We start from the raw sequence: 111,081 nt of genomic DNA, 5'->3' as shown, positions 1-111,081 counted from the left end.
AGGAACTGCGACAGACGACACCGGCTCAGGAACTGCGACAGACGACACCGGCTCAGGAACTGCGACAGACGACACCGGCTCAGGAACTGGGACAGACGACACCGGCTCAGGAACTGGGACAGACGACACCGGCTCAGGAACAGGAACAGACACCACCGGCTCAGGAACAGGAACAGACACCACCGGCTCAGGCTCGGCAGATGTGACGTGAGCAGACACTGGCTTCGGCTCAGGAACAGGAACAGACACCACCGGCTCAGGAACAGGAACAGACACCACCGGCTCAGGCTCGGCAGATGTGACGTGAGCAGACACTGGCTCCGGCTCTGGAACAGCAGACACTGGCTCCGGCTCTGGAACAGCAGACACTGGCTCCGGCTCTGGAACAGCAGACACTGGCTCCGGCTCTGGAACAGCAGACACTGGCTCCGGCTCTGGAACAGCAGACACTGGCTCCGGCTCTGGAACAGCAGACACTGGCTCCGGCTCTGGAACAGCAGACACTGGCTCCGGCTCTGGAACAGCAGACACTGGCTCCGGCTCTGGAACAGCAGACACTGGCTCCGGCTCTGGAACAGCAGACACTGGCTCCGGCTCTGGAACAGCAGACACTGGCTCCGGCTCTGGAACAGCAGACACTGGCTCCGGCTCTGGAACAGCAGACACTGGCTCCGGCTCTGGAACAGCAGACACTGGCTCCGGCTCTGGAACAGCAGACACTGGCTCCGGCTCTGGAACAGCAGACACTGGCTCCGGCTCTGGAACAGCAGACACTGGCTCCGGCTCTGGAACAGCAGACACTGGCTCCGGCTCTGGAACAGCAGACACTGGCTCCGGCTCTGGAACAGCAGACACTGGCTCCGGCTCTGGAACAGCAGACACTGGCTCCGGCTCTGGAACAGCAGACACTGGCTCCGGCTCTGGAACAGCAGACACTGGCTCCGGCTCTGGAACAGCAGACACTGGCTCCGGCTCTGGAACAGCAGACACTGGCTCCGGCTCTGGAACAGCAGACACTGGCTCCGGCTCTGGAACAGCAGACACTGGCTCCGGCTCTGGAACAGCAGACACTGGCTCCGGCTCTGGAACAGCAGACACTGGCTCCGGCTCTGGAACAGCAGACACTGGCTCCGGCTCTGGAACAGCAGACACTGGCTCCGGCTCTGGAACAGCAGACACTGGCTCCGGCTCTGGAACAGCAGACACTGGCTCCGGCTCTGGAACAGCAGACACTGGCTCCGGCTCTGGAACAGCAGACACTGGCTCCGGCTCTGGAACAGCAGACACTGGCTCCGGCTCTGGAACAGCAGACACTGGCTCCGGCTCTGGAACAGCAGACACTGGCTCCGGCTCTGGAACAGCAGACACTGGCTCCGGCTCTGGAACAGCAGACACTGGCTCCGGCTCTGGAACAGCAGACACTGGCTCCGGCTCTGGAACAGCAGACACTGGCTCCGGCTCTGGAACAGCAGACACTGGCTCCGGCTCTGGAACAGCAGACACTGGCTCCGGCTCTGGAACAGCAGACACTGGCTCCGGCTCTGGAACAGCAGACACTGGCTCCGGCTCTGGAACAGCAGACACTGGCTCCGGCTCTGGAACAGCAGACACTGGCTCCGGCTCTGGAACAGCAGACACTGGCTCCGGCTCTGGAACAGCAGACACTGGCTCCGGCTCTGGAACAGCAGACACTGGCTCCGGCTCTGGAACAGCAGACACTGGCTCCGGCTCTGGAACAGCAGACACTGGCTCCGGCTCTGGAACAGCAGACACTGGCTCCGGCTCTGGAACAGCAGACACTGGCTCCGGCTCTGGAACAGCAGACACTGGCTCCGGCTCTGGAACAGCAGACACTGGCTCCGGCTCTGGAACAGCAGACACTGGCTCCGGCTCTGGAACAGCAGACACTGGCTCCGGCTCTGGAACAGCAGACACTGGCTCCGGCTCTGGAACAGCAGACACTGGCTCCGGCTCTGGAACAGCAGACACTGGCTCCGGCTCTGGAACAGCAGACACTGGCTCCGGCTCAGGAACTGCAACAGACACCGGCGGCTCAGGAACTGCAACAGACACCGGCGGCTCAGGAACTGCAACAGACACCACCGGCTCAGGAACTGCAACAGACACCACCGGCTCAGGAACAGGCTCGGGGGGCGTGGCGCTCAGCTCAGGCTCGGCGGGCGTGACGTGAAGCTCAGATTTGGCAGACGTGTGCTTCCTCCATGCATGCAGAACCGCTACTGCGTAAAAGAGGAACACTGCCCTCTTGGCTGTGGCCGGACTTATGGTGGGCAGTTCCGAGACGACAGCGGGCTGCACGGGAACGACCTCCGGGACAACAGCGGACTGCACAGGGACAACAGCGGGCTGCACGGGCACGGCCTCCTGGATGATAGCGGACTGCACGGGGACGACAGCGGGCTGCACGGGCACGGCCTCTGGGACGACAGCGGGCTGCACAGGAACGGCCTCTGGGACGACAGCGGGCTGTACGGGGACGACCTCCAGGATGACAGCGGGATGCACGAGGACGACCTCTGGGACCACCGGACTTGGGACCACCAGACCCGACTCAGGAACGGACACTGGCTCCGGCTCTGGAACAGCAGATACCGAAGGTCTGAAGGACGTCTCCAGGATCCGAGCCAAACGCTCCAAATAACCCCCGGCCATGAGGATGGGCATCTCCAGATCTGTCTCCGGCTGGGCAGACGTGACGCGAACGGTCTCTGGCTGGGCAGACGGGACGTGAACGGTCTCTGGCTGGGCAGACGGGACGTGAACAGTCTCTGACTGGGCAGACGGGACGTGAACAGTCTCTGACTGGGCAGACGGGACGTGAACAGTCTCTGACTGGGCAGACGGGACGTGAACAGTCTCTGACTGGGCAGACGGGACGTGAACAGTCTCTGACTGGGCAGACGGGACGTGAACAGTCTCTGACTGGGCAGACGGGACGTGAACAGTCTCTGACTGGGCAGACGGGACGTGAACAGTCTCTGACTGGGCAGACGGGACGTGAACAGTCTCTGACTGGGCAGACGGGACGACAGCGGGCTGTTTGTGGACGGCCTCCGAGACGACAGCGGGCTGTTCGGGGACGGCCTCCGGGTCCTTGGGGAGGCTAAAAGTCTTCCTCCTCCTCCGACGAAAACGTGCAGGCTCTGGACTGGACGGGCACCACGGCGAACAGTTCTCTGGGCTGGGCGGAATCAGCGGCGGATGGAACTCTGGGCTGGACCTCACCAACCCAGGGCCGAAGAGGGGCCAGAGTGGAGAATGGTGTCTTGATTCCTCTCGACCACCTCCTCCACTGCGGCCTCCACGGGTACCGCGAAACTTGACCAATCGGGTCCCCTCAAAAAATTCTCTTCTCTCCCGCTCAGTGGCTGGGGAAGAGATATTGTGAGACATACCGCTGGATCTTGTTGTGACGGAGTCCTTCTGTCACGAACACACACAGGAAAAGGTAGATCCAATAGCAGTAATTTATTATGGGGAATCCGTACTCACATCAGTCCAGGCAAAGGTCAAAATCCAATAAGGCAGTCCAAGAAAACAAGAAAAAGACACAAACTGGCAGACAACAAAGTGTGGGGACATATAGCAAGGACTCCGTGACAAACACTGAAACAGACAGGGTATATATACACAAGTGCAAACAAGGTGACGAGAGACAGCTGAAGGAAATTAACAATCAGTGACAGACAGGATTATGGGAAGTGTAGTGAAAATGCCTAGACACCGTGAAAACTGAGACCTCTAATGTTAAACCCAGGGAACCACCAGACACTGTGACATTACTATATTGGTGTAAATTTACAATATTTACAGTAAAAAAAATTCCACTGACTATATAATTATAATTAATATAAACTATAGGATGTAAATATAACATAAGGAGTCTTTTAAAAAATCAGCTTTACATTTGTTTTGTACTCTTTGTTGCTGTAGTATTCTAGTTACAGTAATATACCTATTATATATTGTTATTTTGGGGATTTTTTACATTTTATTTCAGTTTAGGTTAAGTATAGGCAATATAGGCTCAGTATATTTTGATATAATTTTTTTTCCAATTATTTAGTATATTTATATTATAATAACAATGTTAAGTTATAATTTTTTTTTTACAAATAATTGTCTCTTTCTCTAAGATGTGCTCATTTCCTGTGACGATATCGCCCTCATGCGACAATAGTAAGAATACGTATTGGACATTGAATTCGACTGAGGTTCCTAGACTAATATTTCCAGAGCGACTTGATAAATGAATGCATTTAAAATAATGTCTTGTTTCTTTTAAGCGATTTCATTGAAACGAATCATTGCATCTGAAACGAATCGTATGCTATATCAAAGCCGAAAAGAGACCCATAAAACGGCAACATTATTGGCTGATACGAGACGGTTATCGTGCTATCAAATGTTATTTGTTTCTTGAGAATATGGCTTTCGTCTGAAAGCATTTTTAACCATTAGAAATAATAAGAAATGATACATAAAGAAAAACTTCGACCCCGGCAGGACTCGAACCTGCAATCTTCTGATCCGAAGTCAGACGCCTTATCCATTAGGCCACGAGGCCGCTTAAGTCAATTTATGAAAATGAACGTCTACTATGTTTATTGAAATCAACAGAGGATGTGAAAGAAGCAATATCTCATAAATATTAAATCAGCAATTCTCATAGACAGTATGGGTAAACTTCCATTCACTTTACAGCCAAGTAGGATCCGAACATGGATGTTGATGACCGGAAGCGGTCTCGAATTTTCATGCTTTCCAGCGTCTCGTCTCGACCGTTAATGAAAACCGATGAAAACCAGAGCCGTGGTACCAAACCACTGGGTGTCGCTGTGAGGCAAGTCGAGCTTTGCAGAAACACAATATTTCCTCGGATAACGCTGTAGTGTGTGTGTGTGGTGCATCCGAATGTTTCTGTTTAGGGTCAGTTGCTGCATGTGGAAGCAAAATGTTTACATTACTATAAAGAAAGCGGGTTGCAAGTACAGTAGCATGGACGACCAGCCAGCGGCATATCTATCCAACGGTGGTTAATCAGGTAACGTTATTCTGAAGTATGGTTGTCAATGTGAAAGTTGAGTTTGTGAATTAACTTATCTGATTAAATAAAAATAAGAAACATGCTTAATCAAACTATTTAAAATACTTGTCCTCGAATTTATGTCTGCAGTAACGTTAAATAAAACCGAACTTCTCATTGTAGCCCCTTTAAATTGTACTTTGTATTGTACTTTAAATTTTAGCTCAGGAAAATAATAATAAACCATTATTCATAATGAAAGCAATAATAATAATAACAATATTGTATAATAAAAACAAATTAAATTTAAAAATGTAGATGTAGTATTAATTTACATTTATATATTACATTTATAAAAATAAAATAAAAATTTTTTTCAAATTAAAAAGACTAATTTCTTTGACATTGTTATTTGTTGTTATTTCTGTGTTTGTTTTTCATTATATGTTTCATCCAAGGCCCTAATATGACGCTCCGTCTGATATGTCGCCGGTGGCAGACCGCCGTACAACCTGCAGTTTGGTTAAGGAGGTGCTCCACCTCAGTGAAGCCCGAATCCCAGCAGGGCTCAGACCAAACCCGTCTGAACCCCCTCAACATCCAGATGCTCTCCAGGAACCTGCAGGAGCAGATATTCCAGAGCCGGACGCAGGTGTACGTGGACGAGGATGTTGAACGCAGTATAAGACACTTGGAGCAACATGAACTCTGGGGGAAAGAAACAGACCTGTTACCTGACGTAGAACTCAAATTACCTGAAATATACGGCAATGACATTGACGAACATTTCCGATTACTTGCCCAAAAGCAGAGCCTTCCATACCTTGATGCGGCCAGCCAGCTTCAGGGAGCACTGCTTCCAGGGATGCCCAAGGAATGGGCTTGGGAAGTGGGCTGGACTCGGTATGGGGAGGGTGGAGAGCAACACAGGGTGAATTTCCCAGATGAGAATGCTATTGTGTTTGATGTGGAAGTCTGCATGGCGGAGGGACACTGTCCTACGTTGGCCGTGGCGGTTTCCCCAACTGCCTGGTGAGGGTTATTTACCGTAACAGGTCAGTATTGACCTATCATTTCACCACTGATTCCAGAAAACCTTTTTTATTTGGTGTTTCAGGTACTCGTGGTGCAGTAAGAGGCTCGTAGAGGACAGATACACCTGGTCTAGTGATCTGACGCTGGCTGATCTCATCCCGCTGGAGACCCCCACTAACTCCAGCCAGCCGCGGGGCGGTGAGTGGCAGGAGAGGCTCGTGGTTGGACACAATGTGAGCTTTGATCGGACACACATTAAAGAACAGTACTTACTGAAGGTGAGGTCATTTCGGACTCATTTGAGTCTGATTTTAGATGTTTCTTCCTTTTTCTGTTGATTCTAAGGGTGTGAGGATATTACAATTCTACATTATTTGGTCTTAAATTATTAAGAAATGAAAACTAAAACTGTAAAATCTAAAATGCTAAGAACATTAGCCTATACTGTACAGCAGGCTTTCCCAATTGGTCTACTGGAGTTGATAGAAAGCTAATCATTAATTTAATCAAATGAATCAATGAATCATTTAAAAATAAAATGATCATAATAAATCACTTGAAATATTTTATCTGTTTATCTGCACGTCATGTGACCAGCATCAGAGGACCTTGAACATGCCGATGTGTTTGAAATATTAACTTAAAATCTCAGGTGGTACTTCAAGAAAATATTTTATGTAAAAAAAAGGTTTGGCTGACAAAAAAAGTTTAGGAATCCTTGCAGTGCTGTTAAATGAAAATTAATCAAATTAAATCTATTAAAAATCAGTGCTGAAGCTAAAAAAAAGAAAGAATTGAATGACAAAATAAAATATGAAAGACAAAAGCACATAACAAAATGACTAAAAATGAAACTAACTGAAATTATATCTGGAAATATAAATAAAAGCTAATTCTGAATATGAATAAATACTGTTATATGTAATTAATTAGATTGGCTAAAGATCATAAGTAAAATTGAGAGGAATATAAATATGCATGATTTACACGCACAATTAAATATCCAATATTATCTGATACTGATAAATTAAACATAATCTCTAATATCGGCTGATGAAAAATATGATTCTGATGTGCTTTTGGGTTGGTCTGTGCAGGGCTCCAAGATGCGTTTCCTGGACACGATGAGTCTCCACATGGCAATCTCAGGGCTGACGGGATTCCAGCGCTCGCTCTGGATGGCCAGCAAGCACGGCAAGAGAAAAGGCCTACAGGAAGTGAAGGAGCACATGAAGCGCCTCGGCCGTCGCCCTGAGGGCCCGATGGTTTGTGCAAACCTCGCAGCTGTTGTCAGTTTACAGTGCTTTAGCAGACAGTACTACATTGTATGCATTTCCTCATGCAGATTGGCTCATGGGAATGGGTTGATATCAGTAGTATTAATAACCTTGCTGATGTTCACGCTCTCTACGTGGGAGGAGAACGGCTGAAGAAAGAACCAAGGGATGTGTTCGTGAAGGGCAGCATGTCTGATGTTAGGACCAATTTTCAGGTGAGCAGGACGTTTAAAGAGGCCATATTGTGCCAAGAATAGGTTCTCATGCTTGAATGTTTCATGCTGTCAGTAACGCTCTGTCTCTATGAAGCCCCTTCTTCTGAAAAGCACAATGTACTCTGATTGGTCAGCTGGACCAGTGTGTTGTGATTGGTTAACCGCTTCACTTCGAGCATGTTTCTTAAATTTACCAAACCGCGGGTTTCTCAGATGTAAACACTAAGGCTGCGTCCGAAATCTGTTTATTTGCCGCTTTAGGAGCTGATGCGGTACTGTGCTCTTGATGTTTTAGCCACACACGAGGTCTTCACAGAGCAGCTGCCTCTCTTTATGGAGAGGTATGACACTTCATTTACATAAACCCGCCCCCAGCTTATCATTGTGACATATTATTGTTTAAGTGACCCGTCACTCTTGTCAAATCTGCATTTTTTTTAGGTGTCCTCACCCAGTGACACTTGCGGGTATGCTAGAAATGGGCGTGTGCTACCTTCCTGTCAATCAGAACTGGGGGCGGTACCTGGAAGATGCTCAGGCCACTTATGATGAGCTGCAGAGAGAGATGAAGAAATCATTGATGATTTTGGCTGACGATGCCTGCAAGTTATTGGAGGATGATCGGTAAACATGCAATAGTTTGCCTCTTTCTTTCATAATATCCATTAGAGTCCCTTAAAGGTTCATGAAACCCCCTGTTTTTGGACCAGTTCTCAGCACAGTTTTGAAAAATGCTACATAAGTTGACATGGTAAGCTGTTGAGTGGAGGGGGAAGATGGGAGACCGACAACACGGCAACAACAGCTTCCATTCATACAGTTTTATTTCGTTCTCATTGAGTTGAAAGGATCAAAGCTTCCTACAAATGCACGCGACGCTGCAATTTACCATGACACGTAACACAATATACACATTTAGGACATTTGGTTTAGGGTTTCCTGACCCTTTAAGGAAAAATGTCTGCTTTTACAGATCATTCAGTTTTTTATTTGCTTACTTATAATTGGACTAGTGTAAAATAGATTATGCTTACAGTTTTAGTGCACAATAATCCAATATTTAGTGATTATTGGTGTGGTTTGCTGTTCAGGTACAAAGATGATCCCTGGCTGTGGGACTTGGAGTGGGACGTTCAGGACTTCAAGCAGAAGAAAATAACTGTAAGCAAGAAGAAAGCCAAACTGGAGGCTGAGGCAACAGCAGCAGCCAACGGAAATATACCCAAAAACTGGGACGAGGGTAAGGGCTTTTCATTTGCACATTTGATCTTGCATTATGAAGATATATCATTGCACATTTGATCTTGCATTATGAGGATCTATCATTGCTTGAACATTTTGAACGCATTTGGTTCTGATTTTGCAGTAGCTGGCTTGAAACAATATTTTTCATTAAATACACTAAAGTTTAAAAGTTTGGGGTCGGTAAGATTTAAAAAAATGTTTTTGAAAGAAGTCTCTTCTGATCACCAAAGCTGCATTTATTTGACCAAAAAATACAGAAAAAAACAGTAATAATAACAGTTCTCTATTTGAATATATTTTAGTATGTAATTTTTTCCTGTGATCAAAGCTGAATATTCAGCATCATTACTCCAGTCTTCAGTGTCACATGATCCTTCAGAAATCATTGTAATATGCTGATTTGGTGCCTCTCATTATTATTAATCAGTTGTGCTGCTTAATATTTTTGTGGAAACCCTGATACATTTTTGCAGAATTCTTTGATGAATAGGAAGTTAAAAAAATTATTTGAAATCGAATCTTTTAAAACATAAATGTGTTTACTGTCACTTTTTTAACCCTTGTTCTTCCAATTATATTCGTCTGACCTTTTCCTCTATACAACAAAATATGCTTTATTTTGTTCTTCTGTAATTGGTACTCTAATATCAGGAGAGTTTTATATCATCGCAAACAGGTAGAGATCCATTCATGTTACATATAGACCCGGGTCGCTAAAGACACAAATATGTAATAATGATTGGCAAACATTCATGCATTTAAGGGTTACATTATCTCAGAAATTGCTTACTGCACCTTTAATTGATAAAATCGTGCAGAACCTCTGAATCAGGATAAGAGGAACAATACCATTATTAACCCTCTGTTCCAGACCCAGGTCCTCCTCCAGAAGAAGATGAGGCTGGTCCACACCCCAGCAGAGAGCTTTTACAGAGACTGAAGGAGACCGTCAGCTCTCTGCCAAAGAGGAGACAGCACTTACCGGCCCATCCCAGGTGAGTGCCGCCCCACGCTATCCCATCTGGGTAAAATAACACAGGGTTCCACATTGCATGTGTGCACATTTTGTATTGTTTATGGTCAGCTGGTACCGTAAGCTGTGTGTGAAGATGTCTGAGGCCGAGGACTGGTCTCCTGGAGCCAGTCTCATCAGTCTGCAGATGAGGATCACACCCAAGCTGATGGGCCTCACGTGGGACGGCTTCCCCCTGCACTACACCGACCAGCACGGCTGGGGTTACCTGGTACCAGGCCGCAGAGATAACCTGGACATCTCAGAGGATAGTGAAGGACCTGTATGTCCATACAGGTAAAATAAAGTGAGGATAATGTGTTTATTAGGGAAAATATACTGTGGCTTGACAGCATCTTTCCTAAAACTTGGTTTCCAGGGCAATTGAGAGCATCTATAAGGAGTATTGTGAGCGGAAAGGGAAGGAGCAGCCCCAGTATCTGGACAGCACACTTTCTGATGACCTCATGTTGACGGACAGTGCTGTGTGGCAGAAGGTTAGAGCTCTGGTGTGTTACTAAACTGGGTATTTAGGGCTGGTGTTTTCTGAGAAAGTATCTGCATGTTTTTGTCACATGTGTAGGTGGAAGAAGTGAGTCGACTGGAGGTGTTTGATGATGAAGTGCTGAGTACAGAAGGCCCATCCAAGAGGATCAAGGTTTGCTCCATTTAAACCTTATGATAACCAAGAAAGAAAAAAAATTGTGTTTTTATAAAAAAAAAAAAAAAAAATTATTACATTTTTTTTTTTTTTTTATTAATATTACATGATATATTGAATAGTATTACATTTAAATTAAATATATATGTTTTAAGTATTATCAAAAAATATGATAAGATATAATTTAATACTATCTAGTATATCATTTAATATTAATTATATTTTTAACTAATATTTATTTATATTTGTAATATTTTTTCATAATTTAATATAAATAGTTAAATAGAAAATAGTTAAAAATTAAATTAATATTAGATAACTTAATAGTATCTGATATATTCTGTAGAATTTAATATTTTTAAGTAATACATTTTTATATTTCTAAAATTAAATACATTTAAGACTAAGATTAAAATATTATTCAAATTATATGATATATTAAATAGTAATAAATTATTATTGTTATTTAAAATATTAATTAAACATTCAGATGTTTTGCAAAAGTTTTTATAGAATGAACCACTTTTTTTTTGTAATATTACCTTTATTTGCTCATTAGAAAAAACTAATATCATTAAGCAAAAACGGGACCGGCGAGTGCCCCTATCACCACGGAAATGGACCATGCAATGATGTCAACATCGCTGGCTGCTGGTTCTTCAAACTGCCTCATAAGGTACAGGACTGTGTTTCTGTCCACTTCGTACAATGCAGTCATTGAAGCTTTAGACTCAAATTGTTTAAAATCACAGGACGGAAATGAGAACAAAGTGGGCAGTCCATTCTCAAAAGACTTCCTGTCCAAAATGGAGAGCGGTACGCTTCAAGCAGGACGTGAAGGCACCAACGCCACACGGGCGCTAGAGATCAACAAGATGATGTCCTTCTGGAGAAATGCCCAAAAACGCATCAGGTTTGAGACTTTCATAAATGTTTTGAATGTCTAGATTGTGCTTACAGCTGATATTTCTTCTTATTTTGTCTCTCTTTTCAGCTCTCAAATGGTAGTGTGGCTCCGCCGGGCAGAACTGCCGCGCACCGTCAGGCTGTAAGTTAACAGCGTCTTCTAGTGTCTTCTTCATATGAATACAAACATTGCAACTTGTCTGACGTTCTCTTTGCTCCTTCATCAGACATCATGACTATGATGAGGAAGGGAAATATGGTGCCATTTTACCGCAGGTCATCCCAGCTGGAACGGTCACTCGCAGGGCTGTAGAGCCCACGTGGCTGACCGCAAGCAATGCTCGGGTACCAAAACTACAGCGGAGTGCAGTGCTCGCTTGCTCCGATAAAAAGGACAATTCACAATTAATGAAGATCATCAATTTCCATTAATTAACTATTTTTTTTATATACACTACTAGTCAAAAAGATTGGTACAAATACAGTAAAAACAGTAAAATTGGGAAATATTATTACACTTTAAAATAACAAAGCTGAATTTTCAGCATCGTTACTCCAGTCTTTTTCTGCTCAGGGAACATTTCTTATTGTCAATGCTGAAAACTGTTTTTGCCACTTAATAATATAACCAAGATTTTAAAAAAAAGGCAGAAATTAAAACTTTTATTCAAAAAGGTTGCATTAAAATAATCTAAAGCGACAGTAATGACATTTATGGTGTTACAAAAAAGTTTTATTTCAAATAAATGTTGGATCAAGAAATTCAGATTACAGGACTAAATTACATTTTAAAATGTATTCAAAAGAGTTCAAATTTAATGTTTTTCAAAATTACTGTTTCTTTTTTAACCAAATAATTGTCAGTCAGTTATGACAAAATGTCAGAATTATGACAAAAACTTTGCCATAATTCCAACTTTTGATGTTTCATCTCATTACGAGTTAGCATGTCATACTTTTGTCAATTTCTACATTATGATGTAATATCTCATAATTTCTACTTTTCCCAAAAAACTTCATAATTTAGACTTTTTGTCAACATGTCATAATTATTACTTATCTCATTATTTGAGTGATTTATTGGTGTTATTTTACGTTTCTTTGATTGTTAGAGTTTTAAGCTATTTATCTACAGCACTTTGGTACTTTTGTATGGTTTTGAAACTGCTTTATAAAATTTGTTTTAGTTGGGTTGAGAATTTCTATTTATTTTTTCCACATTATAATCATGATTTACTAAGGTATTATTTTTTTGTGTGTGGAAATGGGCTTCCATAATTCTGACAGTGAAATGGCATTAAAGCTGAGCAGTTTGTGTTTGTTTGCAGAAAGACCGTGTCGGCAGTGAGCTGAAGGCCATGGTGCAGGTGCCTCCTGGTTATCACCTGGTGGGAGCAGATGTGGATTCTCAAGAGCTGTGGATCGCTGCCATGGTGGGCGAAGCACACTTTGCAGGAATGCATGGTATTCCAGATGCTGTTTCCTATCCATTAGATTGCAAGAGGCAAATTCCATGATGCTTCTGATGGAACAAACTACACCCCTTTGGTCATTCTTAATCTCTGGTTTCCAGGATGCACAGCGTTTGGATGGATGACGCTCCAGGGAAAGAAAAGTCAGGGCACGGACCTGCACAGCCGCACAGCAGATTCTGTGGGCATCAGTCGTGAACACGCCAAGGTCTTCAACTACGGGCGGATTTACGGGGCCGGCCAGCCGTTTGCCGAGCGACTGCTCTTGCAGTTCAATCACCAACTGAGCCAACAGGAAGCAGCCAGTAAAGCTCGGCAGATGTACGCATTTACCAAAGGACTGCGCAGGTAGGTTAATACAACCTAATTTATGGTTTAATTGACTGTATGCTATGTTTTTTGTTATCATATATTCTCTCCGGGACTACAGATGAAAAATAACTCTGGCACATTTACTGAAAGTTCTGAAAAGAATAATAAAAAATAAATAAATGTACATGTTTTACTTTTTGCTTTTAAAGTAAAACATACAATTGATTTATATTACATTATTAAAATAACTTTAAAAAGTATATTTAATATGAAATACTATTCAATTATTAATTATTTAAAATATTATAAGTAATATTATACAGTATATTAAATTGTGTTACATTCTGATTGTATTGTTTAAAATATTATTTAAAAGTTTTTATTTGGTGCTTTTAAAATAATAGAATACGATATATATATTTTTTTAATATGTGCAGATATCACCTGTCTGAGGAAGGGGAATGGTTGGTAAAGAAGTTGGATGTAAAGGTGGAAAGAGCTGAGGATGGCACCGTCTCACTCCAGGATTTGCGTAAAATCTCAAAACTGGCATCTCAAAGGTCAGCTGACTACCCCGGCTGCCACGCAAGCCATTTTATGAAAGTCTTATATTGGACAAATCTGCATGTTATACTTTTGTTTTGATCCTTGAAGTACCACCAGGGGGAGCAAGAGGAAGTGGAATCTCACAGGGAAGCGCGTGTGGACTGGCGGGACAGAATCAGAGATGTTCAATAAGCTGGAAAGTATCGCCCACTCCGAGGAACCAGCCACTCCTGTACTGGGCTGCAGGATATCCAGAGCTCTGGAACCTTCTGCTGTTCAGGATGAGGTGAGGGGACACTTAAGTTCCTTTAAGGGTTTTTTTGCTTCAAGAAATTCTATTATTCATTATTTCAGCAATCTTGTAGCATTTATACCTCTAAACGGATGTTTCTAACTGCATGCAGCCAGTGACATAAACTTTATATAATGTAAAATTGGTGAGTTATCTGCAGAATCCTGGGTAATGTAGTTTTTCACCGGGAATTGTGCTGTTTAATACGATCATTTAAAAAAGTAAAGTTGAAATAATGTGGGCTGATGGCTTCAACAGAATATACCATCGATTACCAACCTCACAGGAATGCTATATTTAAAAGTTTTATTCAATTTCCCTAAGGAAAAAAGGGATATTTTAACTTCTGGAACCTGACTGTTGCCTTTTAAATCTTTTAACGCTAATGTGTAATTCAAAATGAACTGGGAACCATTACTGTGATGCATACCGTTTTTTTCCAAGAAGAGGGATATGGCACAAATGATGCAGTATGTAAATTAATGTTGTAAATCAACTGTTTTTAAAGGGGACCTTTTATCATGCTTGAATTTTAACTTTATTTTTCACATATTTTACATTGTTGCAGTACCTCTTCCCAGTCAGTCAGTGCCACGCCGTTTAGTTCTGGTCTATATGAAGCCCCTCCTTACGAAAAGCACAATGTGCTCTGATTGGTCGGCTAGACCAGTGTGTTGTGATTGGTCAATCACTTCGAACATGTTTGGGAAATGTCACGCCCCTTATCATAACTGCGAGTTTCAACACACTACTAACTCAGCCAGGCCTCGCCCCCTTTTTCGCGTATGTCTTGGGTGGAAATGATTTAAAAGACTGCAATCGAGGCATTTCAGGGAGTTCAGAAAGTGTTTATTGATATAAAGAATAACTTTGGTGACTTTGCAGTCCTTTTTCGTGCTCAAGCAGCAACATCACACTAAAGTAATTTGATAATGTAAAAATACATTATTTTTAAGACAATATAAGTATTGTTTATCTTTTAATTGTTCACATTAACCATAGTTTTATTAATTTAATCTCCATTTAATCCATGACAGTTCTATTGTGCTTTAGTTCATTACCAGCAGAGTGAACTGGGTGGTTCAGAGCTCAGCGGTGGACTATCTCCATCTGATGCTGGTGGCCATGCGCTGGCTGTTCGAGGAGCACGACATTGACGGGCGCTTCTGCATCAGTATTCATGACGAAGTGCGTTATCTAGTGACGAGTGAAGATCGCTACAGAGCTGCACTTGCCCTACAGATCACCAACCTGCTCACCAGGTGAAGACCAACCTTTGATTCCTGTTACTTGTGGCATTACCCTGTGAAGTGCATGCTTGAATATTTCTGTCCATTCTCAGGAGCATGTTTGCCTATAAACTGGGAATGATGGATCTGCCGCAGTCAGTGGCTTTCTTCAGTGCAGTGGACATTGATAAGTGCTTACGGAAGGAGGTGACCATGGACTGCGTGACTCCATCCAATCCCACAGGAGTGGAGCGGAGATACGGTTTACCCCAAGGTAAAACTCACCCTTAAAGTCCCCCTATTATGCTATTTTAAAGGTTCCTAATTCTGTTTTGAAGGTCTCCTACATTAGTTATACATGCATCAAAGTATTAAAAACACTTACATTTTCTTATAATATACATTGCAGCATCAGCTCTTTTCTCATAGTCTGAAATGGTTCGATAAATTATCCTCATCCCCTCCTTTCTGAGAGCCTACTCTGCTCTGATTGGTCAGATGGCCCGGTCTGTCGTGATTGGTCTACCGCTTCCAGCGCACGTTGGAAACAAAATGCCCATCTATTTTTGGCTGGATGGTTCCTTAAGAAATTCACCAGATCACATGTAGACATTTGTTTATTAATATTAGAGCAGCATTTTGTGAACATCAATAACTCATTAAGTCTAAAAAACTTGTAAGAGCACAATGTATTAAGTAAGAGTAAGGCAGGTATTCTTTAAATATTGTCGATGTGCTACCGTGAATAAAGTTGATCATGCTTTTATATCAACAGGTGAGGCGTTGGACATTTATCAGATTATAGAAATCACCAAAGGGTCTTTGGCCAAAGGAAAACGACAAGCTACAAGGTTAAAGTAATATCTGTCATGAAAGAATAAACGCAGGTCATGTGAACTGTCTCAACACGTAAATGGCCGTCCCTAATACGAACTCAAAAAAGGGTGTTCTCCTATGAATAAGGGTGAAAAAAAGTGCAAAACAAGGACGTGAAGATTTTTTTCATTGCTTCCTCCTCTTTTTCTTTGGTGCTTGATTTTCCTCCAAAGGCTGAGAGACTTCAGTCTAAGGAAAGAAAGACACCATTGAAGATAAAGAAAGCAATCCCAGAGCTCTTTCTGAGAATGATCATGTTTAAACAGACACACCTGTTGGCTTGTGTCCTGCGCCTGTTCCTGCAGTGCAGCTTCCAGCGTGGCAGTGTTGATTCTGAAGTCTCTGGAAGTGCTCAGCTTCATGTACTGCATCAGATTGACCTGTGTAAAGACATTCACAGATGTGCCGAAATGTTTCAGAGGTTTTTGTTACATTTGTTGTTGTATATATGCTGTGCATCTGGGCAAAGACCTAAGAGACTTTACCTTGGATTTCTTGGAGAGAAGAATGAGAAACTTCTCATACTGTTCAATGTTGAAAATGAGGTTCGGGATGGCTTTAGTCTCACGAAGAACTTTAGCCTAGAAATCACATCAGATGCACAAAAAAACGATTTCAAGTGCACTCCGAGGGCCTAAATTTGTTACCAAAATATTTTCAATAAAACAATTCATATATTTTTCAGTCTCAGGTATTGAATTGAAATGGTTCTCACTGAAGCAGCTGCAACTGCATCGTCTTCTTTTTTCTTCTTCTTCAACTTTTCCGGGCCTCCAGCCGTCAGTTCTCCACTCTGCGCGAGACAACATTTAAAAATGTGTTAAGACACTGTTGTAAAGGTTAGAAAACACCAAACTGAAAGAAAATGGGCTCATACCTGTACATATGTGATGAAACAGTAACACTGGGGAGTGAGATGAGACCCTGACAGCTTCACCTGAACACAAGAAATGTTTGTGAGATGTTAAATTACATAATTTAAGGATGTCATTTAGGTTGATCTGGATCTACAAGAAATGCCTTGAATATTCATTTTAATATACTGTGTTTTAGGGTGTATTCACACCTGCCTTGTTTGGTTCGATTGAATCGAACTCTAGTTCGTTTCCCCCCTTGGTGCGGACCTTTTGGGCAGGTGTGAATACAGCAATCGAACTCTGGTGCGGACCAAACAATCGAACCGAGACCCAGCTGAAGAGGTGGTCTCGGTACGGTTCCAAACGAACTCTGGTACGGTTCGTTTACGATGTGAACATGAACCGACCCAATATCGGCCCAATATCAATATCGACCCAATATTGTTCGTTCAAGTGCGAAAGAGAATTCCATTCCGGCGCGCTGTCTGTCCACACGATACTGTTGCGCGTCTTTCTGCGCGTCGTGTGTGCATCATTGGCAGTGTTGTGCATGAACGCGTTCAATGAACGACGTTCACTGAACGCGTTCATATTTTCGCCGAACGCTGAACTGAACGAATCACTTTTCATACAATGAACGTGAACGAGAGATTTTTCGAGAGAACTCATCTGATTTTTTGTACATAGCAGCCTATTTGTTAGGATTTTAGTATCATTATGATTAGGCTTATAAATGCACGCACAATTATCCGTGAACTTGATTTAAACAAATGCCTTTCAACTTGTGTGTGCAAAATTTAGAATTAAATTAATGTGCAGAAATTTGTACAAATAGAGAGTAGGATATGTAGGCCTACTATAGCCTACTGTTGTAGCCATTAAAAAAGCGCGTTTCATATTTGTTAAAATATTATAATGTTATTTTTTTCCCATTTATGTTGATTTATGAAAAGTGAACAGCACGACCGAGTAAGATAGGATGCGCAATATGAGACATGGAGCGGGTCAGACATGATTTTGACCGTTGAAGTTGAAGTTGTTATAGAAAGCCTTTCTTTAAAGTGAATTTCGTTTTGTATAAATTGTATCTTAATTTGAATACATTTTTCATCAACCAATTGCCTGTATTTAATGAATAGACCGACGAAACAAATATAACGGAGGCGCCCGCGCGCTCACTTGCGCACGTGAACTAGAGCACATCCTAACTTAACGAAACTCAGTGTATGCCTCACACAGACATGACAAATACACCAAATACACAAAGCTTGAAATGTCTTTAAACGAAATAATTCAAAACGAAAAAGGCTACTCTCTGATTATGTAATCCATTATTAGGCTTATTTATGTGCATTTCTCTCTATAAGCGCGTTCACACGGAGATGGCGATCGTCAACTTCATCTTTGCAGCCGAGTCGACACTTTTAGAGAAAACACTTGTTTATTAATAAAAATCAATTCACGCGTCACCGGATTAATAGCCTACATCTTTGTTAAAATAATTTAACAAATGAACGTGAACTTATTTAAAAAAAAAAAAAAGAACTATGAACATGAACTAGTTCATTATCATCTGTGTGAACTGAACTTTGAGCTATAGTTCTTTTTAAGTATGAACTGGCACAACACTGATCATTGGAATGGAATGAATGAATGAGTGTGTGCGCATCAGGACATTCACATACAGAGCGTTCTCTTTAGTCTAATCGCGCATAAATGCTTTAAAAGCATTTGCATGAATACGAGCGAGAATATAATGTAACGATAGTTACAATACATGGATGGTGGGTGTGGGGGGGTGCTGCGTTAATTTACGTTAAACTGGTCAAACTTAATCACAAGCGTTAACGTTGACAGCACTTGTTAGCAGTAGCCTATATACAATAAGAATCTCATTATTTGAATGTGTGAACATAGTCCCTCTCTATGAATCTAAACTTTATACTTTATACCCACTGTCAGCATCCCATGGTAGGCGCACATGAGAGCATGAGATCGTCTTCTCAAAATCCGAATTATGACATTGTATAGATGATATTGTGTCATATGATACTCATTAGTTTCTTCATATTGCGTTTGTAGAGAATAACACAAAAACAGTAAAAGAACTAATATTGCAGTACGAAATATCTCCAATTTTTTTTTTTTTTTTTTTTTTTTTTTTTTTTATATCTCCGAGCCTTTTTTTTTTGCACTTCCTGATTTCTCTACTTGAGAATCCTTGTCCAATGAATGGACGACCTTAGCACACGTGTGGTTTTGTTTACACATTTTGGTTCACTTGCAAAAAGAGCAGTGTGAAAGCGAACCGTACCAGACAAAAAAACAAAACAAATTATTTGGTCCGGACCAAAGCAAGTGAACTATCGGACTTTCCTGGTGTGAATACACCCTTAGTTTTGTGTTAAAGATTCTGAATGTACTTGGCTGTTTGGACAAAATTATGGTTCCTTTGGTATGAAATGGTTAAAAGGTTTGAATAAATGTTGAGAGAGATTACATTTGACATCATTTCAAGATAAATGTTGTAACTAACTGGCATTAAATGTCAATGTGTTTGGTAAGATTTTTAATGTATCTGAAAAGTGTCTTTTGCTCACCTAAACTGCATTAATGGTATTTCAAAAATACCATTAAAAACAGTAATATTGTGAAATCTATTACAATTTAAAATGTAATTTTTTCCTGTGATGGCAAAGCTGAATTACACCAGCCTTCAGTGTCACATGATCCTTTAGAAATAATTTTAATATGCTGATTTGCCACTCAAGAAACATTTCTTAATATCATATCAGTAACTAGTCTCAGTAGTTTAATCTACTGGAAATCAGCTTCAGGATTTAAACACTATCATTATCATATGACATGTAAGTAATAACAATCATTTAAATACCACACTTAAATAGTTAATTTCTTGCCACCTTCTCTACTCTAAAGAATTAGAAAAACCTTACCAGTTTCTCCAAACGTGCAGGGAACTGGCCAGGTTGGGTCGCACACAGCTGAATATACTGAAAAAAAAAAAAAAAAAAAAAGATTGACAACTTTAATTTTATGTGCAGCACTTTTACATCTGTAAAACCATATAGAGCAAATCAAAAAGCCTGAATCTGCGATTATGAATCATATTACAGTCGTAAATCAGGATGAGACTCACATATTTGGTAAGTGTAGTGAGGAAGCTGTAGGTTCGACTGAGCTCTCTCATTACGGTGTCCGTACAGGGTCCCGTGGGCAGAGCGGTCTGAACCAGCTCATGCAGAGCCGTTAACAGCGTGCCTAACTGAACTGTGACGGCCTTCTCGATCGGGTCTTGCTGGCCCAGTGGCTGCTGGGTATTTCCTAATGCACACAGGACATTTCCATGATGCTCTTTATCCTAGATCAGTGGTGTCCAATCCTGCGTCTGGAGAGTTTAGCTCCACCCCAATTAAACACACCTGAACCAGCTGGTCAAGTGCTGAATTCAAAACATGTCCTAGCATACTACTGTTACTAAAACGTTATATGGCAGAGATAGTAAGGGTAGTATGCTATTCCAAATTCAGCAACTGTCTTACGAGGCATACTAGAAACTTCCAAGCAGGTTTGTTGAGATAAGATGACGCTAAACTCTGAACAGTGGCCCAACACCCCTGTCCTAAATTAGGGAAATCCAATCCTGGTCCTGGATGGCTATAATCCTAATTAAACACACCTGACTGAGCTATTCAAGGTCTTCAGGATTCTTATTAACATCTAGACAGGTGTGTTGGAAGCCTTCCAGGAAAAATACTGGACACCTTATGAGATTTATGGTGCTTTTTACCTGAAATTGTTCTGTCGGAGCTGATCTGGCCTTTCTTCTTGGCGATCAACCAGTCTACTTCATCCAACACCTTTCCAACCTGAGACAGGACTAGAAGCTGGAAAGGAAGAGAGGCAGACGCTGCGCTCTTTTAACAGGTATGAAGATTTAAACATTTGTTTCTGAAGTGTGTCCGTTCTTACCGTGGTGGATGCAGCTGTTTTCATGCTAATGATGGCAAAATGAGATTGTTTCTCCACCTCTACGTCCTGATCAGAAACAGAAATTACTATTCTAGTGCTGTACAATCAAATGTAAAGTCTCCAGTTGTTTTTTGCACTTTTGGGGGGTTTATGAACACAATTTTACTGCCTTGAGGAGACCTGAGCACACTTGAGAGATTTCATTCGTTTTTGGAAGAGGCCACAGTACCTGGTCGATGTCTCCCAGCTGGCTGTGTATGTCCTGGCACATCTCCCAGAGCAGAGACACTGGGCTTTTATGCAGGACATGCAGGTTGAACAGCAGGGACAGCAAGCCCTTCGTCAGAGAGATGTCCTCTGAAAGAGAGAACAGGGTTAGTTACAAAATTAAGCAGCATTGTGAAAACATCCCAGCACCCCCTAGTAAATGTTTAATCTTTATACAGGAATCGCTCACCGAAGTTGGTTTCCTTGCAAATTTTTACAGTCCATGTGAGCATTTGCGTAAACTGCACATAAAAACAAAAAGACGACGTATTAAGATTCCTGACAGCCAACACTGCAACAACATGAGTGTTTTAAAAGAGTTACCTGCTGAGAGGAAGGGTCGAGCTGTCGTGACAAAACGCTGAGGATGCTGACCAATAACTGAGCTTCTTTACTGTTGAACTCCTCCTCTCCCCCGCTGAGCTGGTTCATCAGCGCTCGCTGGACACATAAGATCAACTTACAACACTTACTGGTGTGCGTTTTGTCTCCAACTCCGAGCAGAGGAAACTGAACATTATGGTCATTCTGGGTTTGAAAATGAAGCTGGTACCTGAAACTGGCGGATATAGAAAGCCGTTTGCGCCGTCAGATCAGACCCCTCGCCCTCTCCCTCTGCTTCCCCTGAAACATCTTTAATACAGATTGTGTTTCATTAAAACACCATTAACATAGAAAACTATTATTTCGAAGTCACAGGAATGCTAAGACGCCCACCGAGAGAAGACAGGAAACTGCTCATGCGTGTTGGGTATCGCTGTATCACTGTGGTGAAGACTCGCAGCAGACCCTCCAGACATAATAATGACACACTCTGGCCCTTCTCCTTCTTCCCAGCATCCTCCACGGTGGACGGCACATTAGTATAGCGCCACATTAGCACACTGCATGAAGGGAAACCGGAAATTAAGAAATGCAGCATCTTTCAATCACTGTACCCCTAAGTAAATCTAAAAACATTACGCTTTTATGAGGGTTTTAAAGTCCTTTTAAAAAAAAAATAAAGATTTTAAATCTTTAATCCAAATAATTTCCCCTCCCTCTTGCAGCGTCATCTCTACTCTGATGATGTGTTTAGCGGCGTGAGGGAAGGACAACCTGTCACCCACATGAGATCAACCAATAGCAAACCACAAACACACAACCATATCACAACACCCGTTTCATGCCAACTTTAACAAATGTTTCTTTTTTGGGGTTTGTTCAATTGAAGTCCAGATGTTTACATAATGAAATGTGAAAAAGCCGAGACCTGGTGATGTCACAGAGGTGGTGGAAGGTCTTGTCAGGGCTCTGTCCCTCCGGTCCGTCTGTGTGTCCGGTGTCCTCCAGCTGCTGGATCTTCTGCAGGGCCACGCTCACACAGTACCGCAGGAAGTCTCCACTGGAACGCAACACAGACAGGCTCTCCTCGCGGCTCTGAGTGCTGTCTCTAAAATAAATTAATACTTTTATTCAGCAAAGGCGCATTAAATTGATCAAAAGTGACACAGACATCAAAGAATCCTGAAAAAAATGCATCATTTCTATTTCAAAAACATTTAAAAATTGTATACCGCTTTTGAACAGTAATGTACATGCTATTATTTTTAGAGTGCCATTGTAAGGCAACTAAATCCTCATGCACAGTGAAACTGTACCTGAAGAGAGCGGTGAGCAGTGTGGAGATGAAGCCTAGAGACAGCAGGCTGCGGGGGGGTTTGCTGGACGACGTGGGGCGTCCCTTCCCTGCCCGCTCCCTCAGGATCTCAGACACTTTATGATAGCGCTTGAACAGCTCCAGAATGTCCACAAAATGGTTCTTGCTGCTCAGCATGTGCACCAAAGAATGTGTTAAACACATCTAGCATTTAATGCCTGATTTAAAAGTATTGAAAAACAACGCTTTCACAAACACACACCTGTAATTAGCAGTGATGAAGTTGTACTCCATGAGAACCTCATTCAGTCCCATCACCAACACAGCGTAGATGCTGTTTTTTATTCCAACACTGGAACTCGTTGAAAATTCAGCACACTTATCCTGAGAAGCAAAAAATTATGTTTGGTCAGTTGTAATGCCCCTACTTTGACCAAATGTACACCATCACAATTTTTTTTTAATGTTTTTAAAAGAGGTCTCTTATGCACATCAAGCCTGCATTTATTTGATCAAAAATACAGTAAAAACAGTAATAATGTAAATTGTTATAACACTAATTTTCAGCATCATTACTCCAGTCTTCAGTGTCACATGATCCTTCAGAAATAATTTTAATATGCTGATTTGCAGCTCTAAAAAATTTTTTTATGATCATCTGTTTGGTTTAATGTTGTGTAAACCACAATTAATTTTTAATATTTAATGATTAGAGTTCAAAATAACCAATTTATTTAACATTATAAATGTCTTAACTGTCACTTTTGATAAATTTACTTTTTGCTGAATAAAAGTACTACATTTCTTTGGAACAGTATTATCCAAGTAAATAACATTTGCATTTAGATGTTACCAACCAGCAAAGGTAAGAATTATGGCGTACCAACTCAAAATCCTCCAGTTCGCTTTTAATCATGCGCTTCGTTATGCTTTCCAGTATAGCATGCAGTTCACTTTGGACTCCTCCCTCCTGCTCTTCGTCATCTTCATCATCGCTCACACTGGCACCTGACCGTACGTTCTGGTTCCACAGCAGGCAGTGAACCGTGCAGCACAGCAGGTGCGCCTGGAGAAACATACATGACCTGAAGTTTGATCCTGTTCATGTTCAAGTGCAGTGCATCGATGCGATTGAGGCATGGCATCAGTACCAGAGGCTCCTGGAGGAAGACCTGATCTCCATGTGCGCTGATACACGACTCCAGCTTCAGGGGCGGAAGCAGATCTTGCTCGGGTTCAAAGTATCGTTTCAACTGGTAAACACAAATAATAATTGGATCAGTACCATTGTCAGAACAGGAAGGCATAGGCTCTCGTTTTGGTAAAGGATGATACACACTTGTGACAGGAGGGTCTGCATGATGGAACTCGACAGCTGAGAGTTACGACGAAGGACATCGTGGAAACCCTAAAATCAAACAAGTCACTTTTTCAGTACAGCACAGAAGTCATGGGAAAGGATCGATCAATCACAGCTGTATTCGTTCACTTCTTAATTTCTAAGGGGAAATGAGAGGGTCAGATACAGACCTCATAAAGCATGAGCCGGACGTCAGCCTGCTGGTTAAGGCACCGGCGTAGACTGCTCAGGATCTCCAGGCAGAAGGCTTCATTAGCGGCAGTGTTATAGCGCGAGTGCACGTCTGCATGGACCTGCAGAGGGAATCCGATACGGTCACACGGTTAGAGGATTCTTAAACCGGATTGGCTGGTGTTAAAGCGACATCACAACAGCGTAGTAGCATTATGTAGACCAATAGAAAGTTCACTGCTGAGGGGAATTCAAGATTTTTTTGTAGTTGAAAAAAGACATCATTTCATGATTTAATCATGCAGCCCTACTTACTTCTAAATTCAATTGTTTTAAATGCAAATTTAAAGTGAATTTAGTTATCACAACATCTTGTACACTTTGAAAAATAGATATTCATTTTGAGATTTGCAAAAGATTACATTTAACAGTATTATTCAATTATTCATGTTTTTAAAGATTAACTTAGGTGAGTGTTAGATAATGGCAAATGTAATCAAAATGTAAAAATAGGGAAATTAAGCCAGTTCAATTTCCAATAACAATGAAAATTATAAATAATAAATAAAAAAACTTCTAATATTGGGTAATAACTAATTTGGTACAGATATATTGTGCATCTCCATTAAACATCAAATCTGTTTCAACTGGCTATGATTTTGTTGTTTTTATGCTAAATTTTGCTCTTGGTGAGGGCAGAAAAATGTATTCTGGAAAAAAACTGGTATGTAATGTAAACTGCATTGCGCACAGTTAAGACGCGCAGAGGAAAGCAGATGTCTATAGTTTACCTGGCTGGTTGTAATGGCCTGACTGGCCTGGCTAGAAGCTAAACTCCCCAGAATACGAAAGTTCTTCAGTAGCAACAGGAAGCCCGCTACTGCTGACTTCCGGCCATCTAAATGACTTCAGAGAGAAAAAGATTCATTAGTAATTCGTCATCATTCAACACAGAAGAAAATACATTTGGATGTGGACCGTTTTTTACTCTACCTGGAGAACATGGCCTTCCGGAGGACCAGGATCAGGGCATCTTTCATAGACATGCTCACTTTGAGCAGGGGCTGAGCAGAAGAAACAGTAAACGTATCACACACCATGCTTATGCCTTAGGTGGGAATTATGTGAATGAGGAATATTGTGATGTCTATGTTCCTGGAAGAAAACTCAAGACGACAATTTCAGGGAATTCAGAAACAGTGATGCTGATATAGAAAATAACTCCCTTTGGAGTGACTTTGTGCTTTGTAATTTTGCAGACCTTTTTCATGCTCAAACACAACATCACACACTTTAATATCATGTGGATGAAGATGTTACCTGCACAGCTTTGAGGAGCCCCTGTACAGTGCTGAGGGGCAAGTACGAGAGCTGGTCAAACGTTTCTGTGACCTTAGAGGAAGATTCCAAGAGGATCATGGGAGCAGACATCACAATGCTGGAAAGGAGGTCTGCGGCAGAGATAAATTTTAGCTATAAATGAAACCTTCATTAGTGAGCTTGAATTAAAAATCTGAAGAAGAAAAAAACACTCCTAACCAATGAAATGGGTGACAGGTGAGGCTGTTTTAGTCACCAATCGATTCAAAACTTGTTCTAGGATCTCTCCTCTGATTGGTTCATGCATCTGTACAAAAAACCCCCCACAAAGTTTGTCACATATTTGCAATGTTTGGAGCATGATTTATGTATTACAAGGGGAAAACCATCGGTTGACAACTACACTGTACCTTGAAGCTCTCAAGAAGAACTTGTCCACCGAGTCGACACGCTTGCTGGTTTGGCGTTTTAGTGGTGGATGTTCCTTCTGTGACCTTCCCAAATGCTCCAGCTTTAGGCCCAAATGAGTCCATAAGTATAAATCCCAGTTGCACCAGACCTTGAGTGACATGATCCCAGCCAAACACACTGCAGATAAAGACATAACGCTGAGCAAAACCACACATTAAATAAAGGAACAAAAAAGCACTGCTGTTTAACCAGACCTGTTTTTGACGGTGTCCAGAATCATGTTGGAGACACTGTTCCACTGAGGCAGCAGTTCCTGCAGAAACTTCGAGCTGTGCTGAATCTGATCATCTTTGAAGTTTTTTGTGATGGCACCCTTCAGGAACTCAAATACCTAAGCATAATGGGTAATATTAAGAGTGGGACAAAGGTCCGAGTCAGTAAAACCAGCATATTTTGGGCATCACAGGCACGTTTTAAAGCATTTTGGCGCTTTTGATGTTCAAATGCACACATGATTCATAAAATTCCTGTGTTGGTAGTAGTGCTGGGTGATACATAAAAAATTGGCGCAAATAACAGTATAATTTCTTATTATATAAGATGATGGAATATTGTGCGTATCGCGATAATGTTAAGTTTAGCTTATGAAGAGTTTCATCATCAAACTACATCATAAAAATTTCCACATTTTTAGCTACATCGCCTATCCCTACTTAGTAGAGAGCTCACTAGGTTTAAAGGAGGAGGATGAAACCCAGACGTACCTGCTCCTCATACCGTTGGATACGAGCCACAGAGAGCAGCAGAGCGATACTGAAGGGACACAACGGATCACTCTGGGCCACCTACAGAAGAAGACAACAAGCTAGCACTCACAGATGCTCAAAGAAAGGTGTGCGATTATACGTGAGGCTGGCAGACGTTCACCTTGAGGTTTTTAAAAAACTCCCTGCCGAGCTCATGGTCAAGACGAATGGCAAAGACTATGTGGAGGATGACGGTTCCCTCTACGTGTCGCAGCTGATCCTGTGGGATGGTCTGCACCCCCACATCTTCACTCCTAACAGATACATAGATAAAAATGATCCGTCCAATTAAATTAAACCAGCTGACCTGAGCAAGTGGGATACTCACTCTGCATTTCTCTGCTCCTCTTTCTGAAGTTGGTCTTGCTTCTTGAAGTAACTGATGATTCCCTCTAGAACCAACTTCTTACAGCCCTGTCGATGATGAACAAATATAAGAATCTGACTATATAGACACACACTGTTTTAAAGAACTTTTAAAACTTATCAACAGACCTTGGCAGAGAGCAGCAGCAGCTGATAGACCAGAGGAGGAATCTCCTGGAGGTCCAACTTGAGGAACATCCGTAGAATCTTCTCAATCAAAAACTGAAGCTCCTCAGCAGATAACGGAACATCCCTGACACAAAAAAACATGGTGTTTTTTGTGTGTGTTCAAGCCACAGAGTTGATAACTAGCCAGTTAATGTTTCAACATACCTGAACATGGTCGTAAGGTGTATCACACACTGTGGATCCCATCTGCATGAATTGGAGATATGTTACTAAAATGTTGGTGCAGTATAGTTTATAGATAGAACACTGTCTGACTTTTGTGTTCTAGTTTTACTTGGATAGCACTGACACTTCATTTTTTGATTATCATTATGGATTACTTATTGAGAACCAATACTAAAGCACTTAAATTCAGTTTTCACCTGCTAGAGCAAAGACTGTTGATCAGCTGTTTCTTGTATTCCTCTCCACTCAGCTCACCTGAAGTAAAGAGAAGTTAAAAAGACAGTAACATTTTTTTTTCTTATCCTTACTCCAGAAGTATTTAAGCCAAATTGACTTATTTAACATCACTTAACCAGATATAACTGTTGTTGTTTGACCCTACAGACTGTACAGAGTTATTCCCTTCTTTTTTTAACAGTACAGTTTGGGCTTAGCAAATAGCATCTTACCTTTCCCATAAGCTAATGTTTCTGTAGCGGCAAGAGCTGTTAGGATTGTAGGGAAAAGTTCCAGCGATCTCCCACTGTTCATCTCACCCACTTTGATGGCATCCACATATAGAGACGCTAATGTGGCTAAAGCGTGACCAGGTAGACTGTGTGTCTATGGCAGAGAAGAAACCCATATTATACAGGTATAGTATTAAAGTCACCATGAAATCAAAATTGACAATTCTTACTTTTTATGGAGTATTGCAGTTTCTTATAAATTATTTATCTGTGCAATTTTTTTGTAATGCATGTGCCCTCTTTAATCTTTAAATAAAATAGCTCCCTCCCTCTTGCAGCGTCATCTCTTCTCTGATGATGTGTTTGAGGGCGGGACAACCTGTCACTCACATGAGATCAACCAATAGCAAATCACAACCATCTAATCAATTCTCAAAGTCCAAAATCAAGTCTCGCCCTACATTATTTCTTGTTCGAGAAGCCGCATTTCTCCACATTTACGTCACAATAGGTTTGTGCAATTATGTCTTGTTACGTTGACATACGACATACGTTGACAATTTCGTGTGCGAAAAGCATCTCTCAGTCTAAAATATAAACACGTAAAACGGGCTTACTATAGTGAATCCGTGTAAGACAAAAACACATTTTGGATGAAGGATTGATGGTGTATTGACTTTTTAAAACTAAACAAAAAGTTACGAAATGAATCTTTAATTTCAAGTTCAGTCCTAGGGATCTCCCCTTTCGGTTTGGAAAATTCAACCTACTTGTTACTAGCATAGACCTTTAACCACTACGTCACTATTCATTTGTGTACAACGGTATGGTAAGAAACTCACCTCCAACATTAGAAGCCCAATGATGTCTGAGGCCACTTCTGTCTGCAGGTCTCCAGATTCACACAGTGGAATACAGTGCTTGTACACAAGCAGTCTTCGGTTAGCACCATGCGAGTCACTTACCGGTGAACCTAACATCACACACAAACACAATTTGATATTCAGCGCTACTTGATGAAGCATCACAGAGTCATTTTTAGTTTGTGTTTTAAAACACTTACACCTATTAGACATGGATGCAACATCATGCGAAAGCAAAAGTTTTTGATCATACCAGTGTTATTTTTAGTGTTATTGAGAGAGATATTATTATAGCTTTTATTAACATTTTGAATTCGTTTTTTTATACTCATTTTTATTTCAGTTTTAGTTTATTTTAGTACATGAAGTACATTGCATTGGCATCTAGTTCAAATGAAATAAGTGATGGTGTATTTTATTTCAGTTACAACTATAATAACCCTGAATGATACCATTGTATTAATACGCTATTTACAGATATATTTGGTACTTTAAAATGAAATCAAATGAACACTTACCTTTAAATATGGCTTTGATCAGGACGCCTATATCCTTCCCTTTCAGAGCACCATTAGTAAGGATGGTTGTGAGCTGTAGAGAAAAAAAAAGAAAAAAAAAAGCACGTTTGAAAGTCACCTGCACATAATTTTAAGGTGATGCCTTGTACATGACATGATTAGAGAGTTTTGCATTGATTACAATCTCACTTCACCTATACACACTACAGCACACAGAAACACAAACCTGATCGTCGGACAACAAAGTAAGATGCTTCTGTAGCTCATCTACACCATCACTCTCCGATAACGATATGATCTTTTCCACAGAAACCTTCATCTTGGACATCTATGTGCCCAGACCTGTGAGTATAAGGTCACATAAACACTTGCAGTGCAAAACAAGAGAAACGTCCTAAAAAGAGAATTTGATCTGCAATAATTTCTGCTTTTTGCCCTTTTTTGGAGCTTGCTTGACAGTTCATGATCACTATGAACTGCCATTGTGTGTTTGCAAAAATGCTTTTCATTTTGTGTTCCACTAAAAACGATCAGCCTACGAGGGATAGAAATACGAGAGTGATTAAATGATAAGTTTGTGTGTGTGTGTGTGAAATATAAAGATATGCAAGTTATTAGGCTAACTTACGTTGTGTAAACAAATGTAGTAATAACAATATAATATCATCTCTTTGGCTAACACAGCAAAAACAAGTCATAAAGCAATATTTGGATTAGGACAACATACTAGAAATAAAGTCAATAAGAAAAAAAGCAAAGAAAACAGAACAACTGTCAGATTCGTATTTAATAAAACGGACATATTGAAATCGGAACGTTTAAACGCGTGAAGTGTAACATTAACGTTACCTGTAATAGTCTACCTTTACAGTGTCAAACACCTGCCTGTTTAAGCAAATTTTATGTAGGATTTGTTGATCAATGTTCCTTTTCAGAAAGACTTATTTCTTGATATCTCTTGCCTTTTGCAGTCTGTAACCCGTCACCCTGTTTAATAACAACCGAAACTCCCGCCAGTGTGTGCATGGAACACTTCCTTCTACGTCATGTCACTTCTGTACATTTGATTGGCTCGTATGTGCAGGGGTGAGCGCTCTAGTCGCTTTTTCCATTATTACGTTTTTTGTTTGTTTTGTTTTTACTATTCACTGTCTTTTTTCAGTTTACTTTGCTATTGATGGGCATTAATAACGTTAATTATTATGTTAAAATTACTCCTCCATATCTGTTCCTAGATTGCATTAATATGTGGTAGCAGTAACTTTTCTCAGCGCTTGATGGAATTGACCAATCGCAATCGTTTTTGATGATTACAAGATCGATTTAGTAAAATAATTTATTACTGCGGAGGATTTATGAAATGAGCAAGTTGTTGGGAACAGAAGATTTTAAATATTACACAATAGCCAACTGACTTTTTATCTCAGTCCAATGAAACGGGTTACTCTAGAATTTTTACAATTGTATTTGATGCCGCTAGAGGCAACCTTTTAGATCTCCTTTGGTGTCAACAGGTGAAGCCAAAATATTGATGTACAGTACAAACTTAGGACATATGGATATGGATATTTACTAGTTTGCGCAAAGGAGTGGATGATGGATTTCCTTGACTTCGTGGTGAGTGGATGTTACATGGAATGGGGCTCTTAATTTGTTTACAATTATTTTATCAGTCATATGACACTGCTGTCTTGGTTTTCTATAACACGTGCTGATTTTGGGAATATGATAGCCTACCAGTCGTTGATTATCAATTATGGGAGCAGTTATTAACAATACATGATACTGATAATCATATAGATTTTATTTGATTAATTTACCCCTTACAGACTAAAGCATTGACAAATGTGTTTGTTTTCCTATACGAAATAGTTTTTACGAAGCCAGTGTTTATGATGTACGGTATATATTGTATAATACTGTATACAAGTGCATAGGTTATGACTTAGTTTTAGTTTTTTTTTAACTTGGACTTTTGAGAAGCCTTTCTAGTAAACTTGGTTGCTGAAATTTGGGAACTTGAGATATTCTCTCATTTACAGTAGAGGACTGTACAGTAGGCCTACTTTGTCCTTTTACGGTTGCCTGATTTTGACTTAAACCTTTTCTCTCAAATTCGTTTGGAGGAGACAAAATCATTAATAAGCACAACTGAGAATGAGACTACAACTTCACTGACAAAAAAAAAAGGAATGCAAATTAACTTTGTTGCAGTTTAACTTTTATTGTGTTGAACATTTACTTAATTTAATTACAATTATACAGACATTGTATTATATCATAGAAGAAAGCAAAAAGCTTGAAAAATAAACAAACAATTGAAATAGTCTTGTTATAGATATTTCATATATTTAAAGTAAAAACCACAGCCCTAGAATAAATCAAGTAATTTAGCAATAATCAGCAATAATCAAAGGAAAAGCTTTGATTAGGATCAGCATCTTTTATCCAGTCTTCAGATCTTCTAGTCCACACATTTGGTAGGAGTGCATGTGCAGCTCTCAATGTAAACGTAGTCATGATGGATCTCGCTGTCATTGGCACACTTCATCGTCACCTTTCGACGGCTGAATTTCTCTTCTCGGCAGCAAGAACAGCTGTGCATCATGATGTTCTCTTCCATTGAATATCTGTGCAGGTTTACAAGATGAATATGCTTTTATTAGCTTGTTTTTTCATACAAAACAAAATATTTAATCAAATGCCTGTACTGATTTCATTTGGGTGATTTGGTAATTATGAGTTATCTGTACTTTGATGCTTATGTATGAAAAATTTTGCTAACTGATGTTAAAGTCATTGTGAAACGGAGTTAATAACCAATTTTACTTCTGTTGTTGGCAGATTTAATGTTATCCATTGGTAATTTGATGATGCAAAGATGCATTGTGATGAATATTGCATAATAATAAAAGGAAAGGTAATTGGTTCAATTTCAAACGGACTTTACCGGTTCACATGAAAGGACATGTTTTGCTGTAGCGAGTGCTAATACATGTGATGGTTATTACTCAGGTGAAAAGATTGCGTAATCAAGGCAGCACAATTCATCTCAGGATTCAAAATGCAATATTGTTATCATTAATTAGATGTGTGCGTGCTCTTACATTGATTTGGTACCACAGTGACCACTGCAGGACGTCACTTCTATGGGGCTGATGGACTTGCAGTCATCTACCTCCACATGGGTGGTGTTCTTCAGAACAATGCATGTCTTGGGCTCACCTAAGATAAGAGAGAGAGAAGGAGAAAGAGGTAAACTTGTGACAAGGAACATCTGATCCGTTGTTTTATGTATTATATGCGCATGATGGATTTCTTCTTGGATCTTTAGTACAGTTGACGGAGAATAGCAACCAATGCAACAGTCATTTTTACAATTCATCTACATTATGATCTGCTGGAAAATGGTAGGACTGGTAGTATTGGTAGTGTGGTCATTGATTCTGAGGTAATAAATGGACAGTAATTAAAGAGTAACTTACAGATCTTGCAACACCCATCTGCATCATATCTCTCAGTTCCCTGTAGATATTAAAACAGACACATTCACCATTAGTTGGAAAGTATACAAATCATTCATCATACAAAATGTTGAAGCTTATTATGAATAAGTTTCCATTGATGGTAAGAGTGTGTGTGTGTGTGTGTGTGTGTGTGTGTGTGTGTGTGTGCGTGTGTGCGTATGTGTGTGTGTGTGTTTGTCTGTGTGTATAAATAATTTTACTTCTGTTATTTGATTTCCAAGTGAAACAGGATATTAATTAAGAAAAAGTTTTTCAATTTTACATTTGTTTTATCAATTGGTAATTTGAAACAATGCATGTTTATGAATAGACTTATGAATATGAAAAGGAAATGCAGTCAATTTCATATTCACTTTAACTATACATTTACTTCAACTAACTATACAAATACATACAGTTGACAGAGGCATGTTTTACTATAAAGTGTACAGTATATATTTGACTTACAGTCTCACAGTCATCTGGATTAAAGTAAGGGCATTTTGGTGTGTTCTTCTCTGTTACAAACATGCCATTAGTTTCAATGCAGGTAACACTCTCGCATTTGTAATTTTTCACTTCTCCAACCTAAAAGAAAAAACGTAGACAGGCAACATGAGGATTGAAGACAAAGGTACTCAACAAAGGTTAATTGACTGGTGAAATAGGCGGTTGAAGAAAAGTTTGAGAATATTATATTTCAAATGTACTTGTAGAGTATTTGTGGTGTTGTCCGGTGTAGTATAAATGCAGGCTTTTTGCTTGCATACTCCGCAGCACTCTCCTTCTTGTTCCACACGCTCAAAGCCCTTGGAGTGCAAAAAAGAGTACTTTAAATTTCATTTAAAGGGGTTATATCATAAGCAGTCCATTTTTACTTGATCTTTTAAGATAACATGATGCAGGCTGCTATGAAAACATACTGTAACTTTCAGAAATCAAAACTTCCTCCCAGTCCATAGGCTTTACTATAAGTCCGGATACTTTATTGTTGGAGTTTATAATATTAATCAATCCTAATGTATTCTGATCACAAGTATAAATTGTAAATATTACCTCAGCACAAGGTGTACAGACTTTCTTAACACATTTCACAGCAAGTAGTTGAGTCTGTGGGTCTTTATCCATTGAACAGTAACAATCCAAACAAGGCGCCGTAGGGATTTTAACTCCAGGCTAGAAAAGAAAATGACCATTTTAATGGTGAAAAGCATACAATGTAATATGTGAAATTTCCAGTTGGATGATGTTACCAATTAGTATAAGCACATGAACCCAGCAGCTCACCTGGTACTCAGAGTTATTGTGTACACAGACGTCTTTGGGCACTGAATAGGAAAATGTAAGGTTAAATGACTATAATGTAATACATTTAGCAATCTTTGTAGTAGTGGATACATAAAATCCACATAAATTCCAAATGTTGTAAAAGTAGTCTAGATATGAAATTTGAGATTTACCACAGGGTGGACAGCAACTGTTCTCAGGTATATCTGCTGATAACTCATATCCCACATCACATTTCATAGAACAAAGGCTGGTATCACACACTGAATGGGCAGAGGAGACAGCACGTATTATTTAAATTATTATGGACATTTTTGTTGCATTTTGACAAGTTTGCAGCTGTAGCTCTAATTATATGTGTTTACATGTTCAGAAACTATCTGCTCTTACACACAGGCTCAATATCTACCTTTGGAAAGTTTCTTATCAATCTTCAACTAGCCTAGATTTTTTATTTTTTCACCAGGAATTGGAATTGGATTATGAGTTTCTATAAAGCACTTATTAGCAAGATTATAGAAATGCTGAGGCACCATCATAAAATAATGATTAGTTCGTAGTTGGCTTTTGGTTAGCATTTCCTCCCCCGTCTGAGTGGCTTCAGTGATGTTTCAGGAAAGTTGTTTCAGAGTTGCAGCTAGTTACTGCATTTTGATGAATGATTATGAACCTTGTTTTCCTTTAGTTGATGTATCATGCACCGGTAGACCAGAAATGTGTATTAGGACAGTAAATGAGGGCAGTTTTGTTGTCATGTTTATTTAATTTAGTCTGTTTAGCTCTCTGATTGTCATTGTGCTTGTTTACTCACCGCAGGTTGGACAGCAGTTTTCAATCACGCTTTTGTATTTGTGGCCACAGGGCGTTATGGTCGGACAGTTCATAGGCTCTTTGACAACACCAAAGCTCTCACTGGAGCACTTGTATGTTGTACAGTTAACCATCCATGTATCTCCAGGCTAGAGGAGAGGAAGTAAGGTGATAATAGTTAGATGCGAGTTGGGATTATAAATGATGGTAAGGTTGGGTTGATTGTGTTCAAATGCCATTTTAAATTTGACTAAATGAGTGAGGTTTTTTAATACAGCCATTTGTATGAATTTCAGCATAATTTTGCTGGAGTGTAATGGTTACGCTCTGCTATTTTCACACAGTTTCAAACTTTCAATCATTGGTAGGAATTAGAGCAGTGGTTCTTAACACTGGCCCTTGAGGTCCACTTTCCTGCAAAGTTTTGCTTCAACCCCAATCAAATACACATAGACAAGCCGACCAAGGTCTTTAGGATTACTAGGCGGTGGCCGACATTGCCTTCTATACCCTCAAATAGGGCATTATTTGAAGGGACAGCCACCTGTAGTGGTGTCAGAAACCACAGTGGGCATTATGGAGTGCACTCATTCAATCCCACAATGCACCGCAATATTGAGTGTACAACTGATGTACGCTCAACGGCTAGAGAATGCCATTGAATACCCAGAATGCACTATAAGAGTCACGCGCCTTATTAATTCCCGTGTCTGACCAGAAGATGGCTCCCGCAGCTGAATTGTCCATCCATTTTCCAAACTGCTTGTCCAATGTGGCTACAGCGATATATCATACAGGTATAAATCCCTTTTTTTTATTGATTATTTAATTGTTTAGTTAAGGTTAATACATAGTTTCCAAATCTTTTTATCTTACTACTGGAGCAGCGAGTTTGCTAAGTTTCAAATAATTATTAAACAGCAAGCACAAACTATGCAAAAGCACTTCCAGCACACTCGGTGTCTGAATTCACTCACTCCTTTGCATTAGCTTCATCAAGTGAACAGTATTAGTGGACTAATGTAGGGAATAGTGAATGAGGGTATAGCCTAAGGGGCAATTTCTGACACAGCCGTAGAAAGTTATAAGCAAGTGAGTTTGATCTGGGTTGTAGCTTAACTCTGGAAGTGGACCTCGAGGATCAGAGTTAACAACCCCTGGACTAGAGTTAAGTTCACAATCCTAGTAAATGTCATGTAAATAGTTTTACCCCTATTACTACTACTAAAAGATACATACCACTCTTGGTAATCCATCAGGGCCAATGCAATCTGCATGTAGGAAAGGCAAAAAATGCATCAACAAAAGTTTGACTTTAGGGCACATTAATATAACAAATATCATAAATTAAGTAATAATGCTTACCGCAAGTAGGTGTACACTTATCTGTTGTTGAACTAACTAGATATGTGTTGTCAGGACAGAAACAACCTTCCATGAATGTTTCAGGGTTACAGCCTGGTAACTTCGCAAACATCTCATTGTATCTGGTTGTAAACCAAGCGCATGTGGCATGAAGATTGTTAATGCAGTGAAATTTGGACTATTCAGTATTATAAGATTTCCAATTATGGATATGAATGAATTGTTACAGTATAGAGAGTGGTTACCTTGTACTGCAAGTTTTTTCCACTTTAGGTCCACATGCCTTGTAGACTTTGTGATCAGCACATTTGTATGCTATTAACCAATGACAATCAAGAGATTCAGAATACTGTCAGATAAGAGATCCAACATTGTGTTATGGTGGGTTCATTCTGCTCTCTTACCGCATAGCCCGTTAAGGTCGGCTGAGTTTCTCCAGTCCACACAGATAGACTTCTGGCCACATAGCTGTGCATAGGCCTCCACACTGGCACAGGCCATGGAGTCATTTTTCTTGTAGCACACATCATATTTACATGCCTCATAGTATTTTTGATAGGGAATGATGTCATGACAGCTCTTGAACAAACTGAACAAAATACAGAAGTTTAGAGAGAAAGTTCAGTGGTATGTTTGATAGCACTTTCAAAAACAACAACAACAAAAAAGGTAATAGCCAAAAAAAAAAGACCTCTGAAATCTTAAAAAATATATGTATTTAAAGTGCGTAATTTCTGTACCATTTGCGGTATTGCAATTTGTTTAAGTGGTCTGAGTGGACTGGACACAAAATCACATTGACTCAACCAGTGGCGTGAGTTTTGGGCGCAAGTACATTTTGCTAACCAATGGTGGTGGATAGAGGGTTTTTTTAAAAGTCATACTTTTTTTGCCATTGTATTTGGTGCGGCTAGTGTCAGAGAAATTCCCCAATTTCTGAAAATAGAAAGTGATTGTTTGGATTTTTCTTACTCGCTCTTGATGACCTCACAGCTTTGTGCCGTGCAAGCAGGAGTGGGTTCGCTTGGATGTGGTGGAGGGGTTTCACATCCTGGAGAGTCCGCCCACAAGGCTGCCATTTGCTCACATGATTGGTCAATTGTTCCATCGGGACGTCTGCAGTCATTTGTGGCATCATTGTCACAAACCCCTAAAAATAAGGACATCATTTTAAACCTTGAATTGACAGAAACACTAGACATTCTTATTTAGGTACATTTAATTTAAATTATTCTACAACAGAACACCCTAGAGTATTTTGATATACTAGGCTCACAAAAAGTAGGCTAATCCCTATTCCAAATCGGTCTTTCTATCTGAGAAAGTTGTTGTTGTCTCACAAAAGAAATACTGTTTACCATGGTTATATTTATTGCAACAAGGGCACCAAACTGTACTCACCGCACTGTCCCTCTGTATTACCATGGAAGTAGGAGAACGGGAGATTGATCTCAAAACCTTGATGACTGACTAAAATTTCAGCTTTGATTTCATTGATGTTTAGAATAACTGCCATGCCCGAGGTGGTAATGGTGAAGTCTTCATTAAAGAATGTTGGGACCTTTATGACATCATTGACATAGACCTGTGGGCGACAAGGGTATATATATATATTGACCCTTAGATTACATTTTTGCAGTTCTAGTGTAGGTTTTCTAGCAGTGTTAAGTAGGGCTGGGCATTGACACAATTTTCACGATTCGATTTCGATTCACAGGCTTGCAATTCAATTAGATTAAATTCTACTCAAGATTGATTAATTTGCATATATATCAGGTACAGTACATGCCAGGAAAAAAATATCTCAACTAATGCTGTAAACTATATAGAGAACCCTGTCAGTTGGGACATAAGTACTATGATATTAAAGGTTAAAATGAATAGCTGACTTTTTATAGAAACATTTAAATTGCACATAATGTGGTTATAATAATAGCATTATAATAATATTTTAAAGACAATTATGTTTCAAATCCAATATTGATTGAAGAACGAGTTAAAATATGAACGTGTAATATAGTGCAGATATTTAGCAAAATGCTCCTCTCTAGTTAAAATTTTTCTACCTAACTATTGAGCTATGGAATGTTGAGATGCACGATATTGGATTTTTGCCAATATGCCTAGATGGTTGCTATATTTAACTTATTTTGGCCTATAGCCGATATACATCGGCTATATTTTTTTCCTTTGTTTGAAAACAACACCAAGTCTCTCCTAGGAATTATTAATCAAAGATTTTTCTTTTCAGTATTGAGCAAAAACTGTATTTTCATTCCGCTTTCAGAGTTCTGAGGTATTGTTAGAGCTAAATAAATGTTAATAAAGTTATTTTTATAATAAGAGTACATTGAAAGTTTTGAAATAAATAACAATAGTCAAGTCCGTCACTGCTGTTTTATTATTTGAGTTGCAGTTGCAGAGGTAACTTAACATTATTTCTGTATTTTACTTTTCATTTTATTAGTCTAACACCAGCGCCCCCTAAATAAATAAAACTTCTTAACGGGCGGGCTGCTGCTGGCTCTAGGCTACAGAGTGACTGTTGACATCCTTTTGTACTGGAATTCACAAGTTCCAGGCAGCAAGCAATCCAAAACAGTGAATCTAATCACCATACAGTACATGCAAAAGTTCACTTCAAGAATGACATGTGTGCTGACGTGCACACATGTGAGTCATCGCAGGCGCATAATCAACATGTTATCTTATCGGTAAGGCTTACTGGCATAATTTTTTCATATCAAACTGATTCCGATTTTAACTTTTTAAGCCTCTATCGGCCGATTTCATGAAACGTTATGTGACATTGTTTTCTGCTGTTGAAACACAGATTAAGCGATTACACGAGACATGATACATGTCAGGAAGTTATACTGTATCTTCCAACATACCCTCTGATGTTAATTTATGTTTATTCTGTGCTATAACTAGTAGTAAAGCGTCCTCCTTGCTGCCGCTTCGCTTGACCTGAAGCGGCGACAGTGATCTGTCGCCCCACATTAAAGGGCAAAATTATGTTTATTAAATATCATAATAAAATCTACATTTGATGTGGCTTTGTTTCCTATCAAAAGTGACAAAGCTTATTGTGATTTATTTGGATACCAATGCTGTTTAGTAAAGTTTTGTTCATGCATCTGAAAACAGCATTGAACTAAAAATGTAAGTTGGGGTTCATCAAAATGAGAATCGATTAAAATCGTGTTAAGTCATATAAGCTAGCCAAGCTAAGCTAACCCCTATTGTTAAGTCATATAAGCTAGCCAAGCTAAGCTAACCCCTATTGTTCAGTCATATAAGCATTAAAAAGTTGTCATTTTCTTAAGTCAATATATTTCAGAGCTTGTCTTTCAAGAGTATTTGAATTTCGTGATTAAATTTAGTCGTGACACTCACCTGCATTACTTCACTGTTACTTGATAGCTTGATTTCATATGATTTGTACTTCACAATCACATACTCTGGGCAAGCAAAATTATTTGTAACATCGCAATAGTAGTTTTTAACATGGACACTGATATTGTATTTCGGAATGATTTCTTGGACCAACACATAGTCGCAGTTTCCTTGGAAAACATAATATGTTCCATCAAAAGTACTGTAGTGAGGGTCACCCCAGCCACTGCATCGACCTGTTATTTCAGAAAACAAGTTAAACAACGTTAGTTAGTAATGACAATGTTAGTTAATTGCTTAGTAGAACCATCATGATTAATATTAATAAAACATAAATTTTCTAGAGCATGGTTTAAACTCACATGGACACTCATACTTAGTGCAGCAGCCATTGTTATAATAAACCTTCTCAGGTTTAAGTCCATTGACACATGTAGGTTTAACAGAATCAGCTGGATCACACACTACAGGAGTTGTGGTGACATTCCCATTTATGCAGTTTTTAGTGGTACATTCTTCATTCCATGAGTCTCCATTCTGTTAAAGATTCCACAAATATTGATGAACTGATATTAATACAATTGGCTTATCGATTTCAGTTCCATTTGTAATTTAGCTGAAATTCATTTTTTGAGAAATGTAAACTGTACATGAACAATTTTCTGCTGGTTTTTTACCTTTCTGTTGACATCAGTACAGTCATGTGGAACAGTTGAAACTGGAACTGTAGTTGTCTGAGGACATGGTTTATGTGTTATTTCACTAACACAACTGGAGTTGCAGTAAGCAAAGTAGCACCAGCCCGCTTTATCAGTTTTGTTGTAGATCACAGACTCTATAATTAGAATAACAGAATGTGCATCATTGATATGCTTACAATTGTTCATGGATTCACAATAACAAAACAAAAATTAAAAATTGTCCATCATGTATTGCTTACCGGGTGGGAAAGTTTGATTTGCATATGTGCAATGACAGCTCGTTGTGATGACAATTTGAGGTGCTGTGGCTGTGGCATGTGTCGTTTCAATTGTTGATTCGGTATGCACAGTGAACATTGTTGATGGTGTTTGTGTCACTGGAGGTGCTGTTGTCAAAGGAGATGATGTAACAAATGTTGTAGTTGGTGGTGTTCCTGTTCCCGTGGGAGGTGTTGTTACGATCAGTGGTGTTTCAGTAGTAACAGCAGTAGTAGAAATTTCAGGTGCTGTTGGTGTCGGTGGAACAGCAGTTGTAGTGGCTGTTGATGGTGTTCCTGTGGGAGGTGTTGTTACGATCAGTGGTGTTTCAGCAGTAACAGCAGTAGTAGAAATTTCAGGTGCTGTTGGTGTCTGTGGAACAGCAGTTGTAGTGGCTGTTGATGGTGTTCCTGTGGGAGGTGTTGTTACGATCAGTGGTGTTTCAGCAGTAACAGCAGTAGTAGAAATTTCAGGTGCTGTTGGTGTCGGTGGAACAGCAGTTGTAGTGGCTGTTGATGGCGTTCTTGTGGGAGGTGTTGTTACGATCAGTGGTGTTTCAGCAGTAACAGCAGTAGTAGAAATTTCAGGTGCTGTTGGTGTCGGTGGAACAGCAGTTGTAGTGGCTGTTGATGGTGTTCCTGTGGGAGGTGTTGTTACGATCAGTGGTGTTTCAGCAGTAACACTACTAGTAGTAGAAATTTCAGGTGCTGTTGGTGTCGGTGGAACAGCAGTTGTAGTGGCTGTTGATGGCGTTCCTGTTCCTGTGGGAGGTGTTGTTTCGATCAGTGGTGTTTCATCAGTAACCGCAGTAGTAGAAATTTCAGGTGCTGTTGGTGTCGGTGGAACAGCAGTTGTAGTGGATGTTGATGGCGTTCCTGTGGGAGGTGTTGTTACGATCAGTGGTGTTTCAGCAGTAACAGCAGTAGTAGAAATTTCAGGTGCTGTTGGTGTTGGTGGAACAGCAGTTGTAGTGGATGTTGATGGCGTTCCTGTGGGAGGTGTTGTTTCGATCAGTGGTGTTTCAGCAGTAACCGCAGTAGTAGAAATTTCAGGTGCTGTTGGTGTCGGTGGAACAGCAGTTGTAGTGGCTGTTGATGGCGTTCCTGTGGGAGGTGTTGTTACGATCAGTGGTGTTTCAGCAGTAACAGCAGTAGTAGAAATTTCAGGTGCTGTTGGTGTCGGTGGAACAGCAGTTGTAGTGGCTGTTGATGGTGTTCCTGTGGGAGGTGTTGTTACGATCAGTCGTGTTTCAGCAGTAACAGCAGTAGTAGAAATTTCAGGTGCTGTTGGTGTCGGTGGAACAGCAGTTGTAGTGGCTGTTGATGGCGTTCCTGTGGGAGGTGTTGTTACGATCAGTGGTGTTTCAGCCGTAACAGCAGTAGTAGAAATTTCAGGTGCTGTTGGTGTCGGTGGAACAGCAGTTGTAGTGGCTGTTGATGGCGTTCCTGTGGGAGGTGTTGTTACAATCAGTGGTGTTTCAGCAGTAACAGCAGTAGTAGAAATTTCAGGTGCTGTTGGTGTCGGTGGAACAGCAGTTGTAGTGGCTTTTGATGGCGTTCCTGTGGGAGGTGTTGTTACGATCAGTGGTGTTTCAGCAGTAACAGCAGTAGTAGAAATTTCAGGTGCTGTTGGTGTCGGTGGAACAGCAGTTGTAGTGGCTGTTGATGGCGTTCCTGTGGGAGGTGTTGTTACGATCAGTGGTGTTTCAGCAGTAACAGCAGTAGTAGAAATTTCAGGTGCTGTTGGTGTCGGTGGAACAGCAGTTGTAGTGGCTGTTGATGGCGTTCCTGTGGGAGGTGTTGTTACGATCAGTGGTGTTTCAGCAGTAACAGCAGTAGTAGAAATTTCAGGTGCTGTTGGTGTCGGTGGAACAGCAGTTGTAGTGGCTGTTGATGGCGTTCCTGTGGGAGGTGTTGTTACGATCAGTGGTGTTTCAGCAGTAACAGCAGTAGTAGAAATTTCAGGTGCTGTTGGTGTTGGTGGAACAGCAGTTGTAGTGGATGTTGATGGCGTTCCTGTGGGAGGTGTTGTTACGATCAGTGGTGTTTCAGCAGTAACAGCAGTAGTAGAAATTTCAGGTGCTGTTGGTGTCGGTGGAACAGCAGTTGTAGTGGCTGTTGATGGCGTTCCTGTGGGAAGTGTTGTTACGATCAGTGGTGTTTCAGCAGTAACAGCAGTAGTAGAAATTTCAGGTGCTGTTGGTGTTGGTGGAACAGCAGTTGTAGTGGATGTTGATGGCGTTCCTGTGGGAGGTGTTGTTACGATCAGTGGTGTTTCAGCCGTAACAGCAGTAGTAGAAATTTCAGGTGCTGTTGGTGTCGGTGGAACAGCAGTTGTAGTGGCTGTTGATGGCGTTCCTGTGGGAGGAGTTGTTACGATCAGTGGTGTTTCAGCAGTAACAGCAGTAGTAGAAATTTCAGGTGCTGTTGGTGTCGGTGGAACAGCAGTTGTAGTGGCTGTTGATGGCGTTCCTGTGGGAGGTGTTGTTACGATCAGTGGTGTTTCAGCAGTAACAGCAGTAGTAGAAATTTCAGGTGCTGTTGGTGTCGGTGGAACAGCAGTTGTAGTGGCTGTTGATGGCGTTCCTGTGGGAGGTGTTGTTACGATCAGTGGTGTTTCAGCAGTAACAGCAGAAGTAGAAATTTCAGGTGCTGTTGGTGTCGGTGGAACAGCAGTTTTAGTGGCTGTTGATGGCGTTCCTGTGGGAGGTGTTGTTACGATCAGTGGTGTTTCAGCAGTAACAGCAGTAGTAGAAATTTCAGGTGCTGTTGGTGTCGGTGGAACAGCAGTTGTAGTGGCTGTTGATGGCGTTCCTGTGGGAGGTGTTGTTACGATCAGTGGTGTTTCAGCAGTAACAGCAGTAGTAGAAATTTCAGGTGCTGTTGGTGTCGGTGGAACAGCAGTTGTAGTGGCTGTTGATGGCGTTCCTGTGGGAGGTGTTGTTACGATCAGTGGTGTTTCAGCAGTAACAGCAGTAGTAGAAATTTCAGGTGCTGTTGGTGTCGGTGGAACAGCAGTTGTAGTGGCTGTTGATGGCGTTCCTGTGGGAGGTGTTGTTACGATCAGTGGTGTTTCAGCAGTAACAGCAGTAGTAGAAATTTCAGGTGCTGTTGGTGTCGGTGGAACAGCAGTTGTAGTGGCTGTTGATGGTGTTCCTGTGGGAGGTGTTGTTACGATCAGTGGTGTTTCAGCAGTAACAGCAGTAGTAGAAATTTCAGGTGCTGTTGGTGTCGGTGGAACAGCAGTTGTAGTGGCTGTTGATGGCGTTCCTGTAGGAGGTGTTGTTACGATCAGTGGTGTTTCAGCAGTAACAGCAGTAGTAGAAATTTCAGGTGCTGTTGGTGTCGGTGGAACAGCAGTTGTAGTGGCTGTTGATGGCGTTCCTGTGGGAGGTGTTGTTACGATCAGTGGTGTTTCAGCAGTAACAGCAGTAGTAGAAATTTCAGGTGCTGTTGGTGTCGGTGGAACAGCAGTTGTAGTGGCTGTTGATGGCGTTCCTGTGGGAGGTGTTGTTACGATCAGTGGTGTTTCAGCAGTAACAGCAGTAGTAGAAATTTCAGGTGCTGTTGGTGTCGGTGGAACAGCAGTTGTAGTGGCTGTTGATGGCGTTCCTGTGGGAGGTGTTGTTACGATCAGTGGTGTTTCAGCAGTAACAGCAGTAGTAGAAATTTCAGGTGCTGTTGGTGTTGGTGGAACAGCAGTTGTAGTGGATGTTGATGGCGTTCCTGTGGGAGGTGTTGTTACGATCAGTGGTGTTTCAGCCGTAACAGCAGTAGTAGAAATTTCAGGTGCTGTTGGTGTCGGTGGAACAGCAGTTGTAGTGGCTGTTGATGGCGTTCCTGTGGGAGGTGTTGTTACGATCAGTGGTGTTTCAGCAGTAACAGCAGTAGTAGAAATTTCAGGTGCTGTTGGTGTCGGTGGAACAGCAGTTGTAGTGGCTGTTGATGGCGTTCCTGTGGGAGGTGTTGTTACGATCAGTGGTGTTTCAGCAGTAACAGCAGTAGTAGAAATTTCAGGTGCTGTTGGTGTCGGTGGAACAGCAGTTGTAGTGGCTGTTGATGGCGTTCCTGTGGGAGGTGTTGTTACGATCAGTGGTGTTTCAGCAGTAACAGCAGTAGTAGAAATTTCAGGTGCTGTTGGTGTCGGTGGAACAGCAGTTGTAGTGGCTGTTAATGGCGTTCCTGTGGGAGGTGTTGTTACGATCAGTGGTGTTTCAGCAGTAACAGCAGTAGTAGAAATTTCAGGTGCTGTTGGTGTCGGTGGAACAGCAGTTGTAGTGGCTGTTGATGGCGTTCCTGTGGGAGGTGTTGTTACGATCAGTGGTGTTTCAGCAGTAACAGCAGTAGTAGAAATTTCAGGTGCTGTTGGTGTCGGTGGAACAGCAGTTGTAGTGGCTGTTGATGGCGTTCCTGTAGGAGGTGTTGTTACAATCAGTGGTGTTTCAGCAGTAACAGCAGTAGTAGAAATTTCAGGTGCTGTTGGTGTCGGTGGAACAGCAGTTGTAGTGGCTGTTGATGGCGTTCCTGTGGGAGGAGTTGTTACGATCAGTGGTGTTTCAGCAGTAACAGCAGTAGTAGAAATTTCAGGTGCTGTTGGTGTCGGTGGAACAGCAGTTGTAGTGGCTGTTGATGGCGTTCCTGTGGGAGGTGTTGTTACGATCAGTGGTGTTTCAGCAGTAACAGCAGTAGTAGAAATTTCAGGTGCTGTTGGTGTCGGTGGAACAGCAGTTGTAGTGGCTGTTGATGGCGTTCCTGTGGGAGGTGTTGTTACGATCAGTGGTGTTTCAGCAGTAACAGCAGAAGTAGAAATTTCAGGTGCTGTTGGTGTCGGTGGAACAGCAGTTTTAGTGGCTGTTGATGGCGTTCCTGTGGGAGGTGTTGTTACGATCAGTGGTGTTTCAGCAGTAACAGCAGTAGTAGAAATTTCAGGTGCTGTTGGTGTCGGTGGAACAGCAGTTGTAGTGGCTGTTGATGGCGTTCCTGTGGGAGGTGTTGTTACGATCAGTGGTGTTTCAGCAGTAACAGCAGTAGTAGAAATTTCAGGTGCTGTTGGTGTCGGTGGAACAGCAGTTGTAGTGGCTGTTGATGGCGTTCCTGTGGGAGGTGTTGTTACGATCAGTGGTGTTTCAGCAGTAACAGCAGTAGTAGAAATTTCAGGTGCTGTTGGTGTCGGTGGAACAGCAGTTGTAGTGGCTGTTGATGGCGTTCCTGTGGGAGGTGTTGTTACGATCAGTGGTGTTTCAGCAGTAACAGCAGTAGTAGAAATTTCAGGTGCTGTTGGTGTCGGTGGAACAGCAGTTGTAGTGGCTGTTGATGGTGTTCCTGTGGGAGGTGTTGTTACGATCAGTGGTGTTTCAGCAGTAACAGCAGTAGTAGAAATTTCAGGTGCTGTTGGTGTCGGTGGAACAGCAGTTGTAGTGGCTGTTGATGGCGTTCCTGTAGGAGGTGTTGTTACGATCAGTGGTGTTTCAGCAGTAACAGCAGTAGTAGAAATTTCAGGTGCTGTTGGTGTCGGTGGAACAGCAGTTGTAGTGGCTGTTGATGGCGTTCCTGTGGGAGGTGTTGTTACGATCAGTGGTGTTTCAGCAGTAACAGCAGTAGTAGAAATTTCAGGTGCTGTTGGTGTCGGTGGAACAGCAGTTGTAGTGGCTGTTGATGGCGTTCCTGTGGGAGGTGTTGTTACGATCAGTGGTGTTTCAGCAGTAACAGCAGTAGTAGAAATTTCAGGTGCTGTTGGTGTCGGTGGAACAGCAGTTGTAGTGGCTGTTGATGGCGTTCCTGTGGGAGGTGTTGTTACGATCAGTGGTGTTTCAGCAGTAACAGCAGTAGTAGAAATTTCAGGTGCTGTTGGTGTCGGTGGAACAGCAGTTGTAGTGGCTGTTGATGGCGTTCCTGTGGGAGGTGTTGTTACGATCAGTGGTGTTTCAGCAGTAACAGCAGTAGTAGAAATTTCAGGTGCTGTTGGTGTCGGTGGAACAGCAGTTGTAGTGGCTGTTGATGGCGTTCCTGTGGGAGGTGTTGTTACGATCAGTGGTGTTTCAGCAGTAACAGCAGTAGTAGAAATTTCAGGTGCTGTTGGTGTCGGTGGAACAGCAGTTGTAGTGGCTGTTAATGGCGTTCCTGTGGGAGGTGTTGTTACGATCAGTGGTGTTTCAGCAGTAACAGCAGTAGTAGAAATTTCAGGTGCTGTTGGTGTCGGTGGAACAGCAGTTGTAGTGGCTGTTGATGGCGTTCCTGTGGGAGGTGTTGTTACGATCAGTGGTGTTTCAGCAGTAACAGCAGTAGTAGAAATTTCAGGTGCTGTTGGTGTCGGTGGAACAGCAGTTGTAGTGGCTGTTGATGGCGTTCCTGTAGGAGGTGTTGTTACAATCAGTGGTGTTTCAGCAGTAACAGCAGTAGTAGAAATTTCAGGTGCTGTTGGTGTCGGTGGAACAGCAGTTGTAGTGGCTGTTGATGGCGTTCCTGTGGGAGGTGTTGTTACGATCAGTGGTGTTTCAGCAGTAACAGCAGTAGTAGAAATTTCAGGTGCTGTTGGTGTTGGTGTCGGTGGAACAGCAGTTGTAGTGGCTGTTGATGGCGTTCCTGTGGGAGGTGTTGTTACGATCAGTGGTGTTTCAGCAGTAACAGCAGTAGTAGAAATTTCAGGTGCTGTTGGTGTCGGTGGAACAGCAGTTGTAGTGGCTGTTGATGGCGTTCCTGTGGGAGGTGTTGTTACGATCAGTGGCGTTTCAGCAGTAACAGCAGTAGTAGAAATTTCAGGTGCTGTTGGTGTTGGTGGAACAGCAGTTGTAGTGGATGTTGATGGCGTTCCTGTGGGAGGTGTTGTTACGATCAGTGGTGTTTCAGCCGTAACAGCAGTAGTAGAAATTTCAGGTGCTGTTGGTGTCGGTGGAACAGCAGTTGTAGTGGCTGTTGATGGCGTTCCTGTGGGAGGTGTTGTTACGATCAGTGGTGTTTCAGCAGTAACAGCAGTAGTAGAAATTTCAGGTGCTGTTGGTGTCGGTGGAACAGCAGTTGTAGTGGCTGTTGATGGCGTTCCTGTGGGAGGTGTTGTTACGATCAGTGGTGTTTCAGCAGTAACAGCAGTAGTAGAAATTTCAGGTGCTGTTGGTGTCGGTGGAACAGCAGTTGTAGTGGCTGTTGATGGCGTTCCTGTGGGAGGTGTTGTTACGATCAGTGGTGTTTCAGCAGTAACAGCAGTAGTAGAAATTTCAGGTGCTGTTGGTGTCGGTGGAACAGCAGTTGTAGTGGCTGTTAATGGCGTTCCTGTGGGAGGTGTTGTTACGATCAGTGGTGTTTCAGCAGTAACAGCAGTAGTAGAAATTTCAGGTGCTGTTGGTGTCGGTGGAACAGCAGTTGTAGTGGCTGTTGATGGCGTTCCTGTGGGAGGTGTTGTTACGATCAGTGGTGTTTCAGCAGTAACAGCAGTAGTAGAAATTTCAGGTGCTGTTGGTGTCGGTGGAACAGCAGTTGTAGTGGCTGTTGATGGCGTTCCTGTGGGAGGTGTTGTTACGATCAGTGGTGTTTCAGCAGTAACAGCAGTAGTAGAAATTTCAGGTGCTGTTGGTGTCGGTGGAACAGCAGTTGTAGTGGCTGTTGATGGCGTTCCTGTGGGAGGTGTTGTTACGATCAGTGGTGTTTCAGCAGTAACAGCAGTAGTAGAAATTTCAGGTGCTGTTGGTGTCGGTGGAACAGCAGTTGTAGTGGCTGTTGATGGCGTTCCTGTGGGAGGTGTTGTTATGATCAGTGGTGTTTCAGCAGTAACAGCAGTAGTAGAAATTTCAGGTGCTGTTGGTGTTGGTGGAACAGCAGTTGTAGTGGATGTTGATGGCGTTCCTGTGGGAGGTGTTGTTATGATCAGTGGTGTTTCAGCAGTAACAGCAGTAGTAGAAATTTCAGGTGCTGTTGGTGTTGGTGGAACAGCAGTTGTAGTGGCTGTTGATGGCGTTCCTGTGGGAGGTGTTGTTACGATCAGTGGTGTTTCAGCAGTAACAGCAGTAGTAGAAATTTCAGGTGCTGTTGGTGTTGGTGGAACAGCAGTTGTAGTGGCTGTTGATGGCGTTCCTGTGGGAGGTGTTGTTACGATCAGTGGTGTTTCAGCCGTAACAGCAGTAGTAGAAATTTCAGGTGCTGTTGGTGTCGGTGGAACAGCAGTTGTAGTGGCTGTTGATGGCGTTCCTGTGGGAGGTGTTGTTACGATCAGTGGTGTTTCAGCAGTAACAGCAGTAGTAGAAATTTCAGGTGCTGTTGGTGTCGGTGGAACAGCAGTTGTAATGGCTGTTGATGGCGTTCCTGTGGGAGGTGTTGTTACGATCAGTGGTGTTTCAGCAGTAACAGCAGTAGTAGAAATTTCAGGTGCTGTTGGTGTCGGTGGAACAGCAGTTGTAGTGGCTGTTGATGGCGTTTCTGTGGGAGGTGTTGTTACGATCAGTGGTGTTTCAGCAGTAACAGCAGTAGTAGAAATTTCAGGTGCTGTTGGTGTCGGTGGAAGAGCAGTTGTAGTGGCTGTTGATGGTGTTCCTGTGGGAGGTGTTGTTACGATCAGTGGTGTTTCAGCAGTAACAGCAGTAGTAGAAATTTCAGGTGCTGTTGGTGTCGGTGGAACAGCAGTTGTAGTGGCTGTTGATGGCGTTCCTGTGGGAGGTGTTGTTACGATCAGTGGTGTTTCAGCAGTAACAGCAGTAGTAGAAATTTCAGGTGCTGTTGGTGTCGGTGGAACAGCAGTTGTAGTGGCTGTTGATGGCGTTTCTGTGGGAGGTGTTGTTACGATCAGTGGTGTTTCAGCAGTAACAGCAGTAGTAGAAATTTCAGGTGCTGTTGGTGTCGGTGGAACAGCAGTTGTAGTGGCTGTTGATGGCGTTCCTGTGGGAGGTGTTGTTACGATCAGTGGTGTTTCAGCAGTAACAGCAGTAGTAGAAATTTCAGGTGCTGTTGGTGTCGGTGGAACAGCAGTTGTAGTGGCTGTTGATGGCGTTCCTGTGGGAGGTGTTGTTACGATCAGTGGTGTTTCAGCAGTAACAGCAGTAGTAGAAATTTCAGGTGCTGTTGGTGTTGGTGGAACAGCAGTTGTAGTGGATGTTGATGGCGTTCCTGTGGGAGGTGTTGTTACGATCAGTGGTGTTTCAGCCGTAACAGCAGTAGTAGAAATTTCAGGTGCTGTTGGTGTCGGTGGAACAGCAGTTGTAGTGGCTGTTGATGGCGTTCCTGTGGGAGGTGTTGTTACGATCAGTGGTGTTTCAGCAGTAACAGCAGTAGTAGAAATTTCAGGTGCTGTTGGTGTCGGTGGAACAGCAGTTGTAGTGGCTGTTGATGGCGTTCCTGTGGGAGGTGTTGTTACGATCAGTGGTGTTTCAGCAGTAACAGCAGTAGTAGAAATTTCAGGTGCTGTTGGTGTCGGTGGAACAGCAGTTGTAGTGGCTGTTGATGGCGTTCCTGTGGGAGGTGTTGTTACGATCAGTGGTGTTTCAGCAGTAACAGCAGTAGTAGAAATTTCAGGTGCTGTTGGTGTTGGTGGAACAGCAGTTGTAGTGGATGTTGATGGCGTTCCTGTGGGAGGTGTTGTTACGATCAGTGGTGTTTCAGCAGTAACAGCAGTAGTAGAAATTTCAGGTGCTGTTGGTGTCGGTGGAACAGCAGTTGTAGTGGCTGTTGATGGCGTTCCTGTGGGAGGTGTTGTTACGATCAGTGGTGTTTCAGCAGTAACAGCAGTAGTAGAAATTTCAGGTGCTGTTGGTGTCGGTGGAACAGCAGTTGTAGTGGCTGTTGATGGCGTTCCTGTGGGAGGTGTTGTTACGATCAGTGGTGTTTCAGCAGTAACAGCAGTAGTAGAAATTTCAGGTGCTGTTGGTGTTGGTGGAACAGCAGTTGTAGTGGATGTTGATGGCGTTCCTGTGGGAGGTGTTGTTACGATCAGTGGTGTTTCAGCCGTAACAGCAGTAGTAGAAATTTCAGGTGCTGTTGGTGTCGGTGGAACAGCAGTTGTAGTGGCTGTTGATGGTGTTCCTGTGGGAGGTGTTGTTACGATCAGTGGTGTTTCAGCAGTAACAGCAGTAGTAGAAATTTCAGGTGCTGTTGGTGTCGGTGGAACAGCAGTTGTAGTGGCTGTTGATGGCGTTCCTGTAGGAGGTGTTGTTACGATCAGTGGTGTTTCAGCAGTAACAGCAGTAGTAGAAATTTCAGGTGCTGTTGGTGTCGGTGGAACAGCAGTTGTAGTGGCTGTTGATGGCGTTCCTGTGGGAGGTGTTGTTACGATCAGTGGTGTTTCAGCAGTAACAGCAGTAGTAGAAATTTCAGGTGCTGTTGGTGTCGGTGGAACAGCAGTTGTAGTGGCTGTTGATGGCGTTCCTGTGGGAGGTGTTGTTACGATCAGTGGTGTTTCAGCAGTAACAGCAGTAGTAGAAATTTCAGGTGCTGTTGGTGTCGGTGGAACAGCAGTTGTAGTGGCTGTTGATGGCGTTCCTGTGGGAGGTGTTGTTACGATCAGTGGTGTTTCAGCAGTAACAGCAGTAGTAGAAATTTCAGGTGCTGTTGGTGTTGGTGGAACAGCAGTTGTAGTGGATGTTGATGGCGTTCCTGTGGGAGGTGTTGTTACGATCAGTGGTGTTTCAGCCGTAACAGCAGTAGTAGAAATTTCAGGTGCTGTTGGTGTCGGTGGAACAGCAGTTGTAGTGGCTGTTGATGGCGTTCCTGTGGGAGGTGTTGTTACGATCAGTGGTGTTTCAGCAGTAACAGCAGTAGTAGAAATTTCAGGTGCTGTTGGTGTCGGTGGAACAGCAGTTGTAGTGGCTGTTGATGGCGTTCCTGTGGGAGGTGTTGTTACGATCAGTGGTGTTTCAGCAGTAACAGCAGTAGTAGAAATTTCAGGTGCTGTTGGTGTCGGTGGAACAGCAGTTGTAGTGGCTGTTGATGGCGTTCCTGTGGGAGGTGTTGTTACGATCAGTGGTGTTTCAGCAGTAACAGCAGTAGTAGAAATTTCAGGTGCTGTTGGTGTTGGTGGAACAGCAGTTGTAGTGGATGTTGATGGCGTTCCTGTGGGAGGTGTTGTTTCGATCAGTGGTGTTTCAGCCGTAACAGCAGTAGTAGAAATTTCAGGTGCTGTTGGTGTCTGTGGAACAGCAGTTGTAGTGGCTGTTGATGGCGTTCCTGTGGGAGGTGTTGTTACGATCAGTGGTGTTTCAGCAGTAACAGCAGTAGTAGAAATTTCAGGTGCTGTTGGTGTCGGTGGAACAGCAGTTGTAGTGGCTGTTGATGGCGTTCCTGTGGGAGGTGTTGTTACGATCAGTGGTGTTTCAGCAGTAACAGCAGTAGTAGAAATTTCAGGTGCTGTTGGTGTCGGTGGAACAGCAGTTGTAGTGGCTGTTGATGGCGTTCCTGTGGGAGGTGTTGTTACGATCAGTGGTGTTTCAGCAGTAACAGCAGTAGTAGAAATTTCAGGTGCTGTTGGTGTCGGTGGAACAGCAGTTGTAGTGGCTGTTGATGGCGTTCCTGTGGGAGGTGTTGTTACGATCAGTGGTGTTTCAGCAGTAACAGCAGTAGTAGAAATTTCAGGTGCTGTTGGTGTCGGTGGAACAGCAGTTGTAGTGGCTGTTGATGGCGTTCCTGTGGGAGGTGTTGTTACGATCAGTGGTGTTTCAGCAGTAACAGCAGTAGTAGAAATTTCAGGTGCTGTTGGTGTCGGTGGAACAGCAGTTGTAGTGGCTGTTGATGGCGTTCCTGTGGGAGGTGTTGTTACGATCAGTGGTGTTTCAGCAGTAACAGCAGTAGTAGAAATTTCAGGTGCTGTTGGTGTCGGTGGAACAGCAGTTGTAGTGGCTGTTGATGGCGTTCCTGTGGGAGGTGTTGTTACGATCAGTGGTGTTTCAGCAGTAACAGCAGTAGTAGAAATTTCAGGTGCTGTTGGTGTCGGTGGAACAGCAGTTGTAGTGGCTGTTGATGGCGTTCCTGTGGGAGGTGTTGTTACGATCAGTGGTGTTTCAGCAGTAACAGCAGTAGTAGAAATTTCAGGTGCTGTTGGTGTTGGTGGAACAGCAGTTGTAGTGGCTGTTGATGGCGTTCCTGTGGGAGGTGTTGTTACGATCAGTGGTGTTTCAGCAGTAACAGCAGTAGTAGAAATTTCAGGTGCTGTTGGTGTCGGTGGAACAGCAGTTGTAGTGGATGTTGATGGCGTTCCTGTGGGAGGTGTTGTTTCGATCAGTGGTGTTTCAGCAGTAACAGCAGTAGTAGAAATTTCAGGTGCTGTTGGTGTTGGTGGAACAGCAGTTGTAGTGGATGTTGATGGCGTTCCTGTGGGAGGTGTTGTTTCGATCAATGGTGTTTCAGCAGTAACAGCAGTAGTAGAAATTTCAGGTGCTGTTGGTGTTGTTGGAACAGCAGTTGTAGTGGATGTTGATGGCGTTCCTGTGGGAGGTGTTGTTACGATCAGTGGTGTTTCAGCCGTAACAGCAGTAGTAGAAATTTCAGGTGCTGTTGGTGTCGGTGGAACAGCAGTTGTAGTGGCTGTTGATGGCGTTCCTGTGGGAGGTGTTGTTACTATCAGTGGTGTTTCAGCAGTAACAGCAGTAGTAGAAGTTTCAGGTGCTGTTGGTGTCGGTGGAAGAGCAGTTGTAGTGGCTGTTGATGGTGTTTCTGTTCCTGTGGGAGGTGTTGTTACGATCAGTGGTGTTTCAGCAGTAACAGCAGTAGTAGAAATTTCAGGTGCTGTTGGTGTCGGTGGAACAGCAGTTGTAGTGGCTGTTGATGGCGTTCCTGTGGGAGGTGTTGTTACGATCAGTGGTGTTTCAGCAGTAACAGCAGTAGTAGAAATTTCAGGTGCTGTTGGTGTCGGTGGAACAGCAGTTGTAGTGGTTGTTGATGGCGTTCCTGTGGGAGGTGTTGTTACGATCAGTGGTGTTTCAGCAGTAATAGCAGTAGTAGAAATTTCATGTGCTGTTGGTGTCGGTGGAACAGCAGTTGTAGTGGCTGTTGATGGTGTTCCTGTGGGAGGTGTTGTTACGATCAGTGGTGTTTCAGTAGTAACAGTAGTAGTATAAATTTGTGGTGCTGCTGGTGTCGGTGGAACAGCAGTTGTAGTGGCTGTTGATGGCGTTCCTGTGGGAGGTGTTGTTTCGATCAGTGGTGTTTCAGCAGCAACAGTAGTAGTAGAAATTTGTGGTGATGTAGGTGTAGGTGAAATAGCAGATGTAGTAGCTGTTGATGGCGTTTCTGTTCCTGTGGTAGGTGGAAATTCTATAGGTGGTGTTTCACCTGTAACAGCAGTAGTTATTCCAGGTGATGTAGGTGTTGGTCGAACAGCAGTTGTTTTAGCTGTTGATGGAGTTCCTGTTCTTGTCGGAGGTCGTGTTTCTGTCAATGGTGTTTCAACATTAACAGAAGTAGTATAAATTTTAGGTGATGTTGGTGTCGGTGGAACAGCAGTTGTAGTAGATGTTGCCATTTTTGGTGTTGTTAGTGTTACTGTAGTAGGTGTTGAAGTGAAAGTCTTTGTGGTCGGTATTGTAATTGTTGTTTTAGTAGTTTGTGGTGGAGTTGTGAAAGTGAATGGTGTAGTTGTTGTCATGCATTTTGAAATAGTTCTTATTATCGTGCCATTAGATCCACATACAGCAGTGAAACATGTTCCATTCCCATCTGTGGTATCGTACACCACTTCTCCAGTAGTATATACCTTCCCATCATAGGTACACAGAGAAATGCATTCTTCCTTTGTAACACATTTCCTGGTGTCCTCCCTCAAAAATGGCCTGTCTGAAGGGCACCGAGGAAAACACCCTAGGAGTATAATAAAAGGCCAGATGGAATAAACAAGATACACACATTTCTTTCGACTCAATGTTTCTTGACTCTTGAAATAAAATATTTATATTAATAAAAATTTACTAATTCACTCATAATGTTGCAGTTTGGGCTGTACAAAAATATTGTTTTCAAAGTTTTAAAGAATAATCCATACCCTCCAGGAGAGGAATTTGATTAGAGCATGTTCCTGATGGGTTTCTGCAAGTTTTCATGCAGGTCGATCCACAAGTTTTGTAGTGCCACTCACATTCACTTTGAGGGTTGTTGTAGTACTCACAGAATAAAGCTGCAAGAACAACCAATTCAGTCAGCACTCAGCAGTATGACAATGTTTATAGAAGATCAAGCAATAGAAGGTAATGAGTATAGGCCTAGGCTAAATCTGAGGTTGCACATTTAGTGTGGAACTCTGAATGCAATAAACAATTTCTAACAGTATTAGGACTTACGGCAAATGCTTGGGCTCCGCCATGCTACACAAGCTCCTTTTTTACGGCATTCAGCAGCATAAGCTGCCACTGCGGTACAGAAACAATCACAGTCACCTCCGCTGTCACATGCACAGGTGTCCCTTACACAGGCATCATAGTATGGGCCAGAGTCCACCTAGACACAGGAAATTCAGTAGAACCTTTAGGGTAACCGGTTTTATGTGCTATGCTAAATTGTGAAATGGTAAGATATATATATATTTTTTTTTTTTTCATTCATGGAATCAACAAAGGCTGATCATTTTAAAAAAAATCCAGAAGACCAACAACTTTCTGAATTCATAAAGTTTATAATTGTACATACATGTGAATGGCAATCTGTAAAGACAGGGCTTGTGATGATGCTGCATTGTTTGATAGCCCAGGCCTTCCGATGTGGATTTTTTTCACATGGGTTCATAAAGCTGCTAATTTCTGGGCAGATGGGATTCACCTTCCAACTATTCCCAAATGCCACTGCATCAGTGACCTCTTCTCCATCATGCTTTACAAAGTCATTGTTCGCATTACCATCAAAGTTTCCACACAGTCCACACACCTTGCCCTGTCATAGAGATCGTATGTTAAGGTAAGATAATGAACAGGAAAGTGTAAAAGATGATTGTGTGTTTGTGAATGTAGGGGTAATGCTTACCTTAAATTTAGGATGGAGTTGGAGCATCAGACTCGTTTTATTGTCCCAGATTAAGTTCAAAAGACCTTTGACCTCTATGACATTGTATATCCCAGCAGTATGGATTAGATATTGGTATTCAGTTCCATTGCTTTCAACAACTTTAATCCCATTCTCCTCAGATAAAATCATCTGGTATCTCTGCAGGATTTAAGAAGTCAGTGGAATAAAGTTATCCATAAACAACATAAATAACTGGATATAACTCTCTCATGATGTTACGAATACTAAAATACTATTATACTCAAGCTGATTTTGAGCTATGAAATAACCTCACCCCAAAGAAGAGATTGATGGACTTGGAGCAAATGCTGCTGCTGCCCCCACAGGGAATGTTCTCTGTGACCAGGCGTAAAGAATATGAACTCTGGTCTTTATTGCAGTAATCCTAGAGGGGTTGCAGAAATTAATTGTGTGTCAGGTCAGAATTTTACTTTTTTTTTATTAAATTAGGCAGGAACCCAAATTGATGAAAAACATACATGGGCTAAGATGTGTTCACAGTCTCCGTGGAAAGAATATTTCCTGCCATCAAAAGTCATGAAATGACCGTCGCCAAAGATGGTACAGGTGCCATAACACTCTTTATCTGTACAAGTCCACATCCCGTTTATGCATGTGCTGAAATATAGAGCAATTCACAGATTAACCCTTTAATGCACAGTCGTTATCAGCTTTTTTCTGTCTTACCTCCCATTTTGGGTTTATTTAAAGTAGTAGTAAAGTACATTTCAAGTTTTGAAAATTTCTTGTTTTGGCCAGAGAAAAATTAGCACACACGTGGTGATGGTATATCTGTAATATTTATATGTAATATAATATTGCTATCAATGCCGACTCACCAGTTGTTACAGTCCTGCTGAACTTGGTCTCCAGGTAAATAGGAGAGTCCATTATGGGTACAATTACATTTTTCCTTCTCCACACACCCACCATTGCCATCAGCCAGAAGGCCGTCTGGACACATACACCCTGATACACACCCTGTGCTCACCTATAGCCAAAACAAATCAAGAAGGTCCAGCAGTGTTAACCCTCCTTTTTTTCATAGCTCTGCTTTTACAAATCCATTTGTGGCAAACAAAACAAACTTTTTAGAAATGTCAGTTATGATGTCCTTATCCAAACTCACGCAATTGTTTATGTCTTGGTTTTGACATGTCCTTTGACATTCTGTTCCTTTTTTTCCAGGTTCATAATTTGAACATTTGAAGAAGACCATCGGAGCCACACAGTCTACAAACACAACAGGCACATAGATGGGAAACTTCATCATACCAGTGATAACTTGACTAGTGGAATTGCAGAATTAAGTTGCAAGTTACCTTCTGGACTGGAGCAATGTAATTTGCCAAGGTTACAGGTGCTGTAATATGACAAAATTGTGCAAATAAGTAATTACTAATGGTCTTCACGAGTTATCATTGGTATTCTGTCAACAATGCATTGGGTGTGAAATGAGGAACTCGTATACCATGCTACACCATCTATGTAGGATACTCCTGATGGCTCTATGACCTTGTCGCCTTTGTAACAAGGACACTGGTCAGGATGTACACAGCTGTCTTCTTCATTAAGGTATGTTCCCTCAGAACAGACACAGCCGTCTACAGGTGTGAAGGACCCTTGGCAGGTGTTATCATGAACACTGAGAGAACGGCAGGTGCTTCCACAGCTTTTCACTCCGTAAGAGTACTTCATGTTTTCTGAACACTCGGATACTGAGCACAGGTAAACACATTTTTATTATTCATTGTTTCATTTCCAAATCAACAGAATGTGATTCAAATGCATGAATTGTATAGAACTGTACAAACAAAAGTTCTCACCACAGGGTTCTGAATCCATCCAGTCCTGGAGAATGACTCCTTTGGCAGCACATGCGTGGGCATAAGTGGACACGGCTGCACACATACATTTCCTAATATCTGAACACTTGCATGTGTCATAGACGCACCACTGCAAAGGATGAAACCAGGATGCAATTATATGTCATTCATTCATACAGTTAATTTCAAAAGAGAAAAAAGTGTTCTGTGCAAAAACACTCACTTGGTAGTAAATCTCAGGACATATTTCTGAATGACATTGGGAGAAGGTGCCATTTGGGTTTGTGAGACGGGAACACCAGTCTTTAGCAAGTTTCTCTGAATGGAAAGAATAAAGACTTGACGAAGTTCTGTAATATTTTCAACATAAATGATTGCATATATGATTATTTTTTATTAGGTTTTATTTATTATTTCTTAACGTTTGTAATGTGTATACCTGTGTCCACACTCAGACTACAGGGGTTGTCAAAAGTGTTTTCAAGATCTGGACAGCTGTATGGGTTTTTCTTCCAAAAGTTGACAAAAGTTATTGGTGTGCCCTCTATGATGCCTGATTCTGTTTTAAAATCATCTGTTTGGACATCATTATAGTTTCCACACAGACCTGAAATAAGCAATGTGTAGAATTAAAAATAGTTAACGATTTATACAATGTCTGTAATTCATTCACTATGTACTGATACATTTTTAAAAGGTTCTTTCTTAAAGGAGTCATAAACATTATTTTGTATTATACTACGGGGCTGTTGAATGCTTGAATCTGATTGGTTGATGAACATTCTAAGGTGTGCAATTATCTTCAGGGAAATGCACGGCTAAAGTAGTTCCAGGCAGGTCTTGACCATTACAGTTCCATCACTTCGACAAATGATTTCAGTTATTTCAAATGTCTACAGATTACAACAGCAGAAAAACCCAAACCCACAACAACACTGACAAAGCAAATAAATATAGTAAACAATAGAATAAAACCGTCACATTTTTCCATGTTTTTGGCCACAGAATTAGGCTACGTTTTGTACGCACAACAACAAATAGCCTACTCTCTCTCCACTTAAAACGCACACACGCATAGAAACGTGTTGTCACTTGTCAGCGCTGCTCCAACAATTGTATCAGTAAAATAGTTTTACAACTTAAAAACTACAAGACATTTCTCACTGGCGAAGTAATAACTGCTCTGTTCTTGAAGTAGAAAAACGTAGAGTTTCGCTATTAATAGAGACGCTGCAGCCGAGCACTGTTGTGAGAGATGCAGATAGACTGAGGTAATTCATATCAGTGGCTCAATTCTCCGTTACTAGCTCTAAAATGACGTTTTGGACTTGGCATTAGTCCTACACACGTTTTAAAAGAGAAAACCCTGAAAAATGTCTTGAAATACATCACTTGAATAATGTTTTGAGGTGTGATAAGTTAACGTAGTATAGTTTTAAAACTTATATTTTTAATAAGCGGAAAAATTACTCGAGCTGAATTATTTGCTTCGCGTCGTTGCCGCAATACCACCACCTCGGGTGTGCATAATTTTTCTAATAATTAAATTATTAGCCTACTGAATATATGTTTTAACTATTGGTCAGTTTATAATATTTTAGTTTTATAAATTACAATTTTCACTTCTTCTCTACATTCTGTAGCAAAAAATGGATTCTTCTAATCACATTAGACAACTTACCACTCATTTTTCCTTTCTCTTCAGTGCTGGCTACAATATACAACTGCATGACTGGAGCCAACTGGATCTCTAGACGAAGACTCTTCAAATCAGCAATAATGAAGGAGGAAGAGGGCTGGAAGATGCTCACAGGACCTGGGACAACGAAATAGGTGGTTAGGATACAAAACAACTTATCAACAAAGACTTTTGTAAATGCTAATATATTTACAGGATATTTACATTTGAAAAATAGAGCTTTGGGTTTTTTAGAGAAATGCATTTAATTAATTATATATGAATTTTATTTTTCACATGTTTATAATAGAACAGTTCCCCATTTTGGACAACCCACCTCCGGTAGCAGGAAGCGTTAATGGGCTGTTTCCGTTCAGTGTCACAACTCCACTGGAGGAAAAACTAATCTGTTTTACACATAAAACAACACAAAGAAAACAAAATGATGTTTTGTAATTCCATATTGGAGGATCTTGTTGAAGTATGCGGTATGTTCTGTTCACTATGCTGAAAGTAAGTGTGCTATTCTAGTGCGGTTCTCCCAGAAAAAGTATTTTGGTTATTTTAGAACATGAAATGATTAAAACATGATGCAACAGTTATTAAAAATAAGAAAAATAAACCTTTTACTTACAGTGGTCCCCGAGATGACAAGGGTCACTGAATTTAGACATGTGTCTGTTCGGGCCGGCTCACACTTTGCCAGATTTCCCACGACAGCAATATCACTGTCATTAGAGTGCTGGAATAAAAAAAGGACTGTAAGAACCTCCAAATGATATATAATGAATATAAATTATCATGTCCATACTTTTCTGATTGTTACATAATAAACCATGTGAATAAAAGTACAAGTGAAGACTTTCATTGATCTCTCCCTGACAGAAAATATCTGTGGATCATCTGATATCCTGACAGACCTTAGTGAGGATGTAGTCACAGTTCCCGCTGAAGGTGAAGCTCTTTCCATCATAAGTGGTGACGTGAGACCCTCCCACAACAGAGCAGATTCCGGGACATTCCCGGTGTGTACAGGTCCAGTGCCCCGCGTCACACACACTGACACAGAATGCAGCAGTGTTAGTATGAGGAAATGTATAAAGGATTTTAATTGTGACTAAAATATTTCAATTAAAACGTTACCATTTTTTACAAGCTTGTTTGTAAGACTCTCCTGATTTATATACTTTGCCATCGTGATCACATGGACACTGGTTCACAGGAACACATCCACTCTGACCAATGTCGTCTTCCACGGTGCCTTTACAAAAAGAAGGCATGATACCATTTATTTTGGGAAAGAAAAAAAACACTGTTGCAAGCACATCTCTTGATATTGTGTGAAATTACCTTCAGGGCAGAAACAGCCGTCCACACAGTGTTCTTTACACATCAGACTTGCGTTTGGATCTTTGCAGGTGTTCTTGCACGGACTTCCACACTCCAGATATTGCATGTTTAGAGGACATGACTTTGCTGCTCCACAGAATAAGAATAATTAGTATATCAAACACACCATACACTATCAGGACTGTGCTGGACACATAAATTCAGTCAAATGTGTCCAAACTGATAGTGTACAGGTGAAACTTGAAAAATTTGAATACCATGCAAAAGTTCATTTATTTCAGTAATTCAACTTAAAAGGTGAAACTTTATATTTGGTGATATTAGCCTTTATTTGTTATAATTTTGATGATTATGGCTTACAGGTATGAAAACCTTTTCACAATATTTAGAATAGCTGTAAGCCATAATCATCAAAATTATAACAAATAAAGGCTTGAAATATCTCACTTTGCATGTAATGAGTCTATATAATATATTAGTTTCACCCTTTAAGTTGAATTACTGAAATAAATTAACTTTTGCACGATATTCAAATTTTTCGAGTTTCACCTGTTGAGTTTTATACCACAGCATATAACTATTATTTATTTATTTTTAATCATGCCCATACATTCTGAAAATTCTAATATTTAGTTAAATATTGAGCTGTAAGTAGAGTGGTGGTAATGACATTTTATTCCCACTGATTTATTTTCTATTTATCTTCCAGAAATGATACTCACGACAGAGCTGTTCTGTCCTCCATGTTCCTGGTTTTCCTCCAGCATGTGTGCACTGTCGTGAAATCTCCGTGAGTGTGTTGCAGAGACAGTCGTGATTGCCGTAACATTGACACAGGTCGTTCACACAGGCGTCTTCAAATGAACCCATGTCCATCACATTGTAACAGTCGCTAAACCCTGGACTGCTGAGATACTGCTGGCAAACACTTGTCTGCTAAAAAGAAAAATGATTGAATGCAATGTTTCAACTGGCAAATGAGATAAAAACAAATGTACTTATATCAGCCCAAAATCTGGAAAAATGATTAAAAAACTCCTGATTTGTCTCATACCTGGTCGCACTGATCCCTGGGTGGAAGTATAACGTCCTCGCAGGATTCAGTTGGTGTGGACACCTTCCATGTGGCCGGACCTGAGAGGGATTTAGCTGGTTAATGCAATACTATGTGTACAGCGATCAGGTGTTTAGATTTTGTCTGGCATTCAAAATAATCTGTAAAGCAAATGTTTTCATAGGTCATTTGATCAAAACATCATGTGTACCGTTTTCAGAAATATCATCATTCTTGTTGCCGTTGTAGTTTCCACAGAGTCCACAGGTCTGACCTCGGTACTTCTCTGCAAGTTCAATCTAGGGAACATCATATTATAAGATGATGACAGTGATACAAATACAGTTTATTTTCTCAAAAATGGTCTGTCATAATGTTTGTTTATAGCAGTACAAACACACTTATTAAAATCAACATTGAACTGTCAGATACCTGTTGGTTCACTGTGGCTTACTTAGATGATTAATATTTGCTTTATGATTTGTAGAACTGATATCCTGTTTGATGTTTAATTTTCCTAGTCTTGCTTATTGTGTGCAAACAAATATAATGGCGTTAAAGGGTGTGTGTGATTTCATTATATGGTTATGGATTCATCTCGACTCATTCTGAAGAAGAACCTGCACGAAAACTCTCCTGCACGGTTTGCTTTGTTTTTCTTTACTCTTATCGACAGATTTCATCAAATCAGTTTTACAGTTTTCATTTGAACACATGTTTGGCTCTTTATCTCACATTTTCATCACACATACTGTATTACAGTAAAGGTATTTACTCAGCAAGATAATAATCTTAAATCATACCAATATAGAGTTGTCCTCTTCCCAAAAGACAGTCAATCCATATTTGGAGATCTTAATACTTGTTTGACTTCCCTCGATTTTAAGTCCATTCTGATTGATTGGAACAGACACACTGCAAGAAAAAGTGTAAGAAACTTCAGCTAAACATATTTGTATATAAGTAATTGTAGAAGATTTTAGGTGCTGTCTGGACACTATTCTTCACCATGTTTAATCAGCATATTGTTGTCTCTTAATTAATATGAGTTTATGAAAGCTGCACATTGCAGTAGTTACTCATGTAAAAACAAGTAAATATCAACTCACTCTTGATCATCCATAGTGATGTCGCCATTAGTGAGTTTGATGACTGTCCCCTCCAGCTTTATTGTGACTGTGCTAAAAGTGATTGAGCCGTTCTCAGTCTCTCTTTGCATTTGGATGTTAAAGTCAGAAGTTGTGCTGTCACACATCACCGCCAGAACGTAGTTGCACGTGTCTGGCACTTGAAAGAAATGACCATCAAATGTCTTGAAGTGGAAATTTCCCCATGTGCTGCAGATCGTGGACTGATGATCAGGATTCGGTTCAACTGAATCAAGAGAGAAAGTTTATAAATGCAAAACTTTTTGGTAAATACTTTCAGTGAGCAAAAATACACAATTTAGTTTCTTGAAGTGTTAAAGCTGTACAAACTGATGCTGCACATGCTTTAATTTATGTTTTTAAATACCTTTTGTTACCATCACAGTCGCCATAGTGGTGAACACTAAATATAAAAGACAAAAACGAAAACTGTCATATCTTATTGAAATTTCTCATAACATTTTCCTTCTCATTCAAAGTTTTGCAAATGCCTTTATTTTACAGTGTCATTGTTTCATATGTTATATGTAGTTACTATAGTAATAATTTTAAATTATGCATAATTACATTCAACTAACCCTAAGCCTAACCCCAATAGTAAGTACATGTAGTTAATTAATATTACTCAGTACTTAAATGTATAATAAAAGTGTAACCCTTTATATTAAGGTGTCTGTGTTACAGTGTAAATAACACATTTACTGTATGTACTGACTGATAATAATGAACTATATGCACTTACTATAGGGTTAGGATTAGGGTTATATGCATGTAAGTATGCATAATTTATAGTTATTACTAAGGTTTAACAAGGACACTATAAAATAATATGTAACTAATACATTTACCCACTAAATAAAAGTAATAATGTCTTTGGTGTATGCATATTTCTGAACATGTTGTTACTGAACAATGCATGTCCTGAATAATGTGTGTTTATAGTAAAAGCAACCATGGTAAAAAATATTGTAAGGTTATGATTTATTATCATTCATATTAAATTCTTTTTTTTAATGTAAAATGTAATTTTTTTGTAATTCTGAGAAAAATACAGTAACACTTTAGTTTAGGGTCCAATTTCTCGCTGTTAAATAGTTCCTTATTGGCATGCATATTAGGATATTGGCTGTTTATTAGTGCTTATAACACACATATTAATGCCTTATTCTGCATTGACCATATTCTACATCCCACAATCCTACCCAATACCTAAACTTAACAACTACATTATTAACTATTAATTAGCAGTAATTAGGATTTTATTGAGGCTAAAGTCATTGTTAATAGTTAGTTACTAGTGAGAATTGGACTCTAATCTAAAGTGTGACCAAAATGCATATTAGGTTGTATTATATTACTGCACACTTTTATACCTCAAAATATTTTTTCCCAGACAGAGAGAACAGTTTTCTAACTTTTTTTCCCCATAAATGATCGATTTAAACCTAAATACTTTGATACATAATTCTTCAATATATTTGTATTGACTTCAAAGTTTTAAGGTGTACTTGTTGTGGAATGTGACATTTATTAATGTATTTGTGACATTATCTATATCGATGCAATCAATATGCCTTGTATAACACATACATGTAAACACAATTCAATATTTACCTGGAGTTGTTGTTGGCGCCCAGGTAAAGTCCATAGGATTTTTCATAATGTCCCCATAATCTCCCACGAAGTCTTTAAACATAGATGTTGATATTTTAATTATATTTTGAAGCTTTTTGAGCTTTTCTTACATATTGTTTTTGTTCTTTTTTCAGTTGTAGTCTGCTTACCTGCTTGTACGGACAGCAGCCCGACCAATAGGACGACCCATCTCAGCATCCACACCTGGGACATCCTCACAGTCCCCATGGAGACAAGATCCATCCTCAAGAGCTAATGTGAGCTGTATGTCAGCACTAGTCCTTTTATAATGTCTATTAGTTTGCTTTGGAGGAATGTAGTTTGTGATCAGAGGGTGGACCCATTGCTTGAATTAGGCCTTGGGCTTGGTAGATACTTGAAACAAATAAATATTTAATGTCTTCTTTGGTGTTTGCGACTAAACAAACTGTATCTGAATGATGAGAACCAAATTCAGTCACACAATGATTCATTTATCACTTGTTTGAATTGGGCTGTACAAGGATGTGACTCTTGACTCATCCACAATATGAAATATAAATAATTTAGCTATTTAATTTATTTAATTGTCTTAGTAAAATTTGCTAGTGCACTGAACATGTTTTCACTATTTTTGGTCAAATTCTGTGTTTCTGCTGTTCTAATAATGGAATAGCGGTAACACTTTTCAATAATGATTAATTTGTTAACATTGGTTAACTACATAGTTGACCTGAATTAACAATGAAAAATACTTCTGAAGCATTTATTTATCTTAATGTTAATTTCAGCATGATTAATGCATTAAAATCAAAAGTTGTCTCTTAATATTATTTAATGTACCTGAACTAACATGAGCTAACGATAAGCAGTGTTATTTTTTATTAACTAATGTTAACAAAGATGAATAAACACTTTATTAATACGCCATAAATGACAAATATTTTATTGAGTATAGCATTCCTAATAATGATTTTAGGCAAGTGGGATTAAAAGCCATAAGTACAATTACTTATAACATCATATTGTTGTTATTATTACACAGCTCCGTGGAATACTTGATTCTGATTGGTCAATCACGCTATCCAGCAGTGTGTTCTTCCCAGATAACAACTGGTAAAAACTGACACAGGCTCATCCGGGTAACTGAAGTCAGTGCTATACGCTTGGTTTGGTGAGCTAATAAAATATTAAAACTCAAATCAATATTTTGTGTAGGCTAACGTTACAGTTATTTAATTATGTCATCCAATATCGCGGACAAATGCAGCTGCTGCCATTTTGCGACGATTGTTTTGTACACGGTAATGGATTACGATTTTAAAACAGCTCAAAATCAATTGATTGATATCTCATTATCAAATCAATATCTCTTATCTCCATAATTATTTATGTAAGTTACATGATCCCTTACATAACATTTGACCAATTAGTTGCGTTGGCATCAAATGAATATAGTCATCAAGGCATTGCTACAGTAACACATCAAAACGCCAACGCTTCTGCCTATAGACATCTTAAAATTCATTCACTCGGCATGACTCTGAAGAAATGTAGGAGCCCAGGTTCACATCAATTGAACAAATTAAGGAAAATGCATTTTTCTCAGGTACGTTTGGGGCATGATTCAGATGATATGTAGCCAACAAGTTTTGTTCATGGCAAAAACAAAATGGCCATTAGCACTATGGCTGTCCCAGGAAACACTGGGAATGACAAACTAGTCGTCCTGTGCTTCGTGCTAACACATTTCCCTGCAGTCAGAGCAGTTCAGGCTTGACGTGCCACCTCCATGTTTTGTTTAATTGTGAATATTTGGATTAATTAATCAGCTAAAATGTAATTAATTCGATTTAACATTAATCGATTGACAGTCAAACAATGCATACGTCTTAAATCAATATGACATAATCCAAAGGCATATAGGAACAGTACTTGATTCAATAGCCTTTCAGCAGAGTTGTGTACTTAGATCTTCACCCCGGCCCGTTTGACGTTTATGGGTTAGTTCTTCGAAACCTTTTGACGACTGAAGATCTTTCTGGATGCAACACAGCAAACATTTGGGAAGCATTTGAATGTGTAAATATTTGTCTTTTCTGTTTTCACGGTTTGCTTCATGTCAGAGTAGTCTACTGCTCGTATTGAAAGATTAATTTGTAAGTAAATAAAAAAGTAAGTTAATAGCATTATTAAATTATTAAAAAGGTTCCTTAAACAACAGACTATGTTAGTCAGGTGCACTTTAATATCTGAAAATTTTAATTTAATATGTATTTAGCATAAAATGATTAATCGTGGATGGGTGTGCAAATATATTTTTAGGTCTCGTTTCAGTTCAAGTTGTCTTTTAAAATGTAAACGTTAAAATTAAAGGATGAATGCAATGCATGTTAAGAGACAAAGTAGGCGTTTTACAGTCTAAATTCACCTCAGTTTAACTTTCAGTTTTGAGCTTCTGGGTTTCCTTCACAGTATTCATTGAGTGTATTGCATAGAGGTTTGATGGTAATTTGGAAACATTAATCCTGTTCCTGGAGATCCGTCTTCCGCTTCAACACACCTGTCTTAAAATATCAAATGTTTCTGAATATCTTGGCTGGTTTTCTGCTTCAAGTGTGTTTGATTAGGGTTGGAACTGAACTTTGCAGGAAGGAAGATCTCCAGGAACAGGATTAGGTATCATTAGGTATCATGTACTAAAAGTTAGGGTTATTTGCAACATTCATCCATCAAGGTTAATGTTAATTTATCAATATACTATTGTTCATTGTTAATTCACGTTTGTTGGGGAAGTTTAAAATGGGAAGGTAACATTTTACAGCAAGTCACTTAACAAGGAACAATACATTTGTTGTATTCATTCATATTTTGTAATGTTCAACCGCTGTTATATGTTAGTTCATGTTAGCTCAGGTCTAATAAATAATGTTAACAGATGCAACTTTTGAATGTAATAATGTAGTAAATGTTGAAATTAACATAAGCTAAATATGCTAATAAGCGTCTAGTTAGTAGTGAGAATTGGACCCTAAACTGAAGTGTTTCTGATATTAACAAAGAATGAATTATATAATAAATGTTAATAAATGCTGTGACTGTATTTTTTAAAGTTTACTGATGCTAACTAATGTTAAAGTGGCAGGAATTGAGAAATCAAATTGTCCTTGATCTTTTGACATATTAGAAGTCATTTTACTGTAAAAAAAAAAAAAAATCCTGTATGTTTCAGAACTCAAAATGTCCTTGTTAGTCCAAAAACAGCTTCTATTGATTCCAAGCGGATAAAACAACTTGTTTCGGATTTTGTTTCAAAGAGAGCGTCAAAAAATACCCCATTACTTCTAAATTATGTGTTCTGATATAAAAATCTTACTAACATTATTAGTGGACCTCAGAGATCATTATAAATGTTTTTAAAAAGAAAATGCAGTGTATGACCCCATTACCATATAGAACCTTATTGTGAAGCAATACCAGTTTTCTTTTTCCTAATATCTTTTTTTTTTTTTGGGGGGGGGGGGGGGGGGGAATCCAGAATACTGTTTTGTTGGATTTTATTTTGCTTTATTATAGTCATCATTCATTTCAAAAGAAGGAAATGTACAGAATCACATTTTGCATTTCTAAAAAAGAAACAAAATGTTCAAAATACCCAGAAAATGCCCAGAGAGATAATAGTTATAGAAGGAAAAGCTGAATGGTGCAATCTTTCACCAAATTATAATTGTTTAGCAATTTCCTGGAATCATAATCGTAGCAGTAGAGCATACACTGAACAAGATCTTTTATCCAATGCTATTCTTGTCTTCACACAAAACTGGAGTACATTTGCAGCTGTCTATGAAGACGTAGTCATGAAGGATCTCGCTGTCATCGGAACACTTCAGCTTCACTTTTTTAATGCGGGTTTTCATCTCACGACAGCAAGAACAGCTGTGCTCCATGATGTTCTTTTGCATTGAATACCTGTGCAGATTTACAAGAAAAACCTCAGTCAGATTATTGATTTATAATCCATAAGTTGTGAGTCTTGGATAATCAAAACATATTTCATGTTTGGAGACATGTTTGGCCTAATGCTGCTCTAAGTTACACTTGCATTCAATATGAGTGTGTGTAAGTGTGAACTATATTTCACAGGTCAATGATCAATTAGATGTGCATGTGCTCTCACATTGAAACGGTTTCACAGTTGCCACTGCAGGACGTCACTTCTATGGGTTGGACAGACTTGCAGCCATTTACAGTAACGTCTGTGGTGTTCTTCTTCACAGCACAGTTCTTGAGATCACCTGATATATTAGAGGTAATAGGACATCATTTGAATATTACATATTGTTATCAGTTAAACTGGACCTTATTCATGAAAAGCAGAACAATGTCGGTGTCAATCATTCATGAATATGGACCATCAGGATATTTTGAAAAAGGAAACAATTTCTTACATGTGTCGCAACATCCATCGTCATCGAGTCTCATTGTTCCCTGTTCAGACAAATAAAGTTTAAACGTCAACGTGTCAGGATCATAGTTAAAGTAATAGTTCACTCAGAAATGTGCACATTGTGTGGCTGTATGACACCATGGATTTTTTCATTCTGCAATTATTTTGCAAATGTGTTTGTCAATACAAAGTCAATGGGGCCTAAAACATCTAAATATACTTTTGTGTTCCACAGATGAAAAAGTCATACAGTCATACATACATACTCCTTTTGAAGTCAATTATTGGTACAATTTAAAAAAAGACATACAGTAGCTTTAAAGGGTTAGTTCACCCAAAAATTCTGCCATTTACTCACACTAATGAATCATGTCGTTCCAAAATCTGTTTTTAATGAAATCTGACAAATTCCACAACTACCATTTTGACGCATCAAAAGGTTCATAGAGAGATCGTAAAAACGAATCATATGAATTGAGCGGTTTAGTCAAAATTTCTAAAGAGACACGTCGCTTTATATGTTGAACAGATTGAATTTAGGTTTTTTTATTCACATATGAACATTCATCAACACACATCAGTTGTGGTAAACAGAAACTCAACCATGTTCACTTGACGTGCGAGAACCAGTGAGGGTCATTCTCGTGTTACGCATCACATTTGAGCTTCCTCAAGAACCAATGAGGGTCATTCTCGTGTTACGCATCACGTTTGAGCTTCCTCAAGAACCAATGAGGTTCATTCTCGCGCATCTGGCAAGTACAGTTGAGCTTCTGTTTATGTTCGCTGATCAATATTTATGTGGATAAAGGTCTAAATTAAATCTGTTCATCATATAAAAGCGATCGAGTCTCTTCAGACAATTTTGACTAAACCGCTCAATTCATATGGATTAGTTTTACGATCTCTTTTTGAACTTTTCAAAGCATCAAAGTTGTAGTTGTGTAGCTGTCAATACAGGGACATTTTTTCCAGTTTCATTTGTGTTTTGAAGATGAACGAGTCTTACGGGTTTTGAATGACATGAGGGTGAGTAAACAATAACAATTTTTTTTTTTTTTTTTTTGTGAACTATCCCTTAAGTGTTAGCAGGTAGCAACAGCCACAAAAAAATACAAACAACAAATGCATCAAATGTTGCTTAAGATATTGAACCCACGGGCACACAGTCATTTTGATTGATGACAGGGCAGATTGGCACGGTCTTCTCTAACATGAACGTGCCATTGACTTGAAGACATGTCACACTTTCACATTTGAAGCTGATGCTCTCTCCATCCTACAAAAAAATAAAAAACATTAAAAAGATAGGCTACAAGAAGATCAAAGAATAGAGCAGATAATTTGTCAGGTGAACTGAGAGTGTAAAGGAAAGTTTGATAATTGTGTACCGTGAGAATGTGAGTGGTGTTGTCTGGCGCAGTAAAAATACAGGCATTTTGCTCGCATGTTCCACAGCACTCTCCTTTTTGTTCCACCTCCTTATAGCCCTTGGAGTAAAAAAACACTTTAATAGTTAATATATTCTTATCATTTAGAAGTTTCCAATCAATTGTTTGATAAAAGTATGGTTCACAAGCAAAACTTAAAATTATTACCTCAGGGCAAGGTGCACAGATTTTAGAAACACACATGACGCTGTGTAGTTGAGTCTTTGGGTCTTTATCCATTTGACAGTCACATTCAACACAAGGCTCAGGGGTGATTTTAGCCCCAGGCTAGAAACAAGAGATTTCAGAGTCAGAAACGTGGAAAATATTATCACTATTTCCTTTTGCTTAATTTTAAATACCAAGATTTTCCCAAATTTACTTTATTAATGTGAACTCATGAACTCACCTGGTACTCAGTGTTATTGTACACACAGACGTCTTTGGGCACTGAAAATCAGAAAAAAAATAATTTTAAAGTAACTAAATCAGTTCAATAATAATGTACGCTAATTTAAATTTTTTTTAATGAAAAATAAAAAAGGGTCATTCCTGTTATGCAGTACGCATCTTCATGTGTATTGATAAAATATTAATCGCACCATTTCTAAGGATAGAAATCATATTATTTAGCATTATCAGTTAAGGGAACATAATTGCATAATAATAAGTAATTGCATAATAATTACACTACTAATTTGAGATGACGTTGCCATTACCATATCCTTTTAACTGGCAATTTATGTCATATTCCAGATTTTTTGTGGATGTGGAAATTTAAAAACATGGACTCAAAAGTTGCTGCTTAACTCGAATGACTCACAAATCCGTTTTTGTTTGACAGCTAAATTAGTAATTATGTAAGATTTTAATCCACAGAAATTTATTTGGGACTTACCACAGGGTGGACAGCAACTGCCTTCAGTTGTATTTGCTGCCAACTCAAATCCCACATCACATTTCTTCTGAAGACACAGCTCGAAATCACACACTAAATGGTTTGAGATGAAATGGGGAGTCCTTTTTAAATGATTTTTGCATACATGTATGTATGGATAGGTCAAAGGTGACACTAATTGTGAATTTTGTCATAAAACAATGTTTTATCTGTATTAGACTGAGTGCTATCAGCAGGATGTATTTTTAGTGAATTATCTTTAGCAAGTTGTGCAAATTTTTATCTAGGTTGAAATGATGCACCATCAAATGTTTAATCTGGACTCACCACAGGTTAGGCAGCAGTTTGCAATTATTACTTTTTGTTCTGATCCACAGGGTTTATGAGTCGGACAGCTGACAGGCACAGTTGTAATACCAAAGGTCTCAATGGAGCATGTGTATTCAGAACAGCCCATGGTCCATGTATCCCCAGGCTACAGAAGGAAAACCAAGTAGATGATGGTTAGGAATCGTGGTGATAATGAAATGCTTTGGACACCATTGACTTTCTTGAATATTTTTCAAAATATCTTGTTTTTGTCTAGACATACCATTCTAGGTAATCCATCAGGGCCGATACAATCTACATGGAGGGAATAAAAACCAAATCAATGAAAATAAGACACAAAGGTGCATTAATAAAAAAAACATCGAAAGTAAATGAAGCACCATGTCTTACCGCAGTAAGCTGTACAGTTATCTACCGTTGAACTAACTTGATATGTGTTATCAGGACAGAAACAACCTTCCATAAATGTTTGAAGACAGTCCTTGCTTTGACATTCTTTCTCCACAAATAAATCATTGTACCTATTGGTGAGTTAATAGAAGCACATCAGACATGAAGTATTATGATTCCAGCACTTGTTAAGGACTGTTGTTTTGTGGATATGGAGTATTGTAGAGCGAGATTACCTTGTGCTGCAGGTTTTTTCTATTTTAGGCCCACAACCCTGGTAGACTTTGTGACTGGGGCACTTGTATTCTGTTATAGAAAACAATGACAATCAAGTTTCAGAGTCTTCAAGTAAAACATGTAGAAGATAACCAGCTTAAAGTACAATAAAAATGCAGTAAAATGGTTAGGTTTATTCTACTTACCACACATTTTGTTGAGTTGATCTGATGTTCTCCAGTCCACACAGATACCCTCCTTGCCACATTGCTGAGCATACGCTTCCAGACTGATACAAGCAGATTTATTTCCCACGTGGCATGCGTCAAATTTGCATGACTCATAATAAATTTCATAAGGAATGACCCCATGGCATTTCGCAAACATACTGTGAAGAGATAAATTTCGATATCAGGTATCTTAAAGGGACAGTTCACCCAAAAAGGAAGATTCTGCCATTTCTACTCACCGTAATGTTGTTCCAAACCTGTATGACTTTCTTTCTATTTTTCAACAAAATAAAGTCAAACAGGTTTAGAACAACCTTAGTGTGAGTAAATGACCGTTTTAATTTGTATGTGGTAGCGTATTCCAAAGGGAAAACACTTTTTACTAATCAGTGTTCCTGAATGATTCAACTTTGTGGCTTTTCCTTACTCGCTCTTGATGAGTTCACAACTCTTCGGGTTGCAGGGGGGTTGAGATGGAGGTGGAGATGGAGGTGTAGGGACTTTGCATCCTGGTGGGACCATCCAAAGCTCTGCCATGTTCACACACGATTGATCGATTTTTCCATCAGGACGTCTGCAGTCATTTGCACGGTTGTTGTCGCAAACCCCTGGATTTAGAGAGGAAGTAATGGAACAATTCTAAATACATTTATTTTAAATTAATTAATTAAAGTTCGGTTACAGTTATGGAAAATGTCATTTATTTGTAGCACTGGTAAACATGAAATGAAACTGACACATATTCTACTTGGTACACATCTTACAGACAGAAAACTAATTTAAGTTTTATTTGTTGCGACGAGATCTCTGATCGGTACTCACCGCACTGTCCCTCTGTATTGCCATTAAAATAGGAGAATGGGAGATTGATCTTAAAGCCTTGATGATTGACCGAAATATCAACTCTGATTTCAGTGATGTTCACAACTACTGACATGCCGGAGGTGGTGATGAAGAATTGGTCATTCATGTAAGTTAGTTGTTTCTCTTCATCATTAACATAGACCTATGTGAAAAAAGGTCTTACTGAGTTATGATGAAAATTGTTCTCTAGTACGGTGTTATTTTGCAATGTGAAATTGTGTGTACTTTTTTTTTTCAATTCATTTTAATTTTAGTTGTTTTTCTGGAGCCTGTGAATGTTTTGCTTTAATCCTAAGACTTACCTGGACCCCTTCAGTGTTGCTTGTCAGCTTGATTTTATAGGATTTGTAGTTCACAATCAGATACTCTGGGCAGGCGAGATTACTTTTAACATCACAATAATAGTTTTTAATATGGACACTGATATTGTATCTTGGGATAATTTCTTGGAACAAAACATATGTGCAGTTTCCTTGGAAATCATAGTATGTTCCATCAAAAGTTTGGTAATGTGGGTCACCCCAGCCACTGCATTTACCTGTCAAACCAAGTTACACCAAATGTAAACAAGGCAATGGCTAGGACAATTATTTATTTATTTTTATATTAAGAAAAAATTTACTTAATATAAATATTTAATATGAGCAAGACTTAAACTTACATTCACACTCATACTTGAAGCAGCATCCATTGTTATAAGGCACCTTCTTAGCTTTAATTCCATTAGTACATGTAGGTATGACATTATCAGATGTATCACACGTTAGAGGTATTGATGAGACGCTGCCATTTTTGCATGTTTTGTTTTTGCAGTCTTCAATCCAGGATTCCATATGCTGGATGACACAAGCAGATTGATGAACAGAGATTAATAATAAAAAAATGGTTTCAGGTATTATTTCTTTTATTACCAGTTAATACTCCAGTCATCTAACAGTTTTACAGAATGCAATTAATTATGTGTTGTATTACAACAGATATTATCATATCAAATAACCATTACAGGCTATTATGTTATTGTTGGTCTTGAGAAAATAAATGCAGAAATTTTGTAGAAATTGTACATGTGTTACTGCATTAGTGTACTTCTACTAAACTCTTATTAAATTACCTTTCTGCCGATATCTGTACAGTTTTTTGGAGGTGTAGGTGGAGGTGTAGGTGTAGGTCGAGGAGTTGGGCATGGCTGAGACGTTTTCACAATACCACAAGTGGAGTTGCAGGTGGCAATGAAGCACCAACCTGCTTTATCCGTTTGATTATAGATTGTTGACCCTATAATTATAATTAAAGGATGTGCGAGGGAGGTAAACAATATAAGAGATTTTTAACATAAGTGGAACCTGAATGTAATGTAGGATCAAAGTACACATGCACAAGGATTAAACAAACTGTAAATAAATAAATAAATGAAAAATTAGAATAATTACTGTTTAAGTAGCACTTACCTGCTGAGTATATTGAATTTAAATAAGTGCAGTTACATTGATGTTCTGTCCTAGGTTTTATGGTTGTGAGAGTTGGCCCTGTATGCACAGGTGTTGTAGGTGTTGTTTCAGTTGATGTAGGTGTTGTCGTTACAGTTGTAGGTGTTGTTTCTGTTGATATAGGTGTTGTTGTAACAGTTGTAGGTGTTGTTTCCGTTGATGTAGGTGTTGTCGTTACAGTTGTAGGTGTTGTTTCTGTTGATATAGGTGTTGTTTCTGTTGATGTAGGTGTTGTCGTTACAGTTGTAGGTGGTGTTTCTGTTGATGTAGGTGTTGTTTCCGTTGATGTAGGTGTTGTCGTTACAGTTGTAGGTGTTGTTTCTGTTGATGTAGGTGTTGTCGTTACAGTTGTAGGTGTTGTTTCTGTTGATGTAGGTGTCGTCGTAACAGTTGTAGGTGTTGTTTCTGTTGATGTAGGTGTTGTTACTGTAACAGTTGTAGGTGTTGTTTCTGTTGATGTAGGTGTTGTTACTGTAACAGTTGTAGGTGTTGTTTCTGTTGATGTAGGTGTTGTTACTGTAACAGTTGTAGGTGTTGTTTCAGTTGATGTAGGTGTTGTTACTGTAACGGTTGTAGGTGTTGTTTCTGTTGATGTAGGTGTTGTTACTGTAACAGTTGTAGGTGTTGTTTCTGTTGATGTAGGTGTTGTTACTGTAACAGTTGTAGCTGTTGTTTCAGTTGATGTAGGTGTTGTTTCTGTTGATGTAGGTGTTGTTACTGTAACAGTTGTAGGTGTTGTTTCAGTTGATGTAGGTGTTGTTACTGTAACGGTTGTAGGTGTTGTTTCTGTTGATGTAGGAGTTGTTACTGTAACAGTTGTAGCTGTTGTTTCAGTTGATGTAGGTGTTGTTTCAGTTGATGTAGGTGTTGTTACTGTAACGGTTGTAGGTGTTGTTTCTGTTGATGTAGGTGTTGTCGTTATAGTTGTAGGTGTTGTTTCTGTTGATGTAGGTGTTGTCGTTACAGTTGTAGGTGTTGTTTCTGTTGATGTAGGTGTTGTCGTTACAGTTGTAGGTGTTGTTTCTGTTGATGTAGGTGTTGTCGTTACAGTTGTAGGTGTTGTTTCTGTTGATGTAGGTGTTGTTACGGTAGTTGGTGAGGTAGTAGTGGATGTGACTTTGGACGTCTCTGTTGATGTGATCGTTGTAGAGGAAATACAATTGCCTTCACAACATTTTACACGGATTTCATAATTATAACAAAGTGGTGGTATGCCAGCTGCATTGTCTTCATTAGAACATGACAGTCCAAAAGATGTATTACAATACTGTAGTTGATCCAAATCTTCCAGGGACTTTTGCGGATAATTTACTGCCCTACATTCAATCTCTTCAGGCCTTTGACAGGTAATCTTTTCTGAATTCCACAATGCAGCGATTGATTCAGTTTCGAATCCATCGGGTTCTGTACTGGGTGTGTTGCTATCAATCCAATCTGACCATTCACAACTAAAATAACATGTAGGTGTTGTTACTGTAACAGTTGTAGGTGTTGTTTCAGTTGATGTAGGTGTTGTTACTGTAACGGTTGTAGGTGTTGTTTCTGTTGATGTAGGTGTTGTTACTGTAACAGTTGTAGGTGTTGTTTCAGTTGATGTAGGTGTTGTTACTGTAACAGTTGTAGGTGTTGTTTCAGTTGATGTAGGTGTTGTTTCTGTTGATGTAGGTGTTGTTACTGTAACAGTTGTAGGTGTTGTTTCTGTTGATGTAGGTGTTGTTACTGTAACAGTTGTAGGTGTTGTTTCAGTTGATGTAGGTGTTGTTACTGTAACAGTTGTAGGTATTGTTTCTGTTGATGTAGGTGTTGTTACTGTAACAGTTGTAGGTGTTGTTTCAGTTGATGTAGGTGTTGTTTCTGTTGATGTAGGTGTTGTTACTGTAACAGTTGTAGGTGTTGTTTCAGTTGATGTAGGTGTTGTTACTGTAACAGTTGTAGGTGTTGTTACTGTAACAATTGTAGGTGTTGTTTCAGTTGATGTAGGTGTTGTTACTGTAACGGTTGTAGGTGTTGTTTCTGTTGATGTAGGTGTTGTCGTTACAGTTGTAGGTGTTGTTACTGTAACGGTTGTAGGTGTTGTTTCTGTTGATGTAGGTGTTGTTACTGTAACGGTTGTAGGTGTTGTTTCTGTTGATGTAGGTGTTGTCGTTACAGTTGTAGGTGTTGTTTCTGTTGATGTAGGTGTTGTTACGGTAGTTGGTGAGGTAGTAGTGGATGTGACTGTGGACGTCTCTGTTGATGTGATCGTTGTAGAGGAAATACAATTGCCTTCACAACATTTTACACGGATTTCATAATTATAACAAAGTGGTGGCATGCCAGCTGCATTGTCTTCATTAGAACATGACAGTCCAAAAGATGTATTACAATACTGTAGTTGATCCAAATCTTCCAGGGACTTTTGCGGATAATTTACTGCCCTACATTCAATCTCTTCAGGCCTTTGACAGGTAATCTTTTCTGAATTCCACAATGCAGCGATTGATTCAGTTTCAAATCCATCGGGTTCTGTACTGGGTGTGTTGCTATCAATCCAATCTGACCATTCACAACTAAAATAGCATGTAGGTGTTGTTACTGTAACAGTTGTAGGTGTTGTTACTGTAACGGTTGTAGGTGTTGTTTCTGTTGATGTAGGTGTTGTTTCTGTTGATGTAGGTGTTGTCGTTACAGTTGTAGGTGTTGTTTCTGTTGATGTAGGTGTTGTTGTTGTTGTTGCAGTTGTAGGTGTTGTTTCTGTTGATGTAGGTGTTGTTACGGTAGTTGGTGAGGTAGTAGTGGATGTGACTGTGGACGTTTCTGTTGATGTGATCGTTGTAGAGGAAATACAATTGCCTTCACAACATTTTACACGAATTTCATAATTATAACAAAGTGGTGGTATGCCAGCTGCATTGTCTTCATTAGAACATGACAGTCCAAAAGATGTATTACAATACTGTAGTTGATCCAAATCTTCCAGGGACTTTTGCGGATAATTTACTGCCCTACATTCAATCTCTTCAGGCCTTTGACAGGTAATCTTTTCTGAATTCCACAATGCAGCGATTGATTCAGTTTCAAATCCATCGGGTTCTGTACTGGGTGTGTTGCTATCAATCCAATCTGACCATTCACAACTAAAATAGCATGTAGGTGTTGTTACTGTAACAGTTGTAGGTGTTGTTTCAGTTGATGTAGGTGTTGTTTCAGTTGATGTAGGTGTTGTTATTGTAACGGTTGTAGGTGTTGTTTCTGTTGATGTAGGTGTTGTCATTATAGTTGTAGGTGTTGTTTCTGTTGATGTAGGTGTTGTCGTTACAGTTGTAGGTGTTGTTTCTGTTGATGTAGGTGTTGTCGTTACAGTTGTAGGTGTTGTTTCTGTTGATGTAGGTGTTGTTACGGTAGTTGGTGAGGTAGTAGTGGATGTGACTGTGGACGTCTCTGTTGATGTGATCGTTGTAGAGGAAATACAATTGCCTTCACAACATTTTACACGGATTTCATAATTATAACAAAGTGGTGGTATGCCAGCTGCATTGTCTTCATTAGAACATGACAGTCCAAAAGATGTATTACAATACTGTAGTTGATCCAAATCTTCCAGGGACTTTTGCGGATAATTTACTGCCCTACATTCAATCTCTTCAGGCCTTTGACAGGTAATCTTTTCTGAATTCCACAATGCAGCGATTGATTCAGTTTCGAATCCATCGGGTTCTGTACTGGGTGTGTTGCTATCAATCCAATCTGACCATTCACAACTAAAATAACATGTAGGTGTTGTTACTGTAACAGTTGTAGGTGTTGTTTCAGTTGATGTAGGTGTTGTCGTTACAGTTGTAGGTGTTGTTACTGTAACAATTGTAGGTGTTGTTTCTGTTGATGTAGGTGTTGTCGTTACAGTTGTAGGTGTTGTTACTGTAACGGTTGTAGGTGTTGTTTCTGTTGATGTAGGTGTTGTTACTGTAACGGTTGTAGGTGTTGTTTCTGTTGATGTAGGTGTTGTCGTTACAGTTGTAGGTGTTGTTACTGTAACGGTTGTAGGTGTTGTTTCTGTTGATGTAGGTGTTGTTACTGTAACGGTTGTAGGTGTTGTTTCTGTTGATGTAGGTGTTGTCGTTACAGTTGTAGGTGTTGTTTCTGTTGATGTAGGTGTTGTTACGGTAGTTGGTGAGGTAGTAGTGGATGTGACTGTGGACGTCTCTGTTGATGTGATCGTTGTAGAGGAAATACAATTGCCTTCACAACATTTTACACGGATTTCATAATTATAACAAAGTGGTGGCATGCCAGCTGCATTGTCTTCATTAGAACATGACAGTCCAAAAGATGTATTACAATACTGTAGTTGATCCAAATCTTCCAGGGACTTTTGCGGATAATTTACTGCCCTACATTCAATCTCTTCAGGCCTTTGACAGGTAATCTTTTCTGAATTCCACAATGCATTGATTGATTCAGTTTCAAATCCATCGGGTTCTGTACTGGGTGTGTTGCTATCAATCCAATCTGACCATTCACAACTAAAATAACATGTAGGTGTTGTTACTGTAACAGTTGTAGGTGTTGTTACTGTAACGGTTGTAGGTGTTGTTTCTGTTGATGTAGGTGTTGTTTCTGTTGATGTAGGTGTTGTCGTTACAGTTGTAGGTGTTGTTTCTGTTGATGTAGGTGTTGTTGTTGTTGTTGTTGCAGTTGTAGGTGTTGTTTCTGTTGATGTAGGTGTTGTTACGGTAGTTGGTGAGGTAGTAGTGGATGTGACTGTGGACGTCTCTGTTGATGTGATCGTTGTAGAGGAAATACAATTGCCTTCACAACATTTTACACGGATTTCATAATTATAACAAAGTGGTGGCATGCCAGCTGCATTGTCTTCATTAGAACATGACAGTCCAAAAGATGTATTACAATACTGTAGTTGATCCAAATCTTCCAGGGACTTTTGCGGATAATTTACTGCCCTACATTCAATCTCTTCAGGCCTTTGACAGGTAATCTTTTCTGAATTCCACAATGCATTGATTGATTCAGTTTCAAATCCATCGGGTTCTGTACTGGGTGTGTTGCTATCAATCCAATCTGACCATTCACAACTAAAATAACATGTAGGTGTTGTTACTGTAACAGTTGTAGGTGTTGTTACTGTAACGGTTGTAGGTGTTGTTTCTGTTGATGTAGGTGTTGTTTCTGTTGATGTAGGTGTTGTCGTTACAGTTGTAGGTGTTGTTTCTGTTGATGTAGGTGTTGTTGTTGTTGTTGTTGCAGTTGTAGGTGTTGTTTCTGTTGATGTAGGTGTTGTTACGGTAGTTGGTGAGGTAGTAGTGGATGTGACTGTGGACGTCTCTGTTGATGTGATCGTTGTAGAGGAAATACAATTGCCTTCACAACATTTTACACGGATTTCATAATTATAACAAAGTGGTGGTATGCCAGCTGCATTGTCTTCATTAGAACATGACAGTCCAAAAGATGTATTACAATACTGTAGTTGATCCAAATCTTCCAGGGACTTTTGCGGATAATTTACTGCCCTACATTCAATCTCTTCAGGCCTTTGACAGGTAATCTTTTCTGAATTCCACAATGCAGCGATTGATTCAGTTTCGAATCCATCGGGTTCTGTACTGGGTGTGTTGCTATCAATCCAATCTGACCATTCACAACTAAAATAGCATGTAGGTGTTGTTACTGTAACAGTTGTAGGTGTTGTTTCTGTTGATGTAGGTGTTGTTACTGTAACAGTTGTAGGTGTTGTTTCTGTTGATGTAGGTGTTGTTACTGTAACAGTTGTAGCTGTTGTTTCAGTTGATGTAGGTGTTGTTTCTGTTGATGTAGGTGTTGTTACTGTAACAGTTGTAGGTGTTGTTTCAGTTGATGTAGGTGTTGTTACTGTAACGGTTGTAGGTGTTGTTTCCGTTGATGTAGGTGTTGTCGTTACAGTTGTAGGTGTTGTTTCTGTTGATGTAGGTGTCGTCGTAACAGTTGTAGGTGTTGTTTCTGTTGATGTAGGTGTTGTTACTGTAACAGTTGTAGGTGTTGTTTCTGTTGATGTAGGTGTTGTCGTTATAGTTGTAGGTGTTGTTTCTGTTGATGTAGGTGTTGTCGTTACAGTTGTAGGTGTTGTTTCTGTTGATGTAGGTGTTGTCGTTACAGTTGTAGGTGTTGTTTCTGTTGATGTAGGTGTTGTTACGGTAGTTGGTGAGGTAGTAGTGGATGTGACTGTGGACGTCTCTGTTGATGTGATCGTTGTAGAGGAAATACAATTGCCTTCACAACATTTTACACGGATTTCATAATTATAACAAAGTGGTGGTATGCCAGCTGCATTGTCTTCATTAGAACATGACAGTCCAAAAGATGTATTACAATACTGTAGTTGATCCAAATCTTCCAGGGACTTTTGCGGATAATTTACTGCCCTACATTCAATCTCTTCAGGCCTTTGACAGGTAATCTTTTCTGAATTCCACAATGCAGCGATTGATTCAGTTTCGAATCCATCGGGTTCTGTACTGGGTGTGTTGCTATCAATCCAATCTGACCATTCACAACTAAAATAACATGTAGGTGTTGTTACTGTAACAGTTGTAGGTGTTGTTTCTGTTGATGTAGGTGTTGTTACTGTAACAGTTGTAGGTGTTGTTTCTGTTGATGTAGGTGTTGTTACTGTAACAGTTGTAGGTGTTGTTTCTGTTGATGTAGGTGTTGTTACAGTAGTTGGTGAGGTAGTAGTGGATGTGATTGTAGATGTCTCTGATGTGGGAGTTGTTGACATAGTAGTTGTGGTTGTTTTAATAGTTTCAGTTGTAGTTGTGAATGTGAAAGGTGTTGTTGTTGTGGCTATGCATTGAGTAACAAATCTTACTATTTCCCCATTTGAATCACACCGAGCAGTTAAACATGCCCCGTTCCCATCTGTGGTGTTGTAAATGACAGATCCAGGTGGATATATCTTATTGTCATAGAAACATTCATCACATGTTTTAACACACGTCATGGTCTCCTCCCAGAGATATGGCCTCTCAGAAGGGCACTGAAGAAAACAACCTAAAAGTATAAATTAAAAAGCAAAGCATAAATAGACAGAAAAATAAGATATAGGTATTATAAAATATTTCTAGACACGTTGGTACCTAATATATGTAAGTGTTAAAATACTGTCAAACTCATCTTATTCAGCATTATTAAGTTAAGTATATGTTTTTTTGGGACACTCTATACCACTTATTTTCAAAATATGTTAAAATGCTCAATTCTTACCCTCAAGAGTAGGAATTTGATCAGAGCAAGTGCCTGCGCGATTTTTGCAGGTTTTCATGCAGGTCGATCCACAGGTTTTATAGCGCCACTCACATTCTTTTGCTTCTGGATCATTGTAGTATTCACAGTATACAGCTGCAAGAACAATCACTTGAGTCAGGACACTGTCTATATTTGAGAGTTATTTAAGCTACAAGCACATTTATGCGCCAAGTTTTTTTTTTTTAACTAACAGATTTAAACTTTATTTATTATTAAATGAAGGTCATTTTAAATTGGCCTTGTAAACTTTGTACCATACTTCATAATTTATTTGTGCTATTTTAATAACTTCTATGTGTGGATTTTATTGTTTCCTTATTCCAGATACAAATATTAAATCTCTAAATCCGTCATAAAAAAAAGTTCTAAAACTAATATAAAAATACTATTATGAAATATTTATTTCATATTTATATCGTGAAAATTATTTATATATATTTTTTCTCTACAAACATATTGTCTGTCCCTTTTTTCCACAATAACCAACAAATTGAAAGTTTCAAATGTAATTGTTATTAGTTACCAAGATTACCTAGATAAATGTGTCACTGAAGAACATGTCTGATATAAAATACTTTATCAGACGTTGCATGAAGAAAAATAAAAATGAGGGTTAATATCACTTACTATTATAAATAAACCTATTTTATATATATATATTTCTATTGTGTCTTATTTCCAATAAAGTTTATATAAGTCAAAGTATGGTCAAATGTTACATTAATAATTGTATTTAAATGCAGTGGTAGCAGTGAAATTAGCCTTAGTAAGACCATTGAGTAATTTTCAAGCGAAAACCTTCCGATCTCTCTCTTGAAACCAACACAGAAGTGACTTAGACTGCAATTCATCGACTGGCCACTAGAGACAGGCTGCAAAAGAGAGTCAATCCCATATATCACCCATGTTAATATGCCCAACTTTACAGCAGGAAAAAAAAATAGTTTACAGCCTGGTGCAAAAAGTGGTTTTGGTCTATATGACTAATTTTGCCCTTCATGACAACTGTGAGGGGGGTAAATTTTTTCTCAAAAACTCAAAGTTAAACTCAACCGTTTAAACTCTATAGAGCCTTAAATTTCTGCATTATTAAAGGCGTGGCCACTTGAGTGACAGGTGGATTGCCGCTGCTGTCACTACTAGCCGTTTGTCTGCTGTCTGTTAGCCGTCACGTCACCTCAGCTAATCCCGCCTTTTTGACCATTTTCGTTTACCCGGGAGTGACGCGCTACTAAGATGATGACGGCCGGCTCCACCCACTTTGGGCTTCAAAAATGCTCTTCAGAAAGAAACCTACGGATGACGTTATGGACACCACGTCCATATTTCTTTTTACAGTCTATGGTAATTTTCTAGAAAAGCCAAAGGTGCCCATAGTTGAAAAACCCCCACTTATTTATAGTGGATGAGATGACGTTTGTGATAATAAAATAACTCTGTGGAGTACAATAAATGCATTCTTCTCCAAAAGCATCGGTAGCAGTGTATGTTTATAAGCGAAATAAATGTTAGAAATATTTAAACTTACGACAAAAGTCTGGCTTCCTCCATGCCACACAAACTCCTTTTTTACGGCATTCAGTAGCATAAGCTGCCACTGCGGTACAGACACAATCACAGTCACCTCCGCTGTCACATGCACAGGCGTCCCTTACACAGGCATCATAGTATGGGCCAGAGTCCACCTAGACACAGGAAAATCAAGGATTCTCAAGGATTACGATGATACAGTAGCTACACTAGGGCCCGGGTTCACAGACAGGGCTTGGACTAAGCCAGGTTTAGGCCTTAGTTCAATTAGGGTATTTAAGTAGCTTTTATAAACATGATTTAAAAAAAAACATTACTGATGTGCATTGTGAGAAACAATGGCACTGACATATTTTAAGATATGCCAGTGCTTGTTAAAACAGCTCAAACATGCATTTTAGTGTGGGACTAGGCTCAAGCCTTGTCTGTAAAACGGGGATAGATATATTAAATTAAGTTGTAAAAGTACTAAGAAACACACATTCATTTAATTTCAGTGATGATTGAGCATTTCTAGGCATCACATAGCGTAGAAAGTCATGGGTAAAAATTTGAATTTAAAGAACACGAACCAGGCTTGATTTTGTCCGCAACTTGTTCATTGTTACTTACAAGTGAATGGCAGTCTTTAAAGTCAGAGTTCAGAATGTGTCCGCATTGTCTTTTAGCCCAGGATTGCCGGTTCGGATGTTCGTCACAAGGATGCTTCACGTTTGTCACATCTGGGCAGATGGGATCCACCTTCCAGCTATTCCCAAATTCCTCTGGATCCGTCACCACTTCTCCATTGCTCCTCATAAAGTCATTATTTGCATTGCCATCAAAGTTTCCACACAGTCCACACACCTTGCCCTGTCATAGAGAACATGTGGATGCTTAGTTGAGTAATTGAACAAAGGGTAGAAGGTTATTGTGTACAAGTGTAACTTTAATGAATGAATACCTTTAATTTGGGATGGAGTTGGATCATCACACTCGTTTTAGTGTCCCAGATCAAATTCAAAAGATCTTCGACTTCTATGACAACATATATGACCGCAGAATGGACTTTATATTTGTAATCTGTGCCATTGCCTTCAACAACTTTCACTCCATCCTCCTTAGATAAAATCATCTCGTATCTCTGTGGGATTTGAATAGTTAGTGACACAATATATATTGCATTTTAGGATGCTTTACTAATAAACCTGTGCTGACTCTGAGCTATGAAATAACCTCACCCCAAAGAACAGATTGATGGTCTTGGAGCAAATAGTGTTGCCGGTGTCGCAGGGGATGTTCTCTGTGACCAGGCGGAAGGAGGGATCGGGGTTTGTACCGCAATAATCCTAGAGGGGTTACACACATAATAAAAGATGTTCCAGATTATAATGCCCCATATAATTAACTCTCATAAACAGTTCATCTGTCTAATTTATATAAAAAGTAATGTCTTCCATCCGGGCTGGGTTATAAATATGGATTTTGCGATTTTAAAGCTGCAGTCGGCAGATCTGGCAGATTGAGTGGACTTAGCCAAAGTTTTTAATGTTTACAACTCTCCCATCGAGTTTGTGCTCGTCAGTGCGTGTGCACCTGATTTTCTGTGAACGCGCGCCCGTCTCTTCAGCATCGATCAACACCATGGAGTACTTACCATGTTTTCTTTTCCTTGGTTGTTTTGGACCTCCTAGCTCTGGTTGTTAACTGATGAATTGGAAGCTTGTTAGTAGATTTTCCCTCCGCCATCACGCTTCGCACAATCCAACACACCTGCGAACTTCAGGCGTGTGCATGTGATATTGTAACGTGCGCGAGGGGGGGGGGGGGGGGGGGGGTATCTGTGGCGTATCACGAACTGTGATTGACAGTCATATCTCACACCCCCCTGTGCTGACTGGACCAGAAGAATCGGGAGCGGTGGATTATTGCAAAACAAATAACAGGCTCCAGGTGGAGGTAGAAGCGCGTTTTTTTTTCTAAAACTGTCTTTATTTATGTTGTTCTGTCGGAGCATAGCTTCGGTTTCAGTGAATATGATGAAAAAAAATCTTGCCGACGGCAGCTTTAACCAATTCTCCTTTTGATGTACAATTTCCATTCTTAATTCACAAGAATCGACCCAAGAGTCTACGCGGTTTTCAGTTGATGTGTGAACAAAACTTCACTAACCAACAAATTTCAATAAGCTTTGTTACTTTTGATATAAGGCAAAGTCTCAGCTTTCAAAATCTGTCGCTTTTTCTGTTATAGCTTGAAATAAACATGAATTAACATCAGAAGGTATGTTGAAACATACATTAGCTACAATTGTCCGAAATGTTTAATGTTTTTATGTAATCGCTCAGTCAGTGTTTTAACCTTGGAGAGAAGTCAATACAACAGAGGGTGTAAACAATGTCACGTAACGTAACATTTACCTCAGGAAATCCATTTACTGACCATGGCTCGATAGTGAGCATTTTGCTAAATATATGCAGGATATTTACATTAACCTATTCTTTAATATTTGAATAAATCCACCATGAAAACACAAAACAACAAACGTAGAATTGGAGTAGATATATAAAAAATATATATAAAAAAATATTAATACTTTTGTATTGTTAAAAATGCCTTGTGTACAATTTAAATGTTTGATACAAACCACTTTAATATTACAGTAATATACTGCATGGGTTCCTTTGAGATAGAATTATGAAAGTTGTCATTACCCAGCCCTTTTTTCATATTATTCTTAGTGCTTTTGCAGACATATTAGTAACCGCTATTTGTCAGATATCTATAAATATTTTTTTTCCCCATTAGCACAGTCAAACATACTTGGGCTAAGGTGTGTTCACAGTCTCCGTGGAAGGCATATTTCCTGCTATCAAAAGTCGTGAAATGACCTTCACCGTAGATGGTACAGGTGCTGTAGCATGCCTTCTCTGTACAAATCCACATCCCGTTTGTGCATGTGCTGAAATATAGAGAACAATTCACAGATAAATACTGATGGAATGATAGCTTTATTGCAGTTATAGAAAATAATTTTTAATAGATTTACTTTTAGTTAACAGTAAACATGGATCATGCTATGTGAATGTGTGTCCAAACATTTGACTGGTACTGTAGCTGTAAAATGATAAAAACAAGCATGGCATTATTATACCATGGGTTATAACAGTTGCGATTGACTCACCAGGTGTTACAGTCCTGCTGAACTTGCTCTCCAGGTGAATAGGAGGCTCCATTGTGGGTACAATTACAGTTTTCTCTCTCCACACACCCACCATTGCCATCAGCCAGAAGGCCGTCTGGACACATACACCCGGATACACACCCTGTGCTCACCTATTGACAAGACGAAATTGTTAAACCAACTTTTCCCGACAAACTTCTAACGTATTACAAGATTTGTCTTTTCATATTATCTATATCAGGGATTTGCGCCATTTACAAATGGCGTGAGAATGCCTGCATTTGAATAGAAAATAAGTGATCAAACTGGATTTTTTGAAAGTTCATTTAAATGTCAAAACTGCGGTGACTTTTCCTTTCATCCATCCTCTTTTTCATGTATTCCATCCATCCATCCATCCATACTCACGCAGTTATTTGGGTCTTGTTTCTCACATGTCCTCTGACACTCAGTTCCTTTTTCTCCAGGATATGATGAGCATTTGAAGAATGTCATCGGAGCCTTACAGTCTAAAAACACAAGAAGCACGTATATGAGATGCAGAAAATGAGCCCACATCATACGAGTGATGCCTCAAGTATGAATTTAGAAGGTGGTATATTGTGGAAGAACTAGTTTCAGGTCACCTGCTTGAGTTGAGCACTGCAATATGCCAAGGTTACAGGTGCTGTATTGGACAAAACAGTGCAAAAATGACAAAAAATCCACCATCAAGAGTTAATAATGCAGGTCAATATTGTTAAATGGGTGTATGCTTTTGGGACATGCTACATCTAAAATCATTTAAAACTGCATTTTGCAGCAATTATTATGCTTCTAATTAAAAAATATATAGATTTTTCATTTGGCAGTACAGGGCTATTGAGTGGGGGTAAAAAAAATATTTCAAAATGGTACAGAAAAAAGTGAATGGATACATTATGCATATGTTAAACTGCTATTTATACCATTTAAAACCATCTTTGTAGTACACTGCTGATGGCTCTATGGCTTGGTTCTCATAGTAACAAGGACACTGGTCAGCATGTACACAGCTGCCGGCTTCGTTGAGGTATTTTCCCTCAGGACAGACACAGCCGTCTACAGGTGTGAAGGACCCTTGGCAGGTGTTATCATGAACACTGAGAGAGCGGCAGGTGCTTCCACAGCTTTTCACGCTGTAAGAGTACTTCATGTGTTCTGGACATGCTGAAATCATGTCTATATAGCAAGAGACAAACAGAGGCTAATTTGAAACAGAGTACACATATAAATTTGTTTGAATGTGTACTTTATAATATTCTCACCACAGGGTTCTGAATCCATCCAGCCCTGGAGAATGACTCCTTTGGCAGCACATGCGTGGGCATAAGTGGACACGGCCGCACACATACACTTTTTAATATCTGCACACTTGCATGTGTCATAGACGCACCACTGCAGAGAAAAAACAGATTGAATGCATGCATTAAGGAACACATTACAAAAGAGAAGAGTGTTTTATGTACAAATACTTACTTGGTAGTAAATCTCCGGATCTATTTCTGAGTGACATTCGGAAAAGGTCCCATTTGGGTTTGTGAGACGGGAACACCATTCTTTCGCAAGTTTCTCTACGAGAAAAAAAACGGGACATTTGCTTGTTCACTTTGTTTGGCATGGCAGAATTTAAAATGTAGTGATTTTTTTTCTACTATGTCAAGAAAATAATGAAATGATCACTGTAACATGAATATTGTGAGCGTGTTGTTCTTATTTAATGCAGTAAGCACCTGTGTCCATATTCAGGCTGCAGGGGTTGTCAAATGTGATTTCAAGATCTGGACAAGATCTTTGTTTCCAAAAGTTGACAAAGGTGGTTGGTGTGCCCTCTATTATGTCTGATCCAGTTTTAAAGTCGTCTGTTTGGACATCATTATAGTTTCCACAGAGACCTGAGAAGAACATGGTTAAACGTAGTTCATTAGAAATCTATTTCCTACAAATAAAAAATGACTTTTTAGAAAACAATACACATATTTAAAATCTGCAGTATTTGCCCCAACTTACCACTCATTTTCCCTTTCTCTTCATTGCTGGCTACAATATACAACTGCATGACTGGAGCCAACTGGATCTCTAGACGAAGACTCTTCATATCAGCAATAATGAAGGAGGAAGAGGGCTGGAAGATGCTCACAGGACCTGGGCCAACGAAATTATTGAAAAAGGAAGTTATTTTTTTATATATAATGATGAAAAAAAAGAAAAAAGTTCCCATATATTTGTAAAAACCCACCTATGGTGTCAGGAAGCACATATGGACTGACTCCATTCACTGTAACAGTTCCAATGGAGGAAATACTAATCTGTTTTATTAGCAGAACATCAAGAAAGATATATTATTATTAAGACTATTATTATTGCTCATAGTAGTCAGTAGTAGTATTATTATTAGCAAGAATTATTACATTATTTATAATTATTTAAACCTAGTACTTACAGTGGTCCCTGAGATGACAAGGGTCACTGAATTTAGACATGTGTCTGTTCGGGCCGGATCACACACTGCCAGATTTCCCACGACAGCAATATCACTGTCACTAGAGTGCTGGAATAAAAAAAGGACTGTAAGAACCTACAAATTATATATAATGATTCAATATAAATTATAATGCACCCGCTTTATATGTTTCCTGATTTTTAAATAAATGTGAAAAAGTGAAGACTTTCATTGATCTCTCCCGGACAGAAAATATCTGTGGATCATCTGATATCCTGACAGACCTTAGTGAGGATGTAGTCACAGTTCCCGCTGAAGGTGAATCTCTTTCCATCATAAGTGGTGACGTGAGACCCTCCCACAACAGAGCAGATTCCGGGACATTCCCGGTGTGTACAGGTCCAGTGTCCCGCGGCACACACACTGACACAGAATGCAGCAGTGTTAGTATGAGGAAATGTATAAAGGATTTTAATTGTAACTTTAAAATATTTAAATTAAAACGTTACCATTCTTTACAAGCTTGTTGGTAAGACTCTCCTGATTTATATACTTTGCCATCGTGATCACATGGGCACTGGTTCACAGGAACACATCCATTCTGACCAATGTCGTCTTCCACGGTGCCTTTACAAAAAGAAGGCCAGACAATTGGGTAAATATTTTTTTTGGACTGATGAGTTCATTTAGAGTCTGTACATGCTGACATTCATTGATTATACACTAACATTAAAAAAACCGGGGTCAGTAAGAAAAAGAAATGAATACTTTTATTCAGCAAGGATGTATTAAAGTAATAAAGAATGACAGTAAAGACAAGACATTTAAAATGTTACAAAATATTTAAATTTCAAATAAATGCTGCACTTTTGAACTTTATTCATCAAAGAATCCTGAAAAAAGTCATTGTAACACTATTTCACAATATTACTGAATTTTACTATAAAAAATGCAGCCTTGGTGAGCATAAGAGACTTCTTTTCAGCTATAAACCTTGTCTCCTATTATAAATAGTTACCTTCAGGGCAGAAACAGCCGTCCACACAGTGTTCTTTACACATCAGACTTGCGTTTGGATCTTTGCAGGTGTTCTTGCACGGACTTCCACACTCCAGATATTGCATGTTTAGAGGACATGACTTTGCTGCTCCACAGAAGAACATATGAAAACATAACAAAATTGTTCCTCTAGATAATTACATAACATTTGTTATAAGAAAAAGAGGATTTTTCTGTATTTACTACTCCTACAATGGTCCTGCTAAAAAGGTAACGCATCAATGCAGAAAGTATAATTATGTGGAAGTGTCTACTTCAAAAGCTTACATTTTTATTAGTTTTTTGTGTTATTTTAGGCAGTTTTAGATATTATAAGATAATATTCAGTCTTCTTAAAAATCTTTATTTATTTGTGAGAAAATAAAAGTTTAATTCTTGGGTGAACTGTTCCCTTAAGTTACATTTTTCTCTCCATCATAATTAATGTCATCTTCCAGAAATGATACTCACGACAGAGCTGTTCTGTCCTCCATGTTCCTGGTTTTCCTCCAGCATGTGTGCACTGTCGTGAAATCTCCGTGAGTGTGTTGCAGAGACAGTCGTGATTGCCGTAACATTGACACAGGTCGTTCACACAGGCGTCTTCAAATGAACCCATGTCCATCACATTGTAACAGTCGCTAAACCCTGGACTGCTGAGATACTCCAGGCAAACACTTGTCTGGGGGGGGGGGGTATAATTTATATAATTATAATTTTAGAGGATTGTTTCAGTAAACGGTTGAAAATAATATGAAATGTCTCATTGTTTTATTTTAAGAGGGCACCCAAAATCTGAACAACATTGATTTCGTCTCATACCTGGTTGCACTGATCAGTGGGTTGAAGTGTAACTTCCTCACAGGTTTCAGCCGATGTGGACACCTTCCATGTGGCCGAACCTAAGAAGGATTCAGATGAACACGTTACACTAAACCTATCTTTAAGTCAGTGGTTCTCAACCAGGGGGCCTCAACCAACTTCCAAAGAGGCTTCAAGATGACCCCTGTAAGCCTTTAGAGATTCAGTATGTGTCTATTAGTCACTTAAAGGTTCTCTAAGCGATCCTGGGTGACGTCACTTCTTGTTGACGTTCAAACTATTGTCAAACAAAATGGAGGCTAGCTAGACCCTCCCTCCTCCTCATCCGCGCACTAACCCCCCAAACCCCACCCCACATCATTCTTGTCGGTTATTGGCTGGAACAGTTTGTTATGTTTCGTCGTGCGGGTTAGTCCAGTTTGTTTTTGTTGCTGTTTGTGGAGCCTGGGGTGTCTACAGAGACCGCGTTTTTTTAGAGTGTGTTCAGGAGACAGACAGCTAGCGGATAGTGAGGAGATATTTGCTGTATGTGACAAAAAAATGTTTGGCCTTAAAAATGCGTGACATCGCTTAGAGCACCTTTAACTTGCTGTATTTAAATCTTTATATGAAAATCTAGGCATTAATGGATTAAAGACATCAGGTTTACCGTGAACAGTGATATCATCTGCCTTGTCGCCATTGTAGTTTCCACAAAGTCCACAGGTCTGATCTTTATACTTCTCAGGAAGTTCAATCTGGGGAACATCATATAACAACAGCTCTGATATCAGAAGTCTGAGGTCAAGCTTCAAGATAAAATGATGTGTGCACAGAGATGTTGAATCATACCGATAGAGAGTTGTCTTCCTCCCAGAAGACAGTCACTCCATGTTTGTTTGAGATCTTGACACTTGTTGAACTTCCCTCGATTTTAATTCCGTTATTATAGGTCGGAACAGACACCCTGTCAAAGCAACAAAAAAAAGTTAAATGTCAACATTTCCTAAACTTAAAATAAATTTAGTTGAAATACTGGTTAAGATCAATATTTTGTAAGAGAATATATATATTGAATTAGGTTTTTCTTATAACCCCACATTTTGATCAACTGATTATTTAAAGCATAAACCTCTCAAAATGTAGTTCTATTTATGCTTAAAATAAGAAATATATTTACAAATATTCTTAATATCTTGCACAAAAAGATCAATTATATATTATTTATTTAAATAAATAAAAATACTGAAATACCAGATGAAAAATGCTCATATTAGTGTGAGCTTTTGCTGTATAGTACCGTACTCAAATGAACTCACATTTCTTCTCCCATAGTGATGTCGCCATTAGTGAGTTTGATGACTGTCCCTTCCAGCTTTATTGTGACTGTGCTAAAAGTGATTGAGTCGTTCACAGTCTCTCTTTGCATTTGGATGTTAAAGTCAGAAGTTGTGCTGTCACACATCACCGCCAGAACGTAGTTGCACGTGTCTGGCACTTGAAAGAAATGACCATCAAATGTCTTGAAGTGGAAATTTCCCCATGTGCTGCAGATCGTGGACTGATGATCAGGATTCGGTTCAACTGAATCAAGAGAGAAAACATATAAATGTGTGATTTGTACTAAATACTTTTCTTGAATACACAATTAAAGGTGAAGTGCATCATTTCTATGCCATTAGTGGCACCAAACTAAATTTGGTTGTGCTGATATTGCTTAAACGTACTAAGCAATGTTTTGATTGCACCACCTACTTTTGGAGGGAATACGCCAATGAATAACTTTTAGTTGTCTCTCAAAAAATGTTTTAGTCTCCTAAAATGTAACATTTTGTATAGGCCTACACTAATACTAACATTTTAAAGGAGTCATAACAGGAGAAATCAAATTTGCCTTGATCTTTTGACATATAAGAAGTCTTTGTACCATTAAAACATCCTGCAAGTTTCATAGCTTAAAACGTTCTCCTCATTATAAACAAAGCATTTATTTAATCAAGCTCCATAAACGACTCGTTTGGATATTGTGAGATCTGTGATGTCACACGGGCAAACACATTTGCATATGACTGCCTCCAGACCAAGACATTGACGAATAGTTATATAACATTGAACCATAGGCCCCGCCCACTGGCCTACTGTACATTGTGTATGTGAGCGTCGCGTCAAAAGCAAATATAACTTATTATAATGACTAATGCTCTCCTCACTGGATACATTATACAGATGTGCGCTCAGTTTCTGACACCTGAGTCTGTCGACAACTGGACAAATGGAACATTGAAAGAAGTGGATAGTTTATTTTAATGGCGTTCCGAATCACGCCAGAGGATTATATGTTTGTTCGGAGCATTTTGTTTTGTAAACGAGGCACAGTGTAATGAAGAAACTTTTTTTTTTCTTCACAAAGAAACTTTTGTTGAAAGATAAAGCAGCTAAACTGTACCGTAAGTAAATTAATTCATAATGCTTTGTCTGTAAATGACGGTTTAAATGGATAATGTTCGCGTGCAATAGCAAGTGGGTGGACGTTTTCCTATGCAATGACATTAGCCAATCATAACAGTGGCCGTTTACTGACACGCCTTAAAAGAGCCGCCCCTTAAAAACTGAGCATTTCTGACAGAGGATTGAGAATAATTGTTTTTCCGCATGTATATATTTTTTTGGTGAAATGTTTACATTATAAGTGAACCTCAAGGAATATATATATATATGTATATAAAATCATAAAATCCATGTCATGACCCCTTGAAATATTTTTGCATTTATATTAGAAAGAAAGAAAGAAAGAAAGAAAGAAAGAGAGAAAGAAAGAAAGAAAGAAAGAAAGAAAGAAAGAAAGAAAGAAAGAAAGAAAGAAAGAAAGAAAGAAAGAAAGAAAGAAAGAAAGAAAGAAAGAAAGAAAGAGTAACATCATACCGGTAGTGACCAGCACACTTGTCGTGGGGAATGCTAAAAACAGAAAAACAGAAAAAGACAGATCTGTTGTCATTTTTTGTCACATACTTTAAAATGAAAAATTACATTCACATATTCTACAATCACTTTTTCTACAATACTCATTGCAAATCTAATAAAAATCTTGGCTAAATTGTAATGATTTGGCTGTTTGAATTGCAGGAATAATAGTTCAATAAATCAATCGAAACTTAAACATACTTTTTGTGTCATGTATGTCCATTTAGACATAAAGCACCAGTTCTATTTGGCATCTGTTAATAAGTGTGTTACTTTAGTTTCTCTGAATCAATAATTAGTACATCTCATACAGTATAATGCCATATTCACCTGCTGTTGTTGTTGGCCACATTAAGCCCATAGGATCTGCCATACCTCCATAATCGCCCATAAAGTCTTAAAACAAAGAAAGACAGATACAGTCATTTTGTGTAGCTAATATTGTGAGCGTTTCTTGCAGTAACTGATCATTTGTTATTTTTCTAACCTGCTTGTACGGACTGCAGCCCCACCAGTAGAACGACCCATCTCAGCATCCACACCTGGGACATCCTCACAATCCCTGTGGAGACACCCATCCTCAAGAGCTAATGTGAGCTGTCTGTCAGGACTAGCTCTTTTATACTAGCTCTTAGTTTACTTTAGGACCATCTAATCTGTGATCAGAAGGTGGATCCCAGGCTTATGCATTATTATGGCATGTTATCTTTCCATTGAATAATAATAGCTGTTTGAGAATCAACAAAGTTTATGCAAACCCTGGTGACAAAAAAAAAAACACTTTGTCACTCAAAACAGTGTTTATCTCTGTTATCATCTCAAAATAAACAAGGATGCGATAGTTGGTTTGATTGTAACTTCGGGGCTCAACCAATTTGTAGAGACGCACTGTAAAATTCATGCCCTAAATGTCTACCTTGCATTTACATTTGAGATTTGCCGTTTGAGAGACCCTTGTGCTTTATATGTTATAAAGTTATTTTTATTGGGAGTTTTAAAAAGATAATCAAGCAATCAGTTCTATATTTTTGCATGTTTATATTTTTGTAATTAAAATCCAGTGGCTTCAATCTCTTCATTTTCATTTTGACATTGCTTTAAAAAAATAACTATCATAATACAATAAATAAAATTTTGTTTATCTTGTATGTGTTACTTACCCTATAAAACTAACTTGTGAGATTTACATTATTAATAGTCGTCTTTCTGGAGCGGTAGTCATCAAATCCTCTGTAAACACAGCAGGTGTTGTGATGATCCCAGGCATAATAGTGCAGCTTTAAGTCCCATTTACACCAATGACGATAACTAGCTATAACTATAAAGTTTTAATAAACCTTCTAATTGTATGAGAATTGGGATGTCCACACCACAACTATAACGATAATGACACAGAGGAACAATGTTTAATTGAAATCACTTTCAGAAAATAATGTTCAGCTAATGGATGATAAAAACCAACAATGACATTCAGTCAGAATCCACCTTTTTAATGAGCTCATAGCATTTAAAGTGTCAGACAACAAAACTGCAGCGTGCGCATATAATAAACTAATGTTAATATGTGTCGGTGTGGACGCTAATGTTTCGCCACTGAATAAAAAATAAAAAAGGCAATTCTTGATATATATATATTGCGTGATATAAACTCACAATTCTGACTTTTTTTCTCAGAATTGCGTGATATAAAATCACAATTCTGATTTTTTTTCTCAGAAATGTGAGATGTAAACTCGCAATTGCGAGTTATTAAGTCAGAATTGTGAGATATAAACTCACAATTGCGAGAAATTATCTTTTAGTTTTTATCTATTTCGTGGTATGGAAGTATGGAAGCTTGTTTCCGCCACGGAATGAAACGATCTGAAAGATAATTGCGAAGAAAGTCACAATTGTGAGAATTAAACTCGCAATTGTGAGGGAAAAAAGTTGTCCATATTTGACCCAAAATTGGGTTGAAACAACCCAGCATTTTTTAGAGTGTAAAAACCCTGGAAATGTAAAAAAGGGTCTTTTTTTTTTTAGCTTTTCTTGTTGTTATTGAACTTGATGTCAAAATTTGATGTGTTCACAAATCGCTGTCTTTGATGAATTCAAAATATAAGCTAGGCACAAGCCATTAATACAAAAACTTTATAAGCTAACCCAAACATTTATAGTACCATTATTTGATCCACTATAGCATGCCAGCAGAGCTGTGTATATAAGCCTTGTCACGGTCTGTTTGACATGTTTGAAACCTAATTCTCTGAAACCCGTTACGATTGATTGAAGATACTACCTATGTTTGTATTTTGGATGTTTAAACATTTCCTTTCCATTACCTTGTTGATTCTCTTTCATCATCCCAGTTATATTTATGTATTGGGATTAAATATTGATGCTCACTGAATGCACATCACTTTCCGTTTTTTATTTATTTTTTAATTACATTTAAAAGACAGTGTAGGTCTACCTAATATACATTAGGTTCAAGTTAAATTGAAATGCTTTTTTTATATTATTTTTATTCAGAAAGTACAAAGTAGGCCATAGTGGCACAAACCCCACAAACATTGTGAAAGTGTGAATAGTGATTCATAAAAATGACTTCTGCCTTTCGAGAAGTTAGATCTACAGTAATTCCTTCAGGAAATGCAAATGGTTTAAAATGTGTTATTGAAATTCAATCAATTATAAAGAAAGATGTTTGAACACTCTGTGTTTGCTGTCGTATCCAGAAGGTCCTGAATCATAATGAGTTTCATAATGTCAAAACGTCTGAGATACACTTGCCACATACATTTACCAATTGTATTTTACATATAGCCTGTATAAAAATATAAAAACTATTAAAAATAGTTGACTTATTAATATTTTTTATTAAGAGAACACACCCATGCTAAAGTTGACTAAAAAGAGGAATAAAAAAATCATCTTTTGGAAATTGATCTTAATGCCTTAATTAAAATAATGAGGAAACCTACAACCTTTAAGGACACCAATTTTCTTTGTGAATGAATAATGTATCGTGAATAAATAAATGTTCTTCCTTAAAATACAGGGTGCATAAGTCAGGACAGCCCTATGTTAAATTACCATAGAGGCAGGCAGATTTTTATTTTTAAATTATTCATTCAGAAAGAAAATTGGTGTCCTTAAAGGTTTGAGTTTTCCTCATTTTTTCAATTAAGGCATTAAGATAAATTTCCAAAAATATTTTTTTTTTATTCCTCTTTTTAGTCAACTTTAGCATGGGTGTGTTCACTTATGCTAAGCACTGTATATATATATATATATATATATATATATATATATATATACATACACTATATATACACTATTTGTACACTATTTTTATTTAATTTTTTTTACAACCTGATCACCGATAATTGATAATGGACTTCATAGAAAGTCGACATGTCAGTTTCCCACTGCGTAAGTCATGCAGGTCGGCACAAATAAAATGTACGTTATTGATGCAGTTTAAAGACAGGCTACAGATCCTTTGGGAACATTGGGAACATTTCTGTTGCTGCTACAGGGAAGCACATAATAATGCTTATCATTACACTCAACCTAACATACATAACATTCTTATTCTGTGAGCTACTGAGACCCAGAATGAGACGTATACTGTACCACTAAAAGGATTGTTGTAAATTAAATATTATTTAAAAATGAATTAGTTGTCTTAATTTGTTGTCTTGTCAATCAGTTGTTGTAACCTCAGTTGGACTTTTGTCAACTCCCTCAGTATTTAACACAGTCAGAAGGTTTCTGTTCATTTTGAAATAAATATATATATTTTTTCCATTTATTGTTAAAACATTAAAACATCAAATGAACATGATATTATGTGTAATTTACTGAGAACATTGGTTACATTTAATATTAAAAAGGAGGGTAGAAAACACACACACACACACACGATTCTAAAACATGTTTTAGAAGTTAGTTTTTATTATTTAATACCACATTATTATAAACTGATATATAGACAAAGGTCTCATCTACTGAACCATGTAAGGAACAGGTTTTCCTGAAATGTTTACATTTCTTCACTTCATAACTCAACTCCGTCAGACATGCAGGTGAAACTCGATAAATTGACAAAGTGAGATATTTCAAGCCTTTATTTGTTATAATTTTATGGCTTACAGCTTATGAAAACCCCAAATTCTAAATTAGAATAATGTGAAAAGGTTTTTAAGCTGTAAGCCATAATCATCAAAATGATAACAAATAAAGGCTTGAAATTTCTCACTTTGCATGTATGAGTCTATATAATATATTAGATTCACCTTTTAAGTTGAATTACTGAAATAAATTAACTTTTGCACGATATTAAAGTTTATCGAGCTTCACCTGCATGTCTGACGGAGTTGAGTTATGAAGTGAAGAAATGTAAACATTTCAGGAAAACCTGTTCCTTACATGGTTCAGTAGATGAGACCTTTGTCTATTTATCAGTTTTTAATAATGTGGAATTAAATAATAAAAACTAACTTCTAAAACATGTTTTGTCCCTCATCTCAAGAATCATGTGTGTGTGTGTGTGTGTGTGTGTGTGTGTGTGTGTGTGTGTGTGTGTACGTGCGTGCGTGCGTGTGAGTGTTTTTGGATAATTTATTATCAATCTTTCCCTTCGAAGATCATCTTACCCACATACATGGTAGAATCAACTTCACATGTAAGAACAGAATCCCATTTTAAATACCTCATCATATAATTACATTTTTGTGACAACTTGAGGGTGAATTAATAAAAAAAAATTATTACTGTTTTGGTAAAATCTAATCTTGACTAATATCTTGCCAGCCCAAAACTCATACCAGCAAAGTACACACTTAGAGTGTAAATTCAGGATTAGTGTGTCATACTGTACTGTGTATCTTGTCTTCATGGTTCTTTTAGGACTCACATCCTTGTTAGTTTGAGATGATAGCAGCGATAAATGTGCGTGACTTACCTCAAACACCACCAGAACATTAAATGTTGATAGAACTGGAAGATAATATATATACGCCCAGTGGAAGTAGGCTGCAGAGGGTTCGTAGCCACCTCAACATCCAGGCTACTCAGGGAGATGGGAGTGCGAGGGAAGGCCCATCGGCAGGCAGTCAAAGACCTCTCCAGGGTTGCTGAAAAGGGGAGCCAGTGGCTGTGGATGAAGAGAAGGGACTCCGTCTGGGCCTTCAAGTAAGTTGATGGCACCTAGGGAGTGAACCTGGGACGCTGGGATTCACTGCTGAACCCTCTGGAGGTGTCGTGGGCCTATCAGCGAAACACTGAAGAAGGAGGGCGCCCACTTGATAACCCAAAGGGTGCCATCACTCATTTGACCATCTCACGGAGTCCCATCGTTGCCTCAAGTATGTAGGTATAGAGGGATATCAACATCTAGTCCTATACAACAGACCTGATATATAAAAAAAAAAAATTAATGTTGCAAAATGTAAAAAAAAATTTTTTGGCCCCCCCGTCTTCGGAGGACAACTTTATTTTTAATACAGCAAACTGTATACACAATATATTATAATACAGACAATAGGTTTATATATAGTGCATGAAAGATAATATAATTGTGCATAATCAGATTACACTTCCTTAAAGACACTATAAAAGAGCAAGTGTTGACATACAGCTCACATCAGCTCTTGAGGATAGGTTCGTGTCTCAACGGGGACAGTGGTGATGTCCCAGATGTGGATACAAGTAGATTAGCTCAACTTTGTTCAAAACATGAACACTACAGTAGGCTATATTTAATAAATGAACATGGCATGTTGTCACATGGCATCACGTTGAAATCATATTTTATGATTCTCTATTTCTGAACTCTCCACCTCTTGAAGATGGAAAGTAAATTACCTCTGGGACAAAGTGAGTCTTCTTCAAGCAATATAAGAAGCTTGCAGAGATAGCCTACTGATGGTATGGACTCAGCGTCGTTCACACTTAAGCCTTGTTTATACTCGACGCGTCCGCACGAGCGCGAAGGTGCGCGCGGCAAAAATGACGTCATTGCGGTGTGGGCGGTCGCGCGCGTTGGGTGCGCAAAGGCCCATTTCGCCTGGCGGTGTGCACGGCAGATTTTGTAACAGCGCGCGCGGCTCCGCATCCGAAGATGAACGACTTCGAGCCGAATCTGGCCGAGCACGAACTTCTCATCACACCAGCACCCAGTTTGCGCGTCTAAATTAGTTGCTTACATTTAAAAAATGAGCATACAATAGCATAAAAAGCCTTTTTAATGAACATAAAGGTCCATGGTTAATACAAATGTACACGAAAGTTAATGAAATGTTTAGTGAAATTAGAAAATATTTAAGAGATCGTTAATTTATTTGTATACGTACATGTATTCCCATATAGGCTAGCCTGCATATTTTGTTCTAATGTCACAAGTAATAATCTCAGGGTTTACTGGGTTTTACACGATTATTTTTGTATTGGTGGTGGTAACTAAAATAAACATTATTGTCACGTGTTTATATTTCTTCTTCTCACCGATTCCTGATGGTTTAGAGAGGACAATTACTCGAGTCGCCCCCTGTAGTTTCAAAGAATAGTACAACGGCGAGCGCGTCAAGTATAAACGCCTCGACCGTTTGGAGAGGTGCGCGCGCAGTCAGCGGAGACTCGCGCTCGTGCGGACGCGTCGAGTATAAACAAGGCTTTACTGTGCGTTCACACCGGACGCGAATAGCGCGTCAAATTCGCGCCTGCCGCGTCTAGTTATACGCTTGATCACTTTGTGTCCATTCGCGCGTCAAGAGCGAAATTGACGCACGTAAAAACATACATTTGAAGCGGAATTTACGCGCGTCAGAGGCGAAAGTTTCGAAACCCGTTGGCGGCCATCTTTTTACAACATGTCTGATGTTGATAGATCATTAAAATAGTTGTAAACTAGCAGCACGGCAGCTTGCTAGCGAGTTAGTAGGTAAATAACGTGACACAAAAGTGAAATTTGTATATCTTACAACTTACCAGGTTGTACAATCTCCTCACTTATCTTCTTCCAAGCGAGGTCCTTTTTGTTCCTGTCTCTATAAAAGTATGAACTTGAGTCATATAATTCCGGGTGACCACTCAAAGCTAAAATTAGTTCTCTTACGAGATATTGAAGCCTAAAAATTAATCCTTAATTTTGTAATAATGTAAAACGCTTTGCAGCAGCATACAGCCTTAGGCGGAACAGCTTGCGCGCCCATTGGCTGCTCTGTGGCAAAAGCAGCAGCCTATGCGAGGCCTCCATGACGCTTGACCCAATGAGGACGCCTCCCGCCCTCTACGTCACGTCCCGCCAGAATAGGCGTGGCCTAGGCTTATAAATAAGCGAACATGGCTGCATACCTCTGATTTTCTAAAATTCAGCGAAGCTCCCGCATCGTTGGATCCTGATAGGAAGCCGCCACAGCCGTCGAGAAGCATCACTGCAGGACGTGCCTTCTCTCTGAAGCCGCTGGTCGACATCTCGCCGCCATCAGCTGCATCGCTATCCGGCATGGAATTATATCCTTTAAAGCATGTGTGTTTTGTGTGTGTGTTCGCCGCTGCGTCACACATTTTTTCACTCACTAAAAGAGCCGAGCGTCTTTTTCAAGATGCCTCGCACCTCCTGTGGCTCGTGTAGAGCTCCACTCAGCGACGGGGACCACCACGTGATATGTGTTTCCTGCCTGGGTGAGGACCATGCAGCTTTAGCTCTCGTCGATGGCGGCTGCCATCACTGTGAGACGATGCCTATGGTGACTCTGCGGACTCGCCTGGCTTCGTTCGCTGAAACTTCCGCCCGCTGCAGTGCCGCGCCATAAAAAGCGCCGTGCTCAGCGGAACCCGGAACCTCCCTCCACCACGAGGAGCTCGCCGCTGCGCCCAATCGCAATCAGAGCTTGTACAGCACAGGACCATATTACTCGATCACCTCGAGGGCAAAAAGTTCACTGTTTCCCAGTCAGAAAATCTTTTCTGGGCACAGAACTGGACTCGCTGTCTATGACAGCACAGCTGTCATCACAGCGCAGACTGCGTATTGTGCACATGATAGAATCCTTCCGCAGCGGCTCCATAGTCCCGCTCAGGAAGTTTTCAGAGGATGCTGGGTCTCATGGCCTCAGCATCATCAGTACTACAGCTGGGTCTGCTGCGCATGCGCCCACTGCAGTTCTGGCTAAAAGCGTGAGTGCCGCGCCGAGCATGGGTCTCCGGTCTTTGTCTACTCAAGGTCAATCAGGAATGTGTGTCATCCTTAATGCTATTGAATGCGACAGACTGGTACCAGTCAGGTGTAAGCCTGGGGACTTCCTCGAGCGTGAATGTGGTGCCTACGGACGCATGCACTTCAGGCTGGGGAGCGTTGCTCGAGGGCAGACCGTTCTTTGGCCAGTGGTCAGAACGGGAAAGGCTCCCACACATAAACTGCCTGGAAATGTTGGCAGTGGACTATGCGCTGAGGCGCTTTTGTCCCCGGATAAAAGGCCATCATGTCCTGGTCCGGTCGGACAACATGTCAGTGGTGGCCTTCATAAATCACCAGGGCGGTGTCCGATCCCGAAACCTGTACAGGTTAACGGAACGCCTCCTGGTTTGGGCCCAGCACAACCTGCGCTCGCTGAGAGCAGTGCACGTGCCAGGGCACCTGAATATATGGGAGAGTGGTCTCTACACCCACAGACAGTGCAGCTGCTGTGGAGGACATTCGGCAGAGCAAAAGTAGACCTGTTTGCATCTCAGAAAACGCTCATTGTCCGAAATTTTTCTCCAAGAGCGAGAACACGTTGGCCCCGCTGCCCGCTCTATGCTTTTCCTCCTGTCTCGCTTCTACCTCAGGTATTGGAGCGAATCAGGAAAAGCGGATGCTCAGTGCTACTCGTAGCTCCGTTCTGGACAAACCAGGCATGGACGAGCACTGCTCCATGGCCAATACCAGTGAGGAGGGACCTCCTCTCTCAGGCCACGGGCTCGATTTTGCATCCTCGCCCGGAGCTTTGGTCCCTACATGTGTGGGCCGTCAACGGGTACCCGCTAACCTCCCAAAGGGAGTGTTAGACACGATCGAGCAGGCTAGAGCTCCATCCACTAGACGGCTCTATTCCTCTAAATGGTCTGTGTTCTCTAGTTGGTGCTCAAGCCAGGGTATATCACCACTGCAGTGCAGGGAAGCGGAGGTTCCTCAACACACCGTTCAGGGCTCAGGTTATCTCCCTGTCGGCTCTGCCGACCTCTGAAGGAAGGGATGACGTTAGCTTTCTTTGCCCGGTTAGGGCGTTAAGAGCTTACGTGTCCCAATCCGCTGTTTTTAGACAGACGGAGCAGCTCTTCGTTTCGTTCAGCGGACGTTCCAAAGGACGAGCTGTGTCGAAACAGAGCCTGTCCAGATGGGTAGTGGATGCCATTGCGCTAGCCTACGCATCAAAAGGACTGCAATGTCCGTTGGGCATCAGAGCACATTCTACGAGGGGCATGGCCTCCTCGTGGGCTTGGTCTAGTGGAATCTCGTTGCAAGATATCTGTATGGCGGCAGGCTGGGCCTCCCCGTCTACATTTATAAAGTTTTATAACCTAGAGGTTCCCGCCCTACAGGCCGGACTGCTCTCGGTCTAAGACACAATATGGTGTTTTCTGCCCCGTTTATTACGGCCCAGATTGCCAATATGTTTTAAACATCAATCACTGACTGTTATGTCCTATGAGCGTAATGACTCACTGTTCTGATATATCGGCCGCCAATATAATATCGGCCGATATGGTCATTGTTTTACACATCGGTATCGTTCCGATGTCAAAATAGGGCCGATGTGAACAGGCCGATTATCATTCCTGTGTATTTGACGTGCGTGTGGGGGCGGGGATGTTTGTTTTTGCACGAGCGCATTTCAGCTGTGAACAGCGCTCGTGTGGCGCGCGCTTTACAGAGGGTGCACCCTTTATCACGTCTCTCGTCAGAGCGAGGGGAATAACTGATACTGTGGGAACCACTTTATATGTAGTGGTGCGTAGCCTACTTTATAGTGGGCACACGATCAACATTTGTTATATCTCCCGTGCTGGACGGAGCGAGGTTTGAACCCGTGTTTGTGTGTAGGGGCGCGCACTTCATTGTGGGCGCGCAAACTAGTCATTACACCGTGTCCTAACTACACGCGACGCCGCGACACGCGATAAAAGTTTTTTTCCATGTTAATCAGAGTTTATGTCCACTCCTAACCAGTCGCGACACGCGACGATTATATTTTAGAAACGGTTTCTATTTTTCTGCTAGGTCGCGCTGGAACAAACACGTGTGGCAATGATAATCTCAGGCACTGTTTATGTGCTTTATTTAATGTTAACAGCGTGTCATGTGACTTTTAATATAATTTAGTGCTCCAGCTTTGTAGCTGTAAAAGCAACAATGTATAATTCACCTCAGATCTTGAAATTAAACAAATGGAAACAAGAACGTTCAAACTGAAGAAACAAATGTATTATTTGACAAAGATTGTTTTAGTAACTCAGTAGCCTATGTATTTGAATGCTGTTTAAATGTTGTAATATTTGTGAATTTGATTATGTAGCTACTTATCCATTTTCTTGCGATTGCCGTCAAGATTACTCTCTGGTGCTGTGCACTTGACTTGAGAGCCTGCCCACACGCTGTTCTGATTGGCTCTGGGTTTTGATTGATTTGTACGCAGCGTCGCAGCTAGAGTGGACAGACAAATTATTTGTGGCTGGATCTTATCTCATCGCGTCTGGTACACACAGGTAAAGGTGCCCAATATCAGTCATTTCTGAAAATAAATTACAAAAGTAAAAAAAAAAAAAGTGTTTTGGAAAATAGCTCTTTATTTGATTATCATAAAAATGTGTTTTCTATACAGAGATATCGACATCGGTAAATATCGGTATCGGCCATAACAGCAATACTAATATCGGTTATCGGTATCGGCCACAATATTCACATCGGTGCATCACTAGACCCACCATATATATTATATACATTATACATATATATGCTGAATATGCCCTTCGGGGCACTAATTGTAAAGGATTGATGCTATATACCCTCTCTTTCCTGAAACTCTGTGTGAGTTTTCCTGATGATTATGCACTTGTGTCCCGGGGCGCGCGCGCCTTTGGGTGTCTGGTGTCAGGATCTCAGCATGCACAGCGTTTTACACTGGGTTCCCGCAGCGTCTTCGACGCAGTACAAGAGAACTCTCGTAAGAGAACGTTCTCGGTTACTAACGTAACCTCGGTTCTCTCTAGAAGAGGAACGAGTACTGCGTCTCTGTGCCGTGCCTGCATCCAGCTCTGGTTCGCTTCGGCAATGAAAATCAGAGGTATGCAGCCGTGTTCGCTTATTTATAAGCCTAGGCCACGCCTATTCTGGCGGGACGTGACGTAGAGGGCGGGAGGCGTCCTCATTGGGTCAAGCGTCATGGAGGCCTTGCATAGGCTGCTGCTTTTGCCGCAGAGCAGCCAATGGGCGCGCAAGCTGTTCCGCCTAAGGCTGTATGCTGCTGCAAAGCGTTTTACATTATTACAAAATTAAGGATTCATTTTTAGGCTTCAATATCTCGAGAGAATCTTTCCCGTAGCGTCTTCGACGCAGTACTCGTTTTGCGCGAATTGACGCAGAACTTCAGATTTTTCAACTCGGGCGGCAGACGCGAATTCAACAAAAAGCACTATAAAATCATTTGTGCGTAACGCGCCAGACGCTCAATTCCCGCAAACTTGACGCGTGAATGAGGCGTTTTTATGGCAAGCCAAAGTGTTCATAAACGCCTGGTCGGGCGTCTGATTGCACACTGATGGTGCGTTTACACCGGAACCGAATAGCGCGTCAGGTGCGAGTGATTTCAATGTTAAGTCAATGCGAAGACGCGTTACGCGCATAAAAAATCATGCGGCGCAAATGAGGCGTCAAGTTCGCGCGAATGGCGCGAATTGAGCGTCTGCCGCATTACGTGCAAATTATTTTATAGTGCTTTTTGTGCATTCACGCGTTTGACGCGAATTCGCGTCTGCTGCCCGAGCTGAAAAATCTGAACTTCTGCGTCAATTGCGTCAGAGCCTGCTTGCTGCTGTCACGTGGTGAAGTGACGTGATAAACGGGGGAATGCCCGATGTCATTTTAAATGTTTGGCCTCAATAACTTATGTTTGGCCTTAATAAATTATTTTGTAATGACTAAATGCCCGCGTGAAAGAAGGAATGACATTGTTCAGATGTTAACTATGAATGTGACACGACAACACTTGCAGTCATAGGCTACATTTCTGAATGAGATGAAAAACTCACATAACGTTAATTAAAGAAGCCGTTTGACCTACGTTATAAAACGAGTCATTAATGTATTTTAACTTATATGTTTCATATAATAGAGCCGAAGCTATAGATTGTGAATTTAAACATTTCTCGTTTACCAGCAGCAAACGTCAGGAAGACTAGCCGAGGTAAGGCTGCTCCAGGCGGGTTACATGATCGCCCGGTGATCGTCTGGATCTCACAACTCCGAAACGTCAGATACATTTTTTTAAATAGGCGCTATCTTTATAAACAAACCACAGATTTGAGCTTTAAAGGGCACCTATTATGACATTTAAAATGTTCCTAATGTTGGTTTGGGAGTCCCCAACAACAGTTTTACATGCATGCAATGAAAAAAAACACTTTTGTTGTCGTATAATATGCATTTATTTTTACCTGATTTGCTCACCGACTCCCAAATGATTCGTTCAACGACTCATTTTTCCAAACCCCTCCTTTGCGCGACGCTAATCTGCGTTGATTGGTCAGATGACCCAGCAGTGTTTACAGAGATAATACTTATTGTTTAACACGGAGTACAATGATGCTTTTATCAATTAAATTGTGTTATAATAATGATTATAGTCCACTGCTTTGTAGTTTGTAGTAAAAAACTAAAAATAAGATAAAAAAATGTAATGTTATGTTAGCGAGCATAGCCCAGAGTTCATATTGTAAAAGCACAATCAGTCTTTGTTTGCATTAGCCCGATGCATAAACATAACATTTTTACAAAAAAAATAAAATAAATGCAGTTACGTTACTACGAGGTATTACCAAAGAGTATAGAAGAACAAGAGGCGAAACTCTGATGCTTTCTGGGTAACAGCCAGTAGGTGGCGCGGCCGCCATTTTGGGGTGAAGATTCCAACTGGAGTTACTGGACAACAGCACAGATAACAGTTACCGTAACAGTTACACATAAACAAACAGAATGACAACGAAGTCCAAGTGGAATAAAATAAAGCAGTGCTCGGCAATAAACTGCAAAAACTATCAGTGCCTTCTTGCCTTTCATCGGTTTCCCAAAGACCCTGACAGGTAAATTTGGCCTTTATGGCATGCAACTTATATATTGGTATTAATTCAGTGTTTGAAATGCTAATACTTGAACTTCAAAGAATGTCAAACCAAACTGAAGGTTTTGTGGGGAAAAGAAGACTTGTCTAAGTCTGTGAAATAAACTGTTAAACAGGATTTGATGATCACTAGTCTAGTGATTGTACGTTATTGTTGTCATCATTCAGTTAGGATTTGATCTTTAATGTACTTTTTATATATATAAAGCAGCTGATATTGCCATAGCGACAGCAAGAAGCTAGTGGATAGTGATGGGAAGTCCGGCTCTTTTCAAAGAATCGGCAGAGCCGGCTCCTTCGCGAACGACACATCACTAGTAGTGGACTGCCGAGTCGCTTTCACCCCAAAATGGCGGAAACGTAGGGCTGCTGCTGGGCGCTGGTGTTGCAATGGAACGTTCTATTGGCTTTCACTTCTTGTCAATATACGTTCTTTGGTATTACCAGAGCCCGTCTACGGAGAGCCTGTTCACTCCCTATTAAGTCCTATTGTACCGAATTTTGGTTGTAGTTCCACCAGAGCTCCACTGGGGGCGATCACCCCCGAGTGCAAAATGAATGGGAGTCTATGGGGCTAGACGGCTAAATTTGTCCCTTTCAGCCGATTGCCGTTGAGAAATCTCAGATTTGATTGTAGGTTTGGCAAGTTCAACATGGGTTATAGGTCGAAAATTGAATGAACGAGTACTTATGTCCTTTCGATTTCTTACAGGTTGAGTTGTTGTTGCCCATAACACGCTAGCATTCTGCTAATGAACGCTGATTGGTCAGTGAAGGACTGGTTACGACCAGAGATACCGCTTGATGGCATCATGGCATCCGAAGCGGGAACAGAATGTATTCTAGCAGAAACTCTTCTAGCACGTGTGTTTACCTGTGTCAGCTGTGCTGGCGACGCCTTGAGAGAAAAGAAAGTGCAGAGCACGAAAGCACCACAGTGACTGAAGGATTGCCGTAAAGCAGTATCTCTGGTCGTACGATGTGTATGACGTCATTGACATTTTGAAAGACTTTTTAAAGCAAATAAGTGACTCTAAAAAATCTAACACCCAGCAATGTGCAATTTCTTTGCATCTCCTTTCGAATACAACATTCAAATTACTAGACAAAAAATTATATCTTGAGAAAAGTGGATTTTGAGGGGTATAGCTCCATAGACCTCCATTCATTCTGCACTCGTCCTGTGAGCGCCCTCATATGGAATCAGAGTGGAACTGCAACCAGTCAGAAGCCGGAAGTGTAGCGAGAGTGAACCTTCTCCCCTTATTAGACATTCTCTGGTATTACTCTATAGGGAATGTGAATGTGACATCACGCGTTTCACTTCGCGTTGCATTTCGGGAAGGCGCCGCCATCTTTGCAGGATACGCTATCCGTTGCCATGGTTTCTTCAACAGTGAGACCGAGAGAAATAGCGTGATATTTGTTTGCCTTTTGCGATACGGCACAGTTTCTTGGGAATAAATAGAGAAAGAGGAAGGGAAAGACAAGTGGCTCTATCAAGAGAGAATAAAAAACAACGCCAGGAAGCGCTATTTAGAGAAACTGCTTGTCATCAATAAACATGGGCCGTACGACATGCCAGCTGCAGAATGGACGGAAGACCCAGAAGAAGCACTAATGTTCCTTTCACACACACCCGGACATAGTTGGTATCAGTGCCTACAAGATGCATAGCAAGAGTTCAGAAGCTTTCAGTCATTAGAAGCCTATGAACAAGTCTGCTGCGGCTGGGTGCAACTTACAAACCCACAAAGTAACCTGTAAAAGTCGTAAGCTCAGTCATACTTTCTGGCATCATTCATATGTGGAAATAAATCCGATATGAATCTGATACGTGCATTTGCACCTTCAGATCGTACATTCTGTCAATGTAAGTCGTATGTCATTGAAAAAAAGTGACTTTTTGAAACATTTCGTTGTACAGATATATCTATAAAATTAAACCACTCTAGTTGACCAGCAGAGTATTCAATTAGTTTGTGTTAAATAAAAGGCGATCTGGCGCTAAAACGTGTTGCTTTTGCAATCATGCTGTGCTCGCTGTCACTGCTGTCAGTTTATTGACAAGCAGTTTCTCTAAATAGCGCTTCCTGGCGTTGTTTTTTATTCTCTCTTGATAGAGCCACTTGTCTTTCCCTTCCTCCTTCTCCATTTATTCCCAAGAAACTTCGCCATATCGCAAAAGGCAAACAAATGTCAAGCTGCTCTCTCTCGCTGCCGCTATTTCTCTCGGTCTCACTGTTGAAGAAACCATGGCAACGGATAGCGTATCCTGCAAAGATGGCGGCGCCTTCCCAAAATGCAACGCAGCATGACGTAGGTTCGCATTCCCTATTCTTTAAGACAACTCCGAAAACAACGACAAACACTTCACATATCTCAATACAATTGTCATTGAAGACCTAGAAGCTAAACGGTGTTTTCACAACAAACAAAATAATAATTAAGCATGCTACATAAAACATGAAAGCAACAATTATTAATAACACTTACAGGTTGTGATAAGGAGGAGGAAGCTGATCCAAATACGCTTGGAACTGAACCTTCCTTCAATATCAGCCGGCTCGCGAATCCAAGTTTGATTGCATTTAAGTTGGTAATAAAGCAATCGTCTTCAAAATGGCGCGAACAAAGCACAAGGCTCACTTCTGTGGTATAGTTATATATATGCATTGTAGCCACTTAGTCTTCAAATGCTTCTCCTTGGGCAGATGAAAAAAGTTGGCTTTTGAGTCGCACTTCAGAACACAGCGTCTGGTCGCCATGGTGTTTTCAAGTTTTCCCTGGCCTTGCTTGGAGCCCAATAAGTGGGCGTATCGTATTCAAATAACTTGACAAGTTGACGTCATCTAGTCAGAGAAAAAGCTTCGGTCTTAACGATTCATAAAAATGACTCGGAGTCGACTCTTACTTTTGAAAGACAATAACTTTATATACGGTGCACTTTCATATTTCAAACTTTGCAGGATGTTTTTGTTCCCTTAGATGTTACACACTATGAAAGGTAAATTTCAAAATTCCATAATAGGTGCCCTTTAAACAACTTACTCGACTGAACAACTCTTAAAACTACATTTCGTGACACAATAACAGTAGTATTTTTAAATTTCCCGCAGCACTTGCCTCTCCCAGAAGAAGCGGATTTCGCCTCAGACGCTTGTCAATTTCGCTCCAAACGTATGCTTTTTACGCGCGTCCATTTCGCTTTGGACCGCGAATGCATTCAAAATGTTCAAGCGTCAAACTAGACGCGGCAGGTGCAAATTTGACGTGCTATTCGCGTCCGGTATGAACGCACAGTAAGACGTTCGGTTAGACGTTCGGATAGCCGTTCGATCGGTCGGTCGTTCGGATGTTTGATTTTGGCACGGAATAAGCGCCATAGTTAAACAAGGCTTGACTCGCTTTTATAGGATACCGTTTTGGAGATATGTAGGCCCTACGGTTTGGGGATATGAAAATATGTAGCCTACTTAGCCTGACCTTACCTGGTTAGACTGCTACTTGGACAAAAGTCCGAAATCGGAGTCAAATCGGTTCTTGTTCACACGAGTGACGATCGATGTAGGCTACGTTATGTGATGAGACACATTAAAGTAGGCTAACGTTAGCCCCGGTATTGTGGGACGTCGGTTCACTATTTTTATTCACAAATTTTTAACAAATGAATCAAAATCTGTTTTTCTATAATATGCTAAATTAAGAACATGTGTGGATAATTGTTTCAGGAGGACT

The 111,081-nt window shown here is 40.0% G+C and overlaps 4 protein-coding genes across 8 annotated transcripts; 1 reads left to right on the top strand and 3 right to left on the bottom strand.

The window, feature by feature from the left end:
- Window positions 1-4,903: 4,903 nt before the first annotated feature.
- On the top strand, window positions 4,904-16,105 carry polg (polymerase (DNA directed), gamma; the record flags this gene model as incomplete). Its single annotated transcript, XM_079602844.1, is given in 24 exon segments — window positions 4,904-5,065; window positions 5,506-6,079; window positions 6,165-6,360; window positions 7,180-7,347; window positions 7,428-7,574; window positions 7,836-7,915; window positions 8,016-8,198; window positions 8,666-8,814; window positions 9,691-9,814; window positions 9,904-10,128; window positions 10,211-10,328; window positions 10,415-10,489; window positions 11,052-11,168; window positions 11,245-11,405; window positions 11,487-11,540; window positions 11,626-11,743; window positions 12,727-12,862; window positions 12,972-13,218; window positions 13,620-13,742; window positions 13,837-14,014; window positions 15,074-15,282; window positions 15,363-15,523; window positions 16,025-16,077; window positions 16,079-16,105. Coding segments are annotated over 23 exon segments (3,615 nt in total). The 5' UTR covers window positions 4,904-5,065; window positions 5,506-5,513.
- fanci (FA complementation group I) lies at window positions 15,852-30,534 on the bottom strand (the record flags this gene model as incomplete). Of its 5 annotated transcripts, none has more annotated exons than XM_079602842.1 (38): window positions 30,382-30,534; window positions 29,723-29,838; window positions 29,497-29,569; window positions 28,958-29,088; window positions 28,116-28,269; window positions 27,864-27,921; window positions 27,646-27,687; window positions 27,442-27,565; window positions 27,275-27,360; window positions 27,068-27,200; window positions 26,905-26,985; window positions 26,395-26,531; window positions 26,140-26,317; window positions 25,949-26,036; window positions 25,730-25,860; window positions 25,403-25,473; window positions 25,201-25,315; window positions 24,409-24,531; window positions 24,218-24,286; window positions 24,030-24,131; window positions 23,762-23,944; window positions 23,141-23,262; window positions 22,880-23,044; window positions 22,492-22,671; window positions 21,957-22,123; window positions 21,793-21,872; window positions 21,564-21,680; window positions 21,430-21,481; window positions 21,202-21,329; window positions 20,973-21,038; window positions 20,791-20,887; window positions 20,140-20,324; window positions 19,937-19,993; window positions 17,003-17,062; window positions 16,841-16,918; window positions 16,611-16,706; window positions 16,398-16,505; window positions 15,852-16,314 (listed from the first exon to the last, which is right to left on the bottom strand). In XM_079602842.1, exons 2-38 carry the CDS (start codon window positions 29,822-29,824, stop codon window positions 16,252-16,254), a joined length of 4,002 nt encoding a protein of 1,333 aa, XP_079458968.1. In that variant the 5' UTR covers window positions 29,825-29,838; window positions 30,382-30,534. The 5 variants fall into 5 exon arrangements, with proteins under 5 accessions (XP_079458968.1, XP_079458969.1, XP_079458965.1 ...); XM_079602843.1 differs by having other exon boundaries at window positions 15,853-16,314; window positions 30,346-30,522; XM_079602839.1 differs by having other exon boundaries at window positions 16,173-16,505.
- Window positions 30,535-31,701: 1,167 nt separating this feature from the next.
- Window positions 31,702-64,734, bottom strand: muc5.2 (mucin 5.2). The gene is made up of 48 exons (XM_079604377.1): window positions 64,623-64,734; window positions 64,453-64,524; window positions 63,206-63,241; window positions 62,800-63,064; window positions 62,494-62,605; window positions 61,902-61,989; window positions 61,691-61,770; window positions 61,359-61,572; window positions 60,637-60,762; window positions 60,430-60,547; window positions 60,207-60,345; window positions 59,921-60,028; window positions 59,624-59,693; window positions 59,290-59,424; window positions 58,048-58,215; window positions 57,832-57,926; window positions 57,609-57,738; window positions 57,254-57,500; window positions 57,105-57,145; window positions 56,912-57,015; window positions 56,622-56,773; window positions 56,262-56,400; window positions 56,057-56,167; window positions 55,741-55,920; window positions 55,411-55,650; window positions 55,065-55,221; window positions 54,770-54,901; window positions 51,071-54,588; window positions 48,084-48,087; window positions 40,804-47,403; window positions 40,541-40,698; window positions 40,226-40,400; window positions 39,864-40,099; window positions 37,866-38,049; window positions 37,437-37,614; window positions 36,869-37,053; window positions 36,710-36,779; window positions 36,465-36,586; window positions 36,339-36,370; window positions 35,101-35,248; window positions 34,463-34,552; window positions 34,290-34,330; window positions 34,059-34,178; window positions 33,713-33,811; window positions 33,471-33,590; window positions 32,982-33,021; window positions 32,604-32,721; window positions 31,702-32,126 (listed from the first exon to the last, which is right to left on the bottom strand). The coding sequence occupies exons 1-48, from the start codon at window positions 64,714-64,716 to the stop codon at window positions 31,961-31,963; spliced, it is 15,957 nt and encodes a 5,318-aa protein (XP_079460503.1). The 5' UTR covers window positions 64,717-64,734; the 3' UTR covers window positions 31,702-31,960.
- A 3,258-nt stretch (window positions 64,735-67,992) lies between these two features.
- muc5.1 (mucin 5.1, oligomeric mucus/gel-forming) lies at window positions 67,993-94,573 on the bottom strand. The gene is made up of 48 exons (XM_079604376.1): window positions 94,467-94,573; window positions 94,310-94,375; window positions 93,941-93,973; window positions 92,338-92,602; window positions 91,871-91,985; window positions 91,689-91,776; window positions 91,040-91,119; window positions 90,689-90,899; window positions 90,198-90,323; window positions 89,689-89,806; window positions 89,464-89,602; window positions 89,180-89,287; window positions 88,976-89,045; window positions 88,747-88,881; window positions 88,470-88,631; window positions 88,216-88,310; window positions 88,005-88,134; window positions 87,666-87,918; window positions 87,345-87,385; window positions 87,127-87,227; window positions 86,719-86,870; window positions 86,358-86,496; window positions 84,776-84,883; window positions 84,499-84,678; window positions 84,168-84,407; window positions 83,554-83,710; window positions 81,984-82,118; window positions 79,808-81,770; window positions 79,456-79,532; window positions 74,706-79,382; window positions 74,369-74,532; window positions 73,919-74,093; window positions 73,560-73,795; window positions 73,216-73,399; window positions 72,821-73,001; window positions 72,370-72,551; window positions 72,184-72,253; window positions 71,948-72,078; window positions 71,820-71,851; window positions 71,555-71,702; window positions 71,228-71,320; window positions 70,739-70,779; window positions 70,498-70,617; window positions 70,291-70,389; window positions 70,059-70,178; window positions 68,901-68,940; window positions 68,630-68,747; window positions 67,993-68,421 (listed from the first exon to the last, which is right to left on the bottom strand). Exons 1-48 carry the CDS (start codon window positions 94,555-94,557, stop codon window positions 68,241-68,243), a joined length of 12,570 nt encoding a protein of 4,189 aa, XP_079460502.1. The 5' UTR covers window positions 94,558-94,573; the 3' UTR covers window positions 67,993-68,240.
- Window positions 94,574-111,081: the final 16,508 nt, after the last annotated feature.

This window comes from Phoxinus phoxinus (genome assembly GCF_949152265.1).
Source record: "Phoxinus phoxinus genome assembly, chromosome: 25".
NCBI lineage: Eukaryota > Metazoa > Chordata > Actinopteri > Cypriniformes > Leuciscidae > Phoxinus > Phoxinus phoxinus.
Note: the sequence above shows the minus strand (reverse complement) of the source record. Positions and strands in the feature narration are given on the sequence as shown.

Coding starts and splice junctions, on each gene's coding strand:
- muc5.1 (XM_079604376.1), bottom strand. CDS start 94,557: ATGGGTGTCTCCACAGGGATTGTGAGGATGTCCCAGGTGTGGATGCTG. Junction 91,986..92,337: donor ATCACTATGGGAGAAGAAAT/GTGAGTTCATTT, acceptor TTGCTTTGACAG/GGTGTCTGTTCCGACCTATA. Junction 86,497..86,718: donor CAGCAGGACTGTAACACCTG/GTGAGTCAATCG, acceptor TCTATATTTCAG/CACATGCACAAACGGGATGT.
- muc5.2 (XM_079604377.1), bottom strand. CDS start 64,716: ATGGATCTTGTCTCCATGGGGACTGTGAGGATGTCCCAGGTGTGGATG. Junction 40,401..40,540: donor GTACTGATGTCAACAGAAAG/GTAAAAAACCAG, acceptor AATCTTTAACAG/AATGGAGACTCATGGAATGA. Junction 34,553..35,100: donor AAACTGCTGTCCAACCTGCG/GTGAGTAAACAA, acceptor CTGCCCATTCAG/TGTGTGATACCAGCCTTTGT.